We start from the raw sequence: 129,442 nt of genomic DNA, 5'->3' as shown, positions 1-129,442 counted from the left end.
TGCTCTTTCCACACTAGGGGCTAATATTCTTGTGAACCTACAAACTTTAGTTTCAGAGCAAAATCAGTCATCCAAATAGTATAAATTATTTTTAGTTTGCATATTCTACGAGCAAGCACGAAGCAGTGTTTTCAGTAAACCAGGCTGCCCTATGCACTTGTGGAGAGCTGTGAGGATTACAATATGGTGACAATTCCATTTAGTCTACCGGAGGGCGAAGTGGAGCTAGATGGTAACAAGTGCATAGGGGTCAATTTGGTATTGGATGTTTGCGTGACAATAGCCCTTAAGAGCAAAATCATGTATATTTGTGAATGGTCAATTTCAGGGCAGGACATCAGGAGGCAAATTTGGTGTAAAAGGTTACATTTATTAAATGTGTGAAGTTGTGTTGGCGGCAGTAAACAAATCAAATTAATGAAACCTGCCTCCTATGCATAACCAGAAACGTCAAGCTCCAAATTACCTCTTCACACAGGATTTTAAACAGCTACACCTTACAGCCACCCAGGGGTGTGTAATTCTAACAGACATAATCACCATTGACACATCAACAACATGTCTGCATAAACCCCTTCGAGAAATATCACCTAAACTGAATTATGCTGTCAACATCAACCGAGGACTTTTATATTTAGTTTTTCTTTCGAGAGCAAGAAGAAACCGGTACAAATCATCGCTGTGCCCATCGTTGACTGGTGGCATATAATAATAAATGCTATGGAACAAGACGTGGTTTACCATGTAGCAGTTTAGCACGAAATAGCATGCTAAGTGGGGGACATTGACTTGGGGCTCCATTCAAGCCGTATCGCGCAAGTTCAGCGCTACAGCCTGATTTAAAGGCAACCTTTCTACGTTAGCGGAGAGCGCATTCACGGTAAACACTGCGTACAGTATGTCGGCTCAATCAAAAATGACCTGTACATTGCTATTGTGCAATCTCTAACGCTTCAGTGATACAGATGAAATAGAGTTTTTACATTGGTTTTGGTTAGAAAACTATCCCTTTAACTTTTACACTCCCGGGTCCTGGAACACATTGCAAATTAAAATTGGCATGATGTTTATAAATTAATTCATTATCTGAAACATTGTTAATATTTCAGTCCAAAAGAATCTCTTGATATCTTGCATATGCCTACTGTATTGTTGATTTTATGTATTAAATAAATTGTTTCATTGCTGCTTTGGGACATGTCTCATTTTTAGAAGAGAGGAGTCAAAGCAATAACATTTATTTAATAATCTGTCGGAAGATTATTAAATAAAGACAATACATTTCACACAAAATGAACAAATGTCAAACTCTACATTTTCTTAAGGATTGGCCCCTTTTTTTCAATTTTCGCCTAAAATGACATACCCAAATCTGACTGCCTGTAGCAAGGATATGCTTATTTTTGGTACCATTTGAAAGGAAACACTTGGAAGTTTGTGGAAATTTGAAAGGAATGTAGGAGAATATAACACAATAGATCTGGTGAAAGATAATACAAGAAAAAATAAATTTATTTTGTATTTTTTGGTGCAATCATCGTTGAAATGCAAGAGAAAGGCCATCATGTATTATTCCAGCCCAGGTGCAATTTAGATTTTGGTGTATGTGCAACGTTTTAGACTGATTCAATTAACCATTTTATTTATGTTCAAAATGTATCAAGACTGCACAAATGTGCCTAATTTGTTTATTAATAACTGTTCATGTTCAAAACTGTGCACTCTCCTCAAATAGTATTATTTCAATGTAATAACTACTGTAAATTGGACAGTGCAGTTAGATTTACAAGAATTTAAGCTTTCTGACAATATCAGATATGTCTATGTCCTGGGAAATTTTGTTGTTACTTACAACAATTGCATTAGACTACGTTAGCTCAACTGTCCTGCAGAGCATTCAAAAAAGCTTGCATGTTTTGGTATTTTAGTCACATAACAAATTTTTCCTTCATACTTAATGACATCAAATATAATTGGCAACAAATGGGACAGAACCATTTAAAAGGATAAATACAGACTGTCAAACAATGTTTTAACAAGCATCATTTGGATTTTTCCACATTTTGTTACGTTACAGCCTTATTCTAAAATCCCCCCCCCCCCCCCCCCCCCCCAATACCCTATAATGACAAAGCAAAAACAGGTTTATAGATATTTTTGCAAATATCTAAAAAATAACAAAAACAGAAATATCACATTTCCATAAGTATTTAGACCCTTTGCTCAGTACTTTGTTGAAGCACCTTTGGCTGAGACTCAGCTTCGAGTCTTCTTCGGTATGACGCTACAAACTTGGCACACCTGTATTTGGGGAGTTTCTCGCATTCTTCTCTGAAAATCCTCTCAAGCTCTGTCAGGTTGGATTGGGAGTGTCGCTGCACAGCTAGTCTCAGGTCTCTCCAGAGATATTCGATCGGGCTCAAGTCCGGGCTCTGGCTGGGCCACTCAAGGACATTCAGAGACTTGTCCTGAAGCCACTCCTTCATTGTCTTGGCTTTGTGCTTTGGGTCGTTGTCCTGTTGGAAGGTGAACCTTCACCCCAGTCTGAGGTCCTGAGCGCTCTGTAGCAGGTTTTCATCAAGGATCTCTCTGTACTTTGCTCTGTTCATCTTTGCCTCGATCCTGACTAGTCTCCCAATCCCTGCCGCTGAAAAACATCCCCACACAATGATACTGCCACCACCATGCTTCACCGTAGGGATAGTGCCAGGTTTCCTCCAGACGTGAAGCTTGGCATTCATGCAAAAGAGTTCAATCTTGGTTTCCTCAGACCAGAGAATCTTGTTTGTCATGGTCTGAGAGTCCTTTAAGTGCCGTTTGGCAAACTAAGCAGGCTGTCATGTGCCTATTACTGAGGAGTGGCTTCTGTCTGGCCACTCTACCATAGAGGCCTCATTGATGGAGTGCTGCAGAGATGGTTGTCCTTCTGGAAAGTTCTCCCATGGTCACAGAGGAACTTCTAGAGCTTTGTTAGAGTGACCATCGGGTTCTTGGTCACCTCCCTGACCAATGCCCTTCTCCCCTGATTGCTCAGTTTGGCCGGGCAGCACGCTCTAGGAAGAGTCTTGGTGGCCTTTTCTACAGTTACAAACTTCTTCCATTTAAGAATGATGGAGGCCACTGTGTGTTCTTCGGGACCTTCAATGCTGCAGACATTTTTTGGTACCCTTCCCCCAGATCTGTGCCTCGACACAATCCTGTCTCGGAGCTCTACGGACAATTCATTCAACCTCATGGCTTGGTTTTTGCTCTGACATGCACAGTCAACTATGGGACCTTATATAGACAGGTGTGTGCCTTTCCGAATCATGTCCAATACATTTTATTTACCACAGCTGGACTACAATCAAGTTGTAGAAACATCAAGGATGACCAATGGAAACAGGATGCACCTGAGCTCAATTTCAAGTCTCATAGCAAAGGGTCTGAATACTTATGTAAATAAGGTATTTGTTAATTTTAATACATTAGCAAACATTTCTAAAAACCTGTTTTCACTTTCTCATTATGGGGTATTGTGTGTAGATTGATGAGAATAAAAATAAATAAAAAATGTTGAATAAGACTGTAATGTAACAAATGTGAAAAAAGTCGAGGGGTTTGAATGCTTTCCAAATGCACTGTATATCACTTTGAAATCGTTCCCACGATAGTAGGAACTATTAGAAAGAACACTTAAAGTAACACTTTAGACCCAACAAATTAATTCAGGTTAATTCTTCAATATATTTTTGTTCCATATCATTGTTACTCGTTCAGCGCATTGCAGATAGAAATGTATTGCACAGAACTGACGTGACGCTTTCAAATAATAATCAACTTATAGAATGGACATTCCTTTTGGCTTCTCAACGTTCCACCTTATTAGAGCTTCAACTACATGCCAACAGGGGAAAGAGGACAGCCACATCACCCGATGTACAAGTTTACCAGTATTATAACATAAATGGTGTTAAGGGCTTCATCATTATGCATCAATATCATATGTAATTTACATGTACTATCATCACTAGTAAGACCTATTTTGGGATGGGGATACACGGTGAAGGGGTTGCTTCACTTCAAGTTTGCACATGAAGCATTTGACACTTTTTTTTCATAAGAATATGAGTGTGTAGGCTTTTTGTTCCTGTCTTACTCCTCGTTCCTAACTACACTGCAGAATTACACACTACATGGAGGAGAGGAAAGTCACCACAAGATTAAAACCGGGTGGAAACAAAGGCCCTAGGACAAAGCAGTTTGTCCTGAAATGGTTATACTGCATACAATTCAGTGTTATGAGATGACACAGCCACAATGCATCAACTCTAATCCTCTGCATCAGGTTTAGGATTTCTCGTTCCATGAGGATTTCGTCATGTTTGTAAATTCATGATTCAGGCATAGTCCAAGAAGACATAGGTATATTACATACGTAGGTAATATTCTCAACTGGACAGTAATTCTTCATGGTCGTCCCTTAGCAGCTTACCAGTCAACTTGTTTTGGCAGTGATAACTCTTATGGGAATGTGATTGTTATGACGCGGTCCATGATGTGCTTGAGGAAGGGAAAAAAAGCATGAATAAAACCTAAAGGCAGTTTGAATGAGACAGTCCACAGAGGCTATGTAGATACAGTTGAAGTCGGAAGTTTACATACACTTAGGTTGGAGCAGGGGCGAAAATCTGAGATCAACCTTGGAGGGGACAATTACATTAAATTTTCTCAAGAGCAATTCCTGAGGGGGACACCAAAAGTAGTGCTGTAACACATAGCATACGTTGTTAAATGTATATTGAGGAACCATAATTCCTACAACTGGATAATTGATAGGTACAGTAGTTAACTGAAGGGTTTTCCCAACTTGTTCAAATGTTTAAATCATTATAATTCTACTACTAATAATAGTTATAGCAGTGCTCCTTACCAGTCCAGTATGTATGCAGGTATTCGTACTTACAACCAGCAATATCAAGAAAGGTCAGTAGGTGACAATGGTACTGTACACTGTATGGGTGTAGTTTTCATAAATACAATGAACATGGTGTGATCACATCTAAAAGAATCTCCATTGAGAACCATCACAAAGTTGGTCTCCGTATTGAATTGACCTTTTAATTTGACTTTTTCTGATACATTTATATAGTCATTAAATATGTCCACCTGGCCTGAGTCTACAATATCTTTGCAAGAACAAAAAGCTTAAAATAAGTAGTTCTAAAAGCAAAATAACTACTTCAATGAAAAACCCAAATAAATCAAACAAAATATCCTTCAGTGTCTCAACTCAGCCAGTGTCTCAACTCAGCCAGTGTCTCAACTCAGCCAGTGTCTCAACTCAGCCAGTGTCTCAACTCAGCCAGTGTCTCAACTCAGCCAGTGTCTCAACTCAGCCAGTGTCTCAACTCAGTCAGTGTCTCAACTCAGCCAGTGTCTCAACTCAGCCAGTGTCTCAACTCAGCCAGTGTCTCAACTCAGCCAGTGTCTCAACTCAGCCAGTGTCTCAACTCAGTCAGTGTCTCAACTCAGTCAGTGTCTCAACTCAGTCAGTGTCTCAACTCAGTCAGTGTCTCAACTCTTCAAACAGCAGCTATGGACAAGTATGTCGCACAAAGTAGGCCATTTTAAATAAAATAACATGAAATAAATCATTTGTAAGTGTCCTGAAAACTACTAAACAATAGAACAAATATCAATTACACCAGGGGTTCTCAAACAGGGGTCCATGGACTAATTGCAAGGGGTCCGTGAAATAAAAAAGTGTAATGAATGTAGTCAGTACCACAAGGTTTCCAGTAAGTTTACATATAATATAGAGGGGGTGGAGGTCCCTGAGGACTGCTCAAAACCTTGCCTGCCTTGCCTCAAAATATGCAGGGGTTCCAGTACCCCAAAAAGGTTGAGAACCACTGCTATACACACTACTGAACAAAAGAACCGAGCATATGTTTGCGGGTTTCCTCAACAACACATCAGTTGGCACTTTCGCAATGCCCTCGCCTGTTGTCTCCGACACCCTGTATAGCCCAATAAACTCCTTGTGAGGGACATGGTCATGGTCAACATAACGCAGACAGACACTCTCCTGTTCAGCACCAGAGACATCTTGAGTACCATCAACAATTAATGAAAATTGTACAATCGGAAGAGACCTAATCTCAGCTGCAATGCCTCGAATGACTATTGGCCATGATGTTCAGAATTTCATTCTGTGCTTTGGGGCCTGTGTACATTGTGGTACGCTCTGTTAACCACTTCAGTAAAATGGGATCATCCTCTTCTGCCCTAAGTTTCAAAATCTGGTATAAATTCCCACTGTCATCCGTGTGGCCTCTAAAGGCTTGTCCCTGTCTTACTACATGCCGCACCGAACTAACAATTTTCATCAAGCAATGCCTTGCGTCATCCAGCTGTTTAACCCACGCGCTGGACAAAACTGGACACTGATTGGATTTAGCTGGTGTGCTGTTACAATTACAAAGTGGCGGTGGGTTTGGCAATTTTGATGTGCTGTGAATTTTTCAATGCCTTTTCTCCAGTTCCTAAATCCTGCACTAATGAAGGCAGCATCAGCTCTTTGGCCAAAAGATGGCTGGCTTGAAAACCCTTGGCTACAGTGAAAACACAACACTCCTTTTATTGATGGATTATAATGTAGCCAGGGGAAATCGCGAAACCATCTCTCTTGAAACGTCAACACTCTGTTGGCAAGAGTTTGCGGTTCTATAAATTGTGGGTGTGGCTGATATGGTTTTGTGCCATCACTGTGGTAACTGGACAATGCTGTGCCACTGTCCCCTATACTGGTGCTGCTGGCAACAAGGGTGACACTTGGTCCTGCCGTGGCTGTGACACTGTCCTCTGAAGTCTCTCTTCCTGGCTCTTTCCCTTTCACCCCCCTAACTGACTCAGCCGGTCTCCTAGAAAATAAATAAGGTGTTTGCCGTACTCCTAACTACCGGTACCCAAAACTACACAATTAATCACAACAGCAAAACCATTGCCGTAAAACAAATCTTAGTTTAGTCACCAGTTTAAGTTGAGAGTGGGGGTATCCATGGCATTTTCCAATTATGTCCCTATTTTACAAGTCAAAAAAATTGAGAACCTTTCATAATGTTGCCAAACAAAGACTCAACAAACTTACCTGAGACTCCCTGTCTCTGCCAGTCTGTCCCCAGCTCTGCTGTCTGTGTGCCATCTGTTGCCTGCTCTGCCTAATGACATCATTGTGAAACATTTCCATTAGCATTTAACTTCTTTCTTATGAACATTTTATCAACTAGTCTTTGAGATATTAGGATACTAGAGTTCTTACTATGCGTTTTGGTGTACTGACAAATACTCTGATGTCCGTCTTCTTACTTTTTTCTGCCATTTTTCTACCTGGCTGGCTGGCTGGCCTAGCTGCACACACACACATTTACACAACACATGCTGCAACCTTTTGTAATTTAAATAGTTTGTTTCATATTGGCTGGCTTCCAACAATAGCTGAATTTGTAAAGCTAGCGAGCACCAATTCCGTTTCTGTGTGTTTGCTATAATCTTTGCTACCTGGTTAAATAAAGGTGAAATAAAATAAAATAAAAAAAGTTCACTAGCGACAATTTATCTTTTGCAACGAGACCATTATATATATTTAAGACAATGGTAGAAGAGAGTGTAGTTCTGTTCTGTTCAGTTTGGACTTCAGTTTATTGCTAACCTTATCACAGGGACGTCGAAGCACTACAGCTGCATGCTGATCTTGGAATAAACTGACGATAGCAAAGATTCCATCTTTGATGACGCCACATAAATGGAATAGGTACTAGCTAGCTTGATAGTTAATGTTTGCTTTAGTTTGCGCTAGCTCTGCAAATTCCCCTAGTGTGTGAACCCTGCCAACATAAAAATAAATAAATAACATTGCTCTGGACCTGCTATGGATTGACTGGATTAACCTCGCGTCAGTTACGTACATGTCCCTTTCGGACAGTAGATACAAACTCTCTATTACCTTGCCAGCTAAAGAACTGGCAGTGGATCAAACCATTGTGAGGCAAAGGGCGGGGGGGGGGTCGCAATCTTTTGAAATTTAAATGCGCTATTAAGTGTCTATAATCAGCACAAGTGCTTTCATTGCGTATTATTAATATTATTGAAATTACATAGTTATGTTTACAGTGATATATTGGGGGGGACAAATCATATTTTTCCCAAGATGGGGGGTCGTGTCCCCCCCGTCCCCCCTGGGATTTCCGCCTATGGGTTGGAGTCATTAAAACTCGTTTTTCAAGCACTCCACAAATTTCTTGTTAAGAAACTATAGTTTTGGCAAGTCGGTTAGGACATCTACTTTGTGCATGACACAGGTAATTTTTCCAACAATTGTTTACAGACAGATTATTTCACTTATAATTCACTGTATCACAATTCCAGTGGGTCAGAAGTTTACATACACTAAGTTGACTGTGCCTTTAAACAGCTTGGAAAATTCCAGAAGATGATGTCATGGCTTTAGAAGCTTCCGATAGGCTAATTGACATCATTTGAGTCAATTGGAAGTGTACCTGTGGATGTATTTCAAGGCCTACCTTCAAACTTTGCTTGACATCATGGGAAAATCAAAAGAAATCAGCTAAGACTTCAGAAAAAAAATTGTAGACCTCCACAAGTCTGGTTCATCCTTGGGAGCAATTTCCAAACGCCTGAAGGTACCACGTTCATCTGTACAGACAATAGTACGCAAGTATAAACACCATGGGATCCCGCAGCCGTCATACCGCTCAGGAAGGAGACGCGTTCTGTCTCCTAGATATAAATGTATTTCGGTGCAAAAAGTGCAAATCAATCCCAGAACAACAGCAAAGGTCCTTGTGAAGATGCTGGAGGAAACAGGTACAAAAGTATCTCTATCCACAGTAAAACGAGTCCTATATCGACATAACCTGAAAGGCCGCTCAGCAAGGAAGAAGCCACTGCTCCAAAACCTCCATAAAAAAGCCAGACTACGGTTTGCAACTGCACATGGGGACAAGGATTGTACTTTTTGGAGAAATGTCCTCTGGTCTGATGAAACAAAAACAGAACTGTTTGGCCCTAATGACCATAGTTATGTTTGGAGGAAAAAGGGGGAGGCTTGCAAGCCAAAGAACATCATCCCAACCGTGAAGCACGGGGGTGGCAGCATCATAGTGTGGGGGTTCTTTGCTGCAGGAGGGACTGGTGCACTTCACAAAATAGATGGCATCATGAGGTTGGAAAATCATGTTGATATATTGAAGCAACATCTCAAGACATCAGTCAGAAATTTAAAGCTCGGTCGCAAATGGGTCTTCCAAATGGACATTGACCCCAAGCATACTTCCAAAGTTGTGGCAAAATGGCTTAAGGACAGCAAAGTCAAGGTATTGGAGTGGCCATCACAAAGCCCTGACCTCAATCCCATAGAACATTTGTGGGCAGAACTGAAAAAGTGTGTGTGAGCATGGAGGCCTACAAACCTGACTCAGTTACACCAGCTCTGTCAGAAGGAATGGGCCAAAATTCACCCAACTTATTGTGGGAAGCTTGTGGAAGGCTACCCAAAACGTTTGACACAAGTTAAACAATTTAAAGGCAATGCTACCAAATACTAATTGAATGTATGCAAACTTCTGACCCGCTGGGAATGTGATGAAATAAATACATTTGGAATAAATAATTCTCTTTACTATTATTCTGACATTTCACATTCTTAAAATAAAGTGGTGATCCTAACTGACCAAAAACAGAGAATTTTTACTAGGATTAAATGTCAGGAATTGTGGAAAAACTGAGTTTAAATGTATTTGGCTAAAGTGTATGTAAACTTCTGACTTCAACTGTATATATTTCCATGAAAGTGGGACCTATTGGGGCGGTAAGCAAATTGAAGTGGGTCTAGGGTGACGGGTAAGGTGGAGGTGATATGATCCTTGACTATCCTCTCAAAGCACTTCATGATGACAGAAATGAGTGCTACGGAGCGATAGTCATTTAATTCAGTTACCTTTGCCTTCTTGGGTACAGGAACAATGGTGGCCATCTTGAAGCATGTGGGGACAGCAGACTGGGATAGGGAGAGATTGAATATGTCCGTAAACACACCAGCCAGCTGGTTTGTGGATGCTCTGAGGACACGGCTAGGGATGCCGTCTGGGCCGGGAGCACTGTATTATCCTCAAAGCGAGCAAAGAAGGTGTTTAGTTTGTCTGGAAGCAAGTCATCGGTGTCTGTGACGTGGCTGGTTTTCTTTTTGTAGTCTGTGATTGTCTGTAGACCCTGCCACATACATCTTGTGTCTGAGCTGTTGAATTGTGACTCCACTTTGTCTCTATACTGACATTTCACTTGTTTGATTGCCTTGCAGAGGGAATAACTACACTGTTTATATTCGGCCAAATTCCCAGGCACCTTTTCATAATTAAATGCGGTGGTTCGGCGCTTTCAGTTTTGCGCGAATGCCGCCATCAATCCACAGTTTCTGGTTAGGGTAGGTTTTAATAGTCACAGTGGGTACAACATCTCCTATGCACTTCCTTATGAACTCACTCACCGAATCAGCGTATAAGTTGATATTATTCTCTGAGGCTCCCCGGAACATGTCCCAGTCCGCGTGTTCAAAACAATCCTGAAGTGTGGATTCCGATTGGTCAGACCAGCGTTGAATAGTTCTTTGCATGGTTATATCCTGTTTGAGTTTCTGCCTATAGGAAGGGAGGAGCAAAATGGAGTCGTGTTCAGATTTGCCAAAAGGAGGGCGGTAGAGGGCCTTGTATGCCTTGCAGAAGTTAGAGTAGCAGTGATCCAGAGTTTTCCAAGCGCGAGTACTACAGTCAATACAGTGCCTTGCAAAAGTATTCATCCCCCTTGGTGTTTTTCCTATTTTGTTGGATTACCCCTGGAGAACGGAACGGATAACGAGAACAGATTGTGGACTGTGAACTGGTTGCTGAATTCCCCCCTTTCTCCCTAATAAAATTCCTCATTTGTATTCTAGTTGTGCTTCATGTGCGTGTTTGGTTATTGAACTTGGTGACGTGGAAACCCCACCCACATGAGCCTGCTACACTTGTTATCTAGAGACTGGACATTAGCGAGTAATAAGCGGTGGGTGGTGTGTGAGCCTCCTAAGTCTGACTAGACCACTCCGACACTCGGCGGCGTTGTTTAAGGTCTGCCTTTGGAATCAGTTCAAATGCCCTGGGTAGTTCGGACAAAGGATCCGCTTCGGGAAAGTCGTATTCCTGGTCGTAGTGCTGGTAAGTTGACAGCGCTCTGATATCTAATAGTTCTTCCCGGCTGTGTGTAATAAAGATTTTCTGGGCTAACAATGTAATAAATAATACAAAAAAAACGAAATACTGCAAAGTTTCCTCAGGACTAGAAGCAAGGCAGCCCTCTCTGTCGGCACCATTTTTAACGCGGATCTTCTGTAATCCGGATTGAATCCAGTCCTTAAATGCACAACAGGGCCTGGGAAGCTCACAGGGATCCACAGTACTCCATTAATGATCTAGTTTTCAACTCTATGCTTTAAAAAAAAATGTACGTATGCACTGTCATTTAGATTTAAAATGTCAAAATGTGGACTCAAATGTAATTTCCCAGGGCCCGAGACTTGGTTAGTCCTGCCATCTGCTGCAGAAGTCATAGTAAAACTCCTTGTATGCCATTTTTAAACGCAGTCTAAAGTCAGAGTTATGTTCTGATTTTGAAGGGGTCCCTGATGCTATCACAAGTAGTCCCGGACCAAAAAACGTTTGGGAACCCCTGGGATAGGGAACAATGGAATGGACGGTCTGACATGCCTTTTTACCGACAGCACGACAAATAAGATTAGATCATAATTCAATACAGTAAAGTGCAAGGATACAATTGATATCATCATAAATGTCAACAAATAAACAAACATATAATTGCCATAGGGAGTAGTATTTCCCATGTTGAAATGATCCACTTTTGCTATCAGTGCTACAATGGGAAGAAATGTCTGTTTTCCCCTGGCTCTCCCCATGTCCTTGGGATGTATGCTGGCTGAACTTGACCAAAACAACTAATGGGGGGCCCGGATTAGAGAATGTGCAGTTCATTCATTAAATTGCTATGCTAACAGGATATCTTTTTCACAGTTAATACAATAAACTATATGACATATGTACAAAAGACAAACATCTCTCTATTACATACTGTTATTTACACATACATGATTTATTTTTTCTCTCAGTAAATACAAAAACAGAATCTGTTTAGCCATCTTTGTTCATCACCACACACACACACACACGTACTTAAAACTGATTGCCTGGGGTCTGTTTCAGCACTAGCCGTTTCCATTGCTTCAAGCCCCCATCAATTTAAGGAAACAAGATTATGCTTACATGGCTAATGCTCGAACTCATCTGCCATCAGGCTAACATGAACTCGACTGTGTAAACTCTATGGACAATAATACTGATAAGCCATGCAAAGAAAGAGAGGGGGGAAAAAATGAACTCTCTCCCTTAAACCATCATGCCTCAGTAATCCACTTAAAGGAATGTCATTATGGGGGCTTAGGAATGAAGGGCCTCACAGGGCCTCTAAAAGTCGTACATTTCCCAGAAGCCAACAGATTTTGAATCAGGAGCGGTGAATCTCAATAGAATATCCCCCCTTTACTTCATCCCCACTGGTCTGAAAGAACTGGTCAGGAGAGTGCAGGTAAAGGAAAGAATACGTGTGACTATTGTGATGCATTACCCAAAACATATAGTCTACCGCAAAGAGAAAGAGGCCGCTTCCAACCCTACGATGATCGAGTCTCACAAGATATGCTGCCAACGTCTTATGAAATCCAATCAAGGCCAAAGGAAAATCTTTGAAAAGAGCCACCCTGGTTCCTCAAGTGAATTCTTTGAAAAAGCAGATGATTGGGCAAGGTTTTTCTATTTAGCCTGTGTGAGGGTGGATAGCTGTGTACCTGCGGGGTGATTAAACCTATACCCGTGTTAAACCCAGTCCGAAAACGTCCTCTGATACAAGGAGTAACAGACAGTGAAAATAGATTAGTGACCACCCGCTTGCCCAGTCACTGCACTACAGGAGCTGACATGTTTGCAGACCCAGAGCCGCTGACTACACCATCACCCTATGTTAGTACCTAGAGGGTAGGCTAGTGCCTACGTAGGAGCTAGTGCCTACGTAGAGGGGCGGTTTCTGGAAAGGGCTAAACTGTTCATCGGGGTCTGCATAGACATCTGTTAGTTGACCCCTCCAGGCCTCAGTTTTACAGAACGGACTACTGAAACAAAACAAAAAAAGCAACTTACAGGCAATTACGTGATGTGTTAAAACCAGCAAATCTAGTCAGGTAAACATAAACATGCCAGTGGTCTCTCTAAACCCTACAGCCAGTAAACTTGGCCAACACATCTAACCACACTTAGAAGAGGAGACTTCCCTACAGCTTGCATTGAAGTCAATGCAATTTGCAGTGCTGTCGTAAAACTATGTTAATTTATTTTCTGTCTTTTTAAGTTTAAAATCCCTTTATCTTCATGTCCTGCTGCCCTCAGACTAAAATAGCTACTCCATGTGCTCATTTGAGTTTTGCTCGTTTTTATGAGTAACACGGACGTACATGCTCATCTCATGTGTATTTAAGTAGATGGGTGACTTGTTAATGTTTTTATTGTGCATGGTGCACTGTTGACTTCCACAAGTAGCTATATGACTATTCAAAATAAATATAGCTGATATGCTAAAAAATAGTTTTACATAAGGTGGGGGAAATAAGGGGGTCTTGGGTTCCAAAGAATCAGACCCTATTGCAGTGTGTTCAACAAGTAACTTGATTACCTCTGAACGATGATGAGAACTCTCCCCTGTGCGAGTGTGTATAGTGGTGGTGTGTGTGTCTGTAGTTGTTCTGTGTTTGTAAAGTTGTGGTGACTAGCTGGTCAGATAAAAGTCAGTAGTTCACATCCAGCGCTCTGTCCCAAAAGAGGCGCTGCACATCCAACATGGCAGCCAGCTCCAGAACGTGCTTCCGCAGGAAGCTGCTCTCCACCGTGTCCCGTTTAGGTAGCTGAGGGTACGATTCCGGGAAGCTCCTGGAGTCCTGCAAAAGGCAGACAGAGAGAGACGGATATTACACTTATCCCCATATGATCATAACTTCTGTGAATAACTATGGGAGATGTAACTAAGTACCAAGGGCACAGTAAAAAAACGATTTACCTGGAAGAGCCTGTGCATTCTCAGTGTAGCCGAGCAGAACACAAAGCGGATCAGTAACAATCGAAGGAACTCGTCACCGTAGAACTGTAGAAATGCTTGGTCTGTGAAGGAGAAATTCCACCGTTATGGTTGTGACATTTGCACTTAAAATGACAAAATGTATCACAGAATTGACAAAAAAATAAAGTACCTATAGCTAGTGAGCGTGTAATCATCTGGCCAATGTCACGGAACACCTTGCAAAGAAACTCGTCAGCCTTCTCCCACAATCCTTGGCGAAGGCTGCTCAGGCCACACACGGAGAGGAAAGCCAGAAGGGGGCAGTACAGGAAGAGTGTGAAAAGGCTGCCGCGCTGGGACTGGTCTGCGAGAAGAAGGAGACGGAGGGTGACAGACATGAGGCATTTATACAACGGTCTTTCTCAGAACACCTACAAAAACAATGTCTCATCTCACATGGCTTATTCTGACCACACATTTCTAAACCAATCAATAAAATTCATTCAAATAATTGCAGAATCCAATGGAAAATAAGTAGGCCTAAACGAGGACAATGGCTGGTTTTAATAGGCCAACACATGGGAGAATCAACTGACAAGCTCTGAGAGCCATTTTCTAGGATAGTTTACACACTTTAATTGCAGACTTCAACAATGAAAGTAACTGACTGTTGCCTTTAACATGCTAATTAAGAGGAGTACTTGTCACTGTTCTAGCCGGCTACCACCCGGTATTCTACCCTGCACCTATGTACATAGTCATTGAATAAATAATAAATGTTTATTTACTGTTTTACCAACTTTATATGTATAGAATGTATTCTAGTCATGGCTCATCCTATACAACTACTGCTGTACACACCTTTTCTATTCATATACTGTCTTTACACACCATTATACAATATGTACAGTGGGGCAAAAAGGTATTTAGTCAGCCACCAATTGTGCAAGTTCTCCCACTTAAAAAGATGAGAGAGGCCTGTAATTTTCATCATAGGTACACTTCAACTATGACAGACAAAATTAGAAGAAAAAAAATCCAGAAATCACATTGTAGGATTTTTAATGAATTTATTTGCAAATTATGGTGGAAAATAAGTATTTGGTCAATAACAAAAGTTTATCTCAATACTTTGTTATATACCCTTTGTTGGCAATGACAGAGGTCAAACGTTTTTAAGTCTTCACAAGGTTTTCACACACTGTTGCTGGTATTTTGGCCCATTCCTCCATGCAGATCTCCTCTAGAGCAGTGATGTTTTGGGGCTGTTGCTGGGCAACACGGACTTTCAACTCCCTCCAAAGATTTTCTATGGGGTTGAGATCTGGAGACTGGCTAGGCCACTCCAGGACCTTGAAATGCTTCTTACGAAGCCACTCCTTCGTTGCCCGGGCGGTGTGTTTGGGATCATTGTCATGCTGAAAGACCCAGCCACGTTTCATCTTCAATGCCCTTGCTAATGGAAGGAGGTTTTCACTCAAAATCTCTTGATACATAGCCCCATTCATTCTTTCCTTTACACGGATCAATCGTCCTGGTCCCTTTGCAGAAAAACAGCCCCAAAGCATGATGTTTCCACCCCCATGCTTCACAGTAGGTATGGTGTTCTTTGGATGCAACTCAGCATTCTTTGTCCTCCAAACACGACGAGTTGAGTTTCTACCAAAAAGTTCTATTTTGGTTTCATCTGACCATATGACATTCTCCCAATCTTCTTCTGGATCATCCAAATGCTCTCTAGCAAACTTCAGACGGGCCTGGACATGTACTGGCTTAAGCAGGGGGACACGTCTGGCACTGCAGGATTTGAGTCCCTGGCGGCGTAGTGTGTTACTGATGGTAGGCTTTGTTACTTTGGTCCCAGCTCTCTGCAAGTCATTCACTAGGTCCCCCCGTGTGGTTCTGGGATTTTTGCTCACCGTTCTTGTGATCATTTTGACCCCACGGGGTGAGATGTTGCGTGGAGCCCCAGATCGAGGGAGATTATCAGTGGTCTTGTATGTCTTCCATTTCCTAATAATTGCTCCCACAGTTGATTTCTTCAAACCAAGCTGCTTACCTATTGCAGATTCAGTCTTCCCAGCCTGGTGCAGGTCTACAATTTTGTTTCTAGTGTCCTTTGACAGCTCTTTGGTCTTGGCCATAGTGGAGTTTGGAGTGTGACTGTTTGAGGTTGTGGACAGGTGTCTTTTATACTGATAACAAGTTCAAACAGGTGCCATTAATACAGGTAACGAGTGGAGGACAGAGGAGCCTCTTAAAGAAGAAGTTACAGGTCTGTGAGAGCCAGAAATCTTGCTTGTTTGTAGGTGACCAAATACTTATTTTCCACCATAATTTGCAAATAAATTCATTAATTTTGATTTTTTTCTCTCATTTTGTCTGTGGTAGTTGAAGTGTACCTATGATGAAAACTACAGGCCTCTCTCATCTTTTTAAGTGGGAGAACTTGCACAATTGGTTGCTGACTAAATACTTTTTTGCCCCACTGTATATACAGTGCCTTCAGAAAGTATTCATACCACTTGACTTATTCCACATTTTGTTGTGTTACAGCCGGAATTCAAAATTGATTAAACATAAAAAATGTTCTCACCCATTTACACACACAATACCCCATATTGACAAAGTGAAAACAGGTTTAGACATTTTTGCCAATTTATTGGAAATTAAATACAAAAATCTCAGAAGTATTCACACCCCAGAGCCAATACATATTAGAATCACCTTTGGCAGCGATTACAGCTGTGAGTCTTTCTGGGTAAATCTAGGTGCTTTGGACACCTGCATTGTACAATATTCAAGCTCTGTCAAATATTTTTTTATTTTTATTTAACTAGGCAAGTCAGTAAAGAACAAATTCTCATTTACAATGACGGCCTACCACAGCCAAATCCTAACGACGCTGGGCCAATTGTGCGCCGTTCTATGGGACTCCCAATCACGGCCGGTTGTGATACAGCCTGGAATTGAATATGAAGTCGATCATTGCCAGACAACCATTTTCAAGTCTTGCATAGATTTAAGCAGATTTCATTCAAAACTCCGCCACTCAGGAACATTCACGGTCTTCTTGGTAGGCAACTCCAGTGTAGGTTTGCCCTTCTGATTTAGGTTATTGTCCAGCTGAAAGGTGAATTCCTCTCCCAATGTCTGGTGGAAAGCAGACTGAACCAGATTTTCCTCTAGGATTTTGCCTGTGATTTGCTCCATTCTGTGTATTTTTTATCCTGAAAAACTACCCAGTCCTTAACGATTACAAGCACACCCATAACATGATGCAGCTGCTACTATTCTTGAAATTGTGGAGAGTAGTACTCAGTAATGTGTTGGATTTTCCCCAAACATAACACTTTGTATTCAGGACAAAAAGTGAATTGCTTTGACACATTTTTTTGCAATATTACTTTAGTGCCTTGTAGCAAACAGGATGCATGTTTTTGAATATTTTTATTCTGTACAGGCTTCCTTTTCACTCTGTCAATTAGGTTAGTATTATGGAGTAACTACAATGTTGTTGATACATCCTCAGTTTTTTCCTATCACAGCCATTCAACTCTATAACTGTTTTAAAGTCACCACTGACCTCATGCTGAAATCGCTGAGTGGTTTCCTTCCTCTCGGGCAAAGGAGTTAGGAAGGATGCTTATATCTTTGTAGTGACTGCACACTGCCCTAACCCATCTGGACAAGAGGAATACCTATGTGAGAATGCTGTTCATCGACTACAGCTCAGCATTTAACACCATAGTACCCTCCAAACTCGTCATCAAGCTCGAGACCCTGGGTCTCGACCCCGCCCTGTGCAACTGGGTCCTGGACTTCCTGACGGGCCGCCCCCAGGTGGTGAGGGTAGGTAACAACATCTCCACCCCGCTGATCCTCAACACTGGGGCCCCACAAGGGTGCGTTCTGAGCCCTCTCCTGTACTCCCTGTTCACCCACGATTGCGTGGCCATGCACGCCTCCAACTCAATCATCAAGTTTGCGGACGACACTACAGTTGTAGGCTTGATTACCAACAACGACGAGACGGCCTACAGGGAGGAGGTGAGGGCCCTCGGAGTGTGGTGTCAGGAAAATAACCTCACACTCAACGTCAACAAAACAAAGGAGATGATTGTGGACTTCAGGAAACAGCAGAGGGAGCACCCCCCTATCCACATCGACGGGTCAGTAGTGGAGAAGGTGGAAAGTTTTAAGTTCTTCGGTGTACACATCACGGACAAACTGAATTGGTCCACCCACACAGACAGCGTTGTGAAGAAGGCGCAGCAGCGCCTCTTCAACCTCAGGAGGCTGAAGAAATTCGGCTTGTCACCAAAAGCACTCACAAACTTCTACAGATGCACAATCGAGAGCATCCTGTCGGGCTGTATCACCGCCTGGTACGGCAACTGCTCCGCCCACAACCGTAAGGCTCTCCAGAGGGTAGTGAGGTCTGCAGAACGCATCACCGGGGGCAAACTACCTGCCCTCCAGGACACCTACACCACCCGATGTCACAGGAAGGCCATAAAGATCATCAAGGACAACAACCACCCAAGCCACTGCCTGTTCACCTCGCTATCATCCAGAAGGCGAGTTCAGTACAGGTGCATCAAAGCAGGGACCGAGAGACTGAAAAACAGCTTCTATCTCAAGGCCATCAGACTGTTAAACAGCCACCACTAACATTTAGCGGCCGCTGCCAACATACTGACTCAACTCCAGCCACTTTAAAAATGGGAATTGATGGAAATTATGTAAAAATGTACCACCAGCCACTTTAAACAATGCCACCTAATATAATGTTTACATACCCTACATTACACATCTCTTATGTATATGTATATACTGTACTCTATATCATCTACTGCATCTTGCCATCTTTATGTAATACATGTACCACTAGCCACTTTAAACTATGCCACTTTATGTTTACATACCCTACAGTACTCATCTCATATGTATATACCGTACTCTATACCATCTACTGCATCTTGCCTATGCCGTTCTGTACCATCACTCATTCATATATCTTTATGTACATATTCTTTATCCCTTTACACTTGCGTGTATAAGGTAGTAGTTGTGGAATTGTTAGGTTAGATTACTTGTTGTTATTACTGCATTGTCGGAACTAGAAGCACAAGCATTTCGCTACACTCGCATTAACATCTGCTAACCATGTGTATGTGACTAATAAAATTTGATTTGATTTGATTTGACTGGGTGTACTGATACACCATCCAAAGTGTAATTAATAACATCACTATGCTCGAAGGGATATTCTGTCACGACTTCCGCCGAAGTTGGTGCCTCTCCTTGTTTGGGCAGCGTTCGTCGGTCGACGTCACCGGCTTTCTAGCCGCCACCGATCTACGTTTCCTTTTCCATTTGTTTTGACTTGATTGTACACACCTGGTTTCCATTACGTTATAATTTATTCACTATTTAACCCTCTGTTTCCCACATGGTTTTGTGCGTGTTTGTTCTTTGTTAAGTGGTCAAGACTTCTGTGAGCTGGTGTGTTTTTACCAGCATGGAAATTGTGTTATTTTCGGGTAAAGTATGTTTTTTTTACTAATTTCTGTGTCCTGCGCCTGACTCCATCCTACCCGCTGCACACTGACACCTGACATATTCGATGTCTGCTTTACAAAAAAAGCAGTTATTTACCAGTGAAAAACCTCCCGGGTCTGTGGTTGTATCATTTTTAATTAATAAGTAAAACATTTGAACCACATAATTCCACTTTGATATTATGCGGTATTCTGTGTAGGTCAGTGACCCCAAGAAATTATCAAAATTTTGTACATTTCAAATTCAGGCAACAAAATATGGAAAAAGTCAAGGGATGTGAAAAGTTTCTGAAGACATTGTATATTTATTTTCCGGTGTCTGACTTGGCTCGTTCTGATATTTCTTAGTTACTTTATTTTTCTGGATTATGTGTATATTATGTCATTATTTATTTTAATTATTGATAGGTATTACTGCACTGTTGGAGCTAGAAACACAAGCATTTTGATGCACGTGATACAACATCTGCAAATTTGTGTATGCGACCAATAAACTTATTTGATTTTGATTTGAGTACCAAGCTAAAATAATAGTGACAAACAAACCTTGCATGCTCTTTGGATAGACTGTGGGAGATAGAAGACACACCAGCGGCTGACCAAAGAGATTAGTGAAATTCTACATGGAGATACAAAAAAGCATTAAATATCAGCATTAGTAAGGATCACACCAGAGTGAATTCTCAAAAGGAATAGCCCAATTTTCCATAAATGCATCTTAAAATGAGTCAAACAAGTTGTTAACAAAAGGTTATCCCCTAAGTAAGCTCTACATGCCTTGTTCTCCATCTTGACTCCATGTCTTGAATACTGGTGCTCCCCCAGTGTTGTGTTTTGGCACCTTGATTATTTTATTTTGTTTTTATACAACTAATAATAATAATAATAATAATAATAATAAGATGAAAATCCAATGAACAACCAATTTAAGTATGCTGATGAAAATCCAGTGAACTACCATCAACCAATTTAAGTATGCTGATGAAAATCCAGTGAACTACCATCAACCAATTTAAGTATGCTGATGAAAATACAGTGAACTACCATCAACCAATTTAAGTATACTGATGAAAATCTGAATGAAAACAATTTGTAGAGTGTTTTGGCAATGTCTGAAAAGCGCCTCAAAGTTACCATTACCATCACCTTAACACATTTGTTTTTAATTGTGATGAATGTAATTCTCACCAACCTTATAGGCTGTGCTGTTGGCGGAGTCCACAATGACAAAGAGCGGCTTCCGGGTGAAAGGGAACAAGTCCCCAGGGTGAAGGCTAAGGCATACAGGAGTCAACAGTCATTGCATGTACACGCGCACACATTGTACAAACAACCATTTCTGGCAAATATCATAGAGTGTGTTTATAAAAAAACATGGGCTGTGCGAAAAGTTCAATGTCACTTTTTAAAGGCCAATACTGTACATGCATCTCATGTCTGCCAAACGTTAGAAAACATTGAGGACAGTGGACTGTCAGCGCCTGATCTTTACCAGTGCATCTCTTTTTGGGCGTTGTTCCTTTTCTGCACCGTCTCCCCGTTGGCCACATCACGGTTCGTGTTGGTGAGGACTCCTCCAAAGTCATATGGTCCTGATAGAAAGACAAAGTTAAATACATTTTTTGGGGAAGAAATGATCAGATTCATTTCAGCTCCTGCTTCAAAGAAGCTGATCAGTGAGTGTGTGTGTGTTTACAAAATGTTGGTGTACCCTCATAATCCAAGCATCCAGTAGGGAAGAGTCCAGTGGCTGAAAGATAGACGAGCAGCACACTGTTCACTGGCAACTCCTACAAAACAACACCTCAAATCAGCCAATGCCATCATAAATGTTTTGAGCTTGGTCAAACCTACATTAATGTATTTAAAATATACATTTAAAGAAAAAAATCTATTTACAGTGTTAAATAAACACATATGTGAAAACAATATTTTTGGAGAATTTTTTTTTCATTTTGGCTTTATAATAAGGTTGGTTTGCAACATGGAAAATAGTTGTGGAAATCTGTTGCAGCTTAAATTGACAAAAAAAATCCACAATGCAATGCACTCTATGGGCTGACTGGCTAGCTAGCTAGCAAACATAGCTACACTTAATAATACCAAAGACAAACAGTTTGTTTAGGTGATTTTACAGCTATCAATTTAGGAGTCTACAATCTCACCATGTTCAACCTGCAGATCAATGTTTCTCACAGAGTGGAGTCTGACATTAGCAATGGCAGATATACTTTTGAGGAGATGGGAAACGTTGCCATTGCTACGTCAATGGGCTGTTCGGTGCATTCTGGGCGATTCTGGGACAAGTACCACTCTTCTTCAAGGAGTGAATGGGAGTCTATTGCACCAACATTAGCACAAATTTCATCAACAACAAGTACAATATTACAAATCTTTGCAGAGATGTGAGATAATTAACTTGCTATCTGTAATATAGTATAGCTTTGGAATCGTGACATTACGTACTTTAAGGAAAATAGGCACGTTCCTCGACATGAACACTGACTTTGAGAAGGGATTGCATGGCGATTAGCTTAACAACCGCGTGACGCAGGGTGACAAAGTGAACGCGATTGGTCAACAGCCTGCTGGGTGGGGCGTTATACGTTCCTTCATTCATTGGATTCCTATCTCCTTTCTATAATATCTCTGGCAAAGACACCTTGCAATGTACCCTGGACTAAAGAGGTAAAAAGTGCTAGACCCTCTGTTAAATTACACATTTCTCGAGGTAGGAATATCACTCGAATGAGCCATTGCTCATATTTTAGAGAAGACATCTTCCCGAGTTATGACATCGGTCAGTATTGAAATCTGACATGTATGATAGACATTTTAGTGATTTTAAATGCATATCCCTATTAACTTCCAGTGTAGTGAGAGCGAATTTATCACAATGCTACGACATACCGGATGGATTTCTGCCTGCTTGAACGCCAATAACTCAGAGACACATGAAAACATGAAATGACCCAGGGAATTGATAGAACCTTTCCTTCAATTGAAATTTAGTTGAATTCTGATAGGATTCCATTAGGATGTACTCTGAAACAGGATATGTTGTTTCTTCTGTTCAGTGGTTACATTTCCATTGGGGAAGACTTGATTTGATGTAAAATTATCTCAGAGGTAAGCTAGACTGATCCATTTTTAGCACAGGACTGTACCACTAAAATGGACTACATAGAAGTTATTGGCAATTTCCAAAAACCACCGGAGCTTAAAAAAGGCAGATACAGGTGGGAGTGATGAAAAATAGATTAAAAGTAGCAACAACTTTCTTCAGCTCAGCCAAGCATGGCTAAGCCGACATTTTGGAACATGAAGGCAGAGCAGAGGGGACGGGGGACGTCAGATGGAGACTGACCTTAAAGGAGGCAGACAAAAAGGTGAAGAGCTGGCTGAACGTTGGCTTGTACAGCAGGTACTTGTGAGGGTTCTCTATCTTGGCTGGCTTCTCGCTGGGTTCCTGTGAAGGAAGACATGGGGTAAGGGCCTGTGAAGGAAGAAAGTGAGTAAGCAGCTGTTTAAAGGACAGGTTTCATGCAGGGTTGCCAGCGCTGCCTTTCGCCCGAAATCGCATGAGACTTTTACATTTGCAATATTCTGGATGTGTCGTTGTCCACAAGACATTCATGTAATAAGCATTTTCAGTATTCCTCCTCACCAATGTTCCATGTTTAGATGTCGTTGTGGCCAGGTTGACTGGTTCCCGCTCCAAAGCTTGGAGAATGCGGAACATATCGATGGTTAGCTCACTGAACTTCACCTGACAAACACAAAATAATATAGTTTAGAATGTGGGTCTACAGACTGGTCTAGGGGTCGTTATAGGGCTGGGCTTTAGACTAGAATGTATGCGTTCAAACACCTGGTTGTTGCAGTTGCCAATGATTAGTGCATCTGCCAGGGTGAGCTGACCAACCACCATGCCCTGTTCCAACGGAGGCATGCCCCCCTCCTGTAGCCGATTGGATATGATGACCACAGTATTTTCATTGTTCAGCACCACAACTGGGTCTGCCTGCTCACAGAAACAAACACACACTTTACAATTGTATCATGCACAGCTTCCCTTGTACTCCTTTGTGCACACCATTCCAGTAGCACACACGTGCTATTATCTTTCACTCAAATTAAAGATTTACAGAAATGTACAATCATAATTTCCCCCCCAAAATCCAGAATGAAATCCAGTACTTCATGTTGAATAGGTTAGTCACTGGTATGTACTTTAGTAATGGTCGTTGGGCAACATCTTTATCTAATGTTTGCTGACCTGTCGAGGCCTCCTTTAAGTGCTGCTATATCCTTCATTCATAAGTTATGATGACATTTCCGCCTTTCATAGTAGGCAATAGGCAGTAGAAACAGAAGGTAAAAGGCATCAGGTGATTCAGTCGGTTATTCTTTGGGATCTGACCTCCACAAAAGCTGCCACTTCCTGTAAAACCAGATTCCATTCCAACTGATCTTCTGTGTTGAATCGCTGCGTATAGTCCTCAATTTCCTCTGACAGCTCCTACAGGAGGGGAGACAGATATTATGTACACAAACATACAGCTGCTTGTAGGATCTTAAAGGAAATATATTTCAATTACAGTCAGAGGTTTACTAGAATGAACATTTCAGGCTGAAACTTGTGTTCTTTGTTCCTGTGTTTTCTGTTTCTCCACTTTATACGAAACCCCAATATAATAAAACAATACAAAAAAAAAGGCCGAAATAAATAGAAATGAGATTGAAGGATTCAGAACTTCCTCTGGTTCTTGCTTGTTTTTCTCAGGTTTCTTACCTTGACCAGCACTTTCACTTGGTCCATCTTGTTCAGAAGTAAACAAACTACAATGTAGCGGGTATAATACCGAAGTTTCTTCACTACCAACTCAGGCCTGACATGAGGGGCGGAGACAATAGAAGGAGAGTTGTGTTACAATCTAAGCAAAATACAGTGAGTCATTCCTGGTAAGCACAAAAACACACAAGTCAAATGTTTTGCACCAGGACTAAATTAATCGAGCTTTTGGAACATTCACGCTGTCATCAACAATTTTGTCACTGCAGGTATTCTACCATTACAGTGCATTTGGAAAGTATTCAGATCCCTTCACTTTTTACACATTTTGTTACAGCCTTGTTCTTAAAAATATATAATAATTTCCCCCCTCATCAATCTACACACACACAATATCCCATAATGACAAAGTAAAAACAGGTTTTTAGAAATTCTCGCTAATATTTTTTTTAAAAGGACATCTCACACTATTCAGACCCTTTACAGCCTTGAGTCTTCTTGGGTATGACGCTACAAACTTGGCACACCTGTATTTGGGGAGTGTGTCCATTTCTTCTTGGCAGATCCTATCCTCTCAAGCTCTGTCATGTTGAATGGAAAGCGTCACTGCACAGGTATTTTCAGGTCTCTCCAGAGATGTTCGATCAGGTTCAAGTCCGGGCTTTGGCTTGGCCACTCAAGGACATTCAGAGACTTGTACCGAAGCCACTCCTGCGTTGACTTGGCTGTGTGCTTAGGGTTGTTGTCCTGTTGAAGGTGAGCATTCGCCCCAGTTGGAGATCCTGAGCGCTCTGGAGCAGGTTTTCATCAAGGATCTCTCTGTACTTTGCACAGTTCATCTTTGCCTCGATCCTGGCTAGTCTCCCAATCCCTTCAGCTGAAAAACATCCCCACAGCATGATGCTGCCACCACCATGCTTCACCGTGGGGATGGTGCCAGGTTTCCTCCAGAAGTGACGCTTGGCATTCAGTGGCAAAGTGTTCAATCTTAATTTCAACAGACCAGAGAATCTTGTCCTGTAAGTGCCTTTTGGCAAACTCTAAGCGGGCTGTGATGTGCCTTTTACTGAGGAGTGGCTTCCATCTGGCCACTCTACCATAAAGGCCTGATTGGTGGAGTGCTGCAGAGATCGAGTTCAGGGGAGAGAGAGAGATACAGCTGCATGTAAGCTCTCACATTTTCCAACATGTTTTTTACAAAAATATATATTTGGAGTTAGATAAACTATACAGGATGCTACCCTCCACAGCATAACCTTCACTCCAGATCAAAACTCAAAACATACAACCTCATTTTGGACCAAATTACCTGGAAGGATTAATAGTTTCAAGGACACCATTCAACCTGAAACGGTGACAGACCAGATACAACTTCAATTAGCACTGAGGTGTGAAGTGAGAGGTGTCGAAGCCTTTGAGCCCAACAAATGGCAGGCTACCCCACCCAAATCCGGAGGCCTTGAAGCCTCCTCCCGCTGTTCAGAGACCATCCACTGGCATTTTCTACAAGAACTCTGCCTCCAGAAATAAAAGCTTCTCCCAAGTGGGTGTGACCTACTCCCGTTGCCTGCTGCACTGCTGCTTGGATTCCACCTGGCAATCTGTTCGTCGTCTGCCCTGGCTTGTCTCCCCCTGCTTGTCTCCCCCTGTCTGGTACATGTACCCCCACCACACTCCCCCCTCTCCTCCAGCACACACTCACAGATGGGGTGAGTGATTCTGAACTTACAATGGCTAGCCCCAAGTCATTATATTGTATTTTTGGTGCATTTTGCTATTTGCCTCATGACTCCTGCATGCTTTGTTGACTGAACTTTCTTGTTTACTGAATAGCCCTGATGCTCCTCCCTCTTTTTCCCCTGCCCCGCTACATTGGTTCTCCCTGCAGGAGGTCAGAGTCCAAGGTGCTAAAGGAGCTTCTTAAACTTGGCCCCAAAACGACATCTGGGTCAGATGGTTTAGACCCTTTATTCTTTAAAGGTTGCTGCCCCTATCATCGCCAAGGTTATCGCTGACCTTTTTAACCTGTCTCTCCTCTCTGGGGAGAGACAGCCTCCCATTGCTTGGAAGGCAGCCACAGTTCATCCATTATTTAAAACTGTTATAGGCCTATTTCTATTTTGCCCTGTTTATCACAAGTGTTGAAAAAACTTGTCAATAATCAACTGACTGGCTTACTTGACGTCTATAGTATTCTCTCTGGTATGCAATCTGGTTTCCGCTCAGGTTATGGACGTGTCACTGCAACCTTTAAGGTCCTCAATGATGTCACCATTGCCCTTGATTCTAAGCAATGTTGTGCTGCTATTTTTATTGACTTGGCCAAAGCTTTTGATACGGTAGACCATTCCATTCTTTTTGGCCGGCTAAGGAGTATTGGTGTCTCTGAGGGGTCTTTGGCCTGGTTTGCTAACTACCTCTCTCAAAGAGTGCAGTGTAAAAAGCAGGGATGCAAACTGGTGAGGACACAAAAAGGTGACACATTTTCTTTGCACTGAAACACACAAAACGTCTCTGCTAAGGGGATTTTTATTTTAAATCAGCTTTAAAATTCTAATTTCTAGTGACTTTTAGGCTGAATCCCTTCTTGAAATGCAGGTTAACTGTGTACTAATTAAACAACAAAGAATATGATCTACACGATCAGTCTCTGTTTGTAAGAGTGGTTAATGTGAGCCTAACTCACAGCTAAACATTTTCAGGAAAACAATCCAATGTTATTTCAAATCAAATCAAATTGTATTTGTCACATTCGCCGAATACAACAGGTGTAGATCTCACAGTGAAATGCTTACTTACAAGCCCTAACCAACAATGCAATTAAAAAATAAATAATAATAACAATATGAAATAAAAGTAACAAATAATTTAAAGAGCAGCAGTAAAAGGGGCCTCCCAGGTGGCGCAGTGGTCTAGGGCACTGCATCGCAGCGCTAGCTGTGCCACCAGAGATTCTGGGTTCGCGCCCAGGCTCTGTCGCAGCCGGCCGTGACCGGGAGGTCCGTGGGGCGACGCACTATTGGCCTAGCGTCGTCCGGGTTAGGGAGGGTTTGGTCGGTAGGGATATCCTTGTCTCATCGCGCACCAGCGACTCCGGTGGCGGGCCGGGCGCAGTGCGCGCTAACCAAGGTAGCCAGGTGCACGGACACATTGGTGCGGCTGGCTTCCGGGTTGGAGGCGCGCTGTGTTAAGAAGCAGTGCGGCTTGGTTGGGTTGTGTTTCAGAGGACGCATGGCTTTTGACCTTCGTCTCTCCCGAGCCCGTACGGGAGTTGTAGCGATGAGACAAGATAGTAATTACTAACAATTGGATACCACGAAATTGGGGAGAAAAGGGGGTAAAAAATTAAAAAAATTGAAAAAAAAGAGCAGTAGTAAAATAACAATAACGAGGCTAGGCTATATACAGGGGGTACCGATACAGAGTCAATGTGGGGGCACCAGTTAGTCAAGGTAATTGAGGTAATATGTACATGTAGGTAGAGTTACTATGCATAGATAATAACAGAGAGTAGCAACAGTGTAAAGGGGGTGGGGGCAATGCAAATAGTCTAGTTAGTCATTTGATTAGATGTTCAGGAGTCTTATGGCTTGAGGGTAGAAACTGTTTAGAAGCCTCTTGGACCTAGACTTGGCGCTCCGGCATCGCTTGCCTTGCGGTAGCAGAGAAAACAGTCTATGACTAGGGTGGCTAGAATCTGACCATTTTTAGGGCGTTCCTCTGACACCGCCTGGTAAATAGGTCCTGAATGGCAGGAAGCTTGGCCCCAGTGATGTACTGGGCCGTACGGACTACCCTCTGTAGTGCCTTGCGGTCGGAGGCCGAACAGTTGCAATACCAGGCCGTGATGCAACCAGTCAGGATGCCCTCGATTATGCAGCTGTAGAACCTTTTGAAGATCTGAAGACCAATACCAAATCTTTTCAGTCTCCTGAGGGGGAATAGGTTTTGTTGTACCCTCTTCACAACTTATTGGTGTGCTTGGACCATGTTAGTTTGTTGGTGATGTGGTCACCAAGGAACTTGAAGCTCTCAACCTGCTCCACTATAGCCACGTCGATGAGAATGGGAGTGTGCTCAGTACTCCTTTTCCTGTAGTCCACAAACATCTCCTTTGTCTTGATCACGTTGAGGGAGAGGTAGTTGTCCTGGCACCACAGGACAACTACCCCAAATGGCTGTCTCGTCATTGTCGGTGAACAGGCACTGTTGTGTCATCGACAAACTTGATGGTGTTGGAGTTGTGCCAGGCCGTGCAGTCATGAGTGAACAGGGAGAACAGGAGGGGACTGAGCACGCACCTGAGGGGCCCCCATGTTGAGGATCAGTGTGGCCGACGTGTTGTTGCCTACGCTTACCACCTGGGGCCGCCCGTCAGGAAGTCGACGATCCAGTTGCAGAGGGAGGTGTTAAGTCCCAGGGTCCTTAGCTTAGTGATGAGCTTTGAGGGCACTATGGTGTTGAACGCTGACCTGTAGTCAATGAAAAGCATTTTCACATAGGTGTTACTTTTGTCCAGGTGGGAAAAGGCAGTGTGGAGCGCAATAGAGATTGCATCATCTGTGGATCTGTTAACGCGGTATGCAAATTGTAGTGGGTCTAGGGTTTCTGGGATAATGGTGTTGATGTGAGCCATGACCAGTCTTTCAAAGTACTTCATGGCTACAGACTTGAGTGCTACGGGTCGGTAGACATTTAGGCAGGTTACCTTGGTGTTCCTGGGCACAGGGACTATGGTGGTCTGCTTGAAAAATGGTATTACAGACTCAGACAGGGAGAGGATGAAAATGTCAGTGAAGACACTTGTTAGAAGGTCAGCGCATGCTCGGAGTACATGTCCCGGTAATCCATCTGGCCCTGCGGTCTTGTGAATGTTGACCTATTTAAAGGACTTACTCACATCGGCTGCGGAAGGCGTGATCACACAGTCGTCTGGAACAGCTGATGCTCTCATGCATGTTTCAGTGTTATTTGCCTCGAAGTGAGCATAGAAGTAATTTAGCTCATCTGGTAGGCTTGTGTCACTGGGCAACTCTTTGCTGCGTTTCCCTTTGTAATCTGTAATAGTTTGCAAGCCCTGCCACATCCGACGAGCGTCGGAGCCAGTGTAGTTGGATTCGATCTTAGCCCTGTATTGATGCTTTGCCTGTTTGATGGTTCGTCGGAGGGCATAGTGGGATTTATTATAAACTTCTAGGTTGGAGTCCCGCTCCTTGAAAGCGGCAGCTCTACCATTTAGCTCAGTGCGGATGTTGCCTGTAATCCATGACTTCTGGTTGGGATATGTACGTACAGTCACTGTGGGCTACTGATGAAGCCAGTGACTGACGTGGTGTACTCCTCAATGCCATCGGAAGAATTCCAGAACATATTCCAGTCTGTGCTAGCAAAATAGTCCTGTAGCTTAGCATCTGCTTCATCTGATCACCTTTTTATTGACCGAGTCACTGGTGCTTCCTCCTTTAATTGTTGCTTGTAAGGAGGAATCAGGAGAATAGAATTATGGTCAGATCTGCCAAATGGAGGGTGAGGGAGAGCTTTGTCCGTCTCTGTGTGTGGAGTAAGGGTGGTCTAGAGTTTTTCCCCCTCTGGTTGCACATTTAACATGATGGTGGAAATTTGGTAAAGGGATTTAAAGTTTCCCTGCAGTAAAGTCCCCAGCCACTAAGAGCATTTTCCTGTTTGCTTATGACGGTATACAGCTCATTAAGTGTGTTCTTAGTGCAAGCATCGGTCTGTGGTGGTATGTAAACAGCTACGAAAAATATGGATAAAAACTCTACCTCAGGCGATTAAAACCTCAAGACTTCCTTAGATATCATGCACCAGCTGTTGTTTACAAATATACATAGACCGCCACCCCTTGTCTTACCAGAGGCTGCTGTTCTATCCTGCCGATACAGTGTAAAACCCGCCAGCTGTATGTTGTTCATGTCATCGTTCAGCCACGACTCAGTGAACCATAAGATATTACAGTTAATGTCCCGTTGGGAGTTTTATCTTGCTCGTAGGTCATCAACTTTATTTTCCAATGATTGCATGTTTGCCAATAGAACGTCATGGCAGTGGAGGTTTACTCACTCGCCTTCGAATTCTCGGAAGGCAGCCCGACATCCGCCCCCTTTTTCTCCGTTGTCTTCTCTTCACACAAATGACGAGGATTTGGGCCTGTTCCTGGGAAAGCAGTATATCCTTCACATCGGACTCGTCAGACGCATTAAAGGAATAAGCTTCTACCAGTTCGTAGTGAGTAATAGCTGTTCTGATGTCCAGAAGTTATTCGGTCATAAGAGATGGTAGCAGCAACATTATGTATAAAATATTATTTTTTTTAAAGTTACAAACAGCGCAAAAAAACGAACAAAATAGCACAGTTGGTTAGGAGCACGTAAAACGTCAGCCATCCTCTCCGGCGCCATTCTATCATGTTCTTTTTTGTTGCCTTGACTTTACTGCAAATGACACTCAAGTCCACAGAATAAACAATTAATTCATATTTTATACTGGTTTATGTAGTCGAGTCAATATAATGCCACATACATTTTAGGTCAATATTTCTCAAAGGATGGAGTTATTTCCAGATATTCTGGAAAGTTAGCTAGCTAACTCATTGATCCAGCTTTCAGGAACAGTCCCTATGATACTGTACTGCCCAACAGAACAGAACATTCATAGGTAATACATTTCAGAGGGGAAGTTAAACGAAACACAAATAGAACTCTCCTTTCCTATACCCACATACGTTTTCACAACACTTTCTTTTAATAATATATGAATTGCAAACATAAAAACATAGTCCATAAAATTAAGGTAAATGGTGGCAGAAAACAGGCCTCAGATGCGTCCTAACAATCTGGGATTTATTTGACAAAGGGAGAGTACTGGAGGGAAGGCGATGGCTGGGTAGAGGGTTTTCCCCTACTTCTTTTTCTTAGCCTGGACAAGTATTTCAAGTGCCCACTTGCGCTGTTTTGCAGCATGCTTGAGCCTCGCCCGCTTCTCCTTTCAGCTGCCGCCCTCTTGCTCTCCTGAGCACTTCCAGATGGCTGACAGCCATACTCGAGATGTCGTCTTCGGTCTTCCAGCAGACTCTGCTGCCACTGTGTCTTGTCTACTGTTCCTGCTGACCTGAAGTTTCTGCAGAGCCTTTGGTCCACCTTGCATCCTCCCGTTTAAACATCTCCACTACAGTGTAATTCACAGTCTGTATTGCATTGAACGTTGAGATGTTCATGTTGGGGCTTCGTGTATCAATGATGTCGTTCATCCAGCTAAACAAAGACTCAACCCTGGTACCATGAAAGACGGAGAAGGCACCTTTCACCACATTACCCAGGGCTGGATACTTCAGTGTCTGGGCCAAGACATGAGCCCACCACTCCACCATGCCATCTCCCTCTGTGAAGCTGGCCAGGCATGGATCGATGTTGTATCACATGATCTCGTGGTGGAGATCACTGCTGGCTGGTGAGAGGTGGCCCAACATTGCGCTCAGCTTCTTCAACTGGATCGCTGCCTGCGAGTGGCCTCTCAAAATCGTGTCCAGAGCAGACAGTGACCTCAGTGTGTGACTTTACAAGGGCAACTTATTCTGCATGTGAAGTGCAGAGGTGGTGTAGGCTTTGGTGACCTGTTCCATGAAGGACTTCAGCAGCTGAAATATGGACCACCACAAAACTGACAATTACTACATGTTTTGAAACAATGACAAAACAGATATCAACGTATTAAATGTAATTTAAATTGCAGGGTACTAACAGCATGATTAGGATTCCTGGTTCTGATTCCATCTGCTTCCCACACCACACACATCTCCCTGGCAGACAGCAGCATCTTCTCCTGAAGTGCCATCACTCCCATAGTCTTGGGTGACACTTTAGTTATGTATTCAGCTTTGACGAAGCAAGAAAAAAGCTGACAGCTGTTTGTCGTGGAGCTTATGTACCAACATCTGGCTACCCTGTGAATGTAAAACAAACTGTTGTGAAATACAATATTGTCTATACAAGTATAGCCAACAGTCGCAGATAGAAAATACCCACCTGAAAAACCATTACGTACTCCTTCGGGATAGCCAGTACACCCACGTAAATGCTGAGTTGTAGGTCACTTGTAGTGCCCTCATGCCACACCTTCCTGGTCACCCTCTTGCTTCTGTCTTTTACTTCTTTTTAAAACTTTTACTTTTACTTTCATGCCTGTGGAAACAGAATCAGTAAGTTAAGTGTCAATAAGGTACATTTTGCTCATCGCTGGTAACCAGGATGTAAACAAACTCAATACTAAGCTTAACATAGAACTAGTGATGACCTTCACCTTTTCTGTTGAGGTCCTCGTGCAAAGACTTGATCCGCGCTTGTGCCGTCTCGCTCACGTGGTGTTCTTTGTAAATGTGTTCCAGTGGGTCCTTGTACAGCTCCTGGTCTTCGTTGCTCAGGAACCCGTAGTACGCCGGCAGCATTCTGTGTGTCAAATGGTGACATATGTAGACACAAACCTCTGAGGCAGGGATGTTCAGGTACCGGCATATCTCCTTGAGGTACATCATCTGACAAAAAGAGACTATAAAATTATTTATTTCCATATACTGCCCCTTTATTGTTCTTCATCATTTAAGGTAGGATTGCACAGAAACAAGATAGATTTGGAATAAATTCAGTATTCAGATGAATTAATGAATCAAATTAATAAAGATTTAATTAATTTCATACATTGAGTGATAAGTAAATACCAAACATTCAAATATACTTGTTTTTACTTGATCTGGAGACCACTGATGATCAGTGTGCAGATCATTGAAGAGCTGCTCAAGGGCTCTGCAAACTTCTTTGCCGCATTGTGGATGTGATGACAGGAGTCTCCATCAATGTCGAGCAGGTTTGGACATTGCATCTGACGGATCCTTGTCTCGATGCCGGTCTTGCTCACCAGAATATTCCATGGGATGTTATGGTTGAAGAAGTGGCAGAGCGCCCTCTCCAAGCTGACGGCATTCACCTTGATGACCTCCAGGGACCCCAAGTGCTCCACTATCACCTTCCTCGTGTCATCATGGTAGTAGCTTACTAGCATGGAGAGGACCTTCAAATCAAACCAAATAAAATCAGGATTTATTTGTCAAATGCACAGTAAACATATGTTGACTGGACAATGAAATGCTTGTTCCTTGAGCTTTCTCTTTCTCTTTCTCAACAATGTACGGTAAGAGAATATTAAAACAAGAGAAAAGTAGTGCAAATAGAGTAGAGACTATAGAATGGCAAATAGATATAAGAAAGTAATAATTACATATGAGAACAACCTTCTTGTTGCTGTTAGATGTGCTCTCATCCAAGTTCAAAGAACAGGGAAACCTGCTCAGGTTTGAGACGGTCCTTTTGGAGAAGGTCCGCACTAGGCCATGGACCATCTTGGAGGATGCCGCGGTTGTTGAGAGCTTCATCCTCTCCAAAGCCACCTTGTCAATGGCAAGACTTTGCGCTAGCTCAACAATTACTGGAGCAAACGAAGGTGGAGGGAATGCTCTGCTAGGACACCAAGGACCATAGCCTAGAAGACACAAATTATGAAATTAACTAAAAGTAGGCACACTACATATTTTTTTTATCTTGTGTAAATTGCTCAACAGTGTTTATTTGACCTATACTAACAGTTTGCCTGACATGTGCTATGTTGACTTCTCAAATACTGATGCTGCTGACCTAACACACCTACCACTGCATTTGCTATGCGGTCTATAGTGGGCACGGGAAGCTGAGCCTGTTGATCCTTAATCTTCTCTGGCCCCTGGTGGAATGGTGCTGGTGGTGTCTCCCTGAGCAGTATCTGAGCTACACTGCACGTTGTTATTACATTGTACACTTTCTGCCTTTGTACATCTGTTCTACAATGTGCCAGCAGAGCATTAGACCTTTTGTTGGCATAATTTCTTTCAGGCAGAGAGTACACCTGGCATACCCCTTTTTATCCACTGTATTGAAAAAGTGAGAAAGAGGGAGGAAGTTCCTTTCACCTCTATAGTGACACCCAGTTTAAACCAGGCCCAGCTCCAGCTACACTTAATCCCTGAATCCACTTGTAAACAAACAACGCCTCGTCTTCACCTAACTCTCTCATTCTGAAAATGAACCACAGAGGGAAAACATTAAGTCGTTAGCTATCTATGAACTAAGTACTAACTATCTAGTTAACATTTCTCACAGATTTCCATCAGGGTCCAGTGAGCAACTAACAACGTTATAGCTTGAGGAACGTTAAGGAGTCGTATACTAGTTAATACCATAGCTAACGTTAGCTCATCTGATGTTGTAACTTTAGCTAGCTAGCTAAAGCTAGCTGTATGACTTTGTTAGCCAGCTAATTTTCACACCATAATGAGCTGATAAAATAATTGAGTTTAAGTACACTTTATCACCTTCTCACCTCCGTCGGCAGGCTTCTCAACAACCTCTTCGTCCTCACTTCTGCTGTAAGTTTCAAACTGCTTTTCCACTCTCCGCAGTCTTTCCAGAGCGCGCTCTGATGCTGTAACTAGTAAGTTGGTCATCTCTTCACTCTTCAGTCGCATGCTGCATTTTGTTATTTGTTAACGATTGGCTGAGCCTTGGATACAGCCAGTATTGCTCCAAACGCGCATCCCCCCCCCCCCCCCCCCTCAAACTTTTCTCATCTGAACAATTTTGGATTCAAAATGTGAATTTCGCAGAAAAGTGACTAGTTTGCATCCCTGATAAAGTCAGAACATCTGCTGTCTCAGCTACTGCCTGTCTGTCACCAAGGGTGTAGCCTAGGCCCCACGGTCTTCTCAATTTACATCAACATAGCTCAGGCAGTAGGAAGCTCTCTCATCCATTTATATGCAGATACCATCTTATACTCAGCTGGCCCCTCCCGCATTTTGGGTTAAACACTCTACAATAAAGCTTTCTTAGTGTCCAACAAGCTTTCTCTGCCCTTAACCTTGTTCTGAACACCTCCAAAACAAAGGTCATGTGGTTCGGTAAGAAGAATGCCCCTCTCCCCACAGGTGTGACTACCTCATACAAGTACTTGGGAGTATGGTTAGACGGTACACTGTCCTTTTCTCAAGACATATCAAAGCTGCAGGCAAAAGTTAAAACTAGACTTGGTTTCCTCTATTGTAATCGCTCCTCTTTCACCCCAGCTGCCAAACTAATCCTGATTCAGATGACCATCCTACCCATGCTAGATTACAGAGACATATTTTATAGATCGGCAGGGTAAGGATGCTCTCGAGTGGCTAGATGTTCTTTACCATTCGGCCATCAGATTTGCCACCAATGCTCCTTATAGGACACATCACTGCACTCTATACTCCTCTGTAAGCTGGTCATCTCTGTATATCCGTAGCAAGACCCACTGGTTGATGCTTATTTATATAACCCTCTTAGTCCTCACTCCTCCCTATCTGAGATATCTACTGCAGCCCTCATCCTCCACATACAACACCTGTTCTGCCAGTCACATTCTGTTAAAGGTCCCCAAAGCACACACATCCCTGGGCCACTCGTCTTTTCAGTTCGCTGCAGCTAGCGACTGGAACGAGCTGCAACAAACACTCAAACTGGACAGTTTTATCTCAATCTCTTCATTCAAAGACTCAATCATGGACACTCTTACTGACAGTTGTGGCTGCTTTGCGTGATGTATTGTTGTCTCTACCTTCTTGTCCTTCGTGCTGTTGTCTGTGCCAAATAATGTTTGTACCCTGTTTTATGCTGCAACCATGTTCTGCTGCTACCATGTTATTGTCCTGTTGTGTTACTGCCATGCTATGATGCCATGTGTTGCTGCCATGCTGTGTTGTTGTCTTAGATCTCTCTTTATGTAGTGTTGTCTCTCTTGTCCTGATGTGTCTACGCAGGAGGCTTTTTGCCTTTTGGTAGGCCGTCATTGTAAATAAGATTTTGTTCTTAACTGACCTGGCTCGTTAAATAAAGGTTAAATAAAAATATTAAAAATGGTTGTTCTTCTGGAAGGTTCTCCCATCTCCACAGAGGAACTCTGGAGCTCTGTCAGAGTGACCATCGGTTTTTGGTCACCTTCCTGACCAAGCCCCTTCTCCCCCGATTGCTCAGTTTGGCTGGGCGACCAGATCTAGGAAGAGTCTTGGTGGTTTCCAACTTCTTCAATGCTGCAGAAATGTTTTGGTACCCTTCCCCAAATCTCTGCCTTGACACAATCCTGTCTCGGAGCTCTACGGATAATTCATTTTGACCTCATTGGTTAGTTTTTGCTCTGACATGCACTGACAACTATGAAACCTTATATAGACAGGTGTGTGCCTTTCCAAATCATGTCCAATCAATTGAATTTACCACAGGTGGACTCCAATCAAGTTCTAGAAACATCAAGAATGATCAATGGAAACAGGATGCACCTGAGCTCCATTTCGAGTCTCATAGCAAAGCGTCTGAATACTTATTTACATAAGGTATCAGTTTTTTTTGTTTTAATAAATTTGCAAACATTTCTAAAAAACAGTTTTTGCTTTGTCATTATGGGGTAGTGTGTGTACATTGATGAGGGGAAAAAAGTATAAACTCAGCAAAAAACAGAAACGTCCCTTTTTCAGGACCCTGTCTTTCAAAGATAATTCGTAAAAATCCAAATAACTTCACAGATCTTCATTGTAAAGGGTTTAAACACCGTTTCCCACGCTTGTTCAATGAACCATAAACAATTAATGAACATGCACCTGTGGAACGGTCGTTAACTTCTTATGGCTGGGGGCGCTATTTTCACGTTTAGTTCACCAATCGAAATTCACAAGGCCAGGCGAAAGTCCAGACGAAAAGTCTAAACAGTTCCATTACAGTTCGTAGAAACATGTCAAACGATGTATAGAATCAATCTTTAGGATGTTTTTATCATAAATCTTCAATAATGTTTCAACCGGACAATTCCTTTGTCTTTAGAAATGAAAAGGAACAGAGCTCGCTCTCACGGCCGCACGCCTGACTTAGCTCATGGCATTCTGCCAGACCCCTTAGTCAAACAGCTCTTATTCGCTCCCCCTTCACAGTAGAAGCCTTCTAAAGACTTTTGACATCTAGTGGAAGCCTTAGGAAGTGCAATATGACCCCATAGACACTGTATATTGGATAGGCAAAGACTTGAAAACCTACAAACCGCAGATTTCCCACTTCCTGGTTCAATTTTTTGCCTGCCATATGAGTTCTGTTATACTCACAGACATCATTCAAACCGTTTTAGAAACTTCAGAGTGTTTTCTATACAAATCTACTAATAATATGCATATCTTAGCTTCTGGGCCTGAGTAGCAGGCAGTTTACTTTGGGCACCTTATTCATCCAAACTACTCAATACTGCCCCCAGCCATAAGAAGTTAAGACACTAACAGCTTACAAACGGTAGGCAATTAAGGTCACATTTATGAAAACGTAGGACACTAAAGAGGCCTTTCTACTGACTCTGAAAAACACCAAAAGAAAGATGCCCAGGGTCCCTGCTCATCTGCATGAACGTGCCTTAGGCATGCTGCAAGGAGGCATGAGGACTGCAGATGCGGCCAGTGCAATAAATTGCAATGTCCGTACTGTGAGACACCTAAGACAGCCCTACAGGGAGACAGGACGGACAGCTGATCGTCCTCACAGTGGCAGACCACGTGTATCAACACCTGCACAGGATCGGTACATCCGAATATCACACCTGCGGGACAGGTACAGGATGGCAACAACAACTGCCCGAGTTACACCAGGAACGTACAATCTCTTCATCAGTGTTCAGACTGTCCGCAATAGGCTGAAAGAAGCTGAACAGAGGGCTTGTAGGCCTGTTATAAGGCTCCTCACCAGACATCACCGGCAACAACGTCGCCTATGGGCACAAACCCACCGTCGATGGACCAGACAGGACTGGCAAAAAGTGCTCTTCACTGACGAGTCGAAGTTTTGTCTTGCCAGGAGTGATGATCAGATTCGCGTTTATCGTCGAAGGAATGAGCATTACACCGAGGTCTGTACTCTGGAGCGGGAGCGATTTGGAGGTGGAGGGTCCGTCATGGTCTGGGGCGGTGTGTCACAGCATCATCGGACTGAGCTTGTTGTCATTGCAGGCAATCTCAAAGATGTGTGTTACAGGGAAGACATCCTCCTCCCTCATGTGGTACCCTTCCTGCAGGCTCATCCTGACATGACCCTCCAGCATGACAATGCCACCATCCATACTGCTCGTTCTGTGCGTGATTTCCTGCAAGACAGGAATGTCAGTGTTCTGCCGTGGCCAGCGAAGAGCCCTGATCTCAATCCCATTGAGCACGTCTGGGACCTGTTGGATCGGAGGGTGAGGGCTAGGGCCATTCTCCCCAGAAATGTCTGGGAACTTGCAGGTGCCTTGGTGGAAGAGTGGGGTAACATCTCACAACAAGAACTGGCAAATCTGGTACAGTCCATGAGGAAATACACTGCAGTACTTAATGCAGCTGGTGGCCACACTAGATACTGACTGTTACTTTTGATTTTGACCCCCCTTTGTTCAGCAACACATTATTCCATTTATGTTAGTCACACGTCTGTGGAACTTGTTCAGTTTATTTCTCAGTTGTTGAATCTTATGTTCATTCAAATATTTACACATGTTAAGTTTGCTGAAAATAAAGGCAGTTGACAGCGATAGGACATTTCTTTTTTTGCTGAGTTTATAATCAATTTTAGAATAAGGCTATAACTTAACAAAATGTGGAAAAGGGGAAGGGGTCTGAATAGTTCCAAATACACTATCTATCTATTGATTCCATGACTTTTAGAAAGCTCATTCAACAGAATGTATACAGTGCCTTCAGAAGGTATTCACACCCCTTTGCTTTTTCCACATTTTGTTGTGTTACAGCCTGAATTTAAAATAGATGAAATTGGGATTTTTTTTTTCACTGGCCTACACACACACACACAATACCCCATAATGTCAAAGTGGAATTATGTTTTTCTAAATTTTACAAATAGAAAATGAAAAGCTGAAATGTCTTGAGTCAATAAGTATTCAACCCCTTTGTTATGGGAAGCATAAATAAGTTCAGGAGTAAAAATGTGCTTAACAAGTCACATAATAAGTTGCATGGACTCACTGTGTGCAGAAATTGTGTTTAACATGATTTTTGAATGACTACCTCATCTCTGTACCCCACACAATTATCTGTCAGGTCCTTCAGACCAGCAGTGAATTTCAAACACAGATTCAGCCACACAGACCCTGAAGGTTTTCCAATGCCTCGCAAAGAAAGGCACCAATTGGTAGATGGGGGGGGGGGGGGGGGCAGGCATTGAATATCCTTTTGAGCATGGTGAAGTTATTAATTACACTTTGGATGGTGTATCAGAGCATGTGAGCTCCACTAAAAAACGCTCAGCGCTCAAAAGGAAAAGAAATGCAGCTCCAAATTTTCTCCATTCATTAAAAATGCCAATTTAACCAACACCCATCTACTTTTGTGACTACCATTTGGTTTTGAAGTATTGAAACCAAACCATAGATTTGAATGAAAGGTACTTGAATAAACATGAAAAGGTGAATGTAAGAAGTGCACATCATTTCGAATAGGCTACATGTCATATTAAACAGAATATAAACACTCCAAATAGCTCAGGAGCCAGACAGGGAGCCTAAGGAGGAATGAAAATGAATTATTTGGGCTATATTATTTCAATTATATCAAGACAAAACCAATGGAAAATGAAAGGTGGATCGGCGATGGCTAGAAGGCCGGTGACGTCGACCGCCGAGGAACCTAGGAAGAGACCTAGAGAGGAACCAGGTTCGGACGGGTGGCCAGTCCTCTTCTGGCTGTGCCGAGTGGAGATTATAACAGAACATGGCCAAGATGTTCAAACGTTCATAGATGACCAGCAGGGTCAGATAATAATACAGTAAATGTCAGTTGGCTTTTCATAGCCGATCATTCAATTAGAGACAGCAGGTGCGGTAGACAGAGCAGGTCCAAGGACAAGGTAGCACGTCCAGTGAACAGGTCAGGGTTCCATAGCCGCAGGCAGAACAGTGGAAGCATTGTATTAAATGATTATAGTCTATCAATTGTGCATATAGGCTGTGACTTAGAATTAAATACAAATTAAATGAAAAATTACTTAGTGCCTTGGAATTCATTTTTTGATTTCATATTTAGATACACGAGTTAGGCCAGTCTGCGGCTTCAGGCTCATGCGATGGTGCCTAGAGAACAGGCCAGCAGCAGTGAATAACCTCTACCCACTTGCAAAGCCACTGGGGATGCTAAACACCTTTTTGCCCACTCTTGCCAGGCTGTTTTAAATTTGTCTATAGGTAGGCCTAAAGGTTTTTAGGCAAAATAACCCAATCAAAACGGAAAGCTCCTTGAACGTGGGAATATGCCAGGCCTATTGGGCCAAAATTAATTATGAATGAAAATGAATGAATGAAACGTTTAAGATATGATGTTTTTCTTGCTACTCATCTTTGTACGTCACCTTCATTTAGCACCTGTGTGTTCTATCAGTTTCTTTATGAAAATATTTAGCGAACTCCATGACGGTAGCTAAAGCAAGGGGCTATAGCAGGACACAAGTAGACTGCAAATGCATGCTGGGCCGAGCATGCCCGGACCTCATGAAGTGAACGCTACTGTGGCAAAATTGGAGCGGGCAAGAAGGCTGATGCTCCAGCATTTGGGAATCTCGCTACACGCTCCAGTCAAATTGGGCACGCTCCGCTCCAGCTCCGCTTCAGCTCCGCTCACATACTCTGGTATCAATATACCCAGTCAATATAAAGATAAGCTTCCTTCCTATCTCGTTTGCCGGAGAGGAAGGAAACCGCTCAGGGATTTCATCATGAGGCCAGTGGTGACTTTAAAACAGTTACAGAGTTTAATGGCTGTGATAGGAAAAAATTGAGGATGGATCAACAACATTGTTAATACTAACCTAATTGACAGAGTGAAAAGAAGGAATTCTGTACAGAATAAAAATATTCAAAAACATGCATCCTGTTTGCAACAAGGAACGAAAGTAAAACTGCAAGAAATATGGCAAAGCAATTAACTTTTTGTCCTGAATACAAAGTGTTGTGTGTTGTATTGGATTTGACCCAAACATAACTGAGTACCACTTTCCATATTTTCAAGCATAGTGGTAGCGGCATCATGTTATGGGTGTGCTTGTTAAAACCTGTCTAGCCCCGGGGTGCCGCTAGCGGCACTCCTCCCACATTCCACTGAAAAGGCAGAGCGCGAAATTCAAAAAAAATATTTTTTTTAAATATTTAACTTTCACACATTAACAAGTCCAATACAGATAATGAAAGACACAGATCGTGTGAATCCAGCCAACATGTCCGATTTTTAAAATGTTTTACAGGGAAGACACAATATGTAAATCTATTAGCTAAACACCTTAGCAAAAGACACCATCTTTTCTTTGTCCACCAACACCAGTAGCTATCACCAATTCGGCTAAACTAAGATATTGATAGCCACTAACCAAGAAAAAACCTCATCAGATGACAGTCTGATAACATATTTATGGTATAGGATAGGTTTTGTTAGAAAAATGTGCATATTTCAGGTAGATATCATAGTTTACAATTGCACCCACCGTCACAAATCGACTAGAATAAATACATAGAGCAACGTGTATTACCTAATTACTAATCATCAAACATTTCGTAAAAATACACAGCATACACTAATCGAAAGACACAGATCCTGTGAATACAGACAATATTTCAGATTTTCTAAGTGTCTTACAGCGAAAACACAATAAATCGTTATATTAGCATACCACATGTGCAAACATTACCAGAGCATTGATTCTAGCCAAAGAGAGCGATAACGTCAACATCGCCAAAATATATACATTTTTTCACTAACCTTCTCAGAATTCTTCAGATGACACTCCTGTAACATCATATTACAACATACATATAGCGTTTGTTCGAAAATGTGCATATTTAGCCACCAAAACCATGGTTAGACAATGACAAAAGTTGCCCAGCTGGTCAGAAAATGTCGTGCGCCATATTAGACAGTGATCTAGTCGTATACATAAATACTCATAAACGTGACTAAAAAATATAGGGTGGACAGCGATTGATAGACAATTTAATTCTTAATACAATCGCTGATTTACATTTTTTAAATTATCCTTACTTTTCAATACAATTTGCGCCAAGCGAAGCTACATCTAACAAAATGGCCGCATAAGCGATTAACATTTTTCGACAGAAACACGATTTATCATAATAAATTGTTCTTACTTTGAGCTGTTCTTCCATCAGAATCTTGGGCAAAGAATCCTTTCTTGGGTCTAATCGTCTTTTGGTCGAAAGCTGTCCTCTTGCCATGTGGAAATGCCCACTGCGTTCGGCATGAACTGGAAACGTGCCTAGAGATTCAAAGTGTCTCAGAAATAAATGTCCCAAAATCGCACTAAACGGATATAAATTGCTATAAAACGGTTTAAATTAACTACCTTATGATGTCTTTAACACCTATTACAAGTAAAAACATGACCGGAGAAATATTACTGGCTACACTAATGCTTGGAAAAAGAGCAGGTCGGTGTCCACCGCGCGTCCGGCGCAGTTGAAAAAGAGTTACTACCTACACGTTGATCTGTTTTATAGAGGCTGTGATTGCGCAATCGAAACCATTCAAAGCGTCATCACGTAAAGACATCCAGGGGAAGACGTAAGCAGTGTCTGTATCCTCATAGCATTCACGGGGACCTTTAAACTGACTCCAGATCAGGGGCCAAGATGTGTGAAATCTGACTCCATGTTAGGGAAATTGCTGTAGAATGAGTTCTGTTCCACTCAGAGACAGAATTTCAACGGCTATAGAAACTAGAGACTGTTTTCTATCCAATAATAATAATAATATGGATATTGTACGAGCAAGAATTGAGTAGGAAGCCGTTTAAAAATTACACGATTTCCAGAAAAAGTGACAACAGCACCCCCTATCCTAATGAGGTTTTAAGGACTGGGGAGTTTTTCAGGATAAGAACATTTATGGAATGGAGGTAAGTACAGGCAAAATCCTTGAGGAAAATCTGGTTGACTGCTTTGCACCAGACACTGCGAGATGAATTCACCTTTCAGCAGGACAATAACCTAAAACACAAGGCCACATCTACACTGGAGTTGCTTAACAAGATGACAGTGAATGTTCCTGAGTGGCCGAGTTAGTTTTTAATTACATCTGCTTGAAAATCTATGGCAAGACTTGAAATTGTCTGTCCAGCAATGATCAATCAATTTGAGAGCTTGAAGAATTTTGAAAATAATAAAATGGGCAAATATTGTACAATCCTGGTGTGCAAAGCACTTACTCTTACCCAGAAAGACTCACAGCTGTAATCACTGCCAACGGTGATTCTAATATGTTTTGACTCAGGGGTGTGAATACTTCTGAAATATTATTGTATTTCATTTTCAATAAATTAGCATACATTTCTAAAAACATGTTTTCCCTTTAATGTTTAATCCATTTTGAATTCAGGCTCGAACAACAAAATGTGGAATAAGTCAAGGGGTATACTTTCTGAAGGCACTGTTTAAATGTGACAGTAATTTGGCTCTGCCTGCCATAAAAACCTTTAACTATTATAAAAAAAATAAAAAAACATATCATTATCCCAATATGGATTGTTGCAAGCTAAATCACGCACCACCTTTCACATCTCAGTGGTTTAGCTGGGTCCTGAAAACAATTCTGTCATGTTGTGTTGCTGCCATGCTATGTTAGCAAGCCAGCTAATCCATCACTGCGTTCACCGGGTTCATCAGTAAACAGACAATTACTGCTGAACCAGTAAATTGGGGCATTCAAATGCTGTCGGAGATACAAGGTGGAAACTCAGAATTTGACACCCGAGTCTACGAGTTTTATCACTGACCTTTCACCTTTTCAACCAAAAGATGATGAAACAGAGCCATTTACAGCCCTAATAATGTGGACAATGTCGCTAGTTACACCACATTTCCAACATTAGCAAGCTAGCTATGTTATTAGAACAACATTTAAGTTCTAAGGGTTAAAAAGAGGTTAATACTAAAATGTTATTTCATCACTGAAATTGTTGCGAGTATATCAATTATCCCTGCTACTCCTATAATCTATTATTGCATGTTGCATTATTGTTGAGTTGTCCGACTTTCAGGGATACTTCCCTCAAAATACAAATGTATGTGTTTTTATCCCTACCGTGTCTGTATCAATTGACCCAGGCCGCCATTAAGTGCTTAGTTCAGTTATTTTGTTATATTACAACAGCCTCTGACTAACATGGACCTCCTGAGACCAACACTGAATGGATGCCAATTGGGCATGTTCAGAGTGCTAAAACACATTTCTTAATCAATAAAATGCCATGAGTTGGCACTCACCTATCCTCTTTGTTGACCTGATAGTAGTAGGACCGCTGGCGTATGGCCGAGTAGAACGAGAACGCCTCATTCAGGTACCTTGTTTCTGAGGTACGAAGGCTACGACACAAAAAGAGAAAATGTGTGCTAAGACCTCTCTGTATTGACTGTGACACTAGTACCAGGTAGTTCCCGAATAAGTGTATGAACTAAACAGATTTCATCAACTTAAAACTACAAATCTACAAACGCTTTATAAAATACAAATCCTGCATGATGTCAGCTTGGTAGCTTGTTTTTATACTGTACAAATTGGACATGGAACTCAGGTCCCAGAGAGTGTTTCTTTTCCCACCAGTTTTTGATTGTGTCTCAGTCTTTCATAATTCAGGTATGCATATTATTCATATTAATTTGAATGCCGAAAAAGTAAGTCATTTTAGCTGACAATATCGTTCTCCTATTTTTAGCCATTGTACATTTGTATTGCTTAATTCACAGGTGCATGCAAACAGGGTTACACAAATTGCGGTTAATATTCAGATTTTTTTTTTTACTGTACTTTTTCAATTTCATCATTTGTGCACATCCGAATAACGAATTCAGATTCTGGCCTACCCCTAGGTCCTAGATCCTAGACCAACCTCCCTATCAAGTACCAGAATTTGTATGAACCAGGTATCATTATCACACAAGTTACAGCATGGATCAGACCAACAATTTGTTCCAGGATATGAATGGGACGGATACGTGACACAACCAAGGGTTGGAACCAGTTCAGACAACAGAACTGGAAACTGGAAAATAAACATTGAGGAACAGAACCAGAACCCAAACGTTATTTTAGAAGCATGGGAACCGATTAATAACGTTATTTTATATTCCAGGCATTTTTTGGGGTCCCACAAACAAATGCAACAAAGCACCTATGCAAAGCCATCACTGTCACTCAAACTTATTCCAGTGTCTGCCTGCCAGCTGAAAATCTTTGCCAGTGTGTGTGTGTAGGCTACCTGCCCCTCTCCCTCCCTCTGAAGCATGCATCGTCTACTGTAGCTACTGACGTTACATGCGTGCTTCAGGAGAGATGTTTTTTAATTGGAGAACAATGGATTCACTTTTTCAATGCTAGTTGAGGATACTGTAGTTATCACGTTGGATGTATTAACTACAAAAAGGTAGGATGTGTTTTGATTTTAATTCTGGTGCCACTCTGCACACACAAGACTTCATAGAAGCCACTCCTCCGTAGGTACAATTCTGTGGGCCTAATTCAGATAATGCATGTCATAACAACAAGATGCCCAGCGCTTCATGCACAGCGCTCTCCTCACCTGCAACATTTCAGTCACATCCTACACCACACGTGTCTGTCCAATGCATGTATGTAGCTTTGCCCACTCCATAGCCAGCTGCTCTATCAATTGGTGAAGTCATTTAATGTCGAGATAAATGTAAAACAAAAATAGATTGAAGTTTAAAAAGGAATTATATAAAACATACATTTTTTGTGGTTCGAACCAGTTCAGAACTTTAATATAATATATTAACGGTTCCGTTCAAAACAAAACAATGGAAATAATTTTGATTCCAACCCCTGGACACAACATCCTAAAATGGAGGTGGTGTGCGCGTGTGTGGTGATGTGGTGCAGTTGGAGGACCCTTACTAGTAGTGATAGTAGAGCTGGCCTACTTTGGATGCCACCTCCCCTATCTGCCATCTCTTCAGGCCAGGCCGATATTCCAGGACCTGCCTGCTCACAAGCAAAAATAGAAAGAAAATAAGCAATGGCGTGTTTAAAACGAACATTAAGGTCAACACATTGAAGATGTATAGGCCTTTAAACTGTCAAACATAACAATCCAAAGATAGAGGCTAGTATACGTCACACAAACAGACACCGCCCATATTTTAAATGCTGACATTTTAGGAGACACCAGTAACTGTTTTTCCTCCTTCCTGAGAGTCAACTGAACTCTGTCCTTTTTGAGCTATTAAAGACTAAATTATAAACTGGCTGGTTCGAACACTAAATGCTGATTGGCCGACAGCCATGGTAAATCAGACCGTATACCACGGGTACGACATATTTTTTTTTGTACAGCTCTAACTTCGTTGGTATCCAGTTCATAATAGCAATAAGGCACCTCAGGGGTTTGTGATATATGGCTAATATACCACGGCTAAGGGCTGTGTCCAGGCAATCTGCATCGCGTGGAGCTTAATAACAGCCCTTAGTTGTGGTATACTGGCCATATACTGGCCACCCTCTCGCCTTATTGCTTAAATATATTCTCTGTGAGCAGGGATTGAAAATCTCGGAGCACTGCATCTCTACATCTCATCATCTAGGCTCAAACGTTCTTGATCTATCCATCTGGGGAAATGTGTGTGAAAGAAAGGAGCTGTCAGTGGTCAGCTGACCTGTGCTGCTGCTGAAACTTCCCCAGCTTGGTGTAGACGTCAAAGGTGCGCCCGAAGTAGGACTGCCACTGCTTGTGCCGGTACTGAGGAAGATCTCTGCGAGAGACAAGAGGGGAAGGGGTTAAGAGGGGGTGAGAGGAAGAAAAATGCAGCTAAGTAACACAGTCTAAAACCTTCTCTCCGGATGCGAGAAAGGGCAACCTTCGAGCCTTCCAACATCATAACAAATTATGAAATCGTAATGTGATGACACCTCTTCATTAGAGCTTAGTGCCTTGTCTTGGCAGGATTGGGGAGGCCTTTACTACTACAAATATATAATTGACATTTAACTCCATTTGCAGGTGTAAATACTACATGTATCACCTTTAAAACGGTTTATTATTTTTGTGAATTCTATTCAACATTTTTGTTGCTACGTATGAATTTTTGGTATTTTATTAGGACCCCCATTAGCTGTAGCAAAAGCAGCAGCTACTCTTCCTGGAGTCCACACAAAACATAATACAGAATTGCATAATACAGAACATCATTTAACAAGAACAGCTCAAGGAAAGAACTACAAACATTTTTAAAAAGGCACATGTAGCCCACATAACAATTTTTATTTTACCTTTATTTAACTAGGCAAGTCAGTTAAAAACAAATTCTTATTTTCAATGACGACCTAGGAACAGTGGGTTAACTGCCTTGTTCAGGGGCAGGACGACAGATTTTTAAAATGTCAGCTCGGGGATTCGATCTTGCAACCTTTCGGTTACGAGTCCAACGCTGTAACTACTAGGCTACCTACAATGCATACACACAAACTATCTAGGTCAAATCGGGGAGAGGCGTTGTGCCGCAAGGTGTTGCTTGATCTGTTTTTCTAAACCAGGTTTGCTGTTTGTTTGAGCAATATGAGATGGAAGGAAGTTCCATGCAATAAGGGCTCTATATAATACTGTACATTTTCTTGAATTTGTTCTGATTTTGGGGAATATGAAAAGACCCCTGGTGGCATGTCTGGTGTGTGTGTCAGAGCTGTGTGTAAGTTGACTATGCAAACAACTTGGTGTTTTCAACACATTAATGTTTCTTATAAAAATAAGAAGTAAATGCAGTCAGTCTCTCCTCAACTCTTAGCCAAGAGAGACTGGCATGCATAGTATTAAAATTAGCCCTCTGATTACAATTAAGAGCAAAACGTGCCACTCTGTTCTGGGCCATCTGCAGCTTAACTATGTCTTTCATTGCAGCACTAGACCACACGACTGGACAACAATCAAGATTAGACAAAACTAGAGCCTGCAGAACTTGCTTCTTGGAGTGCGGTGTCAAAAAAGCAGAATATCTCTTTATTACGGCTAGACCTATCCCCATCTTTGCAACCATTGAATCTATATGTTTTGACCAAGACAGTTTACAATCTAAGGTAACACCAAGTAATTTAGTCTCCTCAACTTGCTCAACAGCCACACCATTCATTACCAGATTCAGCTGAGGTCTAGCACTTAAGGAATGGTTTGTACCAATTACAATGCTCTTAGTTTTAGAGATGTTCAGGACCAGTTTATTACTGGCCACCCATTCCAAAACAGACCGCAATTCTATGTTAAGGGTTTCAGTGACTTCATTGGCTGTGGTTGCTGATGCGTATATGGTTGCATCATCAGCATACATAGACACAGATTCTTTCTTTAATGCCAGTGGCAGGTCATTGGTAAAAATATAAAAGAGTAGAGGGCCTAGAAAGCTGCCCTGCGGTACACCACACTTTACATGTTTGACATTAGAGACGCTTCCATTAAAGAAAACCCTTTGAGTTCTATTAGATAGATAGCTCTGAATCCACGATATGGCAGAGGTTGAAAAGCCATAGCACTTAAGTTTTTTCAACACAGGCTATGATCAATAATATCAAAAGGCTGCACTGGAATCTAACAGTACAGCTCCCACAATCTTCTTATTAACAATTTCTTTCAACCAATCATCAGTCATTTGTGTCAGTGCAGTACATGTTGAGTGCCCTTCTCTATAAGCATGCTGAAAGTCTGTTGATAATTTGTTTACAGAGAAATAGCATTGTATTTGGTCAAACACAATTTGTTCCAACAGTTTGCTAAGAGCTGGCAACAAGCTTATAGGTCTGCTGTTAGATCCAGTGAAGGCCGCTTTACGACTCTTGGGTAGTGGAATTACTTTGGCTTCCCTCCAGGCCTGAGGACAAAGACTTTCCTCTAGGCTCAGATTAAAAATATGACAGATAGGATTGGCTATAGAGTCAGCTACTATCCTCAGTAGCTTTCCATCTAAGTTGTCAATTCCAGGAGGTTTGTCATTATTGATCGTTAACAATAATTTTCCCACCTCTCCCACACTAACTTTACAAAATTCAAACTTGCACTGCTTTTCTTTCATTATTAGTTTTTTTTTATGCATGAATATAATTGCTCACTCTTTGTCGTGGGCATTTCCTGCCTAAGTTTGCCCACTTTGCCAATGAAATAATCATTAAAATAATTGTCAACATCAAATGGTTTTGTGATGAATAAGCCATCTGATTCGATGAAAGATGGAGTGGAATGTCTTTCTACCAATAATTTAATTTAAAGTACTCCAAAGGTTTTTTCCATCATTCTTCATATCATTGACCTTGGCTTCATAATAAAGTTTCTTCTTCTTTTTGTTGAGTTCAGTCACATCATTTCTCAATTTGCAGTAAGTAAGCCAGTCAGATGTACAGCCAGACTTATTAGCCACTCCTTTTCCCCCATCTCTTTCAACCATACAGTTTTTCAATTCCCCATCAATCCATGAAGCCTTAACAGTCAGTTTCTTAACAGGTGCATGTTTATCAATAATTGGAAGAAGCAATTTCATATATTCATCAAGTGCAGCGACTGGATGCTCCTCATTAATCACATCAGACCAAAATATTTGTAACATCATCCACATAAGAGTCACAGCAAAATCTTTTGTATGATACACTATTTTAGGCCCAGCTGTTGGAACTTTGGCTTTCCTGGATATAGCCACTATATTGTGATCACTGCATCCAATGGGTACGTATATAGCTTTAGAACAAATTTCAACAGAATTCGTAAACATGTGATCAATACATGTAGATGATCTTGTTCCTGTAGTGTTTGTAAACACCCTGGTAGGTTGATTAATAAGGAGCAGCGGAGCAGGCAATGGTGGCTGTAGCAGCAAAAGTGCAGCAGCAAATGCATGCATAGCCTAAAAACACACAACACTCTACTGGTAAACATAACACACTCAAAATCTTTCCGTGCAATATCATGTTTGGCACTACTTTGCAGTGGTGTAAAGTACTTAAGTAAAAAATACTTTAAAATAATACTTCAGTTGTTTTTGGGGGTATCTGTACTTTACTACTTATATTTTTGACAACTTTTACTTTAAGAAAATAATGTACTTTTTACTCCATACATTTTCTCAGACACCCAAAAATACTTGTTATATTTAGAATGCTTAGCAGGACAGGAAAATGGTCCAATTCACATACTTATCAAGAGAATATCCCTGGTCATCCCTACTGCCTCTGATCTGGCAGACTCACTAAAGACCAGTGTTGCCAACTAATTTTCAGGGTAAGTTGCTAGAGGCAGGTTGATTTGTTGCTAAAAGTTGCTAAATGACATTCTGATGTCATTGCGTGATAACCTAAAACTGCATCATTACGTAGAATACACAATAACGTTACTCAAATTGACTGGCCATCTCGGCAAAAAATATGATTTGACATTTGTTCAGGTACAGACTCCCACTCTTTTCTGTACTTCTGGCTGTACAATTTTGATTGAGACATGTTGATTGATGTTGTAAGTACTGTTCAAGATCAAACATTCGTGACCAACTCTCATTGGGTTTGGCTCGTCGAACCCGTACTACTGCTGCTGCAGTCAGCCAACAATGATTTGCAATTTACTGAAATTGCTGCAGGCCTGCTGCTGCCTGTGCACGAGCTGAGCGCCTGCTGCTGACGTCACTCACAATGCACTTTTGCAGCCAGGCACGTGTGTTGTGACTGAGTGTGTGACAGAGAAAATTGTTTTTGTGTCATTTAGAGGGAAAATGCGTGCATTTTAGCGTTTGAGTCACTTTTCAAAAGTTTCTAAAAGTTCAAAATACATTTTTTAAAGTAGCTAAATTTGTTGCTAGGTGCTGTTTGATAAAAAAGTTTCCAGGGTAGTCTGAAAAGTTGCTAAATCTAGCAACAAAATTGCTAAGTTGGCATCACTGCTAAAGACACATGCTTAATTTGTAAATTATGTTGTGTTGGAGTGTGCCCCTGGCTATCCGCTAAAAAAAAATTACATCTGAAAATGGTGCCATCTGGTTTGCTTAATATGGAATATGAAATGATTTACACTTTCACTTTTGATACTTAAGTATATTTAAATCCAAATACTTTTAGACTTTCAATCAAGTCATATTTTACTGGGTGACTTTTACTTGAGTCTTTTTCTATTAAGGTGTCTTTACTTTTACTCAAGTTTGTCAATTAGGTACTTTTATGTGTGCCACACTAGCATACAGAATATGGAACACAGATACAGTACACACACACGATAGTCAGACAAATATAAATCTCTAGTCTTTTTTACACAAATATACAAACCTACAAAGCCCTTGGTTTATGTAAATACACCACTCACTTCAATTAAGGAGAGACTTGAGGTGCACTTCTTTGTGAAACTGCAGGGTGCTGGGCCCAATGTCAAAAGATTGAACAGACTGCCTTACTCAGATAATGAAAGGATGAAGAATGGGAAGAAGATTTAACTTGTAAATTTTACATAAAAAACGTGTGCTCCCATACATTGGTAACACTAAGGCTTAGTGATTTGTTTCTTACCCTAATGACCTTGCTGGCTGTGGCAAACGATGTCTTGACTGTCATATCAGGATGATGGGTCAGATAATCAAGCAGAATTCTATTTAGTCAAATTCCATGCGCCATTAATTTTGTATCCCTATGAACAAGATTAACACCTACAAGACATATTGCCAAACAGAGCGAAGAGAGGGCTAGATAAGGAAATTCCTGCTCTGTTGTTTCTGGTCAGACTGCTAGACACTGGAAACACATCATACAAGCGGTCTCTCAGTTAGTATATGACACTTAATATGCCTAAAGGTTATTTATTTAATCATCCACACATTTTCTCTCTCATTTTACATTAGCTGGTCCAATGTCATGTAGTTACACTGAACAAAAATATAAACACAACATGTAAACTGTTGGTCTCATGTTTCATGAGCTGAAATACAAAATCCCAGCAATTTTCCATACGCACAAAAAGCTTTTCTCAAAAATGTTGTGCACAAATTTGTTTACATCCCTGTTAGTGAGCATTTCTCCTTTGCCAAGATAATCCATCCACCTGACAGGTGTGGCATATCAAGAAGCTGATTAAACGGCATGATCATTACACAGGTGCACCTTGTGCTGGGGGCAATAAAAGGCCACTCTAAAATGTGCACTTTTGGTCACACAACACAATGCTACAGATGTCTCAAGTTTTGAGAGAGTGTGCAATTGGCATGCTGACTGCAGGAATGTCCACTAGAGCTGTTGTCAGAGAATTAAATGTTAATTTCTCTACCATAAGCTGCCTCCAACGTCGTTTTAGAGAATTTGGAAGTATGTCCAACAGGCCTCAACTGCAGACTACGTGTAACCACGCCAACCCAGGACCGCCATATCCGCTTCTTTACCTGCGGGATCGTCTGAGGGGGGCGCGCCCCGCTGAGGAGTATTTCTGTCTGAAATAAAGCCCTTTTGTGGAGAAAAACTCATTCTGATTGGCTGGGCCTGGCTGCCAAGTGGGTGGGTCTATGCCCTCCAAGGCCCACCCATGGCTGCACCCCTGCCCAGTCATGTGAAATCCATAGATTAGGGCCAAATTAATTTGTTTAAAATTGACTGATTTCCTTATATGAACTGTAACTCAGTTAAACCTTTGAAATTGCTGCATGTTGAGTATATATATTTGTTCAGTACACATTTGACCTGTCTGCAGTTACCGTATAGGCCTAATGCTAAAATGCCCCTAGTTTATTCATAACAATTCCAATTATTTAACTGAAATCTGACTGGGCCCCAAACAAGCAAAGTCCCCAAGCAAAACTAGGTCACTGATCCCAATTTTTGGTCTGATTCTAATAACCAAACCTAAGTGTAATTAGCATGGAGGAACAGAGCACTGCAGCAGGGCTGGCATTGGTTGATTCCAGGGTGGGACTGAGCCTCCAGAGACAGGGTCAATGTGCCCCAGATTTCACAAGCAGACCTTGTCCAAAAAGCTATGCTCCTTGGACCTACGGGCATCATACTCCATGTGGAACAGAGTCTAGATTTTTGTTAAAATACTCTGGTCACAGAATATAAAATTAAATAGAGCAATATATCACATTACTTCTTCCTAGTAATACATTTCTTGTTTTAGAAACATTTCTGGGGCCTCCCGAGTGGCGCAGCGGTCTAAGGCACTGCATCAGGCTAGAGGTGTTCCTATAGACCCGGGTTCATTCCCAGGCTGTGCCACAACCGGTCATGGCAGGGTGCCATAGGACGGCGCACAATTGTGCCATAGGACGGCACACAATTGGCTCAGCATCGTCCGGGTTAGGGGGAGGGTTTAGCTAGAGGGGTTTTACTTGGCTCATCACACACTAGCAACTCCTTGTGACGGGCCGGGTGCCTGCAGGCTGAACCCGGTCGCCAGTTGAACTGTGTTTCCTTCAACACATTGGCTGGCTTCCGGGTTAAGCTGGCAGGTGTTAAGTAGCGTGGTTAGGCGGGTCATGTTGTTTCGGAGTACGCATGACTTCACATTCGCCTCTTCCGAGCCCGATTGAAATTGGGGAGAAAAGAGAGTGGGGGAGAGGGGAATAAATAAAACACTACTAAGCATGCATGGGTCATTATGGCCCAAAAAATGATATTGGCTGGTATTTAAAAAAAAGTTTGTAGGCCCTGACTGACAAATTCTCTAAAAACGGAGGAGGCTTATTTACAACTTGTGTCTGACAACACCGTTGCAGTGAGCTCACAGTGTTTCCTGTCTCTTCTTGTTTCAGATTGGGTCGCCGCTCCAGTTTCTATCCATACATCACAGGGACGAGCGGAATGGGGGTTCATTACTAAGAGAAGTAATGAAGCAACCAATTCCAAGTTCTCAGACAATCGCTCAGGCACGTGTTGTTACTACTATAGGACAGAGGGGGGAGGGAGACAGAAGGAGAGTGAGAGTGCAAGCGAGCAACGGAGAAGATACAGCCTGCAGCTACTGACATACCAAGCCTAAAAAAATATTTTAACTTGTAAAATGTTTTATACTAGGTCTAATAGCCTTTCCGTGGAGAAAAGCAGGCTAGCTCTTGCTAATTGCTAAATGTAAAATAGGCCTAGGCCAAATGAACTGTCGCACATCGAAAAAGATGAATGAATGAACAGACAATCATTAGTAAAATGGAAACTTGCAAACCACTTGAGCAACAAGGCAAGCAATGAATGGCATGACATAAAAGATGCTCAGTCTAAACAGCATTTGTTGTTGAAATGCAACATTTAAATATGATTTTCTATGTTATTTGTCATTAAGTATTATTTGCAGTCGTCACTATGACAATAAAAACACCCTGAAGCACTGAATGGACTTGTGTTACCACCTTATTAACAGAACTAGAGTGCCATAAGATGCTTTGACCAGTTGATTGACAGGTGTACTGCAGAACGATAAATGGTCCGTTGGTGTGGATGCTCGCCAACCTTTAGTTATGTATAATTTATCATTACAGTTATCGTCCTTGGTGTGGATGGCCCTTAAAGGTTGACAAATAAGACTAAGTGCCACGTCAAACTGAAAAGGTTGTACTCTTCAAATTGGGGTTGATACTAAGAAATGGTGGTATTACAGAAATGGTGTATTTTCATTCACCTTAATTCTGAGAGTGTGGACCATCTTTTTACCATTGATCATTTAGGTCTATGAGGTATTTATTAAATAACTAACTGATCATTTAGGTCTACGAACCATTTATTAAATAACTAACTGATCATTTAGGTCTATGAGCCATTTATTAAATAACTAACTGATCATTTAGGTCTACGAACCATTTATTAAATAACTAAGTGTGAAGTTATTTTCGTATAGCTTACTGCATTGAATGTCAGATCATTTAAAAGTAGGCCAATCAAACAATTCAAAACGACTTATCAACAGTCAAAAACACAAATACAGAGGCCTCAAGAGAGAGAGACAGACAGACAGAGACAGAGAGACAGACAGACAGACAGACAGGCAGGCAGACAGGCAGACAGGCAGGCAGGCAGACAGGCAGGCTGACCGTAGGCCATTGAAGAGTTGTTTGGATTTGTCCAGTAGGTAGCAGAAGTCTGTGACTGTCTTGCTTTCACCCAATGGGATGTCATCCTCAGCCCCAGTCATGGCACCTGCCTCTCACCCCTGAAAAACAAGAGAGCCTCTTTGACTTGACAGAGGCCATATAATACAAACAGTAAAACTAAAAGGGCATTTTGTCATGTATTATTATTTTTTGTAGATAATATGTATCTGACAATAATGGAAGTATACTCAAAAATGAGTTTTTCAATTAAAGACTGCAAACACCATGTCTGTGGAATACATATTGTTTGGAAGATAAAAGACTGCAAAAAAAGTTGCGTCTTTTCTGCATCATCAAACAACCAAAGTGCTCTACACTGTCCAACAATTCACTGTCAAGCTCTGGTGATCAGGCTCTGGCTATAAGCATGAGTCTTGCCAACCAGTGCATACATACAAGGTGTGTGCCTGTACGTGTGAGAGAGTGTAAGATCGGGTCACACACACTGAAACTTCTTGTGTGAGTTTCATTTTTTTGCCATTACCAAATGACCAAAGGGCTCTACACTGTCTAACACTTAGGCTAACTGCTGTCAAGGGCAACCAGCTCAAGCACTACCTATTTTGCAGAAAAAGTATAACCAATTTTACAGAAAAATGTGGCACCTTTTTTGTGAGGCCAGTTGGATGTACTGACAAGTTCTCTAAAACGACATTGGAGGCGGCTTTTAGTAGAGAAATGAACATTCAATTATCTGGCAACAGCTATGGTGGACATTCCTGCAGTCAGCATGCCAATTGCATGCTCCCTCAAAACCTGAGATCTGTCATTGTGTTGTGACAAAACTGCACATTTTAGAGTGGCCTTTTGCCCCCAGCACAAGGTGCACCGGTGTAAGGATCATGCTGTTTAATCAGCTTCTTGATATGCCACACCGGTCAAGTGGATGGATTATCTTGGCGAAGGAGAATTGCTCACTAACAGGGATGTAAACATTATTGTGCACAACATTTGAGAGAAATACACGTTGTGCATATGGAACATTTCTGGGACATTTTATTTCAGCTCTTGAAACATGGGACCCACATTTTACATGTTGCGTTTATATTTTTGTTCAGTATAGCTAGGGGCAATCCAACATCACTGAGTGAAACCATCCATAATTTAAAGCATGCGATGGCTGTACCATGTTATGGGTACAGTGCTTGACTTGGGACGGAGTGCCGTACCGTGTGGTGGTTCATTTCTTTACTATCAAATGAGGAGAGACAAACTTATCACACAAGTCAGTTATACTTAAACTAAATCTTTATTCACTTATTAATAAGGAAGCAGGTCAATAAAACACACACATATAAAGTGAATCGATTGAGTGCTCTACGATAATGATGGCTGGCTGACGAATCACCCTCAGATGATTCGTCGAGAGCCCCCAGACAAAAGTGCAAAGGTCTTTTATAGCCAAGATACACCCCTTTCAGTCTACATGACGAACAACAGATGGATGGAATGGGTCACAAAGTTAAGATTTGTATGAAAGATACTTATTATTCACAGCAGACAGTATCTGCTATAAAAACAGTTATCTTTGTGTAGAGACAAGGGTCGGGCCCTGGGGTCATCTCTCCCTGGTACCATAGAGAACAGAAACATTAACTCATGCTATGGAATGCGGTCTCTTTAGGTTTTATACCCCAAAAATCTCCTGTCAGTGTTATCTCCCAAAGGCCCCCTTTCAGTTAACACAGACACAATAGAGTTATAAGAACCCTCTATTATGTTGCATAAAACAACCATTTGATGCAATAAAAGTATTACATAATCTTGCAATTTTGCTCTCACAACCGGCACCTCTAATTGTTGGTGAACTGCATACCGGTTATTTTTTGCCACTACTCTGTAATCTGGCGTATGTGTGCCAGTAGACTGTTCAAGATTGAGAATGTGCAGCATGCACTGTTCCATGTTGTCAAATCACATCAGAGCCAAGCAGAAAGACTTCGACCTTAGGGAGAGGTCGAAATGTACACAATTGTTACCCGGAGGAAAATGGGGGATGGTCATGCTTTTTCAATTTCAGTCAGAGGATGGGTTTAATATTTTACTCCAGGAGAGGGTCATGTCATTTGTAATCGATTAAATGTCATGTTGCTCAATGTTTGAGAAATAGTTGCTTATTATATACCAATGTGTGTCTGATGCTGCACCCTCATCCCTGATTTGCACACAATATCAAGTACGCCTAGTGTGGTCTCAATCAAATGATCCATAGCCTATGCTATAGGCCTAGGCTATACGAAGAGCATGCTCGGCACAGGGCAAAGCTGGATTTCTAAGAAAATGTACTTCCTTCGGGGTTTTGCGCTGCTGGGATGGTGTACATAAAACTGAGCTACACTGCATTACACACTGCAATGGATCTGCTCTCCCAATTGTCACAAGCCGGCTCATAGCCTGTGACAAAAATGAGGGGACACGAACAACAGGTATAGGCCAATTAAAAGTGTTCTTTATTATAAACAGAACTATTAACTTTAAACTAAGAAACAGGAATGAGGTGTGGATGTATCATAATGTAAGGTGTATGTAAAGTGCATGGGTGCATGAATATGTGTGTGTGAAAATGACTGAGTGAAAACTATGCAAAACTAAAAAGGAACAAACAAATCATGAGCATACCTGGAGGAGCAGAGAGAGAGAGAGAGAGAGAGAGGTGATTAGTAAGCAGTTTTATACCCTGAGCCCAGGTGGCTCCAATCACTTAACGACCCTCCTCTGCCTGCAGGAGGAACCGCCCCCTGCACTGCAGAGGAGGAGCCGTGACACCCCCCCTCCTTAAAATGAGGGTCCCACCCTCAACCCAACTTCCTCCAACATATTCAAAATAATTCAAATTTCCCAAAAAACAAATAAACAAAAATACCAATCCCGGCTCCTAGCAGTAGCCCCGTGTCCCCCAGCTGACTGTCCGCCCCTCAAACTCAGCAGCCCTGGTACCTGGGGAGCAATTTAAGAGAAAAGAGGCACAGACAGCCCGTAGGGGTCAGCAGAGAAAAGATACAAGCTAGGTTAAAGGAGCACGGGACAGAGCATCAGCAATGATATTATCCTTACCACTAATGTGTCTAATATCAAGGTTGAATGGTTGCAAGAACAAAGCCCAACGCATCAGGCGCTGGTTGGGGTTTTGCAGGGACCTCAGAAAAACAAGTGGGTTGTGGTCAGTGAACACAGTTAAAGGGGTCAAACCAGAACCAACATAGACCTCGAAGTGCTGTAAAGCCCAAATGAGACCTAAAGCCTCCTTTTCAATTACAGAATAGTTTCTGATACTTATTAAATTTTCGGGAGAAGAAACTGACTGGACACTCAACCTTGTCGTCATTCTCCTGGAGAAACACAGCCCCAGCACCGATTTGACTGGCGTCTACCTGCAATTTGAAAGGTTTCCCAAAATTTGGTGCTGCCAACACAGGTGCCAAATACAAAAGAGTCTTAACTGCATCAAATGCCTCTTGACACTGGGTGGACCAGATAAATTCAGCCTTGGCCTTCAACAGATTGGTCAGTGGGGACACTACTACCGAAAAGTTTACAAAAAGCACGGTAGTACCCCGCCATTCCCAGGAAGCGCATCAGTTCTTTCTTTGTAGAGGGCTGTGGGAACTGCTTCACAGCCTGAACCTTGGCTTCTACGGGACAGACAAATCCCTGACCAACAACCTTGCCTAGGTATGTGACTGTAGCTTTGGCAAACTCACATTTTGCCAAATCAATACCTGTGTCCAACATATACTGCATCTCTGTTTCCAGTTTTAGTCTCTTCTCCTCAGATACACGATAAAATCTGTGTTTGATAGGCTTAGCATCTCCGATGTCTATATCATGTTCAATTAAGTGGGTTTGTGATGGAGTGTCAGAAAACAAAACAGGGTAGTTTCTAATAAGAGCTACCAATTCATCACGTTTCTCAGAGTCTAAATGATCTACCAAAACCCCAAGGTTTTGCAAAGTCTGGGAGTTTTTCAACCGTCCTTGTAAGACCTCATCTGAAACTTTAACTTCCTCTTCTCCCCCCTCCACCAAATTAAAGCCACAAGATGCAGGGACTGGGGCAGCAGTCAACACTGACCTCACTGCTGGAGTGCCTTCAACTTTGCTTAGATCACGGGAGTGATAACATTTTAACAGGTTCACATGGCATAATTTAGAGGACTTCCTATGACTAGGGGTTTCAATAAGATAGTTCAAATCTGACACTTTACGCAACACAGTGAAAGGACCACAGTATTTTGCCTGAAAAGGTTAACTTACAAGAGGCAGAAGAGCAAGTACCCGATCACCGGGACTAAACTCACGCAGCTCAGCCTGTCCGTCATATTTCAGTTTCATTTTCCGTTGAGAACATTTTAGTTTCTTTCGCTAGTTCACCAGCCCTATACAACTTCAACCTAAAGCCATTTACATAGTCAATAAGGTTCCGAGGTGGTTCCTCAGGCAAACAACCATCCTGCAACACTGCTAAAGGCCCACGCACCTTATGGCCAAACACTAAGTCATTTGGGCTAAACCCTGTGCTTTCCTGCACTACTTCACGAGCAGCTAGTAACAGCCAAGGTAACCCCTCCTCCCAGTCGGCAGACAGTTCCGTACAATATGCACGAAGCAAGGATTTTAAAGTTTGATGAAAACGTTCCAAAGCTCCCTGGCTCTGGGCATGGAACGCAGTAGACTTGTTGTGTTTAACTTTAAGCTGTTTGAGAACCTGAGCAAATAAATGAGAGGTAAAGTTAGACCCCTGATCAGACTGGATGGTTTTTGGAATCCCAAATGTTGAAATAAATTGAGTTAAAGCTTTAACTACTGATTTTGAAGTTATGGTACGCAAGGAAAAAGCTGCCGGATATCTGGTTGCTTGACACAACAGTTAATAAGTAGCTATGACCTGACTTGGACCTTGGTAATGGCCCAACACAATCGATAATAAGATGCTCAAAAGGTTGCCCTACGGCTGGTATTGGATACAACGGTGCAGGCTTTACAACCTGATTTGGCTTGCTTGTGCGCTGACACGTATCACAAGTTTTAATAAACTGAGATACATCCCGCTTTAAACGTGGCCAGAAAAAATAACGAAGTATGCGATCATAAGTTTTACGAACACCCATATGACCTGCCACATCACCATGTGAAGTTTGCAACACTTTATTTCGCAAAGTAGTAGGTACAACTATTTGAAAGACTGGTTCTCCTAGACCCTGATCATAGTGTGGAACCCATTTCCTGACCAACAGCCCATCAAGAAGAAAATAACACTGAGCACTATTCCTCACCACTGAATCAGGAACCACTTTATCAAACAGATCAGCTAAAGTAGTATCGGCTTTTTGCTCAGCCATCAATGAATCTCTAGAACTAGTCAACTGTTCTGTCTGGAGTTTGACTGGCAACTCAAGACTTTCTGGCTTACTCTCAATCTCCTTACGAGAGGCTGCGCGGGTAACCGCACAAACTGGAAATACCTCAAAAGACACACAGTTCTGATCCGGAGATTCCCTTGCAGGGGACACTGAAGGTTGCTTCTTATAGATGTTTAGTTTACCATCTGCCCACACCTTACTACCTGCCAAGTCATTCCCCAAAATCATGTGTACTCCCTCTACTGGCAACTGAGGTCTAACCCCAACATCTACATCACCCTCTACCAGACCACATTTTAGGGTAACTCCATGTAAAGGACAAGAGAATGGAACTAAACCCATACCACATACCATTACACAACGGCCAGTATCAGACTCTTTAGAGAACGGCAAAACAGATTCCAGAATAAAAGAATCTAAAGCTCCAGTGTCTCTTAGGATCTTGATTTTAACATTCTGGTTGCCATCTCCCAGGGACACTACACCATCTGAAATAAAGGCTGAAAAATCACAGCGGGAAAACTGAGAATCAAACTCAACTAGTGGCTGAAACAGCTCACCCTGGTGGTCAGAGGCTGTAACAGGACTTGCCATCACAACAGGTTTAACTTGAACTGACTGTTTTGATTTAAGCAGAGGACAATTTTTCTTCCAATGTCCTTCAACTAAGCAGTAGCGACAGGCATTAGCATTAACCGGTGTTTTAAGTCCTCCAGACCCAAACTTCTGCTGAGGCCTTTTGAAAAAATCTCCAAAAAAAGGTGACCTCCTATTCCTAGGAGTAAAGTTATTTTTATGGTACATGTCACTGTTTGACTCAAAATGGCTTTTATGTGTTAGCCTGTACTCATCTGCAAGGATGGCTGCATCACTTGGAGACTTAACTTTACGTTCATTCATGTATGTAGCAACCTGGTCAGACACAGAATTTTTGAACTATTCTAACACAATCAAATTAGACAGACCCTCAAAAGTACTAACTTCAGAAGCTGTACACCAACGATTAAATGCAGTAGTCAAATCACAAACAAACTCAGAATAGGTTTGTGAATCTAACTTTTTCCTGTAACGAAAACGTTGACGATATGCCTCTGGCACAAGCTCGTAGACCTTCAGAACTGCTGATTTAACTTTAGCATAAACTTTACTGTCAGCTACACTCAGTGCTGCAAAAGCCTCACGTGCTTTACCTGTAAGTACACATTGCAACATAGTCATGTCCAAATCTGACCAAGCTCTAGCTTCCGCAATACGCTCAAATAAAGTAAAGTATGTGTCTGGATCTGACTCATCAAATTTAGGCAACAAACAAAGATTCTGTGAAACATCAAACTGTGGTAGTCTTTCCGGTCTATTAGCATTTCTCAATCGCTCTATCTCTAATTGCATTTGCAACAGTTCCCTCTGCTGCTCAAAAGTTAATGAAGGGCTAGACTGAAAACTTGCACCCTCACTACTAGCAGACTGACCGCCAAAAACACCCATTTCCCTAAGACCCTTCAGCAATTTCAATTAACTGCTCCTTAGTACACAACTCTAAGGCTACCTCTGAAGGAGCTTGAACAAAACTACACAAAATGGAAGACATTTTCCTTAAGCAATACAACTATTACAAATGCTCCAAAAAAAACACAACTCACCTGCTGTCAGTCTGGGTTCAAGGACAGGAGCCACACCCCACTATCCTCCAAAAACTACTAACTAACTGGCCCTGGTCTTCGTGCAGTCACATGTGGTGGGGTTTTATGCACACAAAACCAGTGGAGTGGAAAAGACAACAAGAAACTGGCGGCCCTCCCATAACCACGGAGGTGCTCCCGAGCCGATGTAGGGGAAAAGGGAAAGGGATGCTCTACCCACGTTCACTGCCACCTAAAACAAAAACACCACAAGCCTCCTATTGACACTTGCTGATATGCCTGAACAGGAGAGGACTCCCACCTGAACAAAACCCAGAAAAACACAAAGTGAATTGCTTAGCTACCAAGCTAACTGAACCAAAAGAACACATGGCTCTCAACTCTCTCTTAAACAAAAATTGGCCCAACCAAAACATCCACTCAAACAAAAAAAAATTGTCAATCTGAACTAAACTAACCAAAGTTAACTACTATCCCGGATGAGCCCCCACTTGTCACAAGCCGGCTCATAGCCTGTGACAAAAATGAGGGGACACGAACAACAGGTATAGGCCAATTTAAAAGTGTTCTTTATTATAAACAAAACTATTAACTTTAAACTAAGAAACAGGAATGAGGTGTGGATGTATCATAATGTAAGGTGTATGTAAAGTGCATGGGTGCATGAATATGTGTGTGTGAACATGACTGAGTGAAAACTATGCAAAACTAAAAAGGAACAAACAAATCATGAGCATACCTGGAGGAGCAGAGAGAGAGAGAGAGAGAGAGAGGTGATTAGTAAGCAGTTTTATACCCTGAGCCCAGGTGGCTCCAATCACTTAACGACCCTCCTCTGCCTGCAGGAGGAACCGCCCCCTGCACTGCAGAGGAGGAGCCGTGACACAATCATGAGCCCTAGCCTGCTCTTGATGATGTAAACCCTTTGGTGCTGCCTAACTAATGGCTGTGCTGTGTACAGTGGCACTTCAGGAAACGAGTCAAAGGCCTCTTCCGAAAATAGTTATTTTTTTGTCCAGAAAATGCAATATCTGTGAGCATGGACTAGGCCTACTGATGTTCTGTTCAGTTTGAGAGAGACGACGGGAAGATGAGGTAAGCTTGCTCCTGCTATAATTGATTTAATAAAAACAAATGTTTCTTTGCCCATAATGAAGCTATTTATCAGAGTAATTGACCTCTGTGGAAGGACCACCAGAGGGCAGGCTGGGCTCACGGATAGTAGCCCAACCAGGCATGTGAGTCAAGGTGACCAGAGGCAATTAAGCACAGCTGACGGTACATATGACATATTCTCTTTCCCCTAAAAGAAAGAGGAGGGAACCAGCAGAGAGGGGAGGCAAAAGAAAGTATAAGAGTGGTTGCTCCACCAAAGGAGAGGACGTATCTTTTGGAAGGCAAGGAGAAGGAGATAAACTATCTCTGGAGAATGGCCACCAAGAGAGGGGAGCTATCCACGAAGAACCATTATGACGGTGACAAACCCGTGATTTTTGTTATAGTGTAAAGATAATCGTCTTGTGTTTCTGTTTCATCTGAAGAAGATATGTGTTTTTCCTTGGGAGATTCTCATTGATTGTGTTGGAGTGTTTGTATTGACAGAAATCCCTCAATAGAGAACTGTGTTCAATCAAGAAAACCTACTCCTGACTCGTTTATTCCACCGTTCCGCTTTAGAGTAACACCAAATTACTTGGTCAGCTCACACCTCACAAAAAGCCATATTTCGAGTAATTTAATTTACTGCTATGAAGCAGCAGCCAAAAAGATGAACAGTGAATTGGTGCTGAAAGTAAGCCAATTCGACAAGGCCTAATTCATTTAAAAAAGTATTCACTTCATGCTACTAACAAAAGGGCTTTGTGTGGGAGCCTACACAAGAGTACAAAACATCAAGAACACCTTCCTAATATTTGAGTTGCACCCCCGTTTGCCCTCAGAACATCCTCAATTCGTCGGGGCATGGACTACAAGGTGTCGAAAGCATTCCACAGGAATGGTAGAAAAAGCGTTCCACAGGGATGCTGGCCAATGTTGACTCCAATGCTTCCCAAGGTTGTGTCAAGTAGGCTAGATGTCCTTTGGGTAGAGGACCATTCTTGATACACACAATAAACTGTTGAGCATGAAAACCCAAGCAGCGTTGCAGTTCTTGACACACTCAACCCAGTGCGCCTGGCACCTACTATCTTATTATACTAAGCGATCCATCTTTAGTCCGCAATGCTTTGTGCTAGAAACAAGCTGTAAAATGCCGGGGAAAGACGTGACTCCGACGCATATGGGAGATCTTTGGCTGGAATCTATGACATTCAGAGGCTGCGCTACAATCTTCTATAGCCGAGGAGATAAAGAAATTGACTTTGCTTGGGAAGTAATGTGTGATTCTGTCACTATCAACTGACGTTACTCTAAACAAGTCAGGAGCAAGCCAGCTAGCCTAAGAAGGAACGGAAATGAATTATTTAGGTCAGACTGTTCTCTCTCCTACCGCATGGCAAGCGGTACCAGGACTCCTCAACAACTTCTACTCCCAAGCCATAAGACTGCTGAACAATTAATCAAATGGCCACCGGACTATTTACATTGACCCCCCCCCCCCCTTTGTTTTTACACAGCTGCCACTCGCTGTTTATATATATATATATATATATAACTGCATATATATATATTTTTTAATTGGCATCGGCTTTTTTTGGTCCTCCAAAAATCAGTATCGGCGTTGAAAAATCATAATTAATCGACCTCTAGTTCAGAGTAGATGGTACGGAGAGTGTTTGGGGATTCCATGAGTTCAAGGACTCCAAAGCTACAAAAAAGCCAGTCTCCTTGTCACCTCTGATGAAAGCAGTAGAAACCATCGCCATATCCACCAGTGAATGCGAGCGTGCATTCAGCAGCATGAATGACATCGTGAAACGCGCTCGCAGTGAGCCACCTCTCCAATTTGCTTTTCCTCAAACGCAACGATCAACCACTGCTGCTGTTCCACCCCTTGCCATATGTGAAGACATGGCTGAGTAAAGGAAGGAGACACGCCAACACAACCGACTGCCCTGCCAAAGAACACACAAAGCAATGTGGAGCTTGGTTTGATATGGTAAGGCTAAAGTGTATAGATTTGAAAATGATATGCTAATAGGCATACAATTTAAACAATTGTTTGTTCAACCTACTTCACACACCAGTCCTCCCTCTCTTCACTGCATTTCAGCACCATGGCCAGCTCCTCCAAAGAAGCAGTTAAAGTGCTCGGAGCTTCAGCACCTGGACAGTGACTTGTTTAACATCATGAATGTTATGTCAGTCCTGGCACGCAAGGTCCCTCTGTTAACTAGACCTAATCTGTTTATGAAACTTGTTTGTAGGCGCTAGTGTACAGTGGTACTGATATGCTTGTTAGCATACTGACAAGCCTACAAAGCCTACAAGCCTACAAAAAAGTCACAAAGCCTTAATAATAGCAATAAGGGACCTCTGGGGTTTGTGGTATATGGCCAATATACCATGTCTTAGGGTGTGTATCCAGGCACTCCACGTTGTGTAGCGCTTGAGAACAGCCCTTAGCCGTGGTATATTAACCCCCCCCCCCCCCCCCCCCCGGGCTTATTGCTTGATTATGTGAAGATGCTGTTATGCTGGTGAATGAGGACCCAAAAGCGACTTAACATAAACAGAGTCTTTATTCCAGTCTTAAACAAAAACGATACTCCTGGATATATCTTAGGTGACACCTGCTCACACGCAGCATCTGAAGAAGGCAAAAACACGACAGGGCGGAACAAGGACACAGAAAAGCAAACATCAAACAAGGATCCGACAAGGACAGAAGCGGAAAACAGAGGGAGAAATAGGGACTCTAATCAGAGGGCAAAATAGGGAACAGGTGTGAAAGAGTAAATGAGGTAGTTAGGAGAATGAGGAACAGCTGGGAGCAGGGACGGAACGAAAGAGAGTGAGAGCGAGAGAGGGAGAGAGGGAGGGGGAGAGAGAGGGATAGAAAGAGGGAAAGAACCAAATAAGACCAGCAGAGGGAAACGAATAGAAGGGAAGCACAGGGACAAGACATGATAATCAATAACAAAACATGACAGATGCGTGTATACTTGAATGCTGCCTTTATGCATTACCTCTGCTTATAATGTGTCGATCTGTTCTTGAACCAACTGTACCATTTAAAATCATTCCTTATGAAGACCAGACTGTTAAAACTATTATTTTATCCTATACTGTATATCTTCTTGATAGCACTGATGCCTTTGCTTTCTAGGAATTGTAGCACTCAATACTTAAGTGGCATTTCATGGAGGTATTCCATGTTTATCAGTGTTTTATTTAGTCCTGGTACAAAGGGTTTTGTTTATTAATGTTTATGAATTTGAGAGCTTATACAAATGTAATATTGAATTACATTAACAAACTCTTGAACTTGGCCCAATAAATAAATAGGGCAGTATCGTATAGTACATTTTAAGGGTGTATTATTGTTGTCTGATCGGCTACTAGACCTCGATGGAATAAGACTTAATTACAGTGAATAATCAAAAGGTCTCTATAGCATAATGTCATTTGTGAACTTCGGTAAACATAGTCTCATGCACCGACTTGGAATAAGACAGATCCTGCACCTCTTCCATCCCAAGTGAATAACTGTATTTGGTTCGATTGTCATCAGCAATGAATTAGGACATGTCAGGATCAAGGGGAAAGTTGATTGCACTGACATTGCAATCAGGACACCAAAATGTGACAACTGTGCAAGGGGGTGTATGGCTTCTAGTCAACTAGGTTCCATTCAAATTAATAGCTCCATCACCAGACTGGAGCTGGAAGTCGAGATTATTTATTTTTTTTACAATTTGCTTCATTGTCATTTATTTTCAGTGGACGTTTTTTTAAAGCACTTTCAACTCGAGATGCTGTGAGAAAGCATCTAAAGTCCCCAGAGCAAAAGCGACCTAGGCTACAGAATATGACATGTACTCACCTTAAAGAACAGGCCGGCTTGTGTCAAGTAGCTGCGGGTGGTAAATCCGAGTCCACTTGAAAGTTGCCCTACTACATAACTAGCTAGCTAAAACGCTAACTTAACGCTAACTTAACGATAAACTAGTGTTACATTCAGCGTGCACGATTTTATGTTGGTGATTTAACGGTGTGAAAATAGCTACGTACATAGCTTGCCAGCAAACGGTAATGGCTGGACTCATCAATAATGCATTTAGTAACTAGCCAGCTACCTAGTTCGCCTAACTAACGTCGTTAGTTGTTAACGTTGTAACGTTAGATTTTGAATCGTTCATGCAAAAATAGCCTCTATCCAATCAATTAGTAGCAATGCATTTAGCTAGGTAACGTTACCTAGCTAGCTATTAACAGTGTATCAATTTAAGGAGCACGATCCAGGCAAAGGTTTAGATACTCTGTGATACAGCAGGTAGCGAACTAACAATATCTAGCTACTGTAGCTAGTATGATCTGCAAGTAATTTAATCTGGCTACTACCGATAAGTAACGTTAGCTGCTAGAACAGCTGGGCAGTGGGAGACGTAGCAACTATCGGTAACGTTAGCTAGCTAAAGAAAAGTAAACTAGCCATTTATTGACTACTCCAAATATACTACCTAGCTAACGTTAACGAACTGACTCATTCCTACTGTTGTTGTCTCCATCAGTCGTCCTCTATGTAGCTAAATGTATAAACCCTTTTAAATCAGAGCATCCAATGCAGTGCCGCACCGTCATATACAGCTGTTTCACAGTTAACGGACCGGTGTAGCACCTAACAGTTGCCAGTCTCAACTAGCTGCGGGTGGTTGTATGTGCGTGCCAATGTGTATATGAAGGTGTGTGCTGTGGTATAGGAGGGTGGGCCAGTGGAGAAAAAGCATAAACGTTCTGCACGAGGGAATTTATGATCAATCAAGTTCGCGTTTTCAGTCAGTCCTCTTTGCTAACTCGTTAAAGGCACCGTCTGTAAGACTTTCTGTCGTTTCAATAAATATGAACATCTTGATATTGAAGAATTCACTTATACTTTCATTAGATACTTTAATTTGTAAAACTGCCTCAATTTATAATAACCCAAAATCAAAGTATATTCCTTTGACACTTGATGAAAGCTTTAAATCATGTAAGTATGAAAGTAAAGTAAAATATTGCTGTGAGCAGCAATGAACGGGGTTCAAAGGATGACAGAATGTACACAAGATTAGTTGGATAACAAAGAGAGCATTCTATCATGTAGGAACTATCCTCCTTCATATGCAATCAGTGAAACCATTACCATGTTTATCAATACCACAAGGATGACGCAAGTAAATTTTAGTCTAGCAGTGTAGGTTGGTTACCTTTGAATGCAGCAGGTAATCATTCTCAATGTCATTACTTAATATATTGAGTTTATACAGTGAATTCAGAAAGTATTCAGAACCCTTGACAGTTTATTTCCCTCATCAATCTACTCACAATACCCAATTATTACAAAGCAAAAAAAGTTTTTTAAGTATTCAGACCCTTTACTCAGTACTTTGTTGAAGCACCTTTGGCAGCGATTACAGCCTCCAGTCTTGTTGGGTATGACGCTACAAGCTTGGCACAACTGTATTTGGAGAGTTTCTCACATTATTCTCTGCAGATCCACTCAAGCTCTGTCAGGTTAGATGGGGAGCGTCACTGCACAGCAATTTACAGGTCTCTCCAGAGATGTTCAATCGGGTTCAAGTCCGGGCTCTGGCTGGGCCACTCAAGGACATTCAGAGACTTGTCACAAAGCCACTCCTACATTGTCTTGGCTGTGTGCTTAGGGTCATTGTCCTGTTGGAAGGTGAACCTTCGCCCCAGTCTGAGGTCCTGAGCGCTCTGGAGCAGGTTTTCATCAAGGATCTCTCTGTACTTTGCTCTGTTCATCTTTGCCTCGATCCTGACGAGTCTCCCAGTCCCTGCAGGTGAAAAACATCCCCACTGTCACGCCCTGACCATAGTAAACTGTTTTTCTCTGTGTTGGTTGGGGCGTGATAGTGACTAGGGTGGGTCATCTAGGTGTTTGTATGTCTATGTTGGCCTGATATGGTTCCCAATCAGAGACAGCTGTTTATCGTTGTCTCTGATTGGGGATCATATTTAGGTAGCCATTTCCCCATTGTTAGTTGTGGGATCTTGTCTACAGTAAGTTGCCTTTGTGCACTCCAACAGCTTCACGTTTCGTTTGTTCTTTATTGTTTTGTTTTGTGAGTTTCTCTTTATTAAAATTATGTGGGACTCTATGCACGCTACACCTTGGTCTCATCATTACGACGATCGTGACACCCACAGAAAAATGCTGCCACCAGAATGCTTCACTGTAGGGATGGTACCAGGTTTCCTCCAGACATGACGGTTGGCATTCAGGCCAAAGAGTTAAATTTTTGTTTCATCAGACCAGAAATTCTGAGAGTCCTTTAGGTGCCTTTTGGCAAACTCCAAGTGATCTGTCATGTGCCTTTTACAAATGGTATTTCCCGGAACATATTCCAGTCTGTGCTAGCAGTTCTGGAGCTTAGCATCTGCTTCACCTGACCACTTTTTATTGACCGAGTCACTAGTGCTTCCTGCTTTCATTTTTGTTTGTAAGCAGGAATCAGGAGGATAGAATTGTGGTCAGATTTGCCAAATGGAGGGCGAGGGAGAGCTTTGTACACCTTTCTGTGTGTGGAGTAAAGACCAGTCTAGAGTTTTTTTCCCTCTGGTTGCACATTTAACATGCTGATAAAAATTTGGTAAAACGGATTTAAGTTTCCCTGCATTAAAGTCCCTGTCCACTAGGAGTGCCGCCTCTGGATGAGCGTTTTCTTGTTTGCTTATGGCGGAATACAGCTCATTGAATGTGGTCTTAGTGCCAGCATCGGTCTGTGGTGGTATGTAGACAGCCCCCCTTTGTCTTACCAGACGCCGCTGTTCTATCCTGCCGTTACAGCGTATAACCAGCTAGCTGTCCGTCGATAATGTTGTCGTTCAGCCACGACTCCGTGAAGCATAAGATATTACAGTTTTTAATGTCCCGTCGGTAGTTTAGTCTTCCTCGTAGGTCGTCGATTTTATTTTCCAATGATTGCACGTTAGCTAGTAGAACGGAAGACAGTGGGGGTTTGATTGCAGATGATTTTGAGCATTAGCGTTACACATGAAAATAATTTGTTATTAATAGTTGCCTTGTTTTTTGAGATATCAATACCAAAGTCAGTGTGGTTCATCTTAAGGACATCCACGTAGGTGGTGGGCCATAGCAAGCTATCTGCTTTAGTTTTCGAGATGATCGATATCTGTCGAGGGAGGGGCTGGTTTTTACATATTGTGGATATCTATTTCTTCTGAACACATTTCTGTTTTTTGGCAATGTCAATTCTTACACATGTAAGTACTTACTTTTATGTTCGCTAGCTGGACAGGCAAAATCCACCAAGTACTAAACTGTAAACCAATCAAAACTTGTGTACTATCCATGGTACTATCTCTACTGATCACATCTGCCAATCACGTTATCCATTTCTAAGGTATTAGACAGCTGGTGACATCTCGACAGAGACTTCCGTCTGTCAGACTGCTATCAAGTCAAGTATTTTTACTTGTAATCTAACTTTATAGTTATAGAAACCTGATACCATCAATGCACGCTGTAAAATGACTCCCAACTTAGAACACAGCAACCTTAGTAATGTAGCTAGCTAGTTACGACAAGTAGATCTGTTGTTAGTTATCAGGAGCAGATTGCTTTATCACTAGCTAGCATGTCATTCAGGGACAAGGATCATTTTAGCAAGCAGTTTATTCAGAGTAATAATTTAAGACTACAAAAATCAATAGGACAAGTAGTGTAAATAAAACTAATAGAATCATCAAGACAGGACCCACTAATTTCATTCATACTGACAAATAATAAATGCAACATTATCCCTGTCAATAGTTGGAGTAGGATGGTTGCAGAGCACCCTGTCTCGGACTGTCAGGACGTTCATTTTCTAGTTTACAAACTACATTCCTTTGCTCTGATTATTTATTTGATTCATTCTTGTCTCTCGTGATCTATTCAGCTCACCTGTGTCCTGTTCCCAGAGATCAACCAAGTGCTATTCACCAAGCAAGGACTGATTCACTCACCTGTGAGAACCATCCTACTGCAGTTTGAACTAGCCCTCCCGTCACTATTTAGCCATTGGGACAGCATATGCATTTGCCCGGTTATCTTTTCTTTGCGGTTTTGTCTTACACAGTCTACTGTAATTTAGATTTGAAGAACACCAACTACAGATACACATGCTCGTTTGGGCATCTCAAAGACTAAATTCAATGTAGAATCAGTTTAACAAGTGACAAACAGAGTATTTTACTGTTGTAACATGCAGTGGGGAGCCCACGCTTTTGTCATAGATGGTAGAGTTCTCGTCTCTGGACCACGCCAGCTTTAGATTGCATTCTGTTAAGGCACTTGTCTCTCTACATCGGTCAGCTACATTGGTGAATGTGGTGGGATCCTTTCCATACATCAATGAGGCCTGGGAACACAAACGCTCCTTGTGCGGAGGGGGAATAATTAAGCATGCGTTGATGACAGCTATACAGTATCCATCAGAGGCCCAGGCTTTGGGCATAGATGGTAAAGCTTTCATTTCTAGACTGAAACATTATAAGTTTGTGCCCTCGACAGCACTTGATATCAAATCAAAATCAAAATCAAATCAATTCAAATTTTATTTGTCACATACACATGGTTAGTAGATGTTAACGCGAGTGTAGCGAAATGCTTGTGCTTCTAGTTCCGACAATGCAGTAATAACCAACAAGTAATCTAACCTAACAATTCCACAACTACTACCTTATACACACAAGTGTAAAGGGATAAAGAATATGTACATAAAGATATATGAATGAGTGATGGTACAGAACGGCATAGGCAAGATGCAGTAGATGGTATAGAGTACAGTATATACATATGAGATGAGTAATGTAGGGTATGTAAACATAAAGTGGCATAGTTTAAAGTGGCTAGTGATACATGTATTACATAAAGATGGCAAGATGCAGTAGATGATATAGAGTACAGTATATACATATACATATGAGATGAATAATGTAGGGTATGTGAGTAATGTAGGGTATGTAAAGTAATGTAGGGTATGTAGGATATGCACTGATTGATAGGTTACACTATATCAAATTAAATTGTATTGGTCGCATACACATATTTAGCAGATGTTATTGCGGGTGTAGCCAAATGCTTTTGTCCCTAGCTCCAACAGTGCAGTAATAACAATTCACAGCAATACACACAAATCTAAAAGTAAAAGAATGGAATATATAAATATATAAATATTAGGACGAGCAATGGCGGTGTCCAGAGAATATATATACACAATACCAGTCAAAAGTTTTAGAACACCTCATTCAAGGGTTTTTCTGTATTTTAACTATTTTCTACATTGTAGAATAATAATAAAGACATCAAAACTATGAATTAACACATATGGAATCATGTAGTAACCAAAAAAGTGTTAAACAAATCAAAATATATTTTAGATTATTCAAAGTAGCCACCCTTTGCCTTGATGACAGCTTTGCACACTCTTGGCATTCTCTCAACCTGGAATGCTTTTCCAACAGTCTTGAAGGAGTTTCGACATATGCTGAGCACTTGTTGGCTGCTTTTTCTTCACTCTGCGGTCCAACTCATTCCAAACCATCACAATTGGGTTGAGGTCGGGTGATTGTGGAGGCCAGGTCATCTGTTACAGCACTCCATCACTCTCCTTCTTGGTCAAATAGCCCTTACACAGCCTGGAGGTGTGTTGGGTCATTGTCCTGTTGAAAACAAATGATATTCCCACTAAGCGCAAACCAGATGGGATGGCATATCGCTTCAGAATGCTATGGTAGCCATGCTGGTTAAGTGTGCCTTGAATTGTAAATAAATCACTGACAGTGTCACCAGCAAAGCACCCCAACACCATCACACCTCCTCCTCCATGCTTCACTGTGGGAACCACACATGCGGAGGTCATCAGTTCACCTACTCTGCATCTCACAAAGACACGGCGGTTGGAACCAAAAATCTCAAATTTGACCCAAAGGACAGATTTCCACCGGCCTAATGTCAATTGCTCATGTTTCTTGGCCCAAGCAAGTGTCTTTTTCTTATGTGTACTTTTTATTTTTCTTATGGTGTACTTTAGTAGTGATTTCTTTGCAGCAATTCGATCATGAAGGCCTGATTCACGCAGTCTCCTCTGAACAGTTGATGTTGAGATGTGTCTGTTACTTGAACTCTGTGGAGCATTTATTTGGACTGCATTTTCTGAGGCTGGTACATATCCTCTGCAGCAGAGGTAACTCTGGGTCTTCCTTTCCTGTGGCGGTCCTCATGAGAGCCAGTTTCATCATAGCGCTTGATGGTTTTTGTGCAAATTCAAGTGCAAATTTTCCACATTGACTGACCTTCATGTCTTAAAGTAATGATGGACTGTCGTTTCTCTTTGCTTATTTGAGCTGTTCTTGCCATAATATGGACTTGGTCTTTTACCAAATAGGGCTATCTTCTGTATGCCACCCCTACCTTGTCACAACACAACTGATTGGCTCAAACGCATTAAGAAGGAAAGAAATTCCACAAATGAACTTTTAACAAGGCACACCTGTTAATTGAAATGCATTCCAGGTGACTACCTCATGAAGCTGGTTGAGAGAATGCCAAGAGTGTGCAAAGCTGTCATTAACTCAAAGGGTGGCTACTTTGAAGAATCTGAAATCTAAAATATATTTGGATTTGTTTAAAACTTCTTTGGTTACTACATGATTCCATATGAGTTATTTCATAGTTTTGATGTCTTCAGTATTATTCTACAATGTAGTAAATAGTAACAATAAAGAAAGACCCTTGAATGAGTAGGTGTCTTTTGACTGGTACTGTATACAAAAGTATGTGAGCACCCGTTCAAATTAGTGGATTCGGCTATTTCAGCCACACCCGTTGCCAAAAGGTGTATAAAATCGAGCACACAGCCATGCAATCTCCATCGACAAACATTGGCAGTAGAATGGCCTTACTGAAGAGCTCAATGAGTTTCCAACAAGAGTGGTGTAAAGCTCGCCGCCATTTGACTCTGGAGCAGTGGAAACATTCTCTGGAGAGATGAATCACGTTTCACCATCTGTCAGTCTGACGGACGAATCTGGGTTTGGCGGATGTCAGAAGAACGCTACTTGCCCGAATGCATAGTGTCAACTGTAAAGTTCGGTGAAGGAGGAATAATGGTCTGTGGCTATTTTTCATGGTTTGGGCTAGGCCCCTTACTTCCAGTGAAGGGTAATCTTTACTCTACAGCATACAATACGATTCTGTGCTTCATACTTTGTGGCAACAGTTTGGGGAAGGCCCTATCCTGGAACGCCAATTGCTAGGCCTAATCAGTGCCCGACCTCACTAATGCTCGTGGCTGAATGGAAGCAAGTCCCCGCAGCAATGTTCCAACATCTAGAGGAAAGCCCTCCCAGAAGAGTGGAGGTTGTTATAGCAAAGGGGGGGGGGGGGGACCAACTCCGTATTAATGCCCATGATATTCGAATGATATGTTCGACAAGCAAGTGTCCACTTACTTTTGGTCATGTGTGTTAATCTTCGAACGCATCAACGTTATTTTCTCAAACTCTTTAGGGACTATTGTGATGAGTCCAAAGACCACATTTGGAATGAATATGACTTTAAGTCCTAATTATTTTAAGCATTAGTGTTACATAGTCAAACAAGTGAATTGTTAATAGTTTACTTTTTTTTTTTTTTTAAGATATCAATGCCAAACAATCTGGTTCATCATGGTAATGTCTTTGATGATCCTAAGTTTCAAGTTGGTAGGCCATGTTGGAGGGGATTTACAAAGGATTTAAATAGACACGTAAAATCTGATTTATCAATAACTGGGCCAGCTCTTAACCGATCCCTTAGATTTTCACAAACTAAGTTAAGTGATGTACCATTGGCCTACATACTGTTGTCATTTGGATTTATGGTTCATGAGAAGTTTTTCCAAAATGTCCAAGATGGAGGAAAATCTATCCTGACAGGTCCTTGAGGCAAATTTGTTCACCACGAGGAAAGAAACCTCTAAACAAAGTGTCAAGTCTCTAGGTCAAACCGGGGCGACGGATATGACGGTTTTTAAGTGAGACCGCGTATAACAGCGCCACCTATAGGCCAATCTGCCATTCTTTTTGACAAAGTTACTTATGGGCTCTAGTTTCAGTGCGCCAAATTAGAAAGTTACCAATCTACGCTTGAGTTATTTAACCATGTGAAGGAAAAAATAAGAATTGAGAGAATAACAATGTTGTTTCAGCTTTGCTGTGCACCTGTAAATTAGGCAACCAAAATGGAAATCAGTGCAACCACGGCAGGGCTCAAACCCTGACTTCAAGCCAAGGCAAGTTTAGAGTTAACTCCCTTGAATGGATTTGCGCCAATGCATCAACCACCATTAGAAGATATTTCTCGGATCTTTTTCAACAAAATACAAAAACAGGTACTTAAGTTAGTAAAGGCCTTTTATTTTCAATTGGTATTTGGGTTGCAGTCTACAATAATAAGATGCAACAAATCCGAGCAGAGAAAAATAGGAACAATAATCAATCAAATTATTTGAATGTACAAAAGCATCATAACCCACTCAGTCCCCAAGACTGTCCCCATCCCCATCGACTGTGATCTGGTTTAAAAATCAACAACAGGATACTTCAATTGCTGTCTTTGGTGGAAATTATACGTTTTCTACTATAGATTACATCTGAGAAAGACCATATTATCAGGTGACATGCTTTTAGCATAATTGCAATATCGACCCAGTTGGAACGATAACACTCAAACACACCACTGAACTCCATTCAATAGTTACCGTGGAATTCTGTGACACAGTGCAATCAAAGGAATTCAATCCGAGACATCATGATAACCCTATAAAGAAGCAGAGCAGATGAATGACTTGAATGTGCACAAAGCTGCAGAACATTGAGTATTCATACAAATACATTGTTGGCTACAATTCAACTTTATTGGAAAAGCATGTCCCATTTACTACCGTCGAATGGAATTTGAGGGAGTAGCATTGGCACGTAGTAATGTATGAAGATGGGGCTTCAATTGAAATGAGGGGCCAACAGGACTTTTGACTCAATTCATACAATGCAGCAATGTTACCCGTAAAAAAATAAATGCAAATAAAAACACATTAGGCAACATCAAATACTTTCAAGGGAAGGGGGAGGTCTGAGTTTGTATATTTCAAGAAAAAAAAATGGAGACAAAACAGAGAGATGCAAGTCCCCTTGGGAGAAGCTGAGGGTGGGTAGTTGACAGTGGGGACAATAGCCCAGTCCCAAACCCGTTAACCTACACCCCTTTTCAGATAACAAGGAACCAGATAGGTGTACAAAATATATAGATAGCTGCCCTAAACCCATTAGAAGATTCAGCCCAGAAGCATCTGCTGTTCCGCCAACTGACATGTACTCTTGAGGTGCCGACCTGTTGCACCTTCTATAACCACCGACTATTTTTTGACCATGCGCTGGTCGTCAATGACTGTTTAAACAATCATGAAGAACAAATCTGGCCTAAATGGACATGTACTCTTATGATATCCACCCGGTACAGCCAGAGGATTGGCCACCCCTCAGAGCCTGGTTCCTCTCTAGGTTTCTTCCTAGGTTCCTGCCTTTCTGGTGTTTTTCCTAGCCTCTGTGCATCACGATCCGCATTGCTTGCTTTTTGGGGGTTTTAGGCTGGATATCTGTAAAAGCACTCTGTCGACAACTGCTGATGTGAATCAATTGACTGATTGAAGCGTCTATCACTTTGGTGTTTGTAGATCTGAAAGGATCAGACAGGCGTAAAGTAAAACAAACTAGTGACAGCTCCACCTAGCTTTCCAATGAGGTATAGGGGAGCTTCTATCATATTGAAAACACCCATCTCATTCCTTCAGATCTGTAAACATTGAAGGGACAAGAGCTATGGTCGTTTCTGGACCAGACCATGGTGAAGCCATTGTAATATTTCTTAGTTACACCAATCCGCTCCCTTAAGACTGCAAACACCAAAAGGGAAAGGGGCAAGGGGAAGAGGCTGGGGTTTATTTTGGAACTGAACAAAATGGCTCTTGTAATTAGAGGAAGTAAGGTGTTGTTGTTCGGGGAGGGATGACCCGCTCAGAGTCGGGCACGGCGCGGAACAGCTTGGGCTCCCGTGTGTTCACGTCCTTGAAGACCATGATGGAGGCAATGTTTCCACAGCGGTAACAATAGTTGGGTGCAGACCACACCGTCACCAGCTTCTCATCGAACATGAACTTGTAGCCCTCATGGACCAGCTGGTGTGCACGGCAGATCAGCTTCAGATTGTTGATGTGAACAAACTGAATTTGGGAAAGAAGGATCATGGATGGAACTCAGTATTCAACATAGGTGAGGTGCGCCCCAAAGAGTCCTTTCCACTTGGACCTCCAAGGCTACAGATTAACTTTTCCCACATGTGCTATCAAAAGTTGCCCCCTGGACCCCCCTAGATCAGAGTTTCCCAAAACACGGTCCTGGTGCCCACACTGGGTGCTCATTGTTTTTGCCCTAGCATTAGAGCGGATTCAAATAACCAACTCATCTTTAAGCTTTGATTATTAGAATCAGCGGTATTGTGCTAGGGTATAAACCCCAGGACAGTCACCCCCCTCAGTTTACAATTCAAGCACTGAAGGTGTCGATAGTTAGAATGACCATGTCACTTACTCTCTGCATAGGCAATGACGCCTTGTGATTGACAGGAGGCCAGAGAACAAATGCAACCAAAACAGTCAGTCTGGAAGCCTGTCTAGGCCTGCATTTATCATAATTCCCTTTTGTAGTTACCCCCTCGACACAGGATACATATTTAATGCTTTTACCTCATTAGTGACCTTGGCGCCAAAGAGCCAGCCTGCACCTCGCGGACTGATGGCCCAGGTGTCCACATCCTCTGGGTCTGACCACACCAGGTCACAGAAGGCCCCCTTGTGGGGAATCTCTTGGTTGCGCTCGATCGTGCGGATCTGGTCCAGGGTCTTGATGTCAGGTGAAAGGCCACCATGCACACAAAGGATCTGCTCGTCTATCAACTATGGTCAGAAACTCCTATTAGTTATTGACTCATAAGTGTGGGAAAATGTAACATAGCAAAAGCACATGCACTTAAAAGAAGAGAGAAGTCAAGGTGATTGCTATTTTTTTTTAAATATTTGAAATCAATGGCTGGACTTACAGCGGCTACTGTTAGCATGTCAAACACTTTAGTGCAGTATCGCCAGGCGTTCGCATTCCCGTATTTCGTTTGGCACTCATCTGCAAAAAAAACAATTTATATTACACTTCACATATAATTCTGCCAGTGGTTCCTTTTATGGTACAACATTCACAGATAATGGAAAAAAATGATAATTACACAGTAATAACCTATACATTTGTTCTCCAGGTTGGGGGTTGTGCGCAGGGCTAACAACCCTGTTTACGTAAAACAAAACGCTGTTACAGAAACCTAACAATGCAAACTCTAAAAACTAAAAATGGACCCCACCCCTTCCCGAGGGGACTAATGAAGTAGCCTGATGAAAGCCTGCGGAAAAATCTTCTTACAACCAAGACCTCGATCCGACTTGGGACCTGGAATGTCTGTACAACATACTAAGCAGGAAAAGCAGCACAAGATGCCCAAGTTATAAAGGAATACAACAACTAGCTGAAGCTTGCTGGAATGGTGCAGGTTTGACCACACTATCAAAGCGGGAAGTGGCTGCCTATTCAGGACATGAGAATGAAGACCACACATAACGGGAGGCAGTTTCACCAAGGACCATCGCAGCAAGGTTAAACTGCAAAGCCAGGAAAGTCACCATTGGCAACAATGCAGTGGAGGAATCAAAACAACTCTATTACGAGAATCTACAAACAGTCTGTGATGCAACACCCAGAAGAGACATCAAGATCCTAACGGGAGACCTAAACGCCAAGATAGGTTCAGACAACACAGGTAAAGAGACCATAATGGGGGTTCAGGGCCTTGGTCAGATAAAATGGCCCCCTTGTTGGGGAGAGCTATTCACATCTGTGCCAATAACAACCTAGTTGTAGGAGGGAGGAGCTTTTCCCCACAAGAGACTCCATAAAGCAACCTGGGACTCGACAATATCACCAGAGGGCAAATGAAGAAGGAGCTTACTTGACATCAGGGTTAGGAGAGGCACTGACATGGCCTCCGACCACCACCTGGTCGTGGGAACCCTCAAAACCAAGCTGAGAGCCTTCAAAAGATGCCAAGTAACAAACCACATCACAAGTTCAATACCCAGAGCCTCAGAACACAACCGATGTAGGAGACATAAGCTGTCACGCTGCAGAACAGATTCAGCACCATCTCACTGAGGAAAAACACACTGGACGAGCAGTGGACCACGTTAAACAACACCTGGTCAGAAATTTGGGCTGTAAGTCATTGGGGCTGTAAGGAAAACAATCGGAAAGAGTGGCTCTCAGATGCAACCTGGATTCTTATAGAGGAAAGGAGGTAGCTGAAACAGAACGTCAACTGCTGTAGCAATCCTGCAGAGATATCCAAACGTAATGTTATAACTATAAATTACTGTTCCCTGAAGGAGGGAAATTAGGTACAACATACTAAGGGGAGTGGCAATCTCGCGACTTCGGTCGAAGGTTTTAAAAATCACACTCGACAAGGCCAACGAAATCCACGCCTCGCTGGAAGCCCAACCTTCCACAGGTGATAAGCATGAGGCTCGGATTCATTCCTTCAATTTAACGCCACTCTTCACCAAGCACAGGAACGAGTGGCCAAACAGGTGTTTGGCTCCTTCAGGGAACAGTAGTTCCTAAATCACACACCCATTTTAGAATAAGGCTGTAACGAATTAAAATGTGGAAGGAAGGGTTCTGAATCGTTTCCGAATGCCCTGTATATATATATATATATAGACAAAAATCTATCCCGGAACGGCGGCCAGGCCTCTGCACTCCAGATATGAATGAGTCTCCCTCTGCCATATGGACGCATTGTATGATACACCAAGAGCAACTGGTGGCAAATGAGCAGAGCACAGAACTCGGAGATACAGTGTACAGCAAGCAGGTAACTTCAAACCACAGCCACTTCGTGCAAAACTATGTGGAGATATAGGTTCAGAGCATGACAATATTCCATTTCACACAGACGTTTGGTGGTTATTGCGGGGGAGAGTTGGAAAGATTTTTCACATTGAGAAAGGAACTGTTGACATTCACAATGCATGTAAAGAAAATAAATGAATGGAAAAAAGCATCAGTAAGTGTACCACACGAGTGATGAATGCTCATCTCCAACGCCTGGAAGAGCAGTTTGGGTTGGACCTACTTCCCAATCCATTTGACTGTGATCCGGGCTCAGTTGACATACCGGTAAGTGAAATCGAACAGCTGATCGAGCTGTCGTGACCAAATGCTGCAGACAACGCATTCATTGGTCACTACGGAGGACTTTTGGTCCCTGACTCAGAGAACAGCCTCCCGTCTCCCTATGAGCATTAACTTCTACTTCATCACAATCCCGGATCCGGGAGCACCCCCATCAGTAAAAAAGCTGACTAGCATAGCCTAGCATAGCGTCACAAGTAAATACTAGCATCTAAATATCATTAATTCACAAGTCCAAGACACCAGATGAAAGACACACATCTTGTGAATCCAGCCATCATTTCTGATTTTTAAAATGTTTTACAGGGAAGACACAATATATTTCTATTAGCTAACCACGATAGCAAAAGACACCACTTTTTTTCCCCACCATTTTTTTCCTGCATAGGTAGCTATCACAATTTCGACCAAATAAAGATATAAATAGTCACTAACCAAGAAACAACTTCATCAGATGACAGTCTGATAACATATTTATTGTATAGCATATGTTTTGTTAGAAAAATGTGCATATTTCAGGTATAAATCATAGTTTTACATTGCAGCCACCATCACAACTCTCACCAAAGCAACTAGAATAACTACAGAGACCAACGTGAATTACCTAAATACTCATCATAAAACATTTATGAAAAATACACAGCGTACAGCAAATGAAAGACAAAGATCTTGTGAATCCAGCCAATATTTCAGATTTTTTAATTGTTTTACAGCGAAAACACAATATAGCATTATATTAGCTTACTACAATAGCCAACCACACAACAGCATTGATTCAAGCCAACAATAGCGATAACGAATAAACCAGCAAAATATATAAATTTTTTCACTAACCTTCTCAAACTTCTTCAGATGACAGTCCTATAACATCATATTACCGTAATTTCCGGACTATAAGCCGCTACTTTTTTCCCACGCTATGAACCTTGCGCTTTATACAATGACGCGGCTAATTTATGGATTTTTCCCGCTTTCACAAATTCATGACGCCAAAAAACTGAGCACCGTCACATAATGTGAAGTAAATCGAGCGCGCTCAAACTTTCCATCATTCTGATTACGGTAGTCATTTTGTCACCCTCATCATGGCAAAGACACGGAGAAATGCATATGATGCAGCTTTCAATTTGAAGGCGATCGATCTGGCTGTTTGAAAAGTAAATAGAGCTGCTGCACGGGAGCTTGGCCTTAATGAGTCGATTAAAAGACGTTGGAAACAGCAGCGTGAGAAACTGACTTAGTGCAAAAAGACAACAAAAGCTTTCAGAGGAAAGAAAAGCAGATGGCCCGAACTAGAAAATGAGGCTTGGATGACAAGTGGGGAGAAATCCTTCACTAAAACGGGCCGCATGCGAAGAGCGATTTATGGTCAAGTCTGCCAGTGGGTCCTGACAGCGTGGAGCTGCTGCGTATTGAAGAGGGCAGCATAAGCTCAGCGGGGAATTTGCCTCCGGATGAAAGTGAGGAGAGCACAATGAAAACGATCCAACATCGGATGAAGCAATTCTGAGGCTATTCAACTCCGACACCAAAGGAGATGACTTCAGTGGTTTCAGTGCACAGGAGGAAGATAGTGACCAAGGACTTTCTTGGTAGGCTACTGTTTACTGCTATTTAAAAAAAAAAAAGAGTTACAAGCCTGTTTCGTCAAAGCCTATTTATTTTTGTTACAAGACGTGTTTCGTTTAAAGGCTGTGTAAAGTTCATTTGTTTCAATGTACCGGTAGGCACCTGCGGCTTATAGACACGTGCGGCTTATTTATGTACAAAATACATTTTTTTTTTATTTATTCAGTGGGTGCGGCTTATTTTCAGGTGCGCTTAATAGTCCAGCAATTACGGTACACAATACATATAGAGTTTGTTCGAAAATGTGCATATTTAGCGGCACAAATCGTGGTTATACAATGAGAATAGTAGCCAAGCTGCCAACAAAATGTCGGGAGAAATCTTGGGAGAGGCACCTAATCTAATCATTAACTAATCATAAACTTGACTAAAAAAATACAGGTTGGACAGCAAATGAAAGATACATTAGTTCTTAATGCAACCGCTGTGTTAGATTTTTAAAATTAACGTTACTACGACATACAGCGTGCGTTAAAGCGAGACCGCACCGAAATTAATGGCGGAATAGGAGTTTTACATTTTTCAACAGAACAACGAATTAACATCATAAATAGTTCTTACTTTTTGATGAGCTTTCATCAGAATCTTGGGCAAGTTGTCCTTTGTCCAAAAGAATCGTTGCTCGGTTGTAGATTGTCGCCTTCAACTTTGGAATTAGCAGTAAACATTAGCCATGTGGCCCAGACGTGCCCAACTCACTATAACGCAGCACAAAGAAATATCCGAAAATCGCAATATACTGATATAAACTGATATAACTTGGTTTAAAATAACAACATTATGATGTCTTTAACACCTATATCGAATAAAATCAGAGCCGGATATATCTAAGGCCTATAACGGGAGCTTTCCAGAATGCCATCCTGAGGTCTGTCTTGCGTCATGGCGAATGTTGAAAGGAGTGCACCCCACGTTCCAAGCCCATTTATATGGCCTCAGATCTGCCTAGCAACTCCATTCCAATTCTCACTATTTGCTGACATCTAGGGGAAGGTGTATGCAGTGCATCTCAACCAATAGAAGACATGCAAATTAATAAACTGACCCCAGAACAGCCTGCCTGATTTCAGATTTCTCACAGGAAGTTTGCTCCAACTTGAGTTCTGTTTTACTCACAGATATAATTCAAACGGTTTTAGAAACTAGAGAGTGTTTTCTATCCAATAGTAATAATAATATGCATATTGTACGAGCAAGAAGTGAGTACGAGGCAGTTTAATTTGGGAACGAAATTTTTACAAAGTGAAAACAGCACCCCCTATTGAGAAAAGGTTAATGCCGCGTTCAAAAGAACTGGGAACTCGGGAATCTCACGACTTCAGTGCGTTCGAGACAACTGGGAACTCGGGAAAGAAACAAGCTCCGACTGGGAAAAATTGTTTATGGTCATCCAACTCGGGAACTCTGGCCTCTTTTTAGAGCTCTCACTTTCCAACCTAAAGATCACTGACGTCATGATTTGACCTTGTATTCGCCAGTTCATATCTGTTCAAAGCTGGATTCAGTGCTCTCGTCTGCATTAAAACCAAATATCGATCCAAGTTGGATGTGACAGCAGAGATGAGGTGCGCACTATCGACCATGCCCACTGACGCGACATGCATCAAAGCACACCCATCTCATTAGTGGTGGTGATATAAGAGGCATTATTTCAGACTAATTTGCAATTGACTGCCAAACATTAAAAAGTATGTGATGGTGAAGACAATCAGAAATACTGTTAGAATGTATTTCAATTGACTGCCATAGCACCAAATAAAAAAAGTTTACATTGGCTGTTAATTACATAATGGTTTTCACATAGGTGGGGCCGCAAGAATTTTCAGATATGCACATGGGGTCGTGGGCCAAACACATTTAGGAACACCTGGGCTAAGCAGAGCCGGAACCCAAATACCCTTCGCGTGGCTAGAAAAGCGTGATACGTGAGCGAGTCTTGCTCGAGACCCAGAAAAGGAATGCACTGAGATGGAGTCAGACAGCTTTGTCTGGTTTCTTATGAAGCCTAGAGACTGAATACAGGACAGTAGCATGGATATGTTGCCCCCTCGACTCCGCTGCCACCAGCCAATCAGCTCTAATAGCCAGCGGCTCGTGAGCATTCTTATTTTGTAGACTGAGGTGCTTGTCGAGGGCACGTAGGTCTATAATAGGGCGCAAAGTCCAGGCCGTTTTCGGAACCAGGAAATACCGGCGGTACCAGCCGCCCTGGATCTTCGACATAGGAACCACTCGGATCGCCTGCTTCTGGAGACCGGAGGATATTTCCTCTCTCAAAAAGGGCGCCGAGTCCTCAGGAACAGTCGATGTAATGATACTGCAGAAGTGTGGGGGATGCACAACAAAATTGTAGCCAGTACCCTGACATCACTGTTCACACAATCACTGTGCATGCGGGCCAAATGAGGAGACAAAGGCAGGAACCACCTGGAATGAGGTCAAGAAAACCGCTCCGAACAGAGTCTGCTGGAGATGCACTAGAGGCCCTTCGTGCCACTAGGGACTTAACTTCTCTAGGATAGGGGGCAGCATTTTCACGTTTGGATGAAAAGCATACCCAAATTCAACTGCCAGCTACTCATCCCCAGAAGATATGCATATTATTAGTAGATTTGGATAGAAAACACTCTGAAGTTTCTAAAACTGTTTGAATCATGTCTGTGAGTATAACAGAACTTATTTAGCAGGCGAAACCCCGAGGGAAAACCATTCAGATTTTTTTTGGAGGTCACTCTTTTCAATGAGTTTTCATTGGGGAACCAGATTTCTAATTGACCTGCTTGCAGTTCCTACCGCTTCCACTGGATGTCAACAGTCTTGAGAAATTGGTTGAGGTTATTCCTTTGTGTAATGAAGAAGTACGGCAATCTTGAACGAGAGTCACATTAAGTGTCCTGTTAGATAGAAGCGAGTAACCAGAAAGCTGGCTATAGTTGGTTTTAATCCTGTATTGAACACAGATCATCCAGTCTTCAATTTGATCGATTATTAGCGTAAAAAAATACCTAAAGTTGTATTACAAAAGTAGTTTGACATTTTTGGGCAAAGCTCAGGTAACCTTTGAGATATTTTGTAGTCATGTTTGAGCAATTTGGAAGCGGTATTTTTCTGGATCAAACGCGCCAAATAGACATTTTGGATATATATCGACGGAATTAATAGAACAAAAGGACCATTTGTGATGTTTATGGGACATATTGGAGTGCCAACAACAAAAGCTCGTATGCGTATCTCTTTGTTTACAATGTTGCTATACTCAGATAATAGCATCGTATGCTTTTGCCGAAAAGCCTATTTGAATTCTGACATGGTGGCTGGATTCACAACCAGTATAGCTTTAAATTTGGTATCTTTCATGTGTGATTTAATGAAAGTTTGATTTTATAGTAATTATCATAGTAATTAATTTGAATTTGGCACTCTGCATTTCCTCTGGCTTTTTGCCATGTGAGACAGTAGCGTACCGCCTAAACTCAGATTTTTGGATATAAATATGAACTTTACCGAACAAAACATGCATGTATTGTGTAACATGAAGTCCTATGAGTGTCATCTGATGAAGATCAAAGGTTAGTGATTCATTTTATCTCTATTTCTGCTTTTGTTACTCCTCTCTTTGGCTGGAAAAATGGCTGTGTTTTTCTGTGACTATGTACTGACCGAACATAATCGTTTGGTGTGCTTTCGCCGTAAATCCTTTTTGAAATCAGACATGTTGGCTGGATTCACAACAAGTTTAGCTTTAACTTGGTGTCTTTCATGTGTGATTTCACGAAAGTTAGATTTTTATAGTAATATATTTGAATTTGGCGCTCTGCATTTTCGCTGGCTTTTGGCCAAGTGGGACGTTAGTGTCCCACATATCCTAGAGAAGTGAGAGGAATAAGCCAAGAAAGTCAACTTAGAAATGACTTATTTGTTTGTTCATTTAGTTAGAACCAGTAAGTTAGCGGGTCACAATAAATAGGGCACTAGACCCTACGAGGATCCATGTTGTTAGCGTTGATGTGCCCCCAGCAATTAGGCATGTTGCTCACCGTAAAAGCCGTACACCTGCGTGATCTGCCTGCTTTCGTGATTTCCTCGTAGAAGCGTGATGCGGTCCGGCCACTTGGCTTTTAAGGCTAGCAGGTACGTGAACGTCTCCAAGCTGTAGTATCCCCTGTCCACAAAGTCTCCCTGAGGAAACAGAGAGTCACTGACCAGGGTTCAGATCAATCTCAAGTCATCCAGTTTCTAAACAGCAGTCACTAACTCAGAGAGGCTGCTGCCTACATTGAGACCCAATCACTGGCCACTTGAATAAATGTATTACTAGTCACTTCATACAATGCCACTCTAAACAATGCCACATTAATAATGTTTACATATCTTACATTATTCATATCACATGCATGTACTGCATTTTATTTATAATGTTTACATATCTTACATTTCTCATATCAAACTTTATTTGCCACATGCTATGAATACAACAAGTGTAGACTTTACCGTGAAATGCTTACTGACCAGCCCTTAACCAACAGTGCAGTTCAAGAAGACGAGAATATTTACCAAAATATTAAAATAAAAAGTAATAATAAAAAGTAACAATAACGAGGCTATATACAGGGAGCACCGGGTCACTGTGCAGGGGTACAGGCTAGTTGAGGTAATCTGTACATGTAGGTGGGGGCGAAGTGACTATGCATAGGTATGCATCACATGTATATACTGTATTTTATTTATAAAGTTTACATATCTTACTCATATCACATGTATATAACTGTATTTTATACCATCTATTGCACCTTGCCTATGCCGCTCGGCCATGTGTGTATTAGGTAGTTGTTGGGGATTGCTAGATTACCTGTTAGATATTACTGCACTGTCCAAACTAGAAGCACAAGCATTTCGCTACACTCGCATTAACATCTGCTAACCATGTGTACGTGACAAATAACATTTGATTTCTTACCATTCTCAATATTATCCCTGCTACAGAACAACTTTAAAAAAAAATGGAATACAACTTCTTACCATAAAAATGTAGTTTGTGTCTGGAACTTGTCCGCCAGTTCTGAAGAGTTCACATAGGTCATAAAACTGGAGACAGGGATCAGAAAGAATTTCACATTCATGTCAAGTGGATCATACTACTATAAAAATGGAGATATTTAGAATGTGCATAGTAAGAGAACAAAGGAATTTGGGAAAGGGTATCAAAAAAGAAAATGAGATAATACCTGGCCATGAATGTCTCCACAAACAGTGACTGGAGTGGATACTGGTTGAACATTTGATTCCTCGAGCAGCAAATCACATACGTAGTCACATAATCTCTGTAAGGGGTGAGACATGACAAAATTATCAGGCTGCCAAATAACACTTGCAACGTTGGGCCTACTGATATTTTGACACAACCATATTTGAATTTGTTAACGTTAGAGGTATCAAAATTGAAGTAATGTTGCAGGGCAACGGTATTTAACTCTTACGAGGCCCGAAGCCTGCTGGTTTTCTGTTCTACCCATTCTAAAATCAGTCCCTGAGTAGAGGGGAACAATAAAAAAAAACAGTGGAACTGGCTCCGAGGTCCAGAGCTGAGTTTGAGGGTGGTAGAGTGTCCCCGTCAAAACGCATTTTGGTGATGACTTTTTACTTACTTGTGTTCTAAAATACACGTTACCAAGACAAATATGATTGTTCATGTTCTGAAACATTCAGTGGGGTTTTTAACATCTCGTTATAGCCCAAAAGTCAGATTTCGTAGCCTAAAACATCAGATAATAAACATCGAGCTCTGTTGACAGAGTGGTGCAGCTTTCTTTGCGAAACTTTTGAGGATTTCGCATTTTGTGGTTGTCTCGTCTTCGAAGTTGTTTCCGCGCGTCGCAAATAGCTACATTAGCATGACATGAGCAGCATTAAATGTAAAAGGCTTTGAAAAATAAAAAGCTTGCAGTATGCTCACACGGAACCCAAACCGGCTGCGCGCGTGCGCCATCGTGCATAAATGTATTTTGTACCCCCACACCAAACGCGGTCACGACACACAGGTTAAAATATCAAAACAAACTCTGAAACAATTATATTAATTTGGGGACAGGTCGAAAAGCATTAAACATTTATGGCAATTTAGCTAGCTTGCACTTGCTAGCTAATTTGTGCTATTTAGCTAGCTTGCTATTGCTAGCTAATTTGTCCTGGGATATAAACATTGAGTTGATATTTTACCTGAAATGCACAAGAGCCTCTACTCCACCAATTAATCCACATATAAAACGGTCAACCGAATCGTTTCTAGTCATCTCTCCTCCTTCCAGGCTTTTTCTTCTCTTGACTTTATATTGCGATTGGCAACTTTCATAAATTAGGTGCATTACCACCACGGACCTCGTTCGTCTTTCAGTCACCCACGTGGGTATAACCAATGAGGAGATGGCACGTGGGTACCTGCTTCTATAAACCAATAAGGAGATGGGAGAGGCAGGACTTGCAGTGCGATCTGCGTCAGAACTAGAACTGACTTCTATTTTAATCCTTGCCAACGCAGACGCTCGTTTGCACACGCGAGCAGCGTGGGTGTAATAATTGAATAATATAGATTTCTGAATTTCTTTTGCAACGCTCACAACACGAGCGGTGTAATCAGCCTGTCAGGGCGCCGTTGACATTTCACAGCGTTACGTTTGTTTTTGTGAGAAGTCTGAAAAAGAACAGGAACTTCAAATTAAAGTTGCACTATGCAGAAATCGCTCTGCCATTTCCTGGTTACTAAAACTAATAGTTAGCCTAATTTCAGTGTGTGTGACAAAATAAGCTAGTATAGTGTGTAGAGAATCATTGTACCAGCTAAACCGCTGTGAAATATTTTCGATCAGGGGCACGACTTTCACTGGGGACGGGGGTTCATGCACCCCCCACAATCTGAAATTGCATTTTTGTCCAACCCCAGTTTTATCATTGCAATGTGATACAAATAGCAGCAATGGTGTGCTTTAGCACCATGCAGGCACATCTGAGTGGTCAGCCAGCTGGATTTAGGACAGCAAGGACACCACAGCTCTCGTTTGGCGAAGTTGGCTGTCTTTGTTAGGAAGAAATAGTCTTCACACAGTTCGCAACGAGCCAGGCGGCCCAAACTGCTGCATATACCCTGACTCTGTTGCACAGTACGCAAGAGAAGTGACAATTTCCCTAGTTAAAATAAATTCATGTTAGCAGGCAATATTAACTAAATATGCAGGTTTAAAAATATATACTTGTGTATTGATTAAGAAAGGCGTTGATGTTTATGGTTAGGTACACATCGGTGCAACGACAGTGCTTTTTTCGCGAATGCGCTTGTTAAATCATCACCCGTTTGGCAAAGTAGGCTGTGATTCAATGATAAATTAACAGGCACCGCATCGATTATATGCAACGCAGGGCAAGCTAGATAAACTAGTAATATCATCAACCATGTGTAGTTAACTAGTGATTATGTTTAGATTGATTGTTTTTATAAGATATGTTTAATGCTAGCAAGCACCTTACCATGGCTCCTTGCTGCACTCGCATAACAGGTAGTCAGCCTGCCACGCAGTCTCCTCGTGGAGTGCAATGTAATCGGCCATGATCGGTGTCCAAAAATGCAGATTACCGATTGTTCTGAAAATTTTAAATCAGCCCTAATTAAAATCAGCCATTCCGATTCATCGGTCGACCTCTAATTTAAACAACCGCTCTCGTGGTGCCCCAATTACTAATGACTTAATTGTTAGTTATAAAAATATATTTTTAAAAAAGGGTAACAATTAAACATAGTTGATAAGAAACCAGTCATAAGATTAATGAAAGTAAAATCACGACAACCGTTAGAGAAAGCTGGCCAAAAGTTGGCTAATGTTAGCTATTCTTTTTGCCTCAATCACACTAGATCTGAATCAAATTATGAAACCATCAGCCAAATGACTGAAGATTGATATTCTGACATTTTTTATGTGCAATGTGAGTTTTAGTCAGTATGACAATGTAACGTTATTGATCTGTTAGTTTCGCTAGCTAATTCCTTGCTTTTCCCACTGACACAGTAATAAAACAGCTCTAATGTTACAAGCGTCACTGTCATGTGCACAGTAGAAGTCTGCGTGGGACAGATTTCTTCATCCCATTCCTAACGGCAGCCATTGGCTTTCTGTCCGACTCCTACCCGCAACCGTAAGAACTGGTCCCAAACCCAACCGCAGACTGCAATGTTATTTTAGGTGGATGTGACGCAGCTCACTTGCCAGCCATGGTCCCAGCAATTCTGCGCCCTATAGACAATATCAAATGCGCAAAAATAACTAAAGAAATAGGTTAAATTACCAGAGATTCTCACATGGCCCTTATGCTAGAAGTAGTTTGAAGAGAGCAGAGTTGACTTGCACTTACTATTGAGCCATTTTTATAGCCTACCTTTTCGGAGTGGGAAGATTTTCAGACAGATTGTCACGTTCTGACCTTAGTTCTTTTGTTATTTCTTTGTTTTAGTATGGTCAGGGCATGAGTTGGGTGGGTTATCTATGTTCGTTTTTCTATATTGCATTTGGCCTGGTATGATTCTCAATCAGAGGCAGGTGTTGTTCGTTGTCTCTGATTGAGAATCATACTTAGGTAGCCTCTTTCCACCTGTGATTCGTGGGTGTTTATTTTCTGTGTCTGTGTGCCACACAGAACTGTTTCGGTTGGTTATTTCAAGTGTCGTTTATTGTTTTGTTTCAGTGTTCGATTGTTTTAATAAAGAGCATAACACGTACCACGCTGCGCATTGGTCCTCCGATCCTTACTACTCCTCCTCGTCAGAGGAGGAGGAGGAAGACAGCCGTTACACAGATATGGGTGATAAATATTTAGGCAACAGTCTGATGCAGGCGCAGCACGCAATGTGGTTTTTGCTTTGTGTGAAAACATGGCGGAAGGCAGTGACAGCGCAAGGGAGATTTTTCAGCCTTCTAAGAGGACCAAATCTGAAGTGTGGTCGTATTTTGGGTTTTACAAGAGTGCTGAGGGAAACTTCAAATCGAAGATGGTCACCCTGCCTGTAGAACATGCAAAAAAAAAACACTTCAAATCTCTTGAGTCATCTTCATGACCACTACCCACTACTTTATAGCGAATGCAAGGTAAGTTAACTGTTAGCTCAACGCATAATGTGGGGACTTCGGAATGGGGGAACTTGTTAATAGCTTGTCAATAATGTAAGCTGAAGCTTTCAGTGTTACCTACTCTTGTAAAAACACTACACGTTGTTCTGCTCCTGCATGTGTCGTGTGTCTGCAAACTAGTCGCCCATTGCACACGATAACACGTTATGTAGTTTAGTCACCCAACATATTTTGTTCATTCAAAATCCGGCAGTCGTCGACTTGGTTGTAAAAGTGTTCCAACAGGAGAAACACTATAGACTCCAATATTTATGTAAATTGTTGGGCTCATTGCAATTACTATCACTTTCTTCTTAAGACTCATTTGTATTCATGTAAGTTAAGCATGGGGTCATTGCATATACTCAAATGCAACACAGAAGATAGTGTGTCTGTGTGTGAGTAATAATAATAATAATAATGTAACACTAATAATAATAATACATTAGCTATTCCCTTGTTTACAGAGTGGGTGTGCAGCAGGCAAACTCAGTGGGTAGAGCTGCCGCTTTCAAGGTTCGGGACTCTAACCTTGACTCTAGCTTACAAGAAATCCTGCTATGCCCAGCGACGAACCATCAAACAGGCAAAGCTTCAATACAGGGCTAAGATTGAATCATACTACACCGGCTCCGACGCTCGTCTTAGCTGCCCAGTGACACAAGCCTACCAGATGAGCTAAATCACTTCTACGCTCGCTTCAAGGAAAGCAACACTGAAGCATGCATGAGAGCATCAGCTGTTCCGGACGACTGTGTGATCACGCTCTCCGTAGCCGATGTGAGTAAGACCTTTAAACAGGTCAACATACACAAGGCTGCGGGGCCAGACGGATTACCAGGACGTGTGCTCCGGGCATGTGCTGACCAACTGGCAGGTGTCTTCACTGACATTTTCAACATGTTGGTATTACAGACTCAATCAGGGACATGTTTCAAGCAGACCACCATAGTCCCTGTGCCCAAGAACACAAAGGCAACCTGCCTAAATGACTACAGACCCGTAGCACTCACGTCCGTAGCCATGAAGTGCTTTGAAAGGTTGGTAATGGCTCATATCAACACCATTATCCCAGAAACCCTAGACCCACTCCAATTTGCATACCGCCCAAACAGATCCACAGGTGATGCAATCTCTATTGCACTCCACACTGCCCTTTCCCACCTGGACAAAAGGAACACTTATGCGAGAATGCTATTCATTGACTACAGCTCAGCGTTCAACACCATAGTACCTTTTAGTGGATTTTCTTACTTAAGGTTGTGTTCATTAAAACCTGCACTATGGACACTTGCCTCTCATGGCCACGTGGTGCCATCTTTAAATGTTAAATCGAATCAAATTTTATTTGTCACATACACATGGTTAGCGTGTAGGCCGTCTCATCGTTATTGGTAATCAAGCCTACCACTATAGTGTCGTCTGTAAACTTGATTGAGGTTGAGGCGTGCATGGCCACGCAGTCATGGGTGAACAGGGAGTACAGGAGAGGGCTGAGAACGCACCCTTATGTGGTCCCAGTGGGGTGGACAATTTGTAAGTCGCTCTGGATAAGAGCGTCTGCTAAATGACTTAAATGTAAATGTAAATGTGGAGGGGTGGAGATGTTGTTTCCTACCCTCACCACCTGAGGGCGGCCCGTCAGGAAGTCCAGGACCCAGTTGCACAGGGCGGGGTCGAGACCTAGGGTCTCAAGCTTAATGACGAATTGGGAGGGTACTATGGTGTTAAATGCTGAGCTGTAGTCGATGAACAACATTCTTACATAGGTATTCCTCTTGTCCAGATGGGTTAGGGCAGTGTGCAGTGTGATTGCGTCGTCTGTAGACCTATTGGGGCGGTAAGCAAATTGAAGTAGGTCTAAGGGTGTCAGGTAGGGTGGAGGTGATATGGTCCTTGACTAGTCTCCCAAAGCACTTCATGATGACAGAGGTGAGTGCTACGGGGCGATAGTCATTTAGCTCAGTTACCTTCGCTTTCTTGGGAACTGGAACAATGGTGTCCCTGTTACTATTTTAATGTTTATGCACACAAAAAGTGCATAGTGTTGCTAATTTTATGTGTTTGTTGGTTTTCAATATAAAACTTGCTGAAATTATTTCAGTGTGTGTATCAGTACTTTTTTGAACATTTCAACATTACCGCGATAATAATGAATACCGTGATCATTTTGGTCACTATAATCGTGATATGAAATGTTCATACCGTTTCATCTCGACATAGGCCTATTTAGGAAGTACATTTCCTTGGAAAGATAACTCCCACATGGATCTCTGCCCATGCAGAGGCTATAACCTACTCTATTTAACTGAGACCACACGCATACCTGATCTCGCAGGTATGGCTACTGAACTTACAGGAGCAAGAACGATGACAGCAACACTTGCTACGTTCTGCATAGGCCTATAGGATATAGAGTAACTTTTATGAGGACGATTTGCAGGCGGAGACAAATAAATGGGTAATCAATACTTATTGAAATTGAAAAGGCGCAATGCTCGCTCACCACAGTAGCCTAACCTGTGCGCGTTGTGCCTTTTCCTTTTCAATGATGATTACATCATTTATTATTGCACTTAGACTATTTACAGACACTGTAGTAAACTACAGTCTATTCATATTTAATAATTTCCTATTCAAGTTAACTGCCACATAATTCTCCGCCCATGCAAGCAGCTTACGCCATTTCAATGAGACCACACATACTAGGCGCACTCACGCCCAACTAGGAGAGGTAGGCTACTGAAGTTGAAGCTGTGAATTCTGTGTGCGCGAATTATGAGGAAAATATGTGCTTTTAATACAATAAGTAGGCTAACGCATACAAAGTAGAAAGAGGAACATTTCCAAATAATTTGTAGGACAAAAATATTTTCATACCCGCAAGATGAAAAATGCAGACCGCATTGATCTCTGTCTGGACCCGCAGGAATGCAGCCCTTTTGTACACAACACTACGCTCATCATGTCTTAGCAGGATCAGATGGTGACAGGGGTTCCAGCAGGGTCAGGCAGCCAGGGAAGACCAGTCTATAGAGCTCAGGTGAACTTTGCAGTATATTAACAATATCAGTGAATGATACAACATTCCATCTTGACTTGATGGGTAGACCTACAGTAGCTACAGGAAAGCAGCTTAAAGCTACAGTCTGGGATCTGGGAATAATGGTCATTATGCGAGGAAGACATGGAAGCCATTGAAGATGATGAATGGATACAGATATGTTTCAATGCCCAGTCATGTTCATATAATCTCAAACATAAATGGCTGCAGTTTAAGACTATCCATAAAATGTAATATATGCCAGTGAAACTGAATTACATGCAGTTAGAAATGTTATTCTTCTTCTGGAGGTGTAAAACACTAAAGGGGACATATTTGCATATGTTATAGTCTTGTGAAGGCTGAGATCTTTTATCTCAGCATGTCTACAGATTCTCCCTGTTTTTGTTTGCTTGGAAATGTTGATACTGGAGACTTATCTTAAGAAACTGTGTAACCAAGCATGTATAGCGGCTAAGAAATGCATTGCCATTAATTGGAAGGTTGGTTATCCTCGCACAATGTCAAGTAAAGTATCACTAGATGTATTACAAGATGAAGGGTATACTAGGCAACTGTCATAAGGTCTGGATGGCTTATATGGAATACAGTACGACTAAAGGAGTCTGTACTGAAAACACGCCCACGTCAGGGGAGATACCTATTTAGGCTATCGCTAGCTGATGGGCTGCTCAGTCCTGGCCCTGGTGGATCTGACGTCCTGCGTGTTGTCACTCTGGCCTCGGGCCTAACACGCCCAAAACCAATGAATGATTCATTAAGATCCTAAAGCTGAGTGTGTTGGGTTGGGGGGGGGGGGGGGGGGGGCTGCAGGGTGGTGGACCACCAGGGACAGGACGGGGCAACCCAGCTATATTGTGTGCAAGTAAAAAGAGCTCTACACTACTATTAGTCCAATAAGCTGGCTAACTCGTTATAATGTACGTGCTGATATCCTTCCTAGATAGTTCACAAACCATTGCTAACTAGCTCTAGAGTGAACGTCAGTAAGCGGCCTTCACCACATGAAGCTAGCTAGCTATTTAAGTCAAATAAAATGTCACGTAAGTTAGCTACACAGTTTACAGCAGGTATAAAAAGTTGTAGCAAAATGCTTGTGTGCTAGCTCATTCAACATTGTAGTACAATAATAACAATAAAAAAAGCGTATAATCAAAAATAAAATAAGAGGTAGTAGTATGCATAATAGCCTGATACAGTGCATTCGTAAAGTATTCCGAGCCCTTCCCTTTTTCCACATTGTTACGTTACAGCCTTGTTATAAAATGTATTAAATAAATACAAATCCTCATCAATCTACACACAATACCCCTTAATAACAAAGCTAAAACAGGTTTTCAAACATTTTAGCAAAAAAAACAGAAAAACCTAATTCACATAAGTATTCAGACCCTTTGCTATGAGATTCAAAATTGAGCTCAGGTGCATCCTGTTTCCATTGATCATCCTCGAGATGTTTCTACAACTTGATTGGAGTCCACCTGTGGTAAATTCAATTGATTGGACATGATTCTGAAAGGCAAACACCTGCCTATATAAGGTCCCACAAGCCATGAGGTCAAAGACATTTCCCGTAGAGCTCCAAGACAGGATTGTGCCAAGGCACAGATCTGGGGAAGGGTACCAAAACATTTCTGCAGCATTGGAGGTCCCCAAGAACATAGTGACCTCCATCATTCTTAAATGGAAGAAGTTTGGAACCACCAAGACTCTTCCTAGAGCTGGCCGCCCGGGCCAAACTGAGCAATCGGGGGAGAAAGGCCTTGGTAAGGGAGGTGACCAAGAACCCGATGGTCACTCTGACAGAGCTCCAGAGCTCCTCTGTGGAGATGGGAGAACCTTCCAGAAGGACAACCATCTCTGCAGCACCCCACCAATAAGGCCTTTATGGTAGTGGCCAGACAGACACCACTCCTCAGTAAAAGGCACATGACAACCTGCTTGGAGCTTGCCAAAAGGCAGCTACTTGACCCTGAACAAATATCTGTGGAGACCTGAAAATAGCTGTGCAGCGACGCTCCTCGTCCAACCTGACAGAGCTTGATAGGATCTGCAGAGAAGAATGGGTGAAATTCCACAAATACAGGTGTGCCAAGCCTGTAGCGTCATACCCAAGAAGACCCGAGGCTGTAATCACTGCCAAAAGGTGCTTCACCAAAGTACTGAGTAAAGAGCCTAAATTCTTACGAGAAATGTGATTTATTTTAATTTTATTTGTAATACATTTACAAAAATGTAAACTTTGTTTCGTCATTATGGGGTATTGTGTGTAGAATGATGCGGGGGAAAAAATCAATTTTAGAAAAAGGCTGTAATGTAACAAAATGTGGAAAAAGGTCAAAGGGTCTGAATACATTCCGAGTGCACTGTATATACACAATAGGATATACTGTATAGATAGTGAATGTGCTGTAAGTATGACTATTTATAAATATAAAATGGGAATCTAATGCCTTGGTCACGCAGTTGAATAAATTTTAGCTAACTTTTAAACCCGTTTCTGTGTTTGCAAGCATTGCCGTAAGAGGGCGCTTGCACGCAAGGTGGTGGAAGAACATGGAAGTTCTTACAGAATGCCAGCAAAAAAGCCTCCATTAACATGTTGGTTAAGAGTGTATTTCACACTACTTTTGGATTATAATTGGATTTTAAGGCTTGTATAAATGTCCTGCTTAATGTTTGTGTCATCATCGCAAATTAACTGTATTATATTTTTAAAAAACACTTAAACCAGTCAAACGTATCTTCGGCTACAGACTGTCAATGAGCGTTAGCATTCTAGCTAACAACTACTGCATCCAAAATAGTTACTTTGCAAAATCACAACCAAATATAATCTTATCGACTGATCAAGCAAGAATCGCAACATCATTGTAAGCATATGAGAACCCCAAAAAGTTATTTTATTTAGTAGTCATAACGTAAATCTAGGCTATGTTGAATGTGCGCAGATGGCGATCTTACTGCAGCCAAGAGTCGGGCGCATCCGTGAGTGACGTCAGAATGTCGCGTACTGGAAAGGGGTTTAAGTTATATAGTAACGGTTGAACAGCAGGGTTGACTGCGTGTGTGTTTATAATACGAGTGGTTGTAAGAGTTGAATGTGTTCAGTACATAAAAACGTTAACGTTAGTCTCTAAGGTGCATATCCATCACAGGTCTAGCTAGTAGTTAACGAGAATATACAACATCTCTTCTACCTTGATTACCCCTAGGTTTGTCGCTAACATTTGTGACGTGCACAACTAACAAACAGGCAAGTTAAAGTCACTTGCTAGCTGACGTTACGTTACCTAAATTAGCTGCTTCCGTTTCTCTGAATATTGATGTCGCAATAAGATGGATATTGGCCTGATCGAATGCACTAACATAACGGTATTGGTTAAGTACACGAATAAAAATAAATTCTTGCTCACCTTTAGGTCGTTTTCTGGTAAATATTTGCACTGTCTTGCAATCTCAATATACTTATCCAAGTCCAACGGCGCCATTTTAAAAACAACAACCGCAGACAAATCGGAAGTAAATGAGTATAACTTCCTGTTCTCAAGCGAAGTGAGTTTCTACAAAGATGATCTTCTATATGGACAAGATCGTCGACGAACCGCTCTAAACATGTAAATACAATTCACGAAAGGCAGTTCGGGAGGAGGCGAGATCAGATGGGAACGTTCTAGCAGTCTAGCTAGACAATGCAAACATACAACAGGACTGGGCAGGTTACTTTCTAAATTTAATTAGTTAGTTACTAGTTCCTTGTACAAAATTGTAATTAGTAACGTAACTTTTGATATCCCAAACTCAGTAACGTAATCTGATTACATTCAGTTACTTTTAGATTTATTTCCCCTTAAGAGGCATTAGAAGACAAAAATGTATGTTACCAATCTATTGCAGGATAAATCAATGTTAAACTTTACATAGCTGGCCATATATAGATGTTAAATTGCAATTTATGTGTTGGTTATGTAGGCTTCTTCTAACCCATCACGTTCTACTACATATAATAATACGATTAAATTATATCTTTACATTAAAAACCAAATTCTATCAGAATTCCAGTTATTCCAATAAATGTTATACCGCTTGATCTTCAAGAATAGGACTTGGAAATATGGAAGTATAGATCAGCCAAATTGTTTTACTTGAGCGTAACCCCAAAACTAAGGACTTATTAACCAGCCCTACTCTGTTGTTTATGATTTTGTTGTCATGGAGGACTGATTGTGCTCATTGATTCGAGTTGGAAATAAATGCTGCGCTCATGGAATGGCATGCTTTGAGCACTACTGTGAAAAATGAATGCCATATGCTGCAGTTGCTATAGGCCTATTGTTTAACCTTTTGTTGGTGACACTTTGATATATTGATAATATGCAGCTGTTCAAAGCAAATCCAAACAATAACAAAACAGCCGCCCCGCCTCTGTTTTGGTAAAAAGCTGAGGGATGGCCCTGGAGAAATGTAACCACTCTCAGATGAATAGACAGAGCTACGGATGCAAGGACTGACCATCTTTGATATCAAAAGTATTGTTTTAACCTTGTTATGAGGCTACACAGTGTTTGTTTACATTGAATGTTTACTAACATTGGAGTAAAACAAGTTAATATTTGGGGTTCTCATGGAGTGTGACAGTTGAACTAAGCTCATGAGGCATTTATAAGTTATATTCTTCAAGAATCAATGAATATATATATATATATATATATATATATATATATATACACAGTTGAAGTCGGAAGTTTACATACACTTAGTTTGGAGTCATTAAAACTTGTTTTTCAACCACTCCACAAATTTCTTGTTAACAAACTATAGCAAGTCGGTTAGGGCATCTACTTTGTGCATGACACAAGTCATTTTCCCAACAATTGTTTACAGACAGATTATTTCACTTTTCACAATTTCACAATTCCAGTGGGTCAAAAGTTTATATACACTAAGTTGACTGTGCCTTTAAACAGCTTGGAAAATTCCAGAAAATCATGTCATGGCTTTAGAAGCTTCTGATAGGCTAATTGACATAATTTGAGTCAATTGGAGGTGGACCTGTGGATGTATTTCAAGGCCTACCTTCAAACTCAGTGCCTCTTTGCTTGACATCATGGGAAAATCTAAATAAATCAGCCAAGACCTCAGAAAAAAAATTGTAGACCTCCACAAGTCTGGTTCATCCTTGGGAGCAATTTCCAAATTAATGAAGGTACCACGTTCATCTGTACAAACAATAGTATGCAAGTATAAACACCATGGGACCATGCAGATGTCATACCGCTCAGGAAGGAGACGGGTTCTGTCTTCTAGAGATGAACGTACTTTGGTGCAAAAAGTGCAAATCAATGGCCATAAAAAAGCCAGACTACAGTTTGCAACTGCATATGGGGACAAAGGTCGAACTTTTTGGAGAAATGTCCTCTGGTCTGACGAAACAAAAATTGAACTGTTTGGCCATAATGACCATTGTTTTTTTTGGTGGAAAAATGGGGAGGCTTTGCAAGCCGAAGAACACCATCCCAACCGTGAAGCACGGGGGTGGCAGCATCATGTTTTGGGGGTGCTTTGCTGCAGGAGGGACTGGTGCACTTCACAAAATAGATGGCATCATGAGGATGGAAAATTATGTGGATATATTTAAGCAACATCTCAAGACATCAGTCAGGAGGTTAAAGCTTGGTCGCAAATGGGTCTTCCAAATGGACAATGACCCCAGCATACTTCCAAAGTTGTGGAAAAATGGCAAAAAGTTCCCATCACAAAGCTCTGACCTCAACCCTATAGAAAATTTGTGGGCAGAACTGGAAAAGCGTGTGCGAGCAAGGAGGCCTACAAACCTGACTCAGTTACACCAGCTCTGTTAGGAGGAATGGGCCAAAATTCACCCAACTTATTGTGGGAAGGTTGTGGAAGGCTACTCAACACGTTTGACCCAAGTTAAACAATTTGTGGCCTGCTGGAGGTCATTTTGCAGGGCGCTGGCAGTGCACCTCCTTGCACAATGGCGGAGGTAGCGGTCCTGCTGCTGGGTTGTTGCCCTCCTACGGCCTCCTCCACGTCTCCTGATGTACTGGCCTGTCTCCTGGTAGCGCCTCCATGCTCTGGACACTACGCTGACAGACACAGCAAACCTTTTTGCCACAGCTCGCATTGATGTGCCATCCTGGATGAACTGCACTACCTGAGCCACTTGTGTGGGTTGTAGACTCCGTCTCATGCTACCACTAGAGTGAGAGCACCGCCAGCATTCAAAAGTGACCAAAACATCAGCCAGGAAGCATAGGAACTGAGAAGTGGTCTGTGATCACCACCTGCAGAATCACTCCTTTTTTGGGGGTGTCTTGCTAATTGCCTATAATTTCCACCTTTTGTCTATTCCATTTGCACAACAGCATGTGAAATTTATTGTCAATCAGTGTTGCTTCCTAAGTGGACAGTTTGATTTCACAGAAGTGTGATTGACTTGGAGTTACATGTGTTGTTTAAGTGTTCCCTTTATTTTTTTGAGCAGTGTATTTGAGCTGTACTGTTGCATGATAAGCGAGGAAGAGGGCTGGTTAGCGTAATTCATGAAAAATAAGAAACTAAACTGGGCCGGCAGTGGAAGTTGCCGAGAGAGAGATGAACTTTTAATTATAAACGAGACAAGGACATGAGGCTGAAAGCTGTAGACGGATATCTCGTTAACCCCATTAATTAATGTGTGGACACACATTATTGGGAATGAATGAGCACAAAATGATGAACTGTTAAGCACTCTGATGGCCACAAGATGGCGATGAAGGACAAGATAAAGTGGACTCCTGAGGGTTTGCAGGCACTTGACAAATTGAAACAGTCGCTGACCGCTTCTCCTTGTTTAGGTTTGCCAGATCATTCTAAACCATTTCATCTATTGGTGTTTGAAAAAAAAGAATAAATTAAAAGTGGTATTATGTCATTATACAGGATCACAGTGGGAAGCAGTGGCCCGTTCCATACTACTCTAAGAGACTTGACAGTATGGTGAGAGTGTCGGTGTGTTGCATCGGAGCTGAAAGCAGCTGCTACAGAGGCAGTGTTGGCCTTTAAAGTTCCTCACACTGTCCATGCTCTCATTTCACAGGCACGTACTGCTCACCCCAGCAAGGCTGCTCCATTACCACAATGTGCTGTTAACAATGTCTCATGTCACACTGAAGCGCTGTAGCGTCCTCAACCTTGCCACTCTTTATCAACTGACGATGACGGTGAGCCCTATAACTGTGCTGTCTTAGTTGACCAGGTCTGTAAGCCAAGCCCTGATTTATCTGACATGCCTTTAATGAATTCTGATTAGGAACTATTTGTTGATGGTTCCGCTCAAAAATCACCTTAAGGTGAACCATTAGTGGCTTACGCAGTAACTACGGCTGCCACTACCTTAGAAAGTGTTAAACTACCACCCCATCTGTCAGCTCAGGCTGCGGAATTGTTTGCTCTTACTAGAGCATTTATTTTGGCTAAAAATAAAACTGATACGATTTATACTGACAGCAGGTATGCATTTGGGGTTGTGCACTCTGGAGCAACGTGGGTTCCTCACCTCATCTGGTAAGACAATTTCACATTCTAAATTGGTTGAAAACTTGGAGGCTATTTTGTTGCACTTCCTGTCTCTGTTAAACACATGTTTTTTCCCTACAGCTACCGCAGGAAGGTGCCCCACAACCTAGAAGAAAATGTACCAGCCGATGAATTGTCATAGGCAACCCCAGTGGCCATGGGAGGGCTAGGACCGGACTCAATGCATCATGTTTGTCGCTTTTGTGGTCAGTCTTCTCATTGCAGCTGTTGTATGGGCCCTGGGAGAAGTGGCCACAATGCAACTGAAGAGGACCAGCACAGTCCCACGACGGGACTTAATAACAGCTGAGCCAACAGCAGGCTCAGGACAGGAGTCCAGCAAACCACAGCCACCACATTGTTTAAGAAGACAGAGATCGATGCATCAACGGATGAATGTCCTCTTTGTACAGATGAAGTGTGTACTTCTGTATAACTTTTTAATTGTTTAAATGATTCCCTTAAGAATGTTTTGCACCATGTGAAGTTAATTGGAAAGTTATTTAGAAAGTAAGAATTCACATTTTAAGTGGTTTGGACTGATTAAGATTTAGCAAAGTGAAAACTAACTAAATGTTTGCATTGATGTCAGAGTGATTAGAGGGACAATATAGTGCTAAGTACCAGGCAATTAGCAAGTTTGGTAGGCTACTAATGACCATCAGCAGCATCAGAGCTTGGAGAAGCCTAATTACCGTGACTAAGCGGTCAATCCATGTCTCAATTGTCTCAAGGCTTAAAAATCCTTCTTTAACCTGTCTCCTCCCCTTCATCTACACTGATTGAAGTGGATTTAACAAGTGACATCAATAAGGGATCATAGCTTTCACCTGGATCCACCTGATCAGTCTATGTCATGGAAAGAGCAGATGTTCCTAATGTTTTGTACACTCAGTGTACATCAATCATTGCTACAAAACATTACGTTGTGTAGTGTGGTCAGGCACTTTATTTTTCTGCAACATATTCCATTGTTGAGTATTTTAAGAAAGGTACCAGATATAATATACAAAATGCATGGTTAGATTTTTCAGCCCACATAAAATCCTGGCTTTACTGTAGTCTTCCTATTGAGATGCACTGTGCTAGAACCCTAACATCATAACTCTTTTGTCTTCAATGCAGACATTCCGATTTTGGGAAGAGAAATTAGTCAGAAAATTAAGAGGAAGAAACTTAGCTCATTGACTGGTGGACATCCTATACACCCATCCCGCTTGCCTCGTGCCCGTGACTATATTCATGTCTATCACCACCACTGATCCTAACTACAGTTTCTCTGTCACACGTCATAAACAAGCCAGCAGTGACTTATTGACAGCTCATAACAAGAGCAGTTTTTTAAAAATGTTTTGCTTGCCATTGTACTGAAGATCAAAGCCATACATTCGCCTATAGTTTAGGGTCTGGATACAATCTGTATCGCCGAAGTTCAGCGGTATAGAACCTGAAATTTAAAGGTAATTTCCGATTGAGCCGACATATGCAGTGTTTACCGTGAATGCAGTCTCTACGAACGTGGGAACATTGCCTTTAAATTTAAATCATGCTGTAAAGGCTGTCGTGTCTGGACTATCATTAAATGTAAGGACTGTATATTATCAAATAAATTCTCTGTGTAATTTAAATACGCAATTACTCTAATCATGTAACTTTAATTAACTAGGAAGTCGGGGCACCATGGGAAAATGTTGTTTATAGAGTTAATTTGACGACTATAACTCTTCAGATATTTTCATATCTTATCAAAACAGTCGCTTATTAATTAATTATTACCTCATCAGTTCTCATTACTGAGTGTCGCAAACCCTTGAATATCTGCACGAACCCTAGCATAAATTATGAATCAGCGATATACAAATTGGTTTAATTATTTATTTACTAACTAACTAATCAAGTCACAGAAATACATGAAAACACACACAATTAGTTCACACATGGGGTATTACATGATACAAAGAAAAAATCTCTAGCGGACGAAACCGATATGATGGCTTGGTAGACAAAGGAAAGCGGGTGTGGACCACTCAAGAGCACAAAACTCATAGCTGATAAATACACTCATAGAAATTGCTAATATCTTACATGAATGACCGCTCATTCGAAAATACATTTAAATTTACAAATTTATGAGTGTATGTCTTGTTGTCTCTCTCTCTGTGATCGCCGGTCTGTCTGCTGGAGAGAGTCGACAGAAAGTCTCTGGTTGTGTTCATAAGAGATCAAAGTCGTAGGTTGTTAGAATGGATACTTCAGTGTCATTCGGAAATCTTAGAGTCAGATGCGTTTACCAGACTAAAATATTCACAGTTGAAGTCGGAAGTTTACATACACTTAGGTTGGAGTCATTAAAACTCGTTTTTCAACCACTCCACAAATGTCTTGTTAACAAACTATAGTTTTGGCAAGTCGGTTAGGACATCTACTTTGTGCATGACTCAAGTGAGTTTTCCAACAATTGTTTACAGACAGATTATTTCACTTATAATTCACTGTATCACAATTCCAGTGGGTCAGAAGCTTACATACACTAAGTTAACTGTGCCTTTAAACAGCTTGGAAAATTTCAGAAAATAATGTCATGCCTTTAGAAGCTTCTGATAGGCTAATGCTACCAAATACTAATTGAGTGTATGTAAACTTCTGACCCACTCGGAATGTGATGAAAGAAATAAAAGCTGAAATAAATAATTCTCTCTACTATTATTCTGACATTTCACATTCTTAAAGTAAAGTGGTGATCCTAACTGACCTAGGGCAGGGAAACTTTACTAGGAGTAAATGTCAGGAATTGTGAAAAACTGAGTTTAAATGTATTTGGCTAAGGTGTATGTAAACGTCCGACTTTAACTGTATGCACCAACTCTTCTTAACTGTTTCGGCTGGGACGCATGCGGACGCCTTTACACTGATATTCAGCTTAGAGATTGAATCTAGGCCTGTCTTTGGTTGTGGTGATGTACTTGTTTCTTTCATTGTTAAGTGTGGGCATTTGATTGGCATACAGACAGTGATTCCAAAGCTAGTAGACCTTGGCCCACACGCCAGGCCAGTTTGGCTAGTCAGAACATCCAATGATGGTGATGTAGGTGGAGACTGGTTTCCTCTCATAATCAATCAGGGCCCTGTGGCTTGCCAGGACAGACAGTCTATTCTTCGGCCCCACCCGCACAAGGACAGAGAAACTCAGAGTGGCATCTTGCTCCTCTTCCAGCAACTGCCGTGTGTCGAAGGCACTGGCAATCTGGTCCGTCTGTTCCGAATAGGTGAAATGCAGCCTTAGCATTAGGTCTCTGGTCTCCTTCCCTGCTGGCAGCTTGAAGGTGACTTGGACAAAGACCAGGTACCAGCGTGACTCGGTCACCTGGATGTGGGTCCTACTCTTGGTCAGGAACATGCTGTCCATCTCCTTCCTCTCTTCCTCCCACTCCAGCTCACCTAGCTCAGCAAAGCTCTGTTTGGTAGGGAGAGCTGCGGCAGAGAAAACCCAAAAATAGGTAAATTTAGGGAGTAAGGAACTTTTTATATTCAAATTAGTTTTTTGTTTCACACAGTACACACTGAGTATACCAAACATTAGAAACACCTTAATATTGAGTTTCAGCCCCCCACTTTTGCCCCCAGAACAGTCTCAATTCATTGGAGCATGGACTCTACAAGGTGTCGAAAGCATTCCACAGGGATGCTGGCCCATGTTGACTCCAATGCTTCCCACAGTTGTGTCAAGTTGGCTGGATGTCCTTTGGATGGTGGACCATTCTTGATACACACAGGAAACTGTTGAGCGTGAAAAACCCAGCAGCGTTGCAGTTCTTGACACAAACCGATACGCCTGGCACCTACTACCATACCCCGTTCAAAGGCACTTAAAACTTTTGTCTTGCCCATTCACCCTCTGAATGGCACACATACACAATCGATGTCTCAAGGGTTAAAAATCCTTCTGGATTTAATAAGTGCCATCAATGATGGATCTATAACGTTTCAGGTAAGACCTCAGTGCAGATTGTGTTGAAGTAACAATGTTTATTACAGCAACGGGGCAGGCAAACAACAGGTCCAGGCAGGCAGGGTTTGATAATCCAGAGTAGTGGGGCAAAGGTACAGGAAGGCAGGCAGGCTCAGGGGCAGGCAGAGTGGTCAGGCAGGCAGACTCAGAGTCCAGACAGGCAAGGGTCAACACCAGGAAGGTGAGAATAAGAGAGACTGGGGAAAAGCAGGAGCTGAGAAAAACGCTGGTTGACTTGACAAACAAGATGAACTGGCAACAGGCAAACAGAGAACACAGGTATAAATACAAAGGGGATAATGGGGAAGATGGGCGACACCTGGGAGGGGGAGGGGGGGGTTGGTGGAGACAATCACAAGGACAGGTGGGACAGATCAGGGCGTGACAGGATCATAGCTTTCGCCTGGATTCACCTAGTCATTCTGTCATGGAAAGATCAGGTGCTCTTAATGTTTTGTATACTCAGTGTACATTTTGCTGTCCTGAGAAAGATATACAGGTATACACAGGAGGCTTTGGAGTTACTTAGTGAATAATATTCTGTTTTCCTGTTTTCCTGAGAGCATGCTGGGATGAGTCATGTTTGCGGCGATGATTTTTGACCTAATTTTGCAATTATGTTAGCACAGCTGAAAACTGTTGTTCTGATTATAGAAGCAATAAAACTAGAAAGAGGAGTGGGAGGTCCCGGTGCACAACTGAGAAAGAGGACAAGTACATTAGTGTCTAGTTTGAGAAACAGATGCCTCACAAGTCCTCAACTGGCAGCTTCATTAAATAGTACCCACAAAAAACCAGTCTCAACCTCAACAGTGAATAGGCGACTCCGGGATGCTGGCCTTCTAGGCAGAGTTCCTCTGTCCAGTGTCTGTTCTTTTGCCCATCTTAATCTTTTATTTTTATTGGCCAGTCTGAGATACGGCTTTTTCTTTGCAACTCTGCCTAGAAGGCCAGCATCCTGGAGTCACCTCTTCACTGTTGTCACGCTCTGACCTTAGATATCTATGTTTTCTTTATATTTTGGTTAGGTCAGGGTGTGACGAGGGTGGGTACGCTAGTTTTTGTATTGTCTAGGGGTTTTGTATTGTCTAGGGATTTTGTAAGTCTAGGGTATGTATGTCTAGGTGATGTAAGTTTATGGTGGCCTGATATGGTTCCCAATCAGAGGCAGCTGTTTATCGTTGTCTCTGATTGGGGATCATTTTTAGGTAGCCATTTTCCCTTTTGTGTTCGTGGGTTCTTGTCTATGTGTAGTTGTCTGTCAGCACTCATTTGTATATCTTCACAGTTCGTTTTGTTAGTTTTGTTCCGGCACCACGCATCAGGCCTCCTGTGCGCTTCCACAGTCCAGTACGGCCTGTGCCTCTTCCCCTCACTCGCCCTGAGGTGCGTGTCCTCAGCCCGGTACCACCAGTTCCGGCACCACGCATCAGGCCTCCAGTGCGCTTCCACAGTCCAGTACGGCCTGTGCCTCTTCCCCGCACTCGCCCTGAAGTGTGTGTCCTCAGCCCAGTACCACCAGTTCCGGCACCACGCATCAGGCTTCCAGTGCGCTTCCACAGACCAGAGCTTCCGGCTACGGTACCCAGTCCGGGGCCCCCGGCGACGGTACCCAGTCCGGGGCCTCCGGCGACGGTACCCAGTCCGGGGCCTCCGGCGACGGTACCCAGTACGGGGCCTCCGGCGACGGTACCCAGTACGGGGCCTCCGGCGATGATCCACGGTCCTGTTCTACAAAGGCGGAGGGATCAGCGTAAAGAGGGGGGGCTGCGTCCAGAACCGGAACCGCCACCGAAGGTAGTTTTCCACCCGGACCCTCCCCTATAGGTTCAGGTTTGCGGCCGGGAGTCCGCACCTTTGGGAGGGGATACTGTCACGCTCTGACCTTAGATATCTATGTTTTCTTTATATTTTGGTTATGTAAGGGTGTGACGATGGTGGGTAAGCTAGTTTTTCTGTTGTCTAGGGGTTTTGTATTGTCTAGGGTTTTTGTAAGTCTAGGGTATGTAGGTCTAGGTGATGTGTAAGTTTATGGTGGCCTGATATGGTTCCCAATCAGAGGCAGCTGTTTATCGTTGTCTCTGATTGGGGATCATATTTAGGTAGCCATTTTCCCTTTTGTGTTCGTGGGTTCTTGTCTATGTGTAGTTGTCTGTCAGCACTCATTTGTATAGCTTCACGGTTCGTTTTGTTATTTTGTTAGTTTTGTTCTGTGTTCATTCTTATAATTAAGTAGAATGTGCGCATACCACGCTGCGCCTTGGTCTCCTCCTTTTGACGGCCGTGACAACTGTTGACGTTGAGACTGGTGTTTTGCGGGCACTATTTAATGAAGCTGCCAGTTGAGGACTTGAGGCGTCTGTTTCTCAAACTAGACACTCTAATGCACTTGTCCTCTTGCTCAGTTGTGCACCGGGGCCTCCCACACCTCTTTCTAGTCTGGTTAGAGGCAGTTTGCGCTGTTCTGAGAAGGGAGTAGTACACAGCATTGTACGAGATCTTCAGTTTCTTGGCAATTTCTCGCATGGAATAGCCTTCATTTCTCAGAACAAGAATAGACTGAGTTTCAGAAGAAAGTGCTTTGTTTCTGGGCCCTATTGAGATGGAATCATAACCACAAATGCTGATGCTCCAGATACTCAACTAGTCTAAAGAAGGCCAGTTTTATTGCTTCTTTAATCAGAACAACAGTTTTCAGCTGTGCTAACATAATTGCAAAAGGGTTTTCTAATGATCAATTAGCCTTTTAAAATGATAAACTTGGATTAGCTAACACAACATGCCATTGGAACACAGGAGTGATGGTTGCTGATAATGCGCCTCTGTACGCCTATGTAGATATTCCATAAAAAATCTGCCATTTCCATCTACAATAAAAATGTACAGCATTAACAATGTCTACACTGTATTTCTGATCAATTTGATGTTATTTTAATGGACAAAAAATGTGCTTTTCTTTCAAAAACAATTACATTTCTAAGTGACCCCAAACTTTTTAACAATAGTGTATATTTGAGGAATAAACAGATACAGTATCAACAATGCAAAGTCATGGCTGGGTCACCAACCTTTAAAGAACACACTAGAATTGGAGGAGGGACTTCTGAGGAATTTGGCCAAGTCTGTGGGACAAAGAAGACACTTTTGCTTTTTATTTTCACAAATGCATAATAAAACTGCAAACATGCTCACTCAAAAGTTCTCATTCTTCTTAGGCTTCTTCAGTTATATACTGTACGATCCGTAGAGGTGCTGTCTTCATTCTAAAAGTATCATAAAGCGGATAGTATTTCAACCACATAGTTGTGCATCAAAGCTGAACTGAAATCTTATCAGAAACACATTGTGTCGTTTTCACAGCTTCCTTTTTCAGGTCAAACTGATGTCATTTGGACATTTTGCACAGAAAATCTTTCCCATTTGTTTTTGCGTTTATTGTATTTTCTTCCCAGTCCCTAAAACCTCTATGCTCTGCGAAAGATGACAGAGAACTTTATCGACGTCATCTAGATTGAAGCATTCGTTCTATCGATCTATTACATTATTCTGTTGAGCAAGGGTTTGTTTAGTCTTCTAGCGCAACATATAATGACAGAAGAGAAGCGACACGTGTCTAATTATAGACAAGTTGACGAACAAATAGCCTACCAAAATGTTGGAAACTATAAGCAGAAACATATCTAAAATCACGCAAATCAAAATCCTGCACCCCCTGTCAAAAAATGATTCTGCTGTCTTTGACTGTAGCGCATTTTCTACATTTGAGGGTTAGGGTTGGGTGCGGGCCTCAGATATTCTCTTTATCACATATGGTGGGGCAGTTACGGATGGGTTATTAGCAATTGCCAAACAGCTGACCCGCGCACCGCTAGTTTACATGTCCAAATAATTTGAAAGATTGCTCAGAAAACCAGGTCCTTTAATCAGCGTATGCTTACTTCAATTTTGACCTTACGCCAATTAAGATAAGCAGAGTAAGGTGTTTACTTGACTATTGTATAATCGGTTTAATATCTAATTATTACTGTGCATGTAAATATACTTTGATTTATACACTAGATGACTGGTAGAAGGCGCTGTGTTAAAGCCACCGTGACTCCATCTTGGCACTTCCCTACCATTCGTTTTTGCCACATTACAGACACCTTAATGCATTCTTTTAAATTATATTATGTGAGCTTAACATAAAAATGTATATATATATATTTTTGTTAACATATACTTTTTAGAGATTACTAATGATACTGGCCATGAAACATTTAATTGAAATACTGTAGAATTCCATTAATTCCAGTTCAGAACTGTGCCAATATTACCGACAGGTGGCTTCAAAGCCTTTCAAAGGCCAATACATAGCATCAGCAATCCAGGGTTTATATACAGTGCATTCTGAAAGTTTTCAGACCCCTTGACTTTTTCCACATTTTGTTAAGTTACAGCCTTATTATAACATGTATTAAATAGTTTCCCCCCCTTATCAATCTACTTTCAATACCCCATAATGACAAAGCAAAAACAGTTTTTTTGAAACTTTTGCAAATTTATTCAAAATTAAAAACGTAAATATCACATTTCCGTAAGTATTCAGACCCTTTGCTCAGTACTTTGTTGAAGCACAGTTGGCAGCAATTACAGCCTCAAATCTTCTTGGGTATGATGCTACAAGCTTGGCACACCTGTATTTGGGGAGTTTCTCCAATTCTTCTCTGTCAGGTTGGATGGGGATAGTCGCTGCACAGATATTTTCAAGTCTCTCCAGAGATGTTCAATCGGGTTCAAGTCCGGGTTCTGGCTGGGCCACTCAAGGACATTCAGAGACTTGTCCCGAAGCCACTCCTGCATTGTCTTGGCTGTGTGCTTAGGATCGTTGTCCTGTTGGAAGGTGAACCTTCACCCCAGTCTGAGGTCCTGAGTGCTCTGGAGCAGGTTTTCTTCAAGGATCTCTCTGTACTTTGCTCCATTCATCTTTCCCTTGATTCTGACTATTCTCTCAGTCCCTGCCACTGAAAAACATCCCCACAGCATGATGCTTTCACCACCATGCTTCACCGTAGGGATGTTGCCAGGTTTCTTCCAGACGTGACGATTGGCATTTAGGCCAAATAGTTCAATCTTGGCTTCATCAGACCAGAGAATTTTGTTTCTCATGGACTGAGAGTCCTTTAGGTGCCTTTTGTCAAACTCCAAGTGAGCTGTCATGTGCCTTTTACTGAGGAGTGGCTTCTGTCTGGCCACTCTACCATAAAGGCCTGATTGGTGGAGTGCTGCAGAGATGGTTGTCCTTCTGGAAGGTTCTCCCATCTCCACAGAGGAACTCTGGAGCTCTGGCAGAGTGACCATTAGGTTTTTGGTCTCCCTGAGCAAGGCCCTTCTCCCCCGATTGCTCAGTTTGATGGAAGGCCAGCTCTAGAAACTTCCTCAATTTAATGATGGAGGTCACTGTGTTCTTGGGGACCTTCAATGCTACAGATCTGTGCCTCAACACGATCCTGTCTTTGAGCTCTACGGACAATTCCTTCAACCTCGTGGCTTAGTTTTTGCTCTGACATGCACTGTCAACTGTGGGACCTTATATAGACAGGTGTGTGCCTTTCCAAATCATGTCCAATCATTTGAATTTACCACATTTGGACTCCAATCAATTTGTAGAAACATCTCAAGGATGATCAATGGAAGCAGGATGCACCTGAACTCAATTTTGAGTCTCATTGCAAAGAGTCTGAATACTTATGTAAATAAGTTATTTCTGTTTTTGTTTTTAATAAATGTGCAAAAAAAAAATAACTTGTTTTCACTTTGTCATTATGGGGTATTGTGAGATGAGGAATGAGGATTTTTTTATTCCATTTAGAATAAGGCTGTAATGTAACAAAATGTGGAAAAAATGGAAGGGGTCTGAATACTTTCCGAATGCACTGTAAATCATTGGGAAAGAAACCTTTCCGTAGACCAAAACGTCACAAAATGTCACCATAATATATCCACAAACTGTTCCGAACTGTTTTCAGGTGGGAAGCATGTGGGCGCCGGTGTGGGGGTGCAGTTTCCTGTAACTCCATAGGGGCCCAGGTGCCAGGCGCAGTAATGAATTTGTTAATAAGTGTCAGTGAGACGGAGAAATGTTTTAGCATAGTTTTAACAGACAAGAAAATATCTCACTGCCTTCAAACAAAATTATGGTTATGTCTGTTAAATTGCCAAATACATGTATAACTTCCCCTTCCCCCCACAGAATAAAGCTTACCATGAACTGGAAATACCCTAGCTCCTGACGATGATTCACCATGCTAAAATAAAAAACAGGAGAACCAATTAACCAATCCTCTCAAGCGCTGTTACACCTCAAATAATAGAACAATCATATCGTATCCAAAATAGGAAAACATGTTGGCGGAATATATTGCACAGACAATTCTAAATGTTTTAATGTATTTATTTTTAGAGAAACATTTACGAGCCTGAATCGAATGAGCCTATCACAATAGGCCGTATAGAACCCTAGCAGATCTGTGACCAAATACAGCTTTGTATGTCTTGAGTCTAACTCTGGGCTTTGAGATGTTTATAGTATGAATTTGCCCTGGTGCACCAGGTCTCTTGTTATTTTATATAATATATAGAAATCATCTAATCTCAAAGCCCAAGAGCCAGACTCATGCAGTAACAAAGCAATTTTATTTTGAGATTGAACAAAAATTGTCAACTTTGCAGCACTAGAGAAGCATAGACTACATAGAGTAAATACTTTAATATTTATAGCCCAATGACCTCTAACAGTTAACTAATTTAAGTAACGGTTCACGACAACTTCCTAATATTGAGTTGTACCCCCCCACTTTGGCCCTCAGAACAGCCTCCGTTCGTTGGGACCTGGGCTCTCCAAGATGTCAAAAGCCTTCACAGGATGCTGGTCCATGTTGACTCCAATGCTTCCCACATTTGTGTCAAGTTGACTGGATGTCCTTTGGGTGGTGGACCATTCTTGATACATACAGGAAACTGTTGAGTGTGAAAAACCCATAAGCGTTGCAGTTCTTGAGACAAACCGTTGCGCCTGGCACCTGGTCCATTCACCCTCTGAATGGCACACATACACAATCCATCTCTCAATTGTCTAAATGCTTAAAAATCCTTCTTTAACCTGTCACCTCCCCTTAATCTACACTGATTGAAGTGGCATCAATAAGGGATTATAGCTTTCACCTGGATAGTCTATGTCATGGAAACAGCAGGTGTCCTTAATGTTTTGTACATTTAATGTAGTCTGTACAGCATTAATCAGCATAGCATTTACATTTTAGTCATTTGGCAAACACTCTTATCCAAATCAACTTACAGGAACAATTAGGGTTAAGTGCCTTGCTCAAGGACACAGACAGATTTTGGTTACTGGCCCAACGCTTGTAACCACTAGCCTACCTTACCTTCACAGAACAAATCCAGATCAAACACACTGCGTTGACAATCAATGCTGCAAGGACCAACCCAACAAGTCGAAAGCCCGTGAGAGAGGTGTCATGTGCCATCCCCTTGGCATTCAGGCTCTTGCAGAACCGTTGACGTGACTAGAAATGAACCAGGTGTGACTACTGTAGGTCTCTGACTTTCTGCTACCCCAGGAGTTCCTGTTCTGTGTTCGGGAGTTTCAGTAGGACTGATAGATAACTGACGGCATGAGAAGGGGGCGTGTTGCAAGTGTCATGTATTTGGGAGCATCCTCTAAGAAGTTCCTCTCACTCTTTACCATTCAGCTGACTCATTGAATTCATACATTTTGCTGCAATCCTGAGCAGAACTCAAGAAATAGTCTAGAGAACGCCTTTCCTAGCTTTGAAATAGATTATAAATACATCTTTTTTTTGTGAACTAATTATAAGGTTTATATTTGATCCAACAGTGTAGACATTGCGATGTTATCATTACTCTGGCTGAAGAAAACACATTGTAGACTTGTGGGAGTTTATGGAAAAATGATCTGGTGAACAATGTTTTTTACTGAAGTTGCTCACCCCATCAAGAGAATGAGGTCATGACATATCAGTGTCTTAATAATATACTTATCACTGTAGGTGTGTGGGTGTAAGCAAACATACACATGTTATTGGTAGCTGTTTTTTAGGCTGAAAGACACTACATTGGCATATCCTTTTCTGGGGGGAACTCATACAGTGACTCATACTGATCACATGAACAAACCTGTCAACTTTCCCCTCTGGAGGGGATTTCTAAGAAATAACCCACCATTGTTCCCACCACATGACCTTTCCAAGGTCTCTAAATTTGTGTTTTCTCCCCGCAAGTGCTGTACAATGTTAGAGACGTCAATAAGCCACTTCCGTAATAGTTTGCTGACATCAGTAAACAGCCATCAACTCATAACATGCAGATGAAGTTGCTCGGTGCAGATGAGGCCCTAACCATAAGATACAGGAAATAGGTGGGCTTTGCAAGGAAAGAGGACATCGGGGTTAGATGCATTTACACATACTGTGTAATGCATAAACATTCATGGACTATGAGCATACTCCATACCAACACAGAGACAAGAGTTGTAGCAAAATTGCCGATGTTTATTGAAGTACACTACCGGTCAAACGTTTTAGAACACCTACTCATTCAAGGGTTTTTCTTTATTTGTACTATTTTCTACATTGTAGAATAATAGTGAAGACATCAAAACTACGAAAAAACACATGGAATCTTATCGTAACCAAAAAAGTGTTTAAAAAATGTAGGCATGTGCATCACAAACTTCTAAAGATGCACAATCGAGAGCATCCTGTTGGGTTGTATCACCGCCTGGTACGGCAACTGCTCCGCCCACAACCGTAAGGCTCTCAAGAGGGAAGTGAGGTCTGCACAACGCATCACCGGGGGCAAACTACCTGCCCTCCAGGACACCTACACCACCCGATGACACAGGAAGGCCATAAAGATCATCAAGGACAACAACCACCCGAGCCACTGCCTGTTCACCCCGCTATCATCCAGAAGGTGAGGTCAGTACAAGTGCATCAAAGCAGGGACCGAGAGACTGAAAAACAGCTTCTATCTCAAGGCCAGACTGTTAAACAGCCACCACTAAAATTTAGTGGCCGCTGCCAACATACTGACTCAACTCCAGCCACTTTAATAATGGGAATTGATGGAAATGTATGTAAAAATGTGTCACTAGCCACTTTAAACAATCCCACTTAATATAATGTTTACATACCCTACATTACTCATCTCATATGTATATGTACAGTCGGGCAAAAAAGTATTTAGTCAGCCACCAATTGTGCAAGTTCTACCACTTAAAAAGATGAGAGGCCTGTAATTTTCATTATAGGTACACTTCAACTATGACAGACAAAATGAGAAAAGAAAATCCAGAAAATCACATTGTAGGATTTTTAATGAATTTATTTGCAAATTATGGTGGAAAAGCACTGGCCCAGAGGGCTGGTCAACCTCTGGGCCAGTGCGCCACCTGCGTTATACATTCCAACTCAGGTTATACACTAATAATAAAAAAGTTAACAGAAGGTTGAGCGACACTTTCCCCCAGGCCCGTTGGTCTATTCCAAATGAACGTCGATGCAACCCTTAGCCCCGCCCCCTTTGTCTCGCTCACACACACACATTGACAGTGACAGCTCGAAAACAAGCTACAATAGAAAATAAAAAAGCAGAGTAAAAAATGTAAGGGTGGGGCTGAAAAGTTAAGAGACAAAAGAGTCAAAAGTCTTAACTCAAATGCAAGTAAATGTAAAAAACTAACCGACTTATTCGGTAGTAGTAGTACTAGTACCAGTGCCACCGACGCTAACATCGAGGTGCTAGACCGGCAAGAGGAAGATGCCACAACCCAGTTCACAGGGTAAATGAGTAGACGGAGAGGACAGCGAAGCCAAAGACAGTGCAGCCGAAGCAGTGGATATGTGCCTAAATGTGTTACACAGCTACTGCTGTGTAAATGTACCAGAAAGAAAGAATTGAGGTAAAGACGAACAGTAACTGGGTGTTCAAACCGGCTAGCGGGAAAAACTCAAATTTGCCTAGCAAAGCTCTGAATGCCTAGATTTTGCCGTTCTGTGGGGATTTTGTTGGAAATGGCAATCACTTGAGTTTCAGTGATTTTCTGCTGTATAATTTACTTAGCTAAAATAAGCATTTTCATTTGATTCTGATTTCTTTTACCTTGCGTTCTAAACGCTAAATTGCATTTGACATATCCAAACGTTAATTAGCTAATTTTATTTCATCTCTATACAGCCATTGGTTGCAAATAGTATACGTATTGTAAAACCAATCAAGTCCTTTCCCTCTCAAATTCATATTTTGTGCGGGAGGATATGGCTACAGTGATTGGCTAGCTATGATCCTCATCGCCATGGTTCCTACCACTTCACCTCTTACTAGACAATGCATTGAAACTCATCACCATGCCAACAGCCCGGTGTGAATGGCGAGTAAAGCCACACAAAAAAACGTGTTGTGTCGTCATTCATTCAATTGATATGAAATAGTGGGGCTGCTGCTGTGTTTTCGTAGTTTTTCAAAATTGGGCCTTTATTAGTTCATTTATATATTATTTTATTCATATCCAGGTTGATGATAGGTGCAGTTTCAGTGGAAGAGAGCATTGAGGTTGATGACAGGACCAGTCCAGTTTCAGTGGAAGAGAGAGTCAGGGAAGGCCAGGATGCCAGACCAACTTTTGATTATTTCAAGAGGCCAAGTCATTTTTATGTTTCCACCCTATGCAGGAATCAAAAAACTGTTTTAAAGACGGCACCAATCGGAAATGGCTGTCATACAGTGAAGAAAGCCATGCGTTATACTGTTCAATTTGTATGGCATTTGCGAAGCCTACTGACTGTAATATTTTTATGAGTGGAATGACAGATTGGAAACATTTTCACCAAAGGGTAGAAGAGCATGAGATGATCAACATGCACAGAAGTAGTGCTGAGGAAAACTTTCATTCATTCAAAGTCTGCTCAGTGGCAGTCGGGTGTTCTTGTATGCGTTTATTTGAATGAGTGTGTGTATAGGCATGTGTACAAACACCTGCACGGCATCAGCCTCAGGCAAACCGGCATTACTTGTAAAAACACTGCCCCTCAGTGTCATTCAAACTGACTTTTCATTATGTTTTATTTTGACTTAAAAAATTTGTATCTTTGTATCTTTGACCATCATTCTATCTCCCGCACAGCAACTCCACTCCCACTTGTCTCCAATTCCACATCCCAACCCTCAGCTTCCCTCAGCCCATCCCATCTATCTCTGCTGGCCACCCACTTCGGGTTTCTACGCAACACATATCTTTCAACTATGCTGTGATGTTTAACGTACAATTTCAATCTATCTAATCGAATAAAATCCACAGATTGCGAGTTGAAGATAAATACTTTTACTAAGAGTAATAGTATATTAGCAATTGACTGACCCGGTCTCTCCAGATCTCCTAATAGTACTTTTCCTAGGGTCAATTTTAGATCAATGCTATGCATTTTCAGCCATTCCTGAACCTGAGACCAGAAACAGGCTACCTGAGGGCAATGCCAAAATAAATGGTCTATTGATTCTGTATCCTCACAACGAAATCTGCAGAGCTTCGTTGATTTTATGCCTCAAATATTCAACATTTTGCTGGTGGCAAGAATTCTACATAATAATTTTTAATTATAATTGAAAAGCACAAAGACTTGATTCTTGCGTTTTTTTATATATAAACTCATACACCCTGTACCATGGAATCGGTACATCAAAAATCTCTTCCCAACTATTTTGCAATCTGTATGGCACAGTTGTCAACATCCTGGTCCTCAAATGAAACTGGTATACTTTCCTATATATGCTATTTTTTATTCCTCCGCCAGTTTTGATCCTTTATATTGGGCAGACAGACCAGTTCCCTACCTCCTCCCGCTGCCACCTGCCTCCTCCATTTTGGGGGTAATGCTGTAATCAATTGGCTGTACTCTTGGATTGAGCAGACCTTCCCGTACAATTCTGATAACTCCATGAAGGACATAAATCTACCATTCCAATTTACAATATCATTTAAGAACAAATTACCCTTTTCAAACATCTTTCCCATAAATACAGGTATTTTATCAACCAGCACATTTAAGTTCAGCCATAATATTTGTTGTAATATTTGTTCTATCTTTTCAGGGGGATGAAATTGAAATTGCAGCCAGCTCTGCAATGCTTGTTTGAAAAAGAGAGATACTTTGAAAAAAGTATCATTTTCAATTAATCGAAAATGAGACATGGACAAAGGCAAAAATGCATTTTTTTTTTAAATGGATGCGCTTTTCTTAGCATTCTACTTGAGAACCATTTAGGGTTCAAGTAAAACTTTTGAATTAGTGAAGCTTTTAGAGAGATGTTTAGTGCTTTTATATTTAATAATCTCAAACCACCCAATTCATATTCATTATATAGATAGGCACATTTTATTTTCTCTGGTTTAGCGTCCCGGATAAAGCGAAATATTTTTTGCACATATGATTTGAAAAACGAATCATCAGGTGTAGGCAGCGTCATAAGTAAGTGAGTAAACTGAGATATGACTAAGGAGTAAATCAGGGCAATTTTTCCATAAATAGACTGGAGGAAGTAAACAAGCACAGGGAGCAGTGGAAGGAGTGATTACGTGAAGGTGTAACCCTGGGGGTTGGAATGTAGTAATATAAGGCTTAAGACAGCGTTAAGTAGGTTTCAGTTGGAATGTGAATGAGGAAAAGTTAAATATTTAAGTTAGGAAAAGGGTCAAGGTTAAATTGGATTAAAGGTTGATGGTTTATTTAAGATGTCAGGATTCTAGTACGTTTAATAAGACACTGCTGTAAGGAAAACTGTGAAACAAAGAGCAACAAACCTTCCTAAATTATGTTTTTATTCATACTTTTGATTTATTTATTTAATTTGTGGTTGCAGGATCTTGTCTATTTTTACAAGTTTTCTATTGAAATTCATTGTGGAGAGCTTATTTATATATTTTGTGATATGAATACCAAGTATGTCTACTTCACCATCAGCCAATTTTATAGGTAAACTGCAGGATAATGTAAACTTTTTCTTTTTTAAAGATCCAATACGTAATATTGTACACTTATCATAATTAGGCTTAAGTCCAGAGAGTACAGAAAAGTTATCTAGATTTTCAATGAGACATTGCAGGGATCTAGCTTGCGGACTTAATATAAAACTTGAGTCATTGGCATACATGGACACCTTTGTTTTTAATAGCTAGCATTTCGATGGCCATAACAAATAGATATGGTGACAGCGGACACCCTCGTTTAATAACTCCTCTTGACAATTCAAAACTCTCAGAGAAGTAGCCCTTATTTACTATATTACACCTGGGGTTGCTATATATTATTTTTACCCATTTTATAAGAGAATTACCGAAATTGAAAAAATCCAGGCATTTATGAATAAAGTCCAGTCTTACTTTATCAAATGCCTTTTCAAAATCCGCTATAAATACCAGGCCTGCTTCTTAGATATTTCATGATGTTCTATTATTTCTAGTAGTTGTCGTATATTATCTCCAATGTATCGTCCATGTAAAAACCTGTCTGATCAGGATGAACAATACCTGGTAAAACCCTTTTAGCTCTGAGTGCTATGCATTTCGCTAGTATTTTTGCATCACAACATTGCAGTGTAAGGGGCCTCCAGTTTTTAAGATAGACTGGGTCTTTATATTTGCCATCTGGGTCTTGTTTTAATAACAGAGATATCAGACCTTCCTGCTGAGTAACTGACAGACTACCATTTCTATAGGAGTAGTTAAAACAAATCAAACAATGGAGCTTTAAGTATATCAAAAAAGGCTATATACCTCTACCAGTATGCCATCAAGCCCTGGGGTTTTTACAGACTGAAAGGATTTAATAGCCTCAAAAAGTTATTCCTCTGTAATTTGGTCTTCGCACTGATCTTTCTGTACATTTGTTCATTTTGGATTTTTAAAATATTATTTGGAAAGAATTCCTTACGGTAATCTTCATTCAGTCGGAGAGGATGAGACGGAAAAGAGAACATCTGCCTAAAATAATTCGCTTCCTCTTTTAAAATATAATTCGGAGAATCATAGATGACTCCGTCTTCAGTAACGAGTTTCTGCAAATTATTTTTGTTAGCGTTCCTGTATTGGAGATTCAGGAAGAATTTTGTGCATTTTTCTCCATATTCCATCCAGTTTGCTTTATTTTTGTAATATATTACATTAGATCGTTCTTGAATAAGTTCCTCAAGTTCTTTTTGTTTTTCCTCTAACTTATTTTGTATTTCTGTAGTATCGTTTTATTGCTATCTACCTGTACTATTAGTTCATGGATTTCCCTTGTTAGTCTTGTCTCTTTAGCCAGAAACTGCTTTTTTATTATTGATGAATATTGAATGGAATGACCGCTGAAGGTACATTTTTAAAGGTATCCCAAACAATAAGGGGATTTTCTGAACCTATATTATACTGGAAAAATTCAGTTATGAATGATTTTGTCTTAGTTAAAAATAATAAGTTGTCCTCCAGTAAACTTTGATAAAATTTCCAATATCCCCATCCACGTGGAAAATCTATAAGAGTTATGTGAAGGCCAATTAGATGATGATCCAATCGCATTCTGTCTCATTAAAACTTTTTTAACCTTTGATGCAAGAGAGAAAGAGACAAGAAAGTGGTCAAGACGACTAGCTTGATTAAGTCTCCTCCATGTATATCTCACTAGGTCGGGGTTTTTTAGTCTCCAAGTATCCACTATTTCTAATGTGTCCATAATATTTCTGATTTCCTTAAGTGATGATAGTTTGTAGAGTGATTACCTTTACGGTCCATTGAGGTACTTAACACTGTGTTATAGTCTCCCACCATAATGATTAGATCACTGTTGCCTGTAAGTTCAATAAATTGGTATAAATGTTTTCGAAGAAGTATGGATCATCCTGAATTGGTCCATATAGATTAATGAGCCAAATCTCTTTTTTGTCCACTTTCATATTCAAAAGGATCCACCTTCCTTGCGAGTCATTCCTGACTATTTGCACATTCAGATCGAAATTTTTGTCAATTAATAATCATCACACCTTTTGAGTTCCTTTGTCCATGACAGAAAATTATTTCACCACCCCATTCCCTTTTCCACGCAACTTCATCTAAGGATGTAGAGTGAGTTCCCTGTAAACAGTATATGTTATATTCCTTTTCTTTTAGCCATGTAAAGACTGATCTTTTTTTATAATCTGCTAAACCATGACACTTATAACTGGCTATACTTATTTCACCCCCTTTAACTTGATACTATTCTCAGTCTAAATTGACCATAATTAGGGCTTGTAAAGTTACTGCCATAAGAGATATTATGACGGTCAAAATTAGAGCTTTCAAATGTCTGATATTTAGAATTCAAGAAATAGGTTCTAGCAATATGTTATATTCTGTTGCCTGTTTGCCTGTGAGCCAATACCACAGATGTTAGAACATTGAGACAAGACAGTATGTGTGTTGTAAATCTGAGAAGGTTGATGTGTATGATATTGGATGTGATTTAGTGAGAATGTGTACAATGTCTATATAAGAGTAAGACTATATATGACTATATGTGTGACGTCCAAATAATTGATAAGTCCGCCAATTTGCATGGTTGAGTGTCTGTGTGTAACATGTAGTGCTGTCACGGTCGTCGTAAGGAGGAGACCAAGGCGCAGCGTGATAAGAGTACATAACTATTCTTTGTTCATTAAAAGAGTTAACAAACTAACAAAACGAACCGTGAAGCAATATGTCTAGTGCAAAACAGGCAACTAAACATAAAATAACAACCCACAAAACCAAAATGGAAAATGGCAACCTAAATAGGATCCCCAATCAGAGACAACGATAAACAGCTGCCTCTGATTGGGAACCAATTCAGGCCACCATAGACTTACATATACCTAGACATACAAAAACCCTAGACAGGACAAAACACCTAGACAATACAAAAACTAAACCAACCACCCTTGTCACACCCTGACCTAACCAAAATAATAAAGAAAACAAAGATAACTAAGGTCAGGGCGTGACAAGAGCGTATAGCCTTAATATTCATGATGATAATTGTAATCCATATCGTATCACCATTATAGTTGCGTCATAATTACCTTTAACATCATTGAAAAACACATCCCAGCATTTCCATAGCAATTGACGTTTCACATGATCATCAAAGAGACCTTGCATTACTCTATGGACGCCTTCACTACAGTACAAATGTAATCCGTACAATATGTTATCATTCCCCAATTCCCCTATTCTGATATCTTTCCCTTGCTTGTTGTAAACATATATAAACTTGTAGACAAATATATAAAAAAGATAGACAAACAATAATCACATTAAATTCTAAAACAGTTCTCGACAATAGAGAGGGAGAGAAAAGAGAGAGTGAGAGAATAGAGCGAGATCAGGTGTGTGTGTGTATGTATAAGTCCGTATGTGTAATTGAGTACGTATGTGTTCATATCCAGTTCATAATGTTCAGATATTTTTAGTTCCCATACTTTCTTTTTTTCGTAACCGGAAGTCTCTGTAGAATTTAGTACAGCCATGGTGTTATGGAGCTGTCTCGGAATAGCTGTCCATCTATAAAGAGTTTGTCCACAATGAGGAAGGCACGCCTACCATCCATCCTTTGTTGTCTTTGTACCGGATACAGTCTTACTACGTTCGTTTATCACCCTTGGAAATTGGTCATAGAGACCGAATTTGGTCCCTTTAAGCTCCCTTCCCCTGCTTTTGATCAGCTCCTTTTGTTATTGGTGTTCAAATTTTCCGGTGATCGATCGGGGACCCTTGGTCTTGTCGCTCCGAGCTCCAAGTCTGTGTACTCGGTGGAAAGCCACCTTGTTTACAGTCTCTATAGGAAGTTTCAAGGCGTATTGAATGAATTCTCTGATCGCGCCCTCTGGATTATTGGATGTGTCCTCAGGAATCCCAGAAAAAATATGATATTCACGCATGCTACGACTTTGTATGTCTAGTAGCGACTCCTTCATCACCCTGTTTTCCCTGAGTCGACAATCCATGTTGGAATCATGGATTTTTACCTTGGCTGTGAGTGCCTTGTTTTCTCCTTGGAGCGTGAGAATTTCACTCTGGCTAAACTCTTAACTCCCCTTCAGCCATGATACCTCCAGCAAGAGCACTAGCCTCTACTTCAACGGTAAATAAATCGTCCTTGTCTGCAGATGAATCTGTTTCTTTTTTTTTCTCGGTTAAAGTTATTTTGTGAGGTAGTCGGATCTTTCCATGATGGAGTATGTTGTTCCTCCATAGCGTAAAGCTGTTGGTACTCGTCGATTTCCCTCAGGATCTCCATAGTATCCAGGTTGGCTCTGTTGTTTTACGAAAAGATAACAATGAGTCTTTCCCAGGACGACGACAGGTGTCTGTAGTACAGCCATCTAGCACTTGCGGAATCCTTGCAAAAAATGTAACACAAACTTGCAGTCCCAGGCGTAAAGGCTAACCGCGTCGTGGAATCCTGAGCAACAAAACTTTAGTTCTGATTAAAATTGTAATTTTTTTATTTTATTTAAACAACAAACCGAGTGTAGACATTACAACGTTCTGTTGCGCGCTCTGATGACGTATCTGATGACGTGTGGGCAGTTTTGTTACACCATACTTTGTTGACTACAAAATTTCTTTACCCAACCGTGGCACACTGTGTTTGTTCCCACACTCGGGACTCTGACTCTCTATTGGTTACACAGACTTTTGGCCTCCCATCCTATTCTAACCACCTCTCGCCGGCTTTGTATTCATGTTACCTGATGAAATTGCTGTACAATATGATCTTGTTGCCATCGAATGCACATTCAGATGTCATAAATCAGCACTGCAGAGCTCTCCCTGTACTATGCCATGCCTTGATTGTATTACTGTTGTTGATATCTGGAAATGTGCATCTACACCCTGGCCCATCTACAGTTGCAAGGCCCCAATTCTGACTTGTGCTCTGATTTATACCAATTTATTGAACTTACCTGTTTCACTGATTTCTGCTCTCGTAAAAGCCTGGGTTTTCTGCACGTTAACACTAGAAGCTTATTACGTAAAATGGATCAATTGAAAGTGTGGGTTCACAGCTCCAATCCAGATGTGTTGGTCATTACTGAGACGTGGTTAAGAAAGTGTGTTTTGAATACTGATGTTAACCTTTCTGGTTGTAACCTTTTTCAGCAAGACAGATCTTCCAAAGGTGGTGGAGTGGCAATCTTTACCAAGGATCACCTTCAGTGCTCGGTTGTCTCCACCAAGTCTGTCACCAAACAATTTGATTAGCTGGTTTTAAGCCTTAAACTTTCAAATAGCTCTTTGTTGACTGTTGCTGGGTGCTATCATCCTCCATCAGCACTGGCCTGTACCCTACCTGCCCTAAGCTCTCTCCTGGCCCCTTACACTAAGTCTGAATTTGTCCTGCTTGGTGATCTAAACTGGGACATGCTTAAGCCACCTGACCTAGTCCTAAAGTAATAAGACTCCCTAAATCTTTCTCAGATTATTACCAATCCCACAAAGTATGACTCCAAACACCCAGAAAAGGCTACTCTCCTCGATGTTATCCTCACAAATAATCCTGATAGGTATCAGTCTGGTGTTTTCTGTAATGACCTTAGTGATCACTGTTTTACAGCCTGTATTCGTAATGGCAGTTTAGTGAAACAACCTGTCCTGATTGTCATAGACGCTTGCTAAAAAAACTTTAATGAGCAAGCCTTCCTTTATGAACTGGCCTCTGTGAAATGGTGTAGAATCAGCTTGATCCCCTCTGTCGAAGACACTTGGACCTCCATTTTTATTTTCAGTGGTATTGTTAACAAACACGCCCCCATAAAGAAAATGAGAATTAAAAACAAGACCGTGATCTTGCAGAGTTACTCCATCTCAAGAATTGCATTTGGCGAAAGGCTCGGCACACGCACACTCAAGCTGGCTGGCTATCGTTTAGGCAAATGAGAAATAAGTGTACTCAGGCTATCTGGAAGGCCAAAGTTAGTTACTTTAAGGAGCAGTTCTCTGTGGGTCTAACCCCAAGAAACTGTAACTGTTCTGGAAAACAGTTAAAGACTAGGAGAATAAACCCTTCTCCTCACAGCTGCCCATGTCCCTTAATGTTGAGGATGTGGTTGTTACTGACAAGAAGCACATGGCTGAGCTCTTTAATCACCACTTCATTAAGTCAGGATTCCTATTCGACTCAGCCATGCCTCCTTGCCCGTCCAACATTTCCTCATCTCCCACCCCTTCTCATGCGACGATCACCGGATGCTTCTCCCTATTTTTCCCCTGCCCCGCTACAAAGTTTCTCTCTGCAGGCAGTCACTGAATCCAAGGTGCTGGGAGCGGCAGCGTAGCCTAGCGGTTAGAGTGTTGGACGAGTAACCGAAAGGTTGCAAGATCGAATCCCCGAGCTGACAAGGTACAAATCTGCCGTTCTGCCCCTGAACAAGGCAGTTAACCCACTGTTCCTAGGCCGTCATTGAAAATAAGAATTTCTTCTGAACTGACTTGCCTAGTTAAATAAAGGTTAAATAACTAAAATTAAAAAGGAGCTCCTTAAACTTGACCCCAAAAACATCTGGGTCAGATGGTTTAGACCCTTTCTTGTTTAAGGTTGCTGCCCTTATCATTGCCAAGCCTATCTCCAACCTTTTTAACTAGTCTCTCCTTTCTGGGGAGGTTTCCACTGCTTGGAAGGCAGCCACAGTTCATCCTTTTTTTAAAGGGGGTGATTAAGCTGATCCTAACTGTTTTAGGCCTATTTCTATTTTACCCTGTTTATCAAAAGTGTTGGAAAATCAACGGACTGGTTTTCTTGACGTCTATAGTATTCTCTCGGGTATGCTAATCTGGTTTCCGCTCAGGTTATGGATGTGTCACTGCAACCTTAAAGGTCCTCAATGATGTCACCATTGCCCTTGATTCTAAGCAATATTGTGCTGCTATTTTTATTGACTTGGCCAAAGCTTTTGATACGGTAGACTATTCCATTCTTGTGGGCCAGCTAAGGAGTATTGGTGATTCTGAGGGGTATTTGGCCTGGTTTGCTAAGAGTGCAGTGTATAAAGTCTGAAAATCTGCTGTCTCAGCTACTGCCTGTCACCAAGGGAGTACCCCAAGGCTCAATCCCAGGCCCCACGCTCTTCTCAATTTACATCAACACCATAGCTCAGGCAGTAGGAAGCTCTCTCATCCATTTAAATGCAGATGATACAGTCTTATACTCAGCTGGCCCCTCCCCAGATTTTGTGTTAAATGCTCTACAACAAAGCTTTCTTAGTGTCCAACAAGCTTTCTCTACCCTTAACCTTGTTCTGAACACCTCCAAAACAAAGATCATGTGGTTTGGTAAGAAGAATGTCCCTCTTCCCACAGGTGTTATTCCTACCTCTGAGGGTTTAGAGCTTGAGGTAGTCACCTCATACAAGTACTTGGGAGTATGGCTAGATGGTGCACTGTCCTTCTCTCAGCACCTATCAAAGCTGCAGGCTACAGTTAAATCTAGAATTGGTTTCCTCTATCGTAATTGCTCCTCTTTCACCCCAGCTGCCAAACTAACCCTGATTCAGATGACCATCCTACCCATGCTAGATTACGGAGATATAAGGGTGCTCTCGAGCGTCTAGACGTTCTTTACCATTCGGCCATCAGATTTGCCACCAATGCTCCTTATAGGACACATCACTGCACTCTATACTGTAAACGGGTCATCTCTGTATACCCGTCTCAAGACCCACTGGTTGATGCTTATTTATAAAACCCTATCTGATATATCTACTGCAGCCCTCGTCCTCCCCATACAACACCCATTCTGCCAGTTACATTCTTTTAAAGGTCTCCGAAGCACACACATCCCTGGGTCGCTCCTCTTTTCAGATCGCTGCAGCTAGCGACTGGAACGAGCTTCAACAAACACTCTAAATCTAATATCTAAATCTCTTTTTTTAGACTGAATCTTGGACACTCTTACTGACATTTGTGGCTGCTTTGTGTGATGTATTTTTGTCTCTACCTTCTTGACATTTGTGCTGTTGACTGTGCCCAATGATGTTTGTACCATGTTTTGTGCTGTTACCATGTTGTGTTGCTACCATGCTGTGTTGTCATGTGTTGCTGCCTTGCTATGTTGTTGTCTTAGGTCTCTATGTAGTGTTGTGTTGTCTCTCTTGTTGTGATGTGTGTTTTGTCCTATATTTATATTTTATTTATTTATTTTAATCCCAGGCCCCCGTCCCCGCAGGAGGCCTTTTGCCTTTTGGTAGGCCGTCATTGTAAATAAGAATTTGTTCTTAACTGACTTGCCTAGTTAAATAGAGGTTAAATAAACAAAATATAAAAACTTTTGGGGGAAGCAGTGGGGAGGGTGGGTTTCTCTGGGGCCTGTTACTGTGTTTTGTTTTTGTTTTCTGCTGTCAGACAAGTTTTATTTTAATTTGTACAGGTTTAAGATGTTTTATTAGAATACATTTATTTATATAAATGCCAGGAAACGATCATGGGAATCAGTCAGATGTTAAAGTTGCTGACATAATTTTCCTGCAAGAAACACACATAAAAGCCACGGACCAGCGGCATCTGAGATCCAACTGGACTTCAAGTTTATCAATTATCCTTCTCTTCCAAGGCTAGAGGTGTTGCTATTCTCTTTTGTAAAAACACCCTTTTTCAACTCTCGTCCATGTCTACAGTACATACCCACACGGTAGCTACATCATAGTATCAGGGAACATTAACTGTTTCCCTGTCACCCTATTGATTCATTAGTGCAACAGTTGCAAACGAGAGTTTCCATTGGACAATTTCAGGTATGTTTATCACCATTTCTCAGTGTTGTAAAATACTTTAAAGAACTACTGAAGTAGTTTTTGGGGGTATCTGTACTTTACTATTTATATTTTTGGACTACTTTTACTTTTACTTCACTACATTCCTGAAGAAAATTATGTATTTTTTTACTTTTTACTTTTCCCTGACACCAAAAAGTACTAGTTACAATTTGAATGCTTAGCAGTACAGGAAGAAGGTTAAATTCACACATTCCTGGTCATCCCTACTGCCTCTGATCTGGTGGACTCACTAAACAGAAATGCTTCCTTTGTAAATTATGTCTGAGTGTTGGAGTGTTCCCCTTGCTGTCAAAAAAAGTAATAAAAAAGGAAATTGTTGCCGTCTGGTTTGTTAAATATAAGGAATTTGATATTTAGCATTTGCTTTTACTCAAGTATGACAATTGAGTACTTTTTACACCACTGTACTTAAGTACGTTTAAAACCAGATACTTTTACTCAAGTAGTATTTTACTGGGTTACTTTCACTTGAGTCATTTTATTTATGTTTTTATTTAACCTTTCAGATAAGAACAAATTCAATGATGATTTACAATGATGGCCTATCCCAGCCAAACCCTAACCTGGATGACTTTGGGCCAATTGTGTGCCGCCCTATGGGACTCCCAATCACAGCTGGTTGTGGCCTTAGACCACTGCACCACTCGGGAGCCCAAGTACCTTTACAAGTATGACAATTGAGTACTTTTCCCAACTCTGCCGTTTCGTTGGCTTCCGTTTAAGGAAAGTTGTTCAACAGAATTGGCCGAATGAATACACCCCCTGACCACACTCAAACACAGAACTAGCAGCCACATTTAAAC

The 129,442-nt window shown here is 41.6% G+C and overlaps 2 protein-coding genes and 1 long non-coding RNA gene across 4 annotated transcripts; all 3 read right to left on the bottom strand.

The window, feature by feature from the left end:
• Positions 1-12,177: 12,177 nt before the first annotated feature.
• LOC129863637 (protein SCAI-like) lies at positions 12,178-68,649 on the bottom strand. Of its 2 annotated transcripts, none has more exons than XM_055935763.1 (17): positions 67,791-68,649; positions 55,744-55,862; positions 47,383-47,478; positions 46,625-46,711; positions 44,977-45,075; positions 24,571-24,667; positions 24,199-24,297; positions 23,647-23,799; positions 23,443-23,544; positions 23,143-23,271; positions 21,487-21,565; positions 21,268-21,367; positions 20,968-21,049; positions 20,322-20,394; positions 14,402-14,575; positions 14,212-14,312; positions 12,178-14,092 (listed from the first exon to the last, which is right to left on the bottom strand). In XM_055935763.1, exons 2-17 carry the CDS (start codon positions 55,842-55,844, stop codon positions 13,943-13,945), a joined length of 1,722 nt encoding a protein of 573 aa, XP_055791738.1. In that variant the 5' UTR covers positions 55,845-55,862; positions 67,791-68,649; the 3' UTR covers positions 12,178-13,942. The 2 variants fall into 2 exon arrangements, with proteins under 2 accessions (XP_055791738.1, XP_055791739.1); XM_055935764.1 differs by having other exon boundaries at positions 23,143-23,244.
• On the bottom strand, positions 31,061-33,648 carry LOC129863638 (uncharacterized). Its single transcript, XR_008760988.1, has 4 exons — positions 32,887-33,648; positions 32,613-32,768; positions 32,329-32,530; positions 31,061-32,224 (listed from the first exon to the last, which is right to left on the bottom strand). It is a non-coding gene; the product is annotated as an uncharacterized LOC129863638 (long non-coding RNA).
• Positions 68,650-76,351: 7,702 nt separating the features above from the next.
• LOC129863636 (serine/threonine-protein phosphatase 6 catalytic subunit) lies at positions 76,352-98,688 on the bottom strand. Its single transcript, XM_055935761.1, has 7 exons — positions 98,566-98,688; positions 88,162-88,257; positions 87,956-88,021; positions 86,974-87,115; positions 79,110-79,189; positions 78,757-78,966; positions 76,352-78,234 (listed from the first exon to the last, which is right to left on the bottom strand). The coding sequence occupies exons 1-7, from the start codon at positions 98,638-98,640 to the stop codon at positions 77,986-77,988; spliced, it is 918 nt and encodes a 305-aa protein (XP_055791736.1). The 5' UTR covers positions 98,641-98,688; the 3' UTR covers positions 76,352-77,985.
• Between the last annotated feature and the right edge of the window lie 30,754 nt (positions 98,689-129,442).

Source organism: Salvelinus fontinalis, chromosome 10, assembly GCF_029448725.1.
Source record: "Salvelinus fontinalis isolate EN_2023a chromosome 10, ASM2944872v1, whole genome shotgun sequence".
Lineage (NCBI taxonomy): Eukaryota > Metazoa > Chordata > Actinopteri > Salmoniformes > Salmonidae > Salvelinus > Salvelinus fontinalis.
This window is presented reverse-complemented; position numbering and strand designations above follow the sequence as displayed.

What these genes read in the sequence shown, in the direction of transcription:
- LOC129863637 (XM_055935763.1), bottom strand. Translation starts at nt 55,844, where the DNA reads ATGACTGGGGCTGAGGATGACATCCCATTGGGTGAAAGCAAGACAGTC. An exon ending in CAACTCTTCAATGGCCTACG is followed by an intron (nt 47,479 to 55,743) that starts GTCAGCCTGCCT and finishes TGTCTCTCGCAG; the next exon opens with AGATCTTCCTCAGTACCGGC. An exon ending in TTGGCAACTGCAACAACCAG is followed by an intron (nt 23,545 to 23,646) that starts GTGTTTGAACGC and finishes TGTGTTTGTCAG; the next exon opens with GTGAAGTTCAGTGAGCTAAC.
- LOC129863636 (XM_055935761.1), bottom strand. Translation starts at nt 98,640, where the DNA reads ATGGCGCCGTTGGACTTGGATAAGTATATTGAGATTGCAAGACAGTGC. An exon ending in GTGGAGACATTCATGGCCAG is followed by an intron (nt 88,022 to 88,161) that starts GTATTATCTCAT and finishes CCCTGTCTCCAG; the next exon opens with TTTTATGACCTATGTGAACT. An exon ending in GCGCCAAGGTCACTAATGAG is followed by an intron (nt 78,235 to 78,756) that starts GTAAAAGCATTA and finishes TCCCAAATTCAG; the next exon opens with TTTGTTCACATCAACAATCT.